Consider the following 122,821-nt stretch of genomic DNA (forward strand, 5'->3'; position numbering starts at 1 on the left):
ATCAGGCTGGAATAGAAGCCTGCAGGAGAGCTGCAGGTAACCAGACCAGCAGCAGCAGCAGCAGGTTTAAAGGCACTGTTTGAACTCTGTCCACTTAGTGCTTAAGTAGGCTGACATGCATCACTTTGCTTGGCTTTCAGTGTAAACCTTGTCTCCTGTTGCATGTCAGGGTCACAACCTCTGGCTCTTTCTTAAACCTGCCTCGACCCTTGACACATTCAAGAGTGACCAGATGTTTTAAGATGACTGGGAGGAATTTAACCTGCAAGGAAAATAAACATGTTGAAATTTGCAGATTTTACATCTTGAAGTGGTAGCTCAGGTTTACCTTGGAGCACATCTGCACACAAATCTTTTAACCACCTAACGTTATTGTGCAGTTTTGCAACATCAGATTGGGTGTTTTAATTCACTCTCCTAGTAGATAAATGTTATTACCCACTGGAGGCTAGGGCTTTACTTTTCTGTGTGCGTGTGGTTGGCAGCTTGCTTGTGCAGCACACTCCCACACTTCAGTGCATACCAAGGCATTGTGAATTATACTTAGTTGTGGCTTTTAATCAGAGTTGTCACACTGGGGGGAGAAAAAAAAAAAGTTTCCACATTTGTTCTTCAGTTGTTCTAAAAGTGGCCATTTCAGGTGACTCACTCTGAAATAATTGAAACTGTTGTGGATGTCTGTGGAAGAGACACACCTCCAAGTACAGGTTGGTAGACCTTTGGAGTTTGTATGAAGTTGGTCCAAAAACTAGCACTCCTTCTTAATTATAGACCGCAGAGCAGAGACACTTTCCAGCCTGCCAACCCATTCAAAACAGAAGGCACATCCACGGCTTAGGCCTTCCTTCTTTTAAAGTGGTTACATTTTCAGGAATGTCTCAACCATTTTATTTTTAGATGTATCCCTGCACATAAGTACTTAGTAGTATTAGAGTAAGTTTTAGGCTAATCATCTCAAGTCAAGCTTTGGCATTATTGTCATTGCTGATTTTGATCTTCAGTGACACACTTTGAGTCTTGAAAATAAGAGGGGAATATATAGATCTTTGATTAGTGGGTTTTTTAAGTTTAGCTAGAACCAAACTTCCAGCCAGGCAGAGCAGAAAGGTGCTCGCTGACAGGCAGAAAGTGAGGAAAGCCAAGAAATGAGGGGTAGAAGGATCCTGAAGAATGCTTGTGAAGAGGGAGCCAATTTTGAGACAGGTGTGTGCGTGTGTGTGTGTGTGTAACGTGTGTTTTATATGTAGGCATGCATGACTGCTTCCTCTTGCAAGCATGAGTGTGTGTGCAGCGTGCACCCGTTCAACACTGCGCCCCCCCCTGGCAGTAATGAAATCTCTTGTCTTCGCGACGTACCGGCGAGTGCACAAACAGCATCAATGGGCCCCGGTGATGTTTATCAGACTGCGGCTCCTCAGACGGCCACTGCATGTCAGCTCTGCAGATCTGTATCGCAGACACACAGACTCCTCTTAAAGCTCCTGCCAGCACACAATTCTATCTCTGTCTTACAAACACACACAGCTTTACCTGTAGGGAGGGTTTCACTGGCACGTCCGTCCTCTTTAGCCCACCCCAACACACACACACACACAGAGGATGTTCTGGCCAAGTTTATCAGCAGCCAAAGTTAATCAAACCTTATCTGCAGCTCCTCAAGTTCTCATGTGTACGCAACAATGTACATACAGGATAATGCAGGGGCTGTTGATAATCCTTGATTTAGGTGTCAGACTAATAGAGTGCTTAACCTGAAATTATATTGTTATGTGGTACCTCTCTGTAAGTGAATGTGATTTAATATAGTGGCCTTGGATCAAGTCTTATCACTGTGAAGCCTATAATTGTTTCAGTTATACACAGTTTTTGTTGCCACAGTTTTTAAGGCCATACGTATATATTGGACAGTTTGGCGTCAAAACACATTAATTGGTTTAATATTAGTTAATATAGTTTAATGGAATCCAAAAAATGTAACATTGCTGATTTCAAAGAGATGGGATTACATTGCAGAGGTGTATCAAATAAACACTTTATAAATGAATGATTTTCCTCTGGAAGTCAGATGTGGTTAGACCATCATATTCCTAAATGACAAGTTTATTCAGACCTGCGAAAAGATAAGTCCTGTCCCACATGCGGCACACTAACCATCTTTTTTTAACCAATCTTATCATGAATGGGAAAATGAGGAACATATATTAATAAAGTGGAAATCCACTTGATCACAAGCTCTGTCACAGTGGGTTTGAAAAGCAGGAATGTCCTGATTGACTGAGCCCACCTGCCGGGTGAACACACTGATGATCCCACATAAAGGATGTACAATCACATTTTTACAGCCCTCATTGCATACACATGATCCTGCACACTGGTCTGAAGTTAGTCGTGTGTGGGCAGCTCTGTACAGTGAAGCGTGTTGTAGCACACGTCAGTGGGCCAAGTTGTCATCAACAGACATGGAGTTTCTGTGAAAGGTCGGGGCTTGAACCACAACTAGCTATGACAAGCAGGTAAGGGTGAGGCAGGGGTGCTACCTCACCACTAGACTTACCTGATCAAGAGGTTAATGTGGCCTGCGGCTAACGCCCATCATTAACTGTTCGCTCAGGTTACACTGGACTCCACCTCTCCCCTGTGCTTTTAGCTTTTACCCTTCCAGATTGTGAGCCACATTTTTCATTCCTGTCAAAAGCCTTCCTGTGGAAATAATAAAAAGACAAACATTCAAGGTGAAAACAAAGTAGTATGTCAAACTTCTTGGCTCCTGCACATTTGTCCATGTTTCCCAACATAGGGGTCAGGACTCCTAACGGGTACCAAGATGCACTGGAAGGGTCACAAGATGATTAAAGGGATAAGAAAGAAAAAATAAAACTCTGTTTATTTCATCCAACTTCTCTATAATCTTTGCTTTTTTCCACGTGAACTATTGGATATATTCACCCCTTGAGGCCTTCAAATGAAACGGTACATGATTAAGTACTCTCATGTCCACACTGACGCCATGGCCTCTGATACGGCATTACAAGCAATATTTCGCTTCATTTTAAGGGGTCCGAAGGTTGGCAACGACTGCACCCTCCTGTCTCACATTTTTCTCTAACACTTAACTCTCCCACCTCTCCTCTGCTCTTTGTTGTATTTTGTTCCCTTGCTTTGCTAAGTGTGCACCTTTGCTTATCATTCCAGGTGTCTCAACATGAACCCTGATATCCATCTCGCCCTCCTCTTAACGCTGCTGGTTCTTCAAGGTCGGTTGATTGATTTTATTACTGTTTTGCATTCAGTTTCACTTGAGGAGTGCCTTCTGTGCCTCTCTGGTATTCAGAGCCTTTAGATCAAGGACTGTTCTGAGTATTGTTTTGGAATTTTTTTTTTTTTTTCCATGTACCCACATCATTACTAATGAGCACTTAAAAATCAGCCTTAGCATAAAGACTGGAAACAGGTGGGAAAAGCCAGACTGGCTCTTGTCCAAGGGCGCTAGGTTGTGTTTATGAACCCAGCACTTTAATATGAGCTGTTTCAGGATGTAGTGTAACGCTGAGATGAACGTTGATATGAGACAAAGTGTATGTTGATGTGTATACGTTTTTGCAGAGAGAGAATGTAGTCAGTGGAATATCCTTGCAAATGCAGTGATGAAAATGTTCAGTCTGCCAGCATTTGTGAGCATATTGTAGATGTAAGTCTGTGCACTGCACAGTGGAAAATGTATGATGCTTGACTGAAGCTCCTCTAGTCAACCTGAGACTCTTTACAAGATATTTTACTACTTTAACCTGTCAAGTCTCTGGTGCAGAGGAATTCCCATTATCCTCTCCTCAAAGTGATTTCCTGCCTCCTGTTCCTTGTTTCCAGGCAAGTCAAATTTTGCATCGTTTTTATAACGCATCCTCGGCCATTCTCTCTCGGACCGGAGAGTGTCGGAATTTGCCTGAGGGAAGAGGCGGGAGTTGTGGGGCAATATACTCTTTGAGTTGTTTTCAAAAATGACAGCTTCAGCTCCATCTGAAGTATTTATTAGTGGCCATTTTAACACTTTGAACTTGAGCAAACCAGACTGCCTCGCGTTGTCAAGACGCCGCCCTCCCCCTTTTTCTCCGCTGCTGACAACACAGATAACATGTTGCAGTGCTCCATCGACTCCATGTAATCCAGCCTGTCAAATTAAATTTCCCAGATAGGCAGAAGCTGATCCTAGTTTTAATGTCTGATTTCAAGGGAATTTTCCTTATTTCTCCCAGACTATGGTGGGAATTAAGCCAACTAGACATTAAAGGTACACAGTCATTTTGCTTGAGGCACTTGGCTGAATAGAGACTTATTGTTCGGAGCAGCGGGGCCCCACTGACCATGAGAAAGCAGCTTGCCAAGACCCGAAACTTTCACTGTCAGGAGGGCTTTGGGGCTGGACTGACACTGGAATTAGGGGTAGATGAAAGGGTCAGGATTGAGAAAAGGTGGGAGCTGAGGCTTTGTGGTGGTGCAGGTGGTACTTTTCTTAAATGATGCACGATGTCCATTTGGATTTTACACTTTAATGTGCCCTGGCCTCACCCGCTTTGCTCTGTTCCTCCAATTAACTGACTATGGAAGACTTTCTAGAGGGATTTATTTAAAGAGAGATGTGAAGTCAATGGCTCTACTTTTTCAACAAGTTTACGTCATATTTTAGCATTAAACTAATTAATTGCTTTTATTGTTATTATTTATTATTGCATCATACAATAGAAAAAATAAAAAAAATAATAATAAAAATAAAATTACTATTTATCTTTTTATGACTTTTTTTACTGTCATTTTTGTTACTCATAAAATGAGTTACATTCAAAAGAGAGAAAAAGACATTAATGTCAACCTAGGCCTATACCTATTTTCCCTTCCTGACCCCCCTCTGGACAGCTGCAGCAACAAACAGACTGGAGAGAGCTGGAGGACAAAGGCAGTGTTAACATTAAATTGTCGGATGTAAACGCGTCCAAATTTCTGTTGAACTTTTGCACATTTCTTTGATGTTTCTGCCCTTCTTTGTTCTATTGCTCTCTTGACATGCAGAAGTCACAAAAAGACGCAATCGCCTATTTCAGCTGATTAGCAGGCACTAAATCAACACGAGGAGGACAGCCCGAAGTGTTACAGCTCGGCCCGCCGAGAACAAACTAACGACTCCTGCATTCTGACTGAAGAGAGAGAGACTGTGCCATTCAGAGAGTGGAATCTGTTTAATATGTGGAGATGCATGTCTGTAAGATCACTCAAGCCCTTTGTCTCTGTGCTGGACAAATGCTTCTCTGACCCCTCTGGGTTACCAGGGACGACAAGGCATGTTCACATGGGTTTCTGAACAGGAAATGACACGGCCCTCCCTCTCTCCTCTGTGCTGTACGTGTGCCTGAATAGAGCAACGTCCTTTCAATTAATGGAGTGAAAAGAATGGTTTTCTTCACTTGTCATACTTAATTATCCATCACAGAAGGGGTCAGGTGGGAGTGAACTGTATTGGCTTCAGGGACAGAAGCCAATACTGTTCAGTTATATTTTACTTTTCTGAAGGCTCTAATGATGGTAGATGAATTACACACTAAGCTCTAAGCAGATACAGTTATCACAGAAAAGAATTGAGGTTTACATATTAGTGGGATCATTTGCTGAATTTTAATTTTAATTTACAAGAAAAAAACAAAGATGAGAGAACATCGTGGATTTTATAAAGCTCATGTTGAAACCACTGTTTTGACATATTAAATGAGAGCACAGGTAGCATAGACACATTTACAAACCAACTTTGTGTGTAATAATTCTTCATTGTAAATTCAATCACCCGTGAAACATTGTGTAATGACCTACTGTATTTGAATATTATACATTGTCACCATGCATGCATGTGTGGATGTTTGACTGACCTCTGTGGTGTTTGATCCTCGCAGTCCAGCAGGGCACCTCAGTGCAGGAGATCCAAACCAGCCATGAAAACATCGTAAAAATCAACTCTGCTGGAGAAAGTGAGTACCACAGCTCAGTCAGAGACACTTAAATCAGGGAATTACTCATTTATAGCAAAAGGTTATTCAGTTAGATTTGTAGAAGAGCCTCCGCCCTTTAAAGGAGCTCCAACGGTACCTGAGCATTAATGAGGATTTCTGTTGAGGACACATACGTGAAGAAGTGTTGCTTAAATCAAAAAATACCAAAATCTCAGCACATGAGATGGAGACCGTAGTGGTGGTGGAAGGCGCGCTGACAGAGAACGGCTCTGACATGAGTGCATCAACAGCGTAACTGTAAAACCGTCCGTAAATGTGCCGGTGAGGCTTGAGTGAAAGTTTGGAAGAATCCTTTAAGATGGTGGGTGGCCTTATTAGCCCAGAGTTTGGGCCACAGGAGAAAGGTGACTTTCCCACAAGCGGACTGACTGACTGACTGACTGACTGACTGACTGACAGACAGACGGCACACTGTCTCTAATGTGATCAGGTGCACATTCTAACATGACAGCAACACTGCTCATTATTTATGCCACTGTCAAGTACAAACATGCTTGGGAGAGAGAAAAGGAGTTTTTGCCTGGTAATGGTTTTGTGAGTGCTGTCCTGGGAAAAGAAAGCGGAGCTCTGGCATGCTGAGCTGTTTTTCTCATTAAGTCAGGGTGTTATTTTCATCTGGTACAGCCCATTTCATCGCCACATTAATCCCATATTGCCCACATACAACAATAGAATAGGAAGTCTTTTCCAGGAAATGCTGAATGCTGATGAAAATGAATGAGTTTGGACCCGCATCTTTATCCGCATATCAAATGTGTTTAGCTCTGTGTGCGTGTTTTCATTGGAAGTGATGCAGTGCTCAGCAGCCATGGATATCCTCTTCCTCATGGATGGTTCTTACAGCATGGGGAAGGGCAGCTTTGAGAGGTCCAAACACTACGCAATCAAACTCTGTGAGGCTCTAGACATTGGAGCAGACAAGGTTTGTTTTCTTTCTATTTTTGTTTTAGTTCTGTTTCTCTCCCTCTTAGGGATGTTAATAAATAACTCCTGAGTAAAATTAACACATCAGATAGAGAGCAGGATGCGGTTCTGTGCTCACGGAAAACCAGAGCAGCATTGTGTGTTTTCTGTGAGTTGAACAGATCCACCTCCACTCCGTTTGAATAAGTGCGGGATTCAGCTACTCCACTCATTTGATTTGTTCTGGTTAGCACATACTATTTACCTGCACATTTGTTTGTGCAAGAGAAATATAAAATGTAAACTGTTTCTACCCTGCTGATATTAAGCGATTTTTGTGAATTCCCCGAATAATACAGGTCAGTAAATAATGCTTTTTTTTTTTTTTTAGGACAGCTTAGTTTAGTTTTGTTTGTTTGTAAAAGCAGCAGATAGGTGTCCAATGTGCTCCAAGCTCTGTGGATTTTTTACACTTTTTACTTTTTCTCTCCCACTGGCCCGTGTCAACAGCACCCTGTGCTCCAGGATCTCCTAATTCATTAAGTAACTCTAAATATAACCATCCAGTAACCTCCATACTGTAGAACAAAACCTTTTAGTAAACTAAAACTAATTATTTTCCATTAGATTTTTGAGTGTGCCAGCTGCCTCTGAGGGTGGAACAAACAAACCCTGTGGCACACCCGTGGCTTTGCCGTAATCTTAAACTGTGTGGCGTTCCATCCATGTACAGGTACGAGTCGGCTTGATTCAGTTTGGTTCCACTCCTCGGCTGGAGTTCACTCTGGACGCACACACCACCAAAGAAGGGCTAAGAAGGCACATGAAGAAGGTTTCTTACAGGTGTGCTTCTGCTTTCATTTTACTCTCCAGCAAACAAGGTTTTGGGGCACAAAACACTTTGTTGTTGTGTGATTTGTTGTGGATAATAGGATGGCAGTAGTTCTTACCAGTCCAGAGAGAGAGAGAGAATTGGGTTCAATAGAAATCACAGCCATTTCCCTATTAATATTCATGCATACTCTGTAAATGCACAGCTCTCACAATTCTCAAGAGTGGTTTCAGAAGCATAGCCAGCTTGAATGAGTTTGCAATAATGGCAAAACAGAGAGTTAATCAAATTGACAAAGGCGTATTTATGTGTCTTACAGGTTACATGGCTGGTTTGAGTTAAACCTAAAACACACATGCACTCATAGTCAGAGGCTAAGTCATACAAATGCTCCCTGCAAAGGAAAACAAATTAATTTCAGATTAGAGGGGCGCACCACAGGTGGTCACTGGATATTGGATAAGTGCATAAGCCGAGAAAGAGGAGGGTAATTTGGCCAAGTGTGTGTGTGTAGTGTTCACAGCATGCAAGTAAGATTTTGGCTTTGCCATCTGGTTGGAAATGGCTACCCGTGTTTTGAACTTATTGGCTGTCACATCGTCTAAAATCAAATTAAGACCTTAGAGAATTCAAGTGCGGCAGTACACAAATGTCGGTTGATGTTTATTTGTGCATTATTGGTAATGCATTGTTTTGAATTATTTTATGAATAAATTGAATGCACATTTCTGACAGCAGTGCAGGAGATTAGTTGTTGACATATATCTGTGCCAGGGAGCTAAGACCTAAAATTCACGCCTGGAGGCCTTTGTGGTTTTTGTCATATTGTCTTGTAGTTTCAGCGCTCCAGGCAAACAGAGCATTGCTCTTATGGCTGGAAAAAAAAATGGGAAAGATAATATCCATCTATCCATCAACACCTTCACCGTATGTCACCGATCTTGTTTCAGGAGTCTTTTCTCCTGACAACTATGAAGCTTTTTGAACATGTTTCTTTGTGTCTAGTGGGAGGACTGAAAGAGGCTGACATTTATGTCTTTTTGAAAATATATAAAAGGGTTTAAATAGGTTTCTTGAGCCCTGGGGTGATGAAATTTAGGCAACACTCACAATTCCACGTAGTCCAGTCAGTCCAAGTTCAAGAGCTAAAAGAAGAATCCACCTAAAATTGATCTGTGGTTTACTTTGGCAGAAGCATGCAGTACACACTGTGATTGTTCTGTAACAGTTTCAATATTGCTAAAACAATTACATAAAAACCACACTATTTCAAACTCTGACCTCCCAGGGGAGGCAGCACCCAGACAGGCCTGGCTCTAAAGTACGTGCTGAGGAAGGGTTTCCCAGGCGGCCGTAACTCCTCCACTGCGGCCCAGATCGCCATCCTCTTGTCAGATGGGAGGTCTCAGGGCAACGCGGTGCAGGCGGCTGCACAGCTCAAAGAGACGGGGGTGGTCTTGTTCGCCGTGGGGCTCCGCTACCCCAGGTATGATGGATGGTTGGACAACGGTGATCATTGCTTGTAACAACCCATTAAACTGCTTTATTTTGTTTGCAATGCAGTCTCTGAAAAAGGTTTTGCTTCCCAGGTGGGAGGAGCTACATGCTTTGGCCAGCGAGCCGATGGAGAGCCACGTCTTCTTCGCCGAGCATTTCTACGATGCCGTTAATGGCCTGTACACCACACTGACCACCTTCTCTGTCTGCAATGCCACACCCGCAGGTTGGATTCCTCGACTTTTTCACTGGAGGCGGTTATGACCGCTGCACACGCTAATTTACCACTTACATCCACTTGTTAGATTATTAGTTTGGTGTCACAATGAGGAACTCATTTTAGTTGCATCCTTCCCCGCCTCCCGCTCTAACTCTCTTCTTTTGTGTTGCTCTTTCCAACTCCTTCCCCACTTACCCCCTTCCCTCGCTAACACCCTTTCCCTCACCAATCCTCCCGTCTCGTCCCCCAGGCTGTCAGGTGGAGGTGTTTCCCTGTGAGAGGAAGACACTGGAGACAGTGAAAGAGCTGCAGGGGAATTTCATGTGTTGGAAAGGCTCCAAGGGGTACTCTGCATACACGTCTCTCTGTCCATTCTACAGGCAAGTGTATGTGAATGAATGAATAATGCAGATGTTCTTGTTGTCTTCCTCACCTGAAGTCAAAGTGTGCAGTAAACATGCAGAGAAAACCCCCGATTGACTGAAACTGGAAGCACCATTTTAATAGCCATACATATATATATATATATATATATAGTAATGATAGACGCACCGCAGTGACAGTCATGGCAGTCATTCTGGGTCAGACCGGGGTGGAGAAAACAAATCTGTGAAATTGAACCAAATATGCAACACATATCTTTCATTGTTCAGCGAACCACAAGACTGGTTGTTAAGCAGGGAAACTCCCACATGTTAATGTGCTGTGTCAGTGTGAGGGTGTTAATAAAAACAAGGAAGTGTAATTCTGTCAGACCCTCCCAGAGTAAAATAAACTGGCCTTTGACAGAATTAATTTCACACCACATTGCAACTTCACCACAGTGAAAACGCCAAAGGCAAAGTTTAGCCCCACAGAAGCCATCACAGCTTTTCATTTGATCTTCTAGTTGTCGTATTTCTCCTGAGTGCACTTAACCGCCATGTTGTTTTTGTTGTTGTTGTTTTTTTTTTTTGTTTTTTTTTTACAAAACCTAAATTTACACAACAGCACAAAATGGGAAAAGCTCATTGTTTGTAATCATGTCACAGTAATGCCAAAACGTCATCAATTTGAAAATGGAAAATTGCTTTTACTTGAGAGAGAAAAAGTAAATATTGCTAAATATGCTTTTCAAGCTAACAAAACAAGTGAATTTTGTGTTGAAGGTACAACAAGGTGTACAAGAGGCACCAGACAGTCTGCCATCGGACCATCTGTCCAGGTAACAACACTGTCATTTCTCTTTCTTTCTCTCTCGGATGATGTGTATTTGCGTGTGTGCCTGTTTGTGTACTTCCTGACACTCTCGCTCGCTCTCCACTACACTGCAGATCCCTGTGACTCTCAGCCCTGTTTGAATGGTGGAACATGTGTGTCAGAAGGTCCAGAGGGTTACCGCTGCGTATGTCCACCTGGCTATGGAGGAGACCCACACTGTGGTCTGTACACTGTCTGTAGTCTTGCTGAGATATTAGCATCACTCCACTGACTGCACTCCATCTCATTTAGGTGATGTCTAATCTTAAGACTATAAAGCATGACCTAACTTGACCCTCCATCCCTCCTCAGCTCCTGCATTATCCCTGGACTGCTCTGTAGACTTGCTGTTCCTGGTAGAGGGCTCTGCCACGCTCACACTGGAAGGCTTCCTCCGCCTCAAGTCCTTCTTGAAGCGCTTCCTGCAGACTGTGATCGGGTCGGACAGCCCCAGTAAAGTTGGCCTGGCGGTGTTTGGTGGAGAGACCAGAGTCGAGGCCCAGGTGGGCAAGTTCAAAGGGGACCTGAGAGGTCTGCTTAAGGCTGTGGAGGCACTTCAACCAATCGGCGGCGAGACCCAGGCGGGCCAGGCGCTCCGCTACGTCACACGTCACGGCTTCGTGAGCATGCCGGTCTTTGCTGACGTCTCGGATGATCTGCCCCGCGTGGTGGTGCTGCTCACCGCCACGCCCTCTGTTGACGAGGTGGTGGAGCCCTCTAAATATGCACGAGACAGAGAGATATTCCTGATAGGGGTCGGACCTGACTTCTTAAAGGGACAACTGAATAATATCACAGGAAATCCCCAGAGGACCATCACCTACGCAACACCTGAGTTCAGTGCCAAGATCCCTGAACTCAAGGCTAAGATCTGCAGTGTGGATACACAAGGTACTGACTGGCACAGCGACACAGCACTTTTACTTAAAGGAGCCCTGTGGAGTTTTCTCAAACAAGCCAAAACTTATGTTTACATTCAGTTTTGGTTACCAAAATGTATACATAATACCTAATAAAATATCCGAATTGCCATTAGGATCCAGTCATTCTAAATCTGAATAACACTTATTATACTTATGATATATAATATATTATAATATATTACTTATTTTATGGTCATTTATTTTGAGAGGGAAAAACTGAAGGCAGAACTGAAATAAATTATATCTAATCTTTAAAATGGCCCTGTTCTGGCTACCATGTAGATTAATTAACCCTCTGGAAAATAAATTGTGTTTCAAGTAATACGAATTGTCTCTATATTTTTTATTATCATATTTTCTATATATATTTTTTGTTTTTCAGGTTGTCTGGGCCAAGCAGTGGACCTGGTGTTTGCTCTGGATGCCTCAGGCGGTGTCGGCCGTGATAACTTTGGCACCCTGCGTGACTTTGTGCGCAGCCTCTCAGTCCAGTTCGACATCAACCGCGACGTGGCTCAGGTGGCACTTGTGACCTACAGTCGGAGAGCCACCACCATCTTCAACCTGGACACCCACGAGACCGGTTCTGCCATCCTAAAGGCTGTAAATGACGCCAGCTACATGGGTGGAGTGGCCTCAACCGGCGCAGCTTTACTTCACATCCACTCCAATGTCCTGACGGTGTCCAAAGGCGCTCGGCCCGGGGTCAACAAGGCCGTGGTGGTGGTGACGGACGGTTCAGGCGGGGATGACGCTGCAGTTCCAGCTCAAAAGATAAGAGACAATGGAGTGTCGCTGTTCGTGATCGGTATCGGAGATGTACAGAGAGAGAAGCTGCTGCAGATCGCTGGCTCAGAGGAGCACATGATCTCTGTGCCGTCTTATGAGGATCTCAAGTATTTCGAGGATGTTCTGGTGCAGATGCTGTGCTCAGGTGAGAATGTAGGAAAATACCTAAAACCTTCTCAGGACAGCTTGTTTTGATTAAGAACAAAAACGTGATCCGCAACATATTGTTTGTGAAAAGGAAAAAACAGACAGAAAATGCTCAGGTAGATGTACAAATACGAATTTGCAAACATTATGCTATGGTAACCAGCTGTTTTATGTTTTATGATCAATTTCTCACAATTAGAGGCTAAAATGCCGGTAAACCTGTGCAAGCCCAACCCATGTATGAATGACGGGACCTGCATCCTGTCAGGAGGGAGCTTCCATTGTCGGTGCCAAGGCTATGAAGGACCACACTGTGAAACAAGTCAGTGGCTTTAATGTCTTGTTTCCACCATCCTGCATTTCTTTTCCTTTATGATAATTTCACAGCCCTTATTCCTTCCTATAGAACCTTTCTTCTTATCCGTCAAATCTATCAGTCAAAGCTTTTCATACATTCATTGTGTGAGTGGCTTGTGATTGACATTGAATGGCTACTGGAGTGAGTGTCCTTGCAGTATATAAGTCAGGACTTCTTGTGTGGTTTCTGCGCAGAAAGCAGCAGGCCTTCATCCAGAGGAGATCGCCCGAAGCCTGCTGGTCTCAGGAAGAAGAGCAGGCAGAAGAAGAGTCACCAGGAGCTTCTGCATCACTACAAACTGCACCGCAGGAGACATGCTGCCTGATGCGACCATGCGCACACAGAAACAGGTCACTTATGGACACTTGAGTACCAGAGATGTTTGCAGCTACACAATGGAGTAAAGGGAAAACTAATGCTACTGTTTCAATATTTAAGCTTGCACTCAACTTCAATAGATGCCTTCAAGCTATCTTTCTATACTGCGGTGTCCATTTGTTCTTAAGTTTGTCAGCCATCACTGTGCCTACTGTGTAATTGTCTGAATATGGCTGCCTTGTCTATTCAAATATGTAAACATTTATATTATATTGTATATCTGTGTCATGATTTTGTTATTTTTTTAAATGTATAATCACAAAAACTTTCTTTCCTCCTTCCACCCAAGAGAAAAACATCAAATTTGTGCCAAAAAATCCTCAGTTTTTATGTGTCGGTACAATATTTTGGCATGTTTTTTTGTTGTTTTTTTTTTTACAATGGGGCCCTCTTAGATTCACTCAGCTGACTGAAATCTTTTAGATGTCACTGATGACCAAAATTATCCCATAAACTTATGTATATATGTACTTCATTACTTGGTATTTTTCTAAACTTAATTTTGAGGAAAAGAGGGAAAAAAACTTGTGATGGGCCAAATTCCATGATTTGTCATTTCAGCATCAGTAGAAAGTGTTTAAAGTATTTAAAGTGTAGAATGATTCTACTTGTACAACAGCTAACAAGCTCTAAAATGGGATACTTGAAATGGTTATTCATTTATATGATTCCATGTGAAACACTTTGATAATAGGTCTGGAAAATGTTTTCAAAGGTTCAAACGACTCGCCTTCATAAATGCTTTATTACTTCATTAGTGAGAAGTGACTGTGTTGACTTGCATTACTGCTACAGTGAGACGTAAGTCCATTTTCAACAGACAAGCTGGGAAGATGCATGTAACGTTACAAGGCGTAAAGAGACATTTTTATAGAAAAATTTCCAGACAGCATTTTTGTCAGTACATTTTTATTTGAATAAAAAGTGCATTTTTAGCTAGCAATACAAGCCAAAAGGCTGAATAATGGTGTAAATATATTTACATCTTGGCTACCAGCATATATGAACCAAGCTACAATCTAGATTGTACAAAATGGCCAATTTTGTAGAGGGATATTTTTCTGTTTCCACCTTCAAATGTTTGGCTGTTGTCAACATCGAAACATCCCATCTGTGCATCATTATCAGGAACAATTGTTAGACTGGCCAAAATGCTACTACATCACTCACCTCCCTTTTGGCATTGAAACTAAGATTATCCAGTGATATCTGAAAGGATGGCTTGTGCATCTCTCTGATTGGCTCTTTACAGTCATGGCTAGGAGTTGATGAGGATGAAGGATCCAGAGATGGGTGGATGAAGATTAAAGTGTCTGGTCTGCTAACTCTGCGCTTCCTCTCCAAAGCGGGGCCAGTTGTGGGACAACCGACTTGACTGTCAGGAACTTGTGGATTTGAAAGGTCAAAGAGCATTCAGATTTCCTTTTAGGTGGTGGATTTCTTCTCCCACTCCTGTAAAAAGGGATGAAATGTAGGTGTTTTGGCACAAGACAAGCATAATTTTACTTACTGAAGTACACACTCTTGTGCTGCATTGAACTTTAGTCTTGCAGCTTTGGTATCTGATCAATTAAACTCTTAAATTGTGATCCATGTTTCAAGACATAAGTCAAATACCTTGTTCCACTGAGGCATGTGTGTAAATCCTTAGTCTCACCTTAGCTTTCTGCAGGACTTTGCCTTTGGTGGCCATGATGGAGGCAGGTCTGTTCTTCAGTGCAGAGGCAGAGTTGACTGGAGAGGCCGGGTCTGCACTGACGTTGCTGTTGAAGGTTTGGGTTGCTGATGATGATGATGATGATGATGATGATAATGATGATGTTGATGATGTCTGGGGAGCAGGTGCGGTTGCTGCTCTAGGCTGAGGATAAAATGAGAGAGGCAGTTAGGGACTGAAGCTAATCTCCTGTGTTTATCCTCCATGCCCTGACGAAGCCTTTGTACTTGGTGTTAATGGATTCTGCAGACGGTGTTCTGACATTTACACCAACAAAGTCAGTGCACTGACCGTGGGTGTGTCCTGGAGGCTGCTGTCCAGTGTAGTTCCCAGTGTGAAAGGCCCCGACTCCACCTTCCTCAGACTTTCCTTCACTTCTACCAATCGCAGCTCCACCTCTACCCTGTGCCGCTCCGCCTCCCGACACGCCTCATCCTTCTGCTTCAACAGGGCTTCTAATGAGGCCTGCTGCTTGGGATCTGAGGATAACACACAGCTTGTCAGTCAAGCAGGTCACTGTTGTCATCACAGCAGCAGTACGCCACAGGAGGTCAGGGGGGTGTACCTTGGCAGGCGCTGATCTCCTCTTTGGTTTCCCTCCTCTCCTTCTTCAGATTTGCCAGAGCGCTCCTCACCTCCTCCCTCTCTTTCTCCATTCGATCGCGCTCATCGATGTAGCGCCGCATGTCTGCCTCCGTGCGGTTTTTGCCCAGTTTCACCTCGACTGCACCTGAACACCCTGGGAATTAACAATATTATATACATTTTAGCAGATAAAACAGTATCCAACATTTATCTTGACATTTGCCAAGAGTGCAAAGAGAAATAAAACAGCAAATTTCAATTGTAAGAGCCATCTGAATTTCACTATGAAGCTGTGCCTCTGACTGCAAAGGGTGCAGCTTTTCACTAGAGGGAGCCATGGTGATGTAACATTACAGAAAAAGGGAGCCAGTTAGATCTCAGTGTTAAGGAGAACAATAATCACAACAGCTAGTCACATTCTTTTAAGGCCGTTTTGTGTTTAATGCTTAAAACGTACTTTCCACATATCTTAAAAAGGTGTTTGTGGAAGTGCTCATAGTGATACCAATGAGTTTGACATGTTTGCAACATTGGAAATACAGTGACATTTTGAGTGTTGATACTTTTGTCTCTTTTAATACAAGACCCAGCAACTCGATTGTCCCTGTTTTTCTGTCCTCACCTATGGTGTGGGCCTTGGGCCGCAGGGGTTGAGGACTGTGAGGGAACCCAGCGGCGGTCTGAAATGTTGGGCCTTTCTGGATTTGTACCCCGGAGGAGCTGAAGGCCTGTGGGATGGCCAGGGTGGTCCTTTTGGGGGTCTCCTGGCTTTGGGATGAGGTCTTGACTTGTTGAGTTTGTGGCTGCGGTGAAGTGGGAGTCAGGGGGCACTCTTGTTCTGGCTTGCTGGTAGCAGATGTTGAACTTGTTCCATTTAACACAGGTGTTGGCTCTGGCTCAGTACGGTTAGCTGAAATTATCTGAATGAGTGGATGAAGTATAGAATTACACGCATCAGTACACAGTGATCTTTTGGGTTTTAGAGCTATTCACTCCAAATACATGAAATATAACATTGATATTTTTTTAAAATCCTTTTGACTCACCTCATTCATTTGAGATGATTGGTCCTCTACTGGGACGGGGGAATGTCCAGAAGGTTCTTTGACTGGGGGGGGTTTAGCCCCACAGGACGTATGGAGGAAGGAGCGCACAGGGACAAGGTCCAGGTAAACCCTGTTGTCAGCGTCCTGTTCTGTTCCCTCTGAGTCCTTGGAGTCCTGCGTGCATGTTTCATGTTGTTCCTGAGGGTTGTTGTCCTCATTGTCTGGCAGGCCACTCTCTTCAGCATCCTGTATTACACGAGCGTAGGAAGTTATGAGGTGGAAAGTGGCCAGATGAAGTGAGTCCATGTAAAAACAAAACTGAAATGTTTGTCTGTTACAAAGAAAAACACTACACACCCTAACTGTTACTACTTAATTCATGTCTTACTAATAAATTGTAAGAAGTAAGTAAGAAGAAAACTTTCAAGTGAGGAAACCTTACTTAAAAATATGAGTGAGAAGGAACAATCCCAGCATGCTTTGAGGCAATGTATTTGTGGACACAAGTTAAAGTTAAATTGTGTTCTAAACTATCACAAATGTGACTTGATACATCATTAGTGTTACTAGTCGTGAGCCTCCTGGACCCCCCTGGGCTAAATAAGGATAACTTTTTTTGCTTCTGGTGTTTTTTTTATTGAGTGCTGCTTACTGAGCATGACTCATGATGACATCAGCATGATTAGCATGACTTTATAGTCAACCTAATGATTTCGAGTTAAGTATACTCAAGTTCACTGCCATGGCATGAGCTGACTAAACAGTTTTTTTTTCAGCTTTAACAACTTAAAATCAATGATACACTTTACATGGAAAACTTCTATGAAAGTGAAGTCAATGTATTACAATTCACGAGCAGGCGATTTTACACCAAATCAACATGAGTTCCAGTTGTAGAGTTGACTGAAATAAAAACCTGCTTCTTTTCTGACCCCTCTGAACATGATTTAACAGGTCTGACTTCATGTGAAAAGTCAACCAGAAAACAATCAGTCATTGATTATTTGATGAGTTGACTGACAGGAAAATTAATTTGCAACTTTTTGTTAATCGATTGGCATTTATGTCATTTTTAATACAAAAATGAACTGGTTCCAGCGTTTAGTTTTATTTTTTGCTTTTGGACTGTTGGTTGGACACAGAAAAAAATAAATGGCAGATTAACTGATAATGAATAAAAAATAAATACAATCATATCTAATCATCTATTTCAAACATTTTTTCCCTTTTTTAATGTGGTAAATTCTGGCAGAGTGTTTTCTAAAATAAACTCTACAAACCAAACTAATGAGCCACATTTCTCCCAGAAGGATGACAGAAATAATCAGATTTGATTCCCATCACCAGTTGAGCGTGTCCACTGTGATAAACGTCTAGTAGAAAATATTTTTCCAAACTAAACAGATGGTCAGGAATACTGTATTGATATTAGAAGATGATCAGGTGTCTCTGTGTTTTCAGTTCTGGATAACCTTCAATCAGGAGCATACCTCTGGATCCGCTATAGACGCCACGTCGTCATACAGCTCATCAGAGTTGTGAGGGATGGAGGGTGGGGTGTCTATGTAGGTGTTTGGCTCTGAATACCTCCTCTGCATCAAGCTAGAGAGACACGCAAATACACAGAGAGGTCTCACTTAAACATGATGCCTAAGTATGCATACACCAGTGAGACCAGTGTCCCTTAAAGTGGTCAGAAGTGAGGATCTTACTATAATGAAGTTTTGGCAGCACTGACGATGCTGGAGATCCTCTCTGCATTGACGTAGTCGTACGTCAGCTCCTCGGGGTCCGTCTTGTTTCCCGTCTGTGACAGCAAGAGGCCGAGCCAATGGCCCATGTCAGCGGACGTTTTAGCCTGAGGGAGCAAAAGAAAGGAAAGAGTGGGTCAAAGTGCATTAAGTACACACCACGCACTTGCAACATCATGATTTTAAAACCAGCTAATAGTTTATGTTGCGTGCCATCTGTCCCTTTGTGTTAATAAGATGATTGCTTCAGTGCACATTTCCAGCAGTATTTTAATATGCAAAATCTTTTAAGAAATGAAATGAAATGAAACACGCATATAAAAACGCTCTTTTCAATAACTGGCCTATATTACACCCACAATAAGACAGTTCCATGAAGAGAAACAACATGTAAACAGCCCATTATTCTTTTGGGAGATTCAATAATAATAGAACCTTGTTGAAATTTGTTTTGGTAATCTTGTGGACCAAGGAAGTTTCAAATTGTGAGATTAGTAAAAACCCATAATGAGAAAAAAACAAACCATAAATGTGTCAGATGGAGCCCTCAAGGCTAAATATTAAATTCCATTGCCTATGAGCAAATGTGCACTGTAGCAGGGTGGTACTGGAAGCCTAATGAAAAAGGGCGTAGCATCAGTCCCCCAAATCCCAGTGCGCCCACACCCTTCACACACACACACACACACACACACACACACACACACACACACACACACTCATACACACACAGACCAACCTTATGTGCACACATATATTACATAATCTAAGTTTGATGTCAGCAGAAAGTGATTCCAAATGAGGTCGTGTTAGCGTTTAGGATTCCTTCAAGTAGTCCTACACCATTTCTGTTTTGGAGAAACGCTGACATTTGTTTTTTCTCCAGACATGTTAGACTTCTGGTTATTCCTCGGAACAAGAGTGATGCTGAAGTAAGCTCTCATCTGAGGCAAACATGAATTGAGGACAGGAAAAGTAGTGCAACACCCTAGAAATCATGGTCAAGTCTGAGATCCAGTGCGACACCCCGAACCAGCTGCAACCATTGGAGAAATATTTGTATGACTAAACAACTACAGTTTTTTTATGATCATTATTATTATTTTTTAATGCTTTCATTTATTTTCAATGCTGTAATTGACAGTGTAAGAAAGACAGGAAATACTGGTGCGAGAGGGGATGACATGCAGCAAAGGGCCACAGGACAGAAAATAAAATCCACTGTGGTGAGGACAAAGCCTTCATGGTATCTACCAGGTGAGCCACTGGGGAGACCCAACAACTGTAATTTTCCCCAGCATTTACAGTCATAGCGCAGTGAAACAGCTGGATTCAGCTCTAATATTCAATATCCTTATAAACCTAAATCCAAAACACATGCAGGGATGTTGCAAAGCAGCAGAATAGACAGCGGTCGTCTACCTCTAGGGTTGCCAGTTGTGCGCCGTCCATGTTGATCCTAAAGGAGTACAAGTGCTCCGGGCTGGGGTCGGGCAAAATACTGCAGCCCCCCAGGGTCACAGCTGGCTGGCTCACTTTGTTTTTGTTCTTGTCCTGGTAAAACCATAGCTGCCCGTTCTTTATAAGGCACCAGCAGGTCCGCCATTGGCTGTTCACCAACACGTTGAGGTAGCCTGACAGAGGAAGGAAAAGATAACTTAATCATCTGCTTATTAGCACTGTGCATGAATTCTTAAGCAGGTAGAGATGTAAAGTATTTACATCTCAGCTTCTCATCCTGTACTGTACTATATTATAACAAATTCCATTGGAAAATACTGTCATTTTTCGTCTGGCATAAAAAACCTACACATAGAGACCTACAGAGAGACCTGGAGCTACAGAACAGAAGGTTACTGTGTCAAACGATGGGAGCTGCATGCTTCTCTCTGCTCACCTGAGATGTCCACACATTTGTCCGGGCTTTCTAACGAAGAGGGTTTTTTCTTGCCGATGTTCATGAGGTTGCTGAACTTTAAACCTGCGCCATATTTTTTCTTCACTGAAGAGGAGAAGAGAAGAGGGAGAAGAATTCTTGAAAGACTTTTTTTTTGCTATCAGATACTCACAGCAGCATCATGTGCCTAAACCCATATTCTGGATTGAAAAATAAAAAGCTAAAGAGTGACTCACCATCTTTGTTTTCCGGAGTCTCAGCATGGCCGTCGGTGCTGCTGCCGCTCTCTGAAGCCCCTGAGTGTCTCTCACTCAGCTCACCCTGGAAGTTCATGTCAAAATTTTTGCCATTTAGCACACATGATAATAAGAGGCACAAGAGGGATGAGTGCTCTCATTCACAGAGGTTCAAAGTCCCTGTACCTTTGTGCAAATGAGCCGTGGGGAGTCAGTCACAGTGTGCTGGGAGTCACAGTTTTCAGCTGGCTTGGGGCTGATCTCCTGAATCACCTAATGAACAAAGAGAAGGTCGATTAATGTCGTATCAAAATGCTGTAGAATACCCTTTAAAACATTTTTGTCAAATCGTATGACTATAAAAATCTGTCCTTCAGCAAATTGACAACAAGCAACAAGTTGAGTGATGATACTGCTCCACACATGGCTTACCCTCAGCCACTGCTCTGTCTGCTCCTTGCTCTGCAGGCCCAGCACGATGGCCTCCCCTCCTACTGGAATGACCTTCAGCTTGTGCTCTTTCCTTTTCGGCTGCTTCTCCTTGTAGACCACAGTGCAGCCCAGCAGACTCACATCCAGCAGAGGTGTCTGATCCTTGGAGCTCTTATAGCACTGAGACAGGCACAGGTAACCCTGACTTAACTTTGTGATTGTACAGGAGCTGACTGTAGGCTGAACACTTCAACATGGACGCTGTTGTAGAGCAGTATGTTTATGGTAGCGTACGGCATCTTTAGAATGAATTATTTGCCCTTAAATTTCAGCTGTAAATGAGGCAAAATAGTGCCGCAAAAAGTTTGCGCTCTGATATTTTTGGTCACTATAAAAGTCCATGCTGTTCCACCATAACAGTACCTTATAAATAGATACTATACATGTTGTTTTTGATTTGAAATTAGCTCATAATCCCCTGATGATTTAGCATAATAGACAGACAGCAGACTTCTTAACACAGGGTCAAATGATTCCAACCTGACCCTCATGTGGTTTTCTTTAAGTCTATAAATATTTACACATCTTCGCACAACATGAGTCATAGCTGAGTGCTTCAATGACAGCCACAGGTGTCATTAATCACATTTAAAGAACAGTCCAACACAATATTGCTCCACCATTTGTGCATTTTGGCTCTTTGACATGGGGGGGGGGGGGGGGGGCTTCCTTATCACTCTCAATCAGGAGAGAGCCACGATAGATCATCCTACTACTCTGTTTGTTTACAGTTTAATATTTTCCATTTTAAAAACAAGTGGGAAACAAGGAGAGCATGTGACAGCTAAACATGGAGTTTTAAGAATATTCGGAGGGTTTGTTTACTTCACTGTGATCTTTTTCCATGCTGAGTTATACTAACAAACCCTTCATAAAACCCTCTGTGCTCATGACCTTGATAACTGCTCAACACAAAAACCTCAGGTGAGCATTAATTCTTATTTTCACACAGTCTTTTACCCACCAGCAGACGGTGGTCTTTGATGACACACAGCTGTTTGGCCCACTGGCCCAGCCACTTCTTCCTCCACAGGAAGGCACAGATACGAGCGTCCTTCATCAGCTCAATGGACGCTTCCGCTGATGGCCACTGGTGTTGCGCCGACTCTGACTTTCCCCTGGTCACTTCCTCCTCATCGTAGGACTCGTATGAGCTGCTAACTGCCTCCCCATCATCTAAGAAACAAAAAATCACAAACGGGTGACCTGAAGAAGTTTAAACGAAGAGGCAAAGTTACAAGGGTGGGAAAATTAAAAGGCATGAGCAGCAGCGATACACATCACGCCGTTAAATGATGTCAATGCCTGACTTCTTTGTCTCGATGTTGGATGGAAAAAGATTTCCTTGTAAGTCAGGCTGCAGATTAGCTGTTGAAGCACCGATGAGAGGTGGTGAGAGGAAAGAGATGCAAAGATATGACGAACAGGAAAACAACAAAATGAGTCTTGTGCCGAGGTCTTGACATAAAATTGTTTCCCTACATGCAAGGCCATGCCGGTCATGCCGGACAATGAGGACTGAGGGCATGCCGACTGGCCCGTGCACATTCTGGCTTATCTATGCCTTAGACAACTGCAGGAGTGAGACATGCCGTACATAAACACACACACACATTCGGTGACAGAGAGGTAGCTACCCCTGTTGATAACAGCATAGACCACACTGTCAGAGCTCTGCACTCGCATCCAGGGCCCTGAGAGGAGGCCAAAACAGTCCAGATCTACACGACATCAAAGAAAACAGGAAGAAGAAGAAGAAGAAGAAGAAGAAGAAGAAGAAGGCAGCAAAATTGGAAAAACAATTGTGAGGGAAAATGCCTTTAGAAATATCTGTAGGACAGAAAAAATTGTAGAAATTGAGGTGCAACAATAGAAGCTCACTCCATAGTTGTATCTTTTTTAGCATTTCAGCATCAACCTACACACATAAAGCAAACTTTAAATTAGTGTACTGTATCGGGAGGAATCCATGATAGCCTGTGCATGTGTACGTCTGAATAACCTTATTAACCTTCGTGAATATATTATTAATATATCATAACTTGCCAACAATTAACTGGCACCCTCTGGCCTATAAGAGAAGAACAGTCACCAACATTTTTCAGCATTACACAGAAAGTTGCCATGTGTCTCAACGTGTCACATTCGAGCTTTTTAAGTGAGTCATTTACCGCAGCCCACCATGTAAATAAACCTAGCAGAATAAAGCTTCTTAAAGTAACTGGTCGTAGTGTTTCGATTCCTGATAACCGCTTTTATTTTTATTGTGGCATATTTGTGGCAGCATGTGTCACCACTTTCTCAGAAAACCAGACATCATTGATGTTGTTGCTGTTGATAGCACCCTATGCTCACAGGTGTCAATTCCCAATATGGTTAACAGCTCAAACTCAAAGGTTCAGGTCCTCTAAAGAACAGCATAATAAAGCAGATGACTGATATAACTCACACAACCCAGTGGCTTGGATTAGAAAATATAGCTATGCATAGTAGTAGCTGCGTATTGAATCTAACACCCCTCAGCTGGGCCTTTCTGTGAAGCACTGTGATGAGTGTCCCTGTTAGGCAGCCGTGGAAAAGAAGACCTGTAACTTTGAACCAGCATTCTTACCATTGAAAGTTTCCTCATAGGGCTGAGCCTCTTCATAGTAGCTCTCTGAAGTGTCTGTACAGGCTGGAGCGGGAAGTGCAGGTAACGGGAACGGCTCCCGACCCACCACACCCTGACAAATGAGAGAAGGATTGGAAAAAGATGAGGTTAGAAAAAAAGAAAAGCAGGAAAAAGAGAGAGGGGTGAGGGAATGCAAAATTTAACATCTTCTATCTATGAACTTTGTTTCACGAACATGCCCTTCAGCCATATGGCCTCCACACAAGTGTGTTATCAATGTCCACGTTATCAACAACAGCAACATACAGATGCACATTATGAACATGTGGCTAATCCAGCTGTCACTTCAGGAGTTAGTAGGGAAAGCCTCGTGTAACCAATCCTAGTGTGACCCTGTGCACTAGAGAGTTACACGCTTGCCTTAAGGGAGGAGTGTGTGTCTGAGCATGGAAAAGAGAGGGAGGGTATGTATCTGAATGTGTGTGTGTGTGTGTGTGGGCCGTGTGGCTTTCCTGAAATCAATCAGCAGTCTGGCTTCACTTCTGTCTTCCTTCTCATCTCCTGTGTGGTAAAGACTGTCTGTCTGCCCCTTCTCATACTGCTGGAAACCACCAGGCTTTCTGCTGCTTGGCTGATTGAATCAGTCTCAATCCATTTAAAATGTCTCTATTACTTTTCAACTCAGCTAAAGTCAGTTCGTCAGCTACATGATCCAAAATACATTTGGGAGAAATCACCATTTTTGGGGTTTGGTTTTTTTTTTGGATGGTGAGTTTTGAATCTTGAAGAATTTCTTTTAACACACCCTACACCCCATAAACTGTTAAACAAACTGTTGAGTGTTTAAGTTCAGGTTTATAGTACATAATATGCACACACACAGTATAGTGATATATAGAGCGATGTAATTATGCTGATTGGGCATCAATATGGTTTTACTTAATGGTGTAAACAGTTACTATTGTAAACATGTTCTATATTCTATGCATGATCTAGACTATCAAACTATAGAGTGCCTTGAAGGTTTGTTTGCTTCATCTATCTATCAAATAGCAACACATTTAGCTGGAAATGATCTTATAAGATGTCATACATTCGCACATCCGGTGGCTGATGAGACTTCTGGAGAAGTTTTGGAGAAGACCACATCAGATCCAGTTAAAATGTTTCAGAGGTGCAGTCATACTTATTTGGAGGACAAGCATAGATTTCTTTCTTTGGAATTGGGAAATTGTGCATAATGGTGTTTTTGCTCCAAGCACTGAAAGCTCACAGTATTTGTTGAAACAAAACCTTTGTTCTTTATTTCCTAAACCTGTGGCCACAAGTCTCAAACTATCACTTATCTATAGTATGGTGACGAGCAGAAGATGACAGATATGCAAGTTTTGTCTTGGTACATACAAGAACTAAGATTACATACCAGCTCTAAAAATTCAGTAGCTGCCAGTGAAGATAATATCTATGCATCCTTCTCTGGTACAAAGAGAGAAACATCATGAAGCACAGCGGTGGATGATGGAGGTGGACAGAGGGAGGAGACTGAGCTCATATATTCACGTTGCAGGATGTGTCTGGACATAATGTAAAAAAGTTTTTCACAAGTGAACTCTGTGAAACCCTAAGAGTTGAATGACAAAAAGTGATTTCTTCACTAATGTCTAATGTTTCCTCTCACCACGGATCTGAAGGAAATGCCTGTATTCCTTCATTTTCTCTTCATTTCCCCCAAGGCTGTCACATTCCCTGCAAGATCATAGAAATATGAAATACAACCCTTGAGCAGAGGAGATGCATATATCAAAGAAAACCATGCCTGAGGGAGACTGGCTCTGAGCAAAAGTATGAACTTTCGCCAAGTTGAATATCTTACAGTATTCTATAAGATCTGAGTTTGTTTAATCATGAGTGGAGATCAGTGGGTCAAAACTGCTTAGTTTCCCTTCAAAGTGGCAACATTTGATCCAGCAAAAACTATTCCCCTCCGGCAGTATAACTCTGAAACCAATCAACTTAGAGAGTTTGATAATGCTTGGTGTGTAAAATGCTTACTCTGTACAGAGAAATGTATCAAATTAAAGAGCAAAGAGGCAGTAATATATCGTGTTTGGTGGATACCAGTCTGTGGTAGGCCTTCAGATGCCACAGTGTCGTGGTAATAGAGTTACTGGCTCATCTAAGATTTACAGTCCAACATATTACTGACAAAATCCTGACTGGTTGTGTAAAAATCACAAAATCATTATTTCTGATGTGGGCTGTCAGATCCCAGTAAACAGGGATTCCCCTGCATGTGAGCTCTTTTCTCACCATATCGCATCAGTGAACTAACACATTACCAGTAATACCCATCAGGCGCAGAAAGCTGTTATAATAACTGGCGTCACATTGCGGTCCGCACAATCATAGTGACGAAGACTTGTTTGTGTGATTTGCCTGCATGCCAGGAAGTGGAGGAACGGATCTACAGAGAAATGTGCGGGACAGCGATGTTATCACTGCAGTTTAAGGAGGAGGAGGTGTAACATCAGTTATACATTAAGGAGCTGTTATGGATTTTTCATAGTGCAACTATCAGCAAATACATAAGTCAGAATGTAATATGAGTTGCAATTTTCTCCAAAAGTGATGCAATGACGAGAAAATATAGAAATGAATATGAAGCCAAATTGTACACCGAACAGCTTAACATTACTTCCCTGGGTAAGAACGGGCTGCATTCCATTCAGGTGTCAGTGCAAAAGCTTTGTGCATATCAGTCCACCTACAGCTAAGTGGAACAGAGCCATTGTTATTGATATTTGTCCCACCTGCGCTCATGCTACAACAAGCCAGCGACCTTTCTCATGGTTTCCCATTCATTTATTTTAATTTGGGTTCTTCATACTTTATGTCCACAGAGATGCACACAAACAAAGAAGCCTACACGAATGAGCTCCATAAATATTGTAAATAAGTTAGGAGGACAACAACCCATTTAAGGTGGACGATGGACGATGCCGTGAATCACAGAGGAACAGAGTGGAATTAAGCCAGATTCACAATGACGGAAATAAGCGAGCCTTTGGATCAAGGGATCCAATAAAATATGTGCCACTGACTTAATACGTTATTTGTTTATTGTGTGTGGGTTTTTTTTTTTTATGAGAAACTATTAAAAACTTTAATCACAATAAATAGGGAAATAAGTAAGTAAAAAGTAATAAGTATATATTTGAGGAACAACAATAATGGTGTTAATGAGCAAGCAGTATATAATGTAATGTTGTGGTTTTGATATGATCAAAAACTACAGCTGACCTATTTGACTGACCATTAGAGAGACTGTTTTGACATTATGTGACCCCAGAAGTAAGAGAGACTGCTACAAAAGCTCAAGAGTTGATGAGAACGTTATAAGAAAAAGTGATCTTCTGGGAGAAACACACAACTACACTACCAGTGTAAACTCCTCCATAGTTAAAAAAAAAAAAAACAGCAGTTCAGGCATCTGTTATTAATTAAAACAAAGAGCCAGGCATTCCAGAGCAGCAGCAGCCCCCCAGTCCGCCCACCCACCCTTATCTCTATCTTCTTTCTGTTTCTCTCTCCAGTTCACTCATCTCCAAAAACCTAAATCTGCCTGTTGTTTGGGCCAAGACTAAAGAGGAGTGCGGTGAGCTATTCCATAGACCAGCTGGACTGATATTAAACAGAAAATAGAAGGGAACTTGCCAGGTGTGTGTCTGTAAGCATATTTTTTTCTCCCACAAGACTTTGCAATTACTCCGGTCTCTTAACCCCCTTCCTTTCACTTTTCTCACACACACACACACACACACACACACACACACACACACACACGCATACACACACGCACATTCTCACCACAGAAACATCGGGTAGAGGGAATGGATCGAGGAGTCAGAGCATAAATAACAAAAGCAAGGAGAGGGGTGGCAGAGGAGGAATAGGGGTGTGGTGGAGGGGCTTTGAGTAAAGAGTGGGAAAAAGAGCCCAAAAACGAACAGTCAGAGGAACATGGAAAATCCCTGGTTCCCATGCCAAGAATCCGGCACTGTGAAAACACACACACACACACACACACACACAGTGAGTGTATCTGAGAGCCTGCTGGGACCTCAGAGCAGAGGAGAAGGTAGTGATAAAAATAATCAGTGTAGCTCAGCTTTAGAATCTCTAGGCCTTTGCTATCTCTCTACCACTTGTAACATCTTTATAGTCGGAAACACTGATCTAAAAAACAAAGAAACAAAAGCTATTCTCATTACATTTGAAGCATGATTAAAATAGAAAAAAAGCATATTTAGTATCTCTGTTTTTCCACTATTTTGTCCTCTTGGGAACACTTTCACCTCCTCTAAACCTTTTATATTTCTGGTTCCAGCTTCAGGTTTTTCCATTTGAATGCATAAATAAACAATGTCAAAATGTGTAACTACAAATTTAAAATTTAAATAGTCCTGGATTACACAACTGGATTTTAAAGGGCAATGCTGGCATATCACATAATCATGAATATTCAAGCAAATACTTATGCTAGCCAATTATATGGCGGTTATGATAATCACCAGCTGCAGGCAGCCACATTACCGCTTACTGTGCATGTCAACAGTTTTCCTTTCCCTGCCTGACGCTTGCGAGTGGCACAGCTGCTATCTATAGTACAACTCTATTTTCAGAACATGCAGACGGGACGCAATGGAACTCTCAAACCTTTATTTACCGCCCAGTTCTGCGGAAAAAATGGCTAATCTGCATTCGAGTCACACACTGCATTGTCACTTGAGAGCCTGTTTGAGGAAGAGAAGAGATCAGGATTTAAGAGATCATGGAAGGGCCTGAGGGCCTGGGAGTCAACCAGGATATTCATGCAGAGAATGCGACCCTTGATCTGGCGGACAGAGAGCACCAGGCGGGCTGGGTGAGAGTGAGGGTGGAGGAGAGCTGGTTTACTGTGGAGCGAGCCTTGCTAGAGAGGAACAGCAACTACTTCCGTGCTCTCTTTCACTCTGGGATGACAGAAAGTCACCAGGATGAGCTTCACCTGAAGGGAGGAGTGAGTGCAAGGGGTTTCCTCATTGCCCTTGCCGTCTGCAGGGGAGAGGTCCCCACTATTAGTAACCCGGATGAGCTTGTAGAAGCTGTGGAGTGTGCTGCTTTCCTGCAGGTTTCATGTTTGGTGCAGCATCTTTGTGACATTATTGACTCTGACAATTGCCTCTTGCTTTACCATGCAGCCTCCATCTTCGGGGTGCATACACTCTTTCACAAGGCTGCTCATTTCCTTTGTGATGCCTTTGATGACTTGAAGGAAGCAGCAGAGAGTACACTTCCTGAAGACCTTCTTGAGTATTCTCAGTCATTGTCTCCTGCTTCTTATATTGCTATAGGCACGCACTCTCCTTCAATGGAACTGCTACACGACTCCTTTAGGGTTGTTTGCTACCTTGATGAAAAAGAGGGAGAGTGGAAGCACCTGACAAACCTCCCAACTCTCTGTAGCACCTCCATGGCCGGAGTGGCAGTGCTTGACAATCGATTGTACATTGTGGGGGGAGTTTACGGTTATGGTAAGGACACAGTGGACAGCAGCTTCAGCTACAACCCAGAGTCTGGGGTCTGGACTGCTCTTCCAGGTCCTCAGCAACCAAGATATGACTTCACCCTGCTGGGGCACGAGGGTCGACTCTATGCCATTGGCGGAGAATTCCAAAAACGGACAATTTCCACAGCAGAGAGTTACGACACCAAGAAGGGAGAGTGGACATTCATACAACAGGCGCCAAGACCTTTAACATCAGCAGCTTGTGCAGTTGCAAGACGGCGGATGTTTGTTTGCTTCTGGAAACCACCAGACACCACAGATATATATGAATACATAACAGCAACAGACGAGTGGAAACTTGCAACCACAATGATCAAACCTCAAAGCTATGGCCACTGTATGGTAGCTCACAGGGACAACTTGTATGTGATGCGCAACGGGCCTTGTGATGACTTCCTGCGCTGTCTAATGGACTGCTACAACATTACAACAGGCCAGTGGACAGCCATGCCCGGACATTACATAAACAGCAAAGGGGCGCTGTTCACTGCAATGGTAAGGGGGGACTCCGTGTTCACAGTGAAACACATGCTAACTCTTGTATACACCATCACTGCAGACGGATGGAAGCCCCGCAGGCAGATGAAGGGATTTCCAAAGAGTGGTTCACTGTGGACCTGTTTACTCAGGCTTCCCACGACGGGACCAGTTATACCACAGCTGGATGTAGAAGGGAAGGAAGAAGAAATGGCTTTGCCAGACACATCTGAGGGATTTGTGGAGGCTATACCACAACTGTGAAATTACTGCTAAACTGAAAAACAATGCCATGTTTTTTAGGGGTTTCTAAACTACATTACAAGTCTAAGAATAACAAAACAAGACTCTTTGCATAGTGACACAAATGTTCTTCATTTAAGTGCTTTCACTTCTACATGCTCTCACACTTTTACACACACACACACACACGCAAATGCACACGTGCTGACACCAAGCATTTGCTCTGATTAGCAACAGCTGCTACTGTAGTTTATATTAGGGGAGGCCACTGTGCATGTATGTGTGTGTGTGTGTGTGTGTGTGTGTGTGCAAAGTTCAAAGGGACTGACGGGATGTTCTAAACCTATCATTCACTACGTTTTTCCTGAAGTCACACTGGGCCAATTCAGAAGCCACCGGCCTCCCAGTCAACATAAAACGCACCACAGCTCCCTCACACACTCTCGCATACTCACTTCCCCAGGTTTGTTGCCCCATGAGTGATTAAATACCTGTTTCTGTGGGAGAATATATTTCACATAGCCCCAGGCTTGTGACTCTGAGGGTTGTGGGAAATGTTTTTGGCTTGTATGACCGCAGACTGCAATCTTTTTAGTGTATTAAAAACCAATGGAATTCTCTGGCCACATGTGATATCAATCCGTAGTACTTACTTTAATACTTACGGTGCTCATTGATAGTAATGTTCTTGCTATAAGAAGAGACCAAAATACTGCCAATTACATTTCAAGTCAGAATTTGTCTTTGGGCTCCTTTTGCATACCGTTGAATATCATGGTTTCCACCGAACTTTCCCATATACTTTGTTGAGTTCAGCAGTCCTACTGGGGTCAATTATCCTATTACAGTTCCTTTCACAATGACAGAGGCTCCAAAAGTTGTGTGTGTAAAGTCAAATCCTTTCACACATTAATCCACTCAGAAGGAATTGAGCTGGCAATCACTTACCGCTCTCGGTGGCGGCAGGTCTGGAAGGCTCTTTTGAGGGACGGGGACATATTTTGCTGCTTTTCCATTGACCAGGTCTGATCTGTCATCTGGGTCAGAAAGAAGAGAGAAGAAATCTTAATTAACTCTTACATTTATGTTGACTGTTGTAAAATGAATTGACAGGAATTAAGGAAAATTTACACGAGATTAAAGAATTATGTTTTTCCATGGATTTGCCCTTTTATTAACTATGGTCAGTGCTTAATGAGGCCTACTAGTGGTTCCAACCCTTCTGGCTTGTGACCTCCTTAAAGATGTTGTTTGACATTAAGGGAAAATAATAAAAAATATACTAAAAATAATTCTTTTCTTAAGGGTTCTGTGAGCAGAATGATGCCAGTCTGATGTGTCTTCATTAAATATGAAGCTACAGCTAAGAAACAGTTTAGTTTAGCCTAAAGACAGGAAACGAGGAAACAGCAAATGTACTTTCAGACCACATACTGTAGGTATACGATGTAAGATTAAACTTTAGAGGTGCTGCTAGGCAGATTTTATTACCTTTGGACAAAGTCAGGCTAGTTGTTTCCCCTTACTTCCTGTCTTTCTGCTAAGCTAAGCTAATATTTAGCAAAGAGATGTGATAGTGGTATCAATCTTATCCTTTTTTGTAAGTATTCCCTTAAAACTAAATTCTTTCCTCTTGTGAAGTAAAATTATACAGTTGTTGGCAAAATGTAGTGGTAAAAAAAAGACATTAAATAAAAGTCTGGGAGAGATGGACTCCCAGGTTGGTATGATGACTGTATTTGTGCCAGCACTTGTGACTAGGGCATTGATTACTACCTTCTCTATACTCAGACCTTTCACCTTGTTTCTAATTGAATACTAATATGTGGAACACAAAAATAAAATGGCAGAGCTTTAATTTAGACATCTTGTCTTTAAAACTTTCTTGGTGCATCTTTCTCTGTCTCAGACATGAACTTAGTCACAGAACATCCTTAAGCTGCTGTAGGTCAAAAGCCTTTTTGTTTCATAATGAGGGTGATGAACGAACTGAAATGAAATACGGCAACCTGCCAGTATCCTCACAGATGCATGTGCATTTAATAGCTTTTACATAACTGTAACTTAGATAACTCTTTTTTGATCATGTTTACTGTGATATTAAACACCAAATGTCTTTCTTGCACTTTAACCAGAAGATAAAGTTAGAGCTTACTATACAATCAATGATTAAGAAACCTCAATTTTCACATCTCAGCCCCCACTTTCCTTCAGTCTCTGTGAAAGAAAACTTGTGGCTTTGCTAGCGTCGCTGTTGAAAATATGCATGTTAAGTCTACCGCTCAGTGAAACCACATTCTTCAACACTGTCCAAACAAAACAGGTCAGTCTCAGATGAGGAGTTACGAAGAAACAGACAGGAAATGGGGGTGAGAGGAGAGGGGGACTGAGGGGGGGGGGGGCATTGCTAGTGGCAGTTTATTCTCATGTCTGCTATTCACTTGAATCTTGTCAAAACTGAATATGCACTGGTGTTTGACCGACTTGGACAACCTCAAAATACCAGTAGGAGCCTTTTTTAAAAGTTTAGTTCCAGGTTGCATATTGTTTCACAACAAGCGTACTTTGTGGAGATAAAATCATTTAAAGCATTAAATGGTGAGATCACACTTGCATTAATGCAAAAGTTAAATGGATACTATAGCAGCAACATAAAAAGTGTCAAACTGAACATGTACTTAGAAACTTATGTAAAATATCACATAGGCTGCTTGTCTCGAATGTAAAAGAGCTTTACCAGAGAACTACCTGAATAGTTTGGGGTTTATGTGACATTTTGTTTGTGGACTATTATGTCTGTTAATGAAATAAGGCCCTAACCTACACAAAACTTTCAAAAAATGATATATAAAAAAATGTGTATAAAATTATAATGCTAACTAAATGTACGTCTTTTAATAATATAATACTAAGAGTCTGCAGCCATGCTAGTGGCTCTGTAAGGTTGTATCACAGCACATGCTAACATCAGCATACTACAGAAGCATGATGATGTACATATACATAAAACATTGATGTTAAGCAGGTATGATGTTGATCACATTCACCATCGCACCATCAACCTGTTTGCATGCTAATATTTAATGGTTAGCACCAAACAGGCTGGTCATAATCCAAAGTATTAGACAAACTGATGACTGTGATGATTTAAATGTCATTTTCATGCTGGCACAAGAGCAAAAGTCAGAGGATCACCAAAGTCACACATTCATGTCCTCTGGGGAACAAGTATCAGTGTCGCATTATTGAGAGGAACCTTTTGAAACTCACACCTTTGTCGTCTTTGTCCTTCCCTCCGACAATGACTTTGTTCATGTAGATGTACTCCTCATCAGCACCTGTATGGAGACAGCAAAAGGTGGTTAACAGGTGACACATCGGCATACTTCCACACATAAAACACTAACATTGTGTTAAAATGATGAAATTATTAGAAAGCAAATACCACCAGACAATAAACTGGATAAATATGTACCAGAAGCACAATACTACAACAGGTGAGTGGGTGAAGAATGAATGGAACTGTCCAAAAGTTGTCCAAATTGCTGGACCTCTTTAACATATGTACGTCTACTCTTAACTATGAATCATTACAACTTTAATCAAGCTGAACACAGCACATGGTCTGCGCCTTTCAGGAACACAACAGCACTGTCTTTTCAGTAAAATCCTTCGTAGGACAGGTGAGGACTCAGCTACTGGAACATCAAGGCCTTCCTTGACTCATTTGTTTGACTTAAGGTGCTCTTTGACTCCCAAAACTCTCTGCCATGCCTATACTGTACATTCAGACTAGTGCATTGCTGCAAAGCCTTGGGTTTGTTCACTCCACCTATACTTTGCCACTGACAGTGATAAGTCGTCATGTTGTTGCATCATGGTAAGTGATTAGAGATAGACAACTTAAATGTATATGGTCAAAAGACGAACATGCATATTTTGCTTCCAGAGGAATTTACTTGTACCACCGATGGGAAAATCTGACTCCAGCTTTACTGCCAAACAAACTTTCATCATGTTTGTCAAAAGTCCAGGAGTGAAGGGGAACTTCACCTAAACAAGTGGTCTATTGTGCAAACAGATGGGCCCATTATTGACACCCACTCTCACCGTGGCTAGCATTCATCGGACATTAGTCAGAAGACTCCTTGCCTGCACAAATAGAGCACTGTGCCACTTCTATCTTTGAAGTTTGGAAGATCATACAACTAAATACAACAATGGAGCTCCTGGACCTGGTCTATCTCCTAAGTCTCTGTCTCGACTTTGGATTGGCCCAAAAGCGACAGTTCCTTTGCATCAGTTTTTAGTTTTAAAGGCATAAAAAGTCATAAAAAGAGTACTATCTAATTAAAGTTGAAATAAGGAAATATCATAATTATAGTCATAGCTGTGGTTTCCTGTTACAACAATAAAAGCGCAGTGATCACATGTGCTTCACATGGAGAGAGGAGTTGAATGTCACTGGACAAACGATCAGGTTGTCATTAGAGACTGAATTCGACTTCTCCTTGCACTCAAATGTAAACATTTTCTGGTCTGTGTGAGCAATGGTATCATTTAGGCCATAAGCGGAGATGATGAAACCTCATGTCACACACCAATGCTGAAGTCAGCTCAGTGAGAAAAAGACTCTGTTTGGTTTAATGTCTGCCTTAACATGGTGGAGTAATTACAAGCTGGCGAAGACATCGCCATAACATTGCCACATAAACAGTTTGAATGAATCCTTTTTCTCAAACAATAAATCCTGTGGTTTTGGCATAGCTGGCTCCAGCTGGTTACTGTAACCTGTTATGGGAATTTGTTCCGGAGCTGCAGCTCAGTTTTGGGGTAAGTAGTTTCACTGAATTAGATATTTTAGCTGAATAAGATTATACCCTAAGAGGAAATCAAACAAAACTCAAACCTTGGGTGATACTCTGGAGAAGGTTTCTCCTTTGAAATAGATATCGTGAGGTGAAACCAAACAGCAGAAGGAAATGATGTTTTGCCTGTACAGTGAAAACAGATTTTCGGGGGAACAAAGTTGAAATGCTATTTATAAATCGCTGCTCAAAGGAAGTGAGTGTCCCCAGAGGATAAATGCAGCTTCGGAAAAATGATACAGCTTGGAGCCAGGAGAGGAAGTATGGAGAGACGAGTCCAGGACCTGAACATGGAAAAGCATGACTGCTGGTGTGTGTTGCTGAGCGATTGTGTGTGTGTCAGTATGTGAGAGACAGAGAGGGAGAAGTGAAGAAGCTGGGTTTTCAATCCAAAAGTGACGGCTAATGTGAAAGAATTGGGTCACTGAAAAGATCAGCATACAGCAAAGATCTTGGACCAGTGTGGATTCTGGACATTTTTACTGTCTAATATTTTCATAGCTCAAAGTATGCAACTTTTCCCAACATCAAAAAGCTACATACATCATACAACAGCGAAGACGTCTGTGGGGGCAGCCGCAGTCACTCGTTATTCCCAATTAATCACGCATCTCAGAGCATAGATGACGCTCAGTGAAGCACTGATTTACATCCTACATCCTAACTGACTTACTTCTAGACACCATAAATCTCCTCAGCCCACCAGCAGTTGCCACATTTTCATGTTGAGTGTCGGAGCCAGTGAGCAAGAAAAACAAACTTGACTTTAGCTGTTTGACAGGATACGTTAACGGGCCATGATGAAGCAAGAGGCACTTTGTGTGATTATAGCTCGCTCGTAAGCATAAAACTAATAACTGCAAGCATTCACGAAATAATAGATGCTAATCTGAAAATTTTGCAAGGGAAGTAGAAATGCAGGCAAAAATGTTTAATTCAGCCACCGCAATGTGGTTTTCAGCTACCAAAATGGGATAAAAGACCACAGATGTATTTGTTAATAGAAGCCTGCAGGAGTATAATTATTACATGGTGGTTACCAGGGGTTTAGAATAGCAAAATAAAACCAAAGTGATTCCTTGATGGCTTCTCTTAGGCTGACAATGTAAGCTCAGTGAATTGTGGGAAATGCATGACCACATGTTACATAAGGTGCTTCGCGTAAAGGTCAAAAGCTTTTGAACGACCCAAACTGAAACATTTGCAGTAAAGTCTAAGCCAATGTATCTGTTATACAATCGCAAATAACACAATATTAAGAAACAGAAAATAAGGAACACAAAAGGAAATGTTTGAGACTGCTTATTTTTTTAGACATGACCAAGCTCTTGTCGGCGGTAGCTTTCATCTTAATACCCCCAATGAAGCAGATGACATGTCTCTTACCTACTGGCCATGCCTTTGCGCCATCGAGGTCTGAGACCTTGCAAATTTGCCAAATATGTTATTAGATACAAAGTTTTAGTCATTTTTCTTGGAGCTGGAATGCAACAGCCTTCATGGGAGGTCAAAGTCAACTTATAACACAGAGCAGGCAAGATTTTATCACTCAGAGGAATGAAATATTGTCTTACAGTGAAATAACCAAAGAAAGAAAAAGCTGCTCTTAGCACTGTGGGTTACACAATCAAACACAACTCATAATACAACTATAATATTATGAGGCATTATGATATCTAAGATCTTTTACTTCCTCATCTGTATTTTTAGCTTCATGTGTCAAAAAAATGTAAAATTTCCCCTAAAATATCCACCAAATTCACTTCCTGAATTGATTAAAAGTGAGAACTAGGCCATACAGTTTCTCAATAGTGTTATGTATTTCTCAATAGTAGTATGTTTTTTTGTCCATACCATTGGAGGCTCTGTAGGACTGGAGGAGATCAGAGAGTAAGCCCTTCTGGATGGTGGCATTCCCGCTCAGGGTCTCCTTGTCCAGGATGAGCAGGAAGCGGTGGAGCTCCATCAGGAGCTGGTCCAGCACTGAAAACACAGACAGACAAGACTGTCTCAGAGGTAAAGCAAAAGAGAAATTCCTTGATGCTAAATAGTATTTTATGTGGTATATTCATGAGTATTAAAATAATGGCTGTATATCAGAACTGTCACAGTTCCCATCTGCAAGAAAAGAAAAGCTACGACCATTATAAAGCCTGTGAAGTTTCCAAGCAGAAATATTCTTAATATTATATTTTAATTTATAGCTGAGAACAGGGGGTTCAACTGAAGGACTTGTCTTTTAACGCTGAATTCAGCTGCTACTTTGTTCGCTATTTCATTCTCACTTCTTGGCTTTTGTGCTGCAAGTTGTGAGCTGTGTGCCAGCATTTTACATGGGAGAGACTCTTCAGAGGTTTTTAGCTGGCAACAGCTGATAACCATTCAGATTTAAAGTCATTCAGTCATTACTCTCATCCAGTTGCTATTGACAGTTGCAAGTGTGTTTGCGGTTGTTTTTGGAGTTGCATGGGTTTAGTGAAAGGTCAGGTCCAGAGAAGGGAGGAGCCTGGGCCCGAGTCGGCGGGGCCACTGTGTCTGGGCGCAGCCCACACACATCCTTCAGGGGTCAGCGCTGAGCTCACAGCCCTCTCCGCTGTGTGGGGAGCTCTTTGTGTTACCCTTCTCTGTCTCTTGGCCTCATGAATAGGCCCCTTGCTACAGTGGGCCTCAGTGTGTGAGCACTTCACCAAAAGATGAGACAGAAGAGGGATAAAGAAGAGAGACTTTAGTGAAGGAAAAGGTGGGGCTAATATCAGAGGGGGTGTCATACTGTTCTTAGATACTGAAGTGTATTAAATCCCCCAGAGAATGTGCGCCATATACCTTTTGATGTTTTTTTTTAAATTTTTTAGATTGGTCTCTATAATCAGCTTTACAATTGCTGGCTTCCACTCCCACATGTCAAAAATAGATATTAATTTAACCCCAGAAGACAGTCCTGTGAGTTCACACAATTAAAGTAAAATGTAATTATATATAGCATATATAAGTGAACTAAACCTGAAAACAAATCAAAATTAAAGCATGAAACATTTCACTAAGGACAATTTGACATTTTGGAAAATAAACCTATTCGTTTACTGTGAGAAGACTGATTAGCATGTAGCTAAAGTGAAGAGGTAAATAGCTTAGCTTAGCTTAGCATAAAGAATGGAAACCGGTGGAAACAGGTAGACTATCTCTCTCCAAGGGTGTAAAGTACAGCTTCATTTCTGTTTGTGTACAAATTAAACAAACAAACAAAATACATGTTTAATTCCAAACTGCTGGTAGGTATTTTTTAAGCTTTAAACAGAGCCAGTCTTTGTCCGTTTTCAGTCGTTATGCTAAACCAAGCTAATTGACTGCTAGCTAAACATTAGCTTACATACATACAGCCAAGGCAGAGGTTATATTCATGCTTTATTGTTCACATAAAAAAACTAATTTATCTGTGGCAGCTGGAGAGGAAACTCACACGAATATAATAAAGAGGGGGACAGAGCCGCTAACATTAGCCAGCCAGGACCAGCTTCTATACAATGTGCTATTGTGAATGAGTATCACTGTATCCCTACTAAAAGTATGACATGTAGATCTTTCAAGTAACTTTCTGACATTACATTAACACGTACATAGCAAATAAATAAACTCCTGAAATAACTTCCACTGTGCTGAAACACTGGACACATTGATAGTCAGGACAGGAGTCTTTGTATCCAAGACAACCAAACTAAAACTGTGATAGCAAAACAGAAACAAAAACTAAGAATTATGTTTGGCAATCATCTGACTCTATTCAAGAGTTGAAGTCAACTCCCCATAAAATAAAAACTATTACATATTTCACAACTATTATAAAGACTGTGAACTGCTCCTCTCTGTTTGACCTCTTTTAAAACTCAGCTGGTCTGTTTTAGTGGCTCCTTCCGGCTCAGACTGATCCTTGTGGGGGAGTACATCCATGCCCTCCCCCCTCCTTCCTACACTCCCACACATCAAAGGACCTGCGAACCCAATTTCTGCAAAATAAGGTGTCAGACCCCAGTAAGCTTTGCCTTTTGGAGATGATGAGAGTCTTTCCCAAAGATACAGTGAGCTGAGTTGTTTTTAATGAGTCTTGCTCAAGCTGAGTCAACTTCTGCAGAAAGGCCCCATGGTAGGAGGACCTGCACCATGGAAAACATCACTGGTAGGGGCACACACACACACACACACACACACACACACACCTATAGGGGATGTAAAGTAATTAAAATCAGCTTAGTATAATAATAAATGTCCTTAAAAACTGTTCCTGACTCCTCTATGTACTGAAATGTTTCTATAATGATTAAAACCACACACATTTACTTTCATCACATTTCCAGTAGTTGTTTAGCTGCTAATGTTTGGCTGCTCAGTATGAATCTAAACATTTTTCCAGCTTCTCCTCCTTGTGTGTTTGCAGAGATTGACTCTGATGGCCTTTTGGATTGGGGGGCCCTGGGAAACTGAGTCAGCTGACAGGACAGGGAGGTCTGTAGCAGGCCGTCTCTGTGGGCCACGGATTGGCCAGATGCCCACTGCACATCCAGTGAGTGACCGCAGCCTCCGCAGCATAAACAATTCACCTCTGTAAAATGGCCAAAAGGAATCTGACAGACCATCAGCCCGCCAGTACAATGATGTTTTCAACTAAAGAAATATATTTCTGTAAAAAGGGCAGATAAGAATAAAACAAAGACCACACTCCAGAGAATGAAGGTTCTGTCTGTGATCAGTTGGATTTGAGGTTTTCAAACACCTACTTCATGTATAAGGGGAATTCCTCTTCCTTATGCCTGAGGTTGTACTTCCTGGTTTGCTTCATTAAGAAGAAATACTATCAAGTTTTTGTTTGATTTCTCCCACGCTTGAAATATCCACTCATATTTACATTTGATATAGTGCTCTGATAAGTTGGCCGATCAGTAAGGTGTGTTTGCAGTGTCTGATTATGTTAAGACAGAAGAATGAAACTGAAAAGGAGGCTTGCACACACCTCAAGGACGAATTTATTACAAACCTGTGTGATTCTCTGACCACTCACATTTTTGATCTAAAACAGTGACACAGGGGCTGAGACCATGATATTATGACTGATAAAGACAAGATCAAAGATGATACATAACAAACATTTCCTGCGATATTGGTCATAAGATACTAAGTGCTCAGTGCTCGTCTCCATCTGTTTACCTTGTCTGACCCTGGCTGTGGTCGACAGAAAAAGGCTCATTCTTTCAATTTGAAATTGTTTAATTCACCCTCCAAAAATAACCAACGGACTCTATGACTGTCTTTGAATGCATTTCTATTTATGTGTTCATCTGTGCATCTGGACTACAAATGATTCTTTTTAATCTTCCACAGCCTTCAAGCACAGCTGCTAACCGGCTGTCTGTCCTGCGAGAAGGAAAATGATACCAAGGTCTTACTAAAGGAAAAAGTTGTAACGTAAATGAACCGAAACAAGTCCTGCATTAGGTGAGCTAAGGAATGAAATAGACAAAAATAGAACCAGTCAAAATCATGTCTGAATAAAGGCTTTTCATTCAAAGAAGAGCAGGAATTTGACTTGGGTCAGTACCACCATTCTTGATAAATTTGAGCAAATCTGCTGAACAAGGGGGGCTTGTCAGGATCCTGGTAGCATTTCTTATCGTGAGCGACTTGAGGTCGACACGCCACATCTTAGCAGAGACAAGCATGTCACTTTTTTAGAGTAACAAGGCAGGCATGGACTCTCATTTCAATCAGACACGCTTCCAGGTTGAATGAGGTTGCTGATGCACCAGTACTGCTTGGTGTTAGTCCCAAAACATGCTAGGAGAATATAAGATATAATATGAGAGTGTTGTTAGCTCCCCCCCCCCCAAAGTGTAGTCTCTCCCACAGTAGCAACAAGTACCTGTCCTGAACAATAATGGCTGTTTTGAATTAAACTTCAGCCCTAAAAAGAGTCAGGCATTTCTCTTGTGCACAGCTGAGCTTTGAACAAGTAACTTGAGGCATCACAGTAGGAATTTCACATCACAAGCAGGTCCACCAAGCTGTTAAGTTGTCACCAAAGTCCTTCAATTAGCAAAAATAGACTGCAATCTTTATTATTTTACCGCCTCCTTATTTCAATGTGTGACTGATGGGTACTTCGACCTTTTTTTACATAAATCACACAGGCCCAATTTTCATGTTTCCTCTCATCTATACATCACCTCCCCTCCAGCTGTCCTAAGTACAAAATTCATTTTCCACTTCCATGTTTCAGGAAATATCCAGTTTTCCACTGTGTTGTGAAATTTGTGCTGTTTTCAAACATGTTTATGTGTTTGATCAGTCCAACTCTATCTTGCAGTGTATCAATATATCTGTGACTATAGTCCTGTGCACCGGCTTACATAACATGGTATTGTTAGGCGCACTAGTAAAAGAAATGTATGTTTAATCTAATTAATCACAGATATTTCTTAGTTCATTGGGAAATAATGAAAACTTTAAACCACACAATGACAAAACCTTTGCACTGGCAACCAACAAACCACCACAGTGTTTACTTGTTTAACATGATTAAGTAATGAAGGGATATTAAATCAGGCTTAGCTAACTGCAAAACCATCTTTCTCGTTATTGAGCAAGCATTTTGTAAACTCATAAAACTTGTTTGCTACACAGCTGTCACCATTTCTCGTGATAGAGGTTAACTGGCAGCTTGTTTGAATGTGATTTCATCTGTTTGGCACCCCGGTTGAGCAGCTGTCCCAGTATCCTCTACAGAGGAGACAGCAGTTTCAGGCTACCGTGCTTTGATTGTCATTTTCGATTTGCAAACATAGCAAACAAATCAAAGTTCAACAATAAAAAAAGGTATTTAATGTCCTTACTACTGAAAATTCCTGGGCCAAAATTGACTCAACTTGGGTCAATATAGCACCAACACAACACATCACTAGGCCCAGTGGGCTGTTTTGACCCAGTTATTTTTATTTTACTGTTGGATTATCTACCCAAATTAAGATAAGGTTATTTTGACCCAGTCTAAGACACAACAAGCTCGAGTTTTACCACAAAACTGTCACAAGTTTACTGTTAGTTCTGCGCACACTGTGCATATGACATTAAAAACTGCAAAGGACATACATATCATTAACAATCACTATCAAATAGTGACATTTAAGTTTAAAAACAGCCAGTCTGCAACCGCACAATATTACAAATATTTAAAAATAAGATACTTGCCACCATGTTTGTTTTTTTACCTCTGGGTACTGATAAAGTTAACCCAGTATTGCACTGATGCAATATTAAACTTTGCCTGTCCATTCCCTATTGTATCAGTACTTTTTCGGCAAAATTAAATTAAATCACTTGATTTGAACAATAAGTAATTGAAACGCTTCTTCTGAAAAATAATTAAGAAATCTATGAATAAGAAAATGCACTCACATAATTCCATTTTAAAAGAAGTGAAAAGATAATTGGTGGAAGTAGTAAACCTCAGTTAAGTCAAATGATTCAAATTGACTGAGCCTATCTAGTGTCATCTTGTGACTGTCAAAGTCAGAGAGCTACAACTCCACCTAAAAGGGAAGTGGTGGAAAAAATGAGAATTGGAACCAGGGACCAAACATGACAGTAAAATAGTTTTATGCACTGTCCCAGAATAATGGTGCTTCTGCTTCAGTAGGCGGAAAAGAAACTGACAGAAGCAGAGCAGATTTAGTTCTTATCATTTGACTCTTGGACACCAAACTTTCAGTGGAAAACACATGAATGACATTGACCTTTGGGTCAGTTTCAATGCACACAGCTGGAGGAGGGTGCCACGTATGGTTTGTTTGTTCCAGCTTGGCCTTTCTCTGGTGAGAGTGGCAGATAACTGGCTGATAGCTGGGCCTGAATAAAGGATCAAACACCAATTTGATTGGTGTTTGATTGCTATTGGCAGAGACTGGTCCGTCTCCCTGCTGCATGCTGGGTTCAGCTGTAGGGCAGAGACTGCACGGACATGGCTGGATTAATCCAAGCTGTGTTTTGGTGTTATTGCCTTAGAAACCTGAGTGAAAAAAAACGGGTGTCAACTTGATGACTTCAGAAAAGGGGCCGCCTTTGTCTGATAGCAGCACTGAAGGAACTTTGGAAAGAGGCGGACACAGTGACACAAGAGAGAAGTGAAAACGTTAAAGAGTTTTAAGGGCAACAAATAAGGGTTCCGATATGTCTGTGAGTGTAATTAAAAAAAAACTCACCTATTGATTACAAATACTGTAATCACCAGTTTATCTGGAACATGTCAGCTATTAGCATCAAATAACTGGACTGTAGATAATGTTTCATTTCTTTCTTCTCACTTCCTCATTACTAACTTCTCTCACCACGACCCCTGAATCTACATAAGAAAGTATAGAGTATAAATTGATGGAGGATGAAGCATGAATAGATACTATACATACGCAACATGTATGTATCTGCAGTACTTATAATTAGAGTATTCTGAACATCTCTTTGTCTTGTGTTTATAATGATACATTACATGCTTTTCTAAACATTAGCCAGCAGGAAAAGTGTCAAAAATTGGCATGTAACAAATTTCAGTTTCAATTTTGGTTGCAAGACACGTTCACACAATGCTATTTGTCAGTCCTCTGTTTTTCCCCATCTTTGTAACTTTTCCATATTACTCTATGTAAATAAAGATTGATATTCATATGTCATAGGTATCTACTCTAGGAGGTGTAAGACTAAGTCAATTGGATTTGTTGTTTTAGTCTAAATATTATGTGAGGATCTTTGACATGACATGCGAGAGTCATGGGTGGCAGTCATGGGTGTTATGTTGTCTTAGTCACATGGTAAAATGTGGTTGGCAGGAAACTGCCAAGGGAGGGACTTCAGGATGGCACCGTAAGTCATCACAGGCCACTCCCTCTGTTCAGGAAAGGTTGTTCCCATCGCAAATACTGTAAATGGCCTCCTTAACTGTGGACCTCTGAGTCTTGATCTGAGTTGTTGTCTCATACAGTCCTGTGCATTCTTGATTGTTCAAGAGCATCCTTACCAAATACTTCTTAGTATGGTATGGCAACAGCTCCGACTCAGACCAGAATGCACAGCAGAGGGTGTTGAAAACTGCCCAACCCATCACTGCCTCCCTACTCCCCACCACTGAGGCTGTCAAGCGGGGTCTGTAGTCATAAAGGACATGTTTTCCCTCCTCCCCTCTGGGAGGCGCTACAGGACTTTCTGCTTCCAGACCAGCGGGTTCAGGAAGAGCTTCTTCCCTGCAGCTGTCACCCATAGACTGTATAAAAGAAGTGAACGTAACTTCCGGGTCTATAAAATGAAGACCATCCGTTCCGTTTGTATTGAAGTCTATGGGAAAATCAGCCCACTTCTCACTTGATTTGTTACCTCAGTAAACACTTTCTTAATGAGTTTATGGTTTCTATCGGTCGTTTCAAGTCTACAGCATGATGTTCATTTAGTCAATCATGGTCCCATTTAGAGGGAAATAGATGAGAGAGCGGGATATGCTTTAGGGCGAGACTACGTTGTGACTAACCAATCAGAGGCGGGCTTTGTGGGACGAACATCACTTCTGGTTCCAAAAAACAAAGATGACGATGCCTGTCAGGTGAAACTCAAGGCCTCAAACCAATGGGTGACATCATGGTGGCTATGTCCACTTCTTTTATACAGTCTATGCTATCATACTGTCTGTATATATCTTAACCATATCTACCCTTCACTGTTATATATACTGATTTTGTGTACAAGGTTTTTTGCACTTCTGATACTGTCTTAGTACTCTGTGCAAGTTGAATCTAATCTAAACTAATAATGCTGCTTCACTTATGTTAAGGTGTACAGTCATCTGTGTTTATAAGTTCCTGTCTTTGTGTGTATGAAAGCCACTCGCATGTGGTTTTAGAAGATCCTCCTACAATTCGCACTTCAACAAAACAGACTCCACAAAGAGAGTAACGACCTTGTTTAACTTAATGATTGTCAAAGGTTTTTGGTCCTATCTACTTAGAATCTAGCTAGCTAAAAGGATAGAGACCAGCAGCACTCTTAAGGCCAAGGACTTATTTGTTCACAGCTAATGAGGAGGCTGATTTTGCTCCATTATACAAATTATAGAAACAACTTTGGCACAGTTAAAAGTGGTTCAAAAATAAAATCTGTCAGTCTTGCAGTCACTTTAGGTCAAAAACAAGGTAATGGCTACTAGTGACAGGAAATGTTTTGTACACTATAGGAAAACTTGTGATGTTGAACGAGTTTGAGGTTGTCGAGTGGTTTGGTCATGGCCAAACAGTCTGCAGAATCTGCTGGCTTTAACACTACAGCTTGTTGCACTATTTACCAGAGAGGAGGAACTTAGTAGAATCATTTGCTGTATGTTTGATTGAAATGAGAACCTGCAGTCTAGCCTAGGTTCACTTTATTTTTTGGTTTCTTTCTTTCTTTTTGGCAGATTTTGCAATGACGTGCTTGAGGCATGGTGCTATGGCACAGTTAAATATTAACCTGGATCAATGTGATGAGAATAAGGAAGACAACATGAAAAGAAGCAAGAGCTCATATCATATGAGTCATGTGAGGAAAATATAAAAGGGAATGGTGAAGGCACTGGCTTAGGACACTGCAAGTGAGTAAGACTAGAAAGAGTCTATAGGCAGAATTACAGGAAATGTTAAAATGCGAGCACTAGGCTCTCTTGAGCAATTCATCCCAAGATGCTGAGCCACAGATTTAAGTGGTACAAAGACACAAATACTGAAGACAGAAGCTGTAAAAGAGTCACTTACGGAGTTCCACTTTCTTTTTCAAGTTTCTGCTCTTTCATCTTTCCCCTGCCCATACTATTGAATCTCGCCTTTATTCATCTCACGCTTTATCTTTCCCAACACCCCTTTCTTTTTTCCAGTCTTCAGATCTGTGCTGTCTCAGTTATATCGATGGCTTACAGCTTGGCCCTTGGAGAAATCTGGCAGTCTTTATGGCTGAAAGATGCTAATGGGCTCTAAAAATCCAAGTAAGTATTTTTTTTTTTATAGGAAGGGGCCCTGGTCTACTTGAGCAACTTCATCTTGATTAGGATGCAGTGCATGTTACTGTAGTCCCAGCAGATAAAGGCTGGAGCTGAAGGTTCAACATTCTGGCTGTCGATGACATGAAGTTTGTGTGTGAGATGGAGAGTGTGCATAGAGCAAAGTCAAAGCTGTGGAAAGTGAGAAAAGCTGCAGAAAGAAGATAAAGTTTGGACGATAATGTCTTTGTCCATGAAAAATAAATCTGCCTTTTATACCTATATTCATATTAAAATTTTTAAAACATTGTATTTCTTTGACATTATTTAACAATTTGTTAGAAACATTAGAATCTGCCGCCTGTTGCTGGCTCTATTAATGAAAAACAAAATGTGTAAGCAGTTATCATTTCAGCAAGTGAAACAAACAAGGCAGTTTATAATACAGTTTTATTGTACTGGAATGTTAATAATGCTGAGAAGACAGCTGTGGGACAAAGGCCAATAACCTTTTTTGAATGATCTAAAGTGGTGACATGAATGGAAAGTGAAAGTTTAAAATGTTAAATGTTAAAGCCGCTCAAATATTTTAATGACAATGGATTAAATTACTATGTGTAAAATGAATGATATTGGTGGCGATGAACCCACAGAGAAATAACACCAGACTCTGCAGTTTCCCACAGCTTTATCCGGCATTTTAGCCTCTTTCTTATTTTACAGCCAGCAACTTGATTGTTTTGGTTGCATCTCATCGTTAAGGCTGCTGGGGAGGGGAACGACTGTGAATACAGGACGGTCATCACAGACTTTGTCGACTGGTGTGAGCAGAATCACCTTCTAGCTAATGCCAGCAAGACAAAGGAGATGGTGGTCGACTTCCACAGGAAACCCTCCAACACTGCACCGGTGAATATCCAGGGACTTGACATCGAGAGAGTGAGGACATACAAGTACCTGGGTGTTCGCCTAAATAACAAACAGCGGAGGATCTTGGCCAAACTGTCCACCATCATGGACAACACCTCACACCCTCTGCATCAGACTGTGGGGGCCTTAAGCAGCTCCTTCAGTGAAAGTGCGCTTCCGCAGGTCTTTTATTCCGACTGCAGTCAGACTGTACAAATGCTGAATTATAGCCTGCTGCACCAACTAAAATCACTACTAAATACACTTTATTATTACTCAACCAATCCATGGACAACTGTGCAATAATCCATATGTTTCCATCCCATCCCTCCCTGTTGCTGTTTCTTTATAATTATTGTATTACTTGTGTTTATAAGGTTTTTCTGTATATATTATGTTTATTTAATTTTCTCTTTCTTTAACAGTGTGCTTTATGTCTGTCCTTTGAGCTGCAATAACAGCGACCTTTCCCCACTGTGGGATCAATAACATTCTTTATCTTATCTTATCTTATCTGTACTAAGCGAAAAAGCGCATATAAACCCAGTGTATGCTACATGCCCAGCACCAAATGGCAGACTGACAAAGTTAGCAACTTTCTTGTAAACCAAGTATCAGCTTAAGAGTCTGATATTTCCCACAAGAGTTGGTGGAGACCAAAACAGAGCTCAACGGACCGTGAATATTTGAATTACATTTGCTAGGTTTACAGAAGCATGACTCCAAATGTGTGCTAATGCTGCTCTATGTCTGTTGGATGTGTAAATAAACAACTGCTTGCAATTAGCTATATCAAGTTTTTTGGTTGGTGACAGCATTAACTGATCTGTGCAGAGCAGTGCAATATGCGGAAAATTCAGTACCACTATGCTAGCTACCAATTATGTTTGATATCTCCAGGAAACTGTGGTAATACTGTGACTCGAGACTAGCTGTTCCAAAATACACAACCCTATAACTCCCTCTCCCACTTGTTTTTTCTCACAAACACACACAGAGATGAAAAATCTGTCAGCCTGGGGCCACGAGGCAGAGGAGGCCCGGTGTGGTTCCACCTCCTCCTAGTGCAGCACTCTGCCTACATCCCTCCTTCAATCTTCCTCTCTCCTCACATCCCCTCACTCCACAGGACCTCCATAACATGCTGTGTGGGATTGAACATCAGTCATTTTTAAATTAACATGTACTGTGCAATGATAAACAAATCCATGTTTTAGAGACCATTTTTTTTAGCTTTACAAGACTCCACAGTCTTGGCTTGATGAGAAAGAAAGCGACAGACTAGAAGCAGCTGCTGACAAATAAAACTAACTAGCATTGCCGCCTCAGAGTCACCCACATAAAAGCTTCTCTGCTTCGTTATTATCCCAAAGATAAGTGACGGCTGCAGGGAGAGTAAGACCTAGTGAGTTTGCATGTGTGCGCGATTACAAGTAAGTATGCTCCTGTTCTCCTGTACCCTTTCCTTCAAACGAGTACCTGGTGAGAAAAAAAACACAATGCAGGTCTGATCCAGAGCCCCTGTATCCAATAAACACAGCCACGTTTGATGTGTTGTAAATGAACAAGAGCAAGACCCCAGAGGGCGAAACGGGCCAAACTCACGGGGAGCACTGCACAGCCACGGATCAGGAAGACCGTCTTTCTTTTCATCATTTTTATAGCCCAGTCCAGTTTCCTGAATCACCCACACTCCACTCAATCCCCGTTGGCAAGTACAACCCCCGACACAAATACTAGCTAACTGGCAGACCCCATGCCAGCCCTGATGGTGTACATGTCAGCCGGCCTCTGCTGAGCTTATGGGAGGTCAAACCCACTAAACCCCCTGTCGTATTGTCTTGCTACACTGAAAAGTACCTTTGAAACTCTAATTTTCAATAAACATTAGTCAAACTAAGCAACTTATTGTAACTTTATGTAACTTTGATTGACATGATCCCTGACTGTTGCCTATTACAACACCAGCAAAAACAGCGTAGTTAAGAAATTTAGGCTCCTTTAGTCATCAGTATAACTACACTGACAGCAGAGTCCTCACTGATGACAACCAAGAACTGCTGTCGGTTGAAGGCTGCATTTCAAATGTATGTCTCATTGAGGCCAGAGAGGCTTATCTTGTGCACACCACTGAACGTGTGGATCAGCACTTCTCCCACTCACTCTGCCCGCTTGGTCCACACTAGGATAACATTTTACTGTAAACAAAAATTATAGTATCCTCGGTCATTTCCCAAAGCCAGACAAAGCTAGTCAATCTATAAACTGTAGTTACTCCGCTGATTAAAAAATGTCCATCAATACATCTGTCAGCCTGACTCCATTTGTCTTACATTTTAGTTTGGCACTGAATGCATAAGCAGATTAGTATTGGAGAAGACGGTTGATGCTGGAGGCAAGAAAAGGAGCCATCATCACAGACCCCTTCCCTTCGCTTTTCTAGGTGAAATCCAGCTGCAAAGAACGTGAAGCCAGCACAGTGAATTCAACACGGACATGCTTTACCCAGAAACTGGTGGGATCCATAATAACACGGAAAGCAAAACAAGCAAGGGCATGGGGTGGAAGGCACTGATTGACAAGGAAAGGAAGATAATAAACACTGGAGAGCAAAAAATAAACAAACATATCCATTCCTTTTATGGGAATATTAAGGAAAATTACATTTACATGTATTTCTGCACATGCACTCGCATATCATTTATTGTTTCTTTCATAGGCTATTATTCTGAAAATATGTTTCATTAATCGGCTGACAGTTGGTGTAGACAAAGCCATTTGAGGAAATTATAAATATTTGTGACAATATGATGATCTAACCTTTGGTGGGCTGCAACCTTGGCATGTGGACTGAGATTAGATGCTGGGCAAAGTGACTAATGGGCCACTAATTGCATAAAAATTGCTCCAATCATCTCTTGGCTGAGCTGATAAAGTATGTCCTTGTACTGTAACAATGATTCTCAAATATGTGTTATCACAGCCCAAAGATCTCTGAAAACAAACACAGCTCCAGGTGGCCTCACTAATTTGACCCCCATCTCTGGCAGAAGGTGTGAGAATCAGTGACATGAGCTGCTGAAGGGTTCCTCTGGATAGAAACCTGCCCGAGTCAGGTTTGAGGAGCACAGAGCACATCCAGAATACGCAACAATGCCGTGCCTTGTCATTGGCCTCCCTGGATTTTCCCAGGTTTCCCTTTACTGTACCTCCACCTGACTGCCTGTGGCTGTTAATATCTAATTCGAGTCCTGGTGCTGCTGCATACAGCTGCCAAAAGAGTACACTCCAGTCCTTATTTCAGCCCCACACACCAGCTCATTCTCTGCACTCTGGAACTACCAGGTGTAGGATTATTGCCCTGCATCACTCGACATCTATGAAATCCTCATTTCTCAGGTCTTCCCCCCCCACCTGCAAAATGTCTTCTGTCTTCTGTCTTAAACTAACAGTGGTGATTTAGAAAATACAACCAATCTCTAAGCTTTTAAAGCTGATTGATTGTTCATTGTTGATCAGAACCAAATGAATGCTGCAACGTATACTTGGTGTGATTAAGGCTGCAATTTTTCATTATCATCTTATTTTCTCCATTGACATCTTCAAATAACTAATAATAATAATAATAACTAATATTCAGTTTGCACCCAAATAAAACAGAAGAAAGCGGCAAATCTTCATATTTTTGCTTGTAAATGACTCAAGCATCTAGATGAATGTAATGTCAGTCATCTTATCACATAATCCACTTATTGTTTCAGCGCTACATGTGATGGGTAGATGGACGAGCCGAAATGAATGAACTGAACACAGACCAATCAAAGGCCTCCACTGCTAATGAAATCCCCTCATGGGAACTGACTATACACAGAACACCTCTGCGCTTGGCTGCTTCAAACACTGGATCTGTACTCTGACGGATGTGTGGGAGTCAACAGATTGGGCCGTCTAGTCAGCTGGAGAACGGGAATGTTGCAGCAAGATTGTTTTCTTTCAAATCTGTGGTAATCCCATGCCAGTTAGACTAGCCACCACTGGTTTCAGTGCAGCGAGTCGCCTCACCCAGACCAGTGACGGTGAGGGGGAGTGTGTTGATGGTCGACAGTTGTGTTTCTCCCATCACTTCGGACGTCCAAACACAACTAGCCTCCCTGCGCTTGTTCCCTTTAGGTGTTCAGACAGCACACTGAGGTGCACTTCATGGCGAATCACTATGGACTAATTTTGGCTCTCACAAACTCTTTGTTTATGTCAATCAGGAAGTATTAAAAGGCCTTGCTCATCCCTCATGGACAAATACCCACAGGAATTTGTGGAATGCTGTGAGAACAACGTCGCTGCTATTGGAATTCATCAGTGGCCACAGTGTAAACTATTTTATAGAGACCACTTGGAGGGGAGGCATTTACGGATAATCCACACATCTTCATATTCTTGGTGACACAGGGTGCATACAACTCTTAAGTAGTTTCAATCTGAATTCCCATTACTGGTTTGATAAGGCTGTTTCAGTAGGCTACCTAGCCCACATCCAGAGGAATTTTAATTATCAGTATTAGTGGCAGGTGACCAATATCCAAGCCAGTGTGTGAAACAATGTGTCCTTACAGCACAGACCAGACCAGAAGCTAAATCAATGTATCAGAAGATTTTATTATGTTCATGATGATAACCCATACTTTAAAGAAAAGCCAAAACATCAGACTCATATTGTTTTGGTGACATGTAAATGACTTTATGTCAGAGGGGAATTCATATGTCATCTGGCTGTACGAATAAAAAGTCCTTTTTAGTGTCCTTTTTTTTAAAAAAGAATTCCCCAACAAATACTGTTGTAAATGAGTTAGAAAGTCAGTCTCAGCGTTCATAAACATGCATTGTCAGCAGTGACATGGAGACACAAAATCCCCCTTCTTACCTTTGTGCTTCTCCATTCCCTCGCAGTGACGCTCGCAGTTTCACCCTCTCGTCCCTCGCTGTCCTCCTCTCATAAAATCAAACAATCCCCAAAAAGTTTGCCGACAAGTTTCTGAGTGATGGGACAGCCAACTTCTGCGGAATGCAGCCCGGCGCTCCCGTTTTCAACAATGCACCGACTGACTGGCTGACTGGCTGACTGACTGACTGGCTAACTGACTGACTGGGCTGGAAGCGCTGCGTGTTTCCTGACGGAACAACAGCGCTCTCCTCTTCCTCCGAAGCTGCTGAGCCGCACCTCCTCCCGACCGCAGCATCCACACTGCAGCTCCCTCAGAGTGGGGACCCTCAGGTGCCATCCAGAGGCTCCCATGGGTCCCTTGACAAGCTGAGGAGTAGTTTTGGTCACACAGATAGGATGGTGAATTAGGATGTTTGTTTTTACTTCTTTTGTAATCATTCATTACACACACATGTCTCTACTTTGTTTGGGGCTCAGATTTAATTTGTTTCCTGTTATAAATGTGTGAATCTTGGTTTTAAGATAAGCACATTGAATGATAGAACTAAAGGGCTGTCCAAATCGTGGCAGCAATGTGGGTTAATTTTTGCATAAAAAGACAAATGGTGTCTTAATTCTGACATGGATTATCATTATTATTATTACAGTATCACCTGCTAGGGAAAACATTGAGCGTGTAGAGTGCTGTACTTTTAAAGCCATTGCTTCCTCTCTCTCGAAAAGTGAAGTTTTGTGCCCAAACAGCCGCACACCTCCGTGGGAGAACCGTGACCGGGTGGAGGTATGAGAGGAATGTCACGCAGAGGAGCAGAACATACTGCAGCAGATGATTAAAATGCATGAGGAGCATCTGACTGTTTTGTATAAAGCCTCTGCTTGCCTGAGGTTTTTCAGTAACCTATAGGATCTTAATTTATCATTTAACGCTGCAGCTCTCAGGGCGGGTGTGTGGTTGAAAGGCAAAATAGACCAGAGACCAGAGCACCACTCGGTTAGAGGTTGTTTTTACTGCACCAGTCAAACCCAAGATAAACTGCAACTAGAAAATGTGACAGTCCTGTGATGTCACTTTCTTTAGGCTCACTGCAGCAGACAGGAAATGGAGCCTGGGGTGGCATAGTAGTTAACAGAAGCACCTTGTGATGGAAATTTCTCCCTCAGATAGAGTTCTCTTGGGACAGGGAGGCACAGCCGAGAAGGCAGCGTGTGATTCTGGATGATTTCTGTGAGATCAGAACTGTGCACAACGAGGACTTCAACCTGAGGATCGGAGTGGAAAGAATCAATGCTGCTTTATGCATTCCTTATCTGAACATGTGCTTAAACTTTGTCTGTTTTAGCTGTTGCATACCCACAGGTGACATTACACGTGACTTGCAGACACACTTCAGTTGGATTCTTTGATGCCATGTTCAGATGACAAGTTTTTGATTGATGGCATTGATGGTCTGGGTGGCAGAGCAATTTTTACATTAAAGATTTCTAGTCACGAAAAGGGCTTCGGCTCTTCAGCAACCTACATATCACCCAGCAACTGTGTTTTTTATAGTCAAGGTCACAAGGTGCTGCAGCTCCTAACTCAATGGTCAAAGGTTGCCAGTCATCAGAGTCAGACAAGGTCAAGACAGGCGTTCACACTCACAATCAGTGCCCATACCACCAAAAAAGCAAAGCAAATTAGCACAAATTTGCAGCTTTTGATTTCAACCCCTTTGTCATAGCCTAACTTGGGATTTGCTGTTTTTTTTCCACACACCACCACTAGTCATTTACGAGCAGTGTCTTTACTGTGTATGTGTGTGCTTCTGTGTGTGACTATGTCCCACATCAGCAGCAATATCCACGGGACGTTTTCTCATGTGAAAATAGTTGTTCTGGGTCAAATTGAACTCACTGTTATTTGTGTGTTGGCATGATCTTCCTCCGTGTAGTAGCATGCACTCTTATCAAAGACTGCCTCCCAGTCCCTGAGGAATGTGTTTATAATGGGAAGTTTTATTAGAGTAAACTTATTAGTATAAGACCAGATTCACATCCCTCTCTGCTGAGTGTTTTTTCCGATAATAACAGGATAAACTGTCTACTTTAAAACCTGCCAGAACAAAACATTATCATGTAATACAAGACTGTATATACTTGACATATATATATGTGTATTGAGCCATAAATGCTCTTAAATGTAAATGTTTCAAAATGAAGCAACAAGACTGACAGCTTGTGTGATTCTGAAGCAGAGACAAATGAGATGAGAGACAAGCTTTCTTGAGATCTACAGTTCGAATTTGAAAATAAAAAAAACTTTTGTAAGTGGGCCTTTTGAAGGTCTCAAAGGTGCATTTTGAATTCTCTGTGCGGTCCCTTTAGCTCTTTTGTGTTTTTGGTAGATTGACACGGCATAAAGTTTCAGCTTGCAGAGTCCAAATCAATGCACTTGTCAGTTAGGATTAATTAACAGTCAAAATACTGCAGGATAAGCTGGTGAGAGCAATAATAGAGAACCATTCAGCAGGGATTTTGTTGAATATGCTTAAAGTTTGTAAGCACATGTGTGGTTGTTTCTGCTTGCATGAGCTGGAACGGTAATACTAATACTTGAACAGTGAAGGGTTTGATGTATTAAATTGCTTCTTCCACAGTTGTGCCCATCAACTGTTCATGTTTCTTTGAACAAGTCGAACCGGTGATGTGCACAAACACGTTCGGCAAAGACAAAGCATCAGTGTTCCCCGCTAAATGTAAAACTCCACAGGGTCTGTTTTCAGGATGGTGGGCTGACTCAAAATGTTGGCAGAGCTACTTTTCATTCTGGAGAAACTTCCTGCTTTTGTGTCTCCATTTATTGTAACAAAGGCAGAGGATACAATTGTGGGACAGCCGTGTGTTTTCTGTAGGTCTAATGTTTGTTTCATAAGCACTTTACTTGTCTTCCATGTGGTTTTTAGGAAAGAATGGTAACTGTGATTATAATCTCATTTTTAAATATCTGACATAAACTGACTAAAACGGTGCAGACTTTATGGATTTTTTTTCTCCTTTTTTTTCGAGAATTAAAAGAATCTACACTTTTCCGGAGCTTTCAGCTGCATCTTATTGCCTTCATCAGTGGATGGAGCTGTCATCACATGACCTAAGAACCTTGAGTTGAGTTTTTTGGTCTGTGTTTGTAAAACTACAGTTTCCAAGGCCAAGAATGAGCTTCCTCACTCAATACTTTTGTTTTTGTTGTAACACAGGAATTCACTGTCTTTTTAGGTACTGTAATAATTCAGTTGTTAACCTCAAACCTGTGGCTGTTAATGTGTAACCCTGCACAGACAGCACCTCACTTTATGCAAGTCAGCTAGAAGTCAACGGATGATGTCATTTCTTTCTTGATCATATAGCTTTGAGTGAATTGTGAAAGTGTAAATGTGAGTCAGGCATGATGGACCAGCATGAATTGAAAACAAGGGTGGTCTGGCTTTTGTCTCTGTCTTGTCTGCCTGTCCGCAGCAAGAGAGCTGTCTTCTTAATCCAACGGGGGAATTCCAATTGTGCAGCAGACCTTTGGAAGCCCCTGGCTGTACGGGTGGCTTCAGGTCTTGAACGTCACATTGTGATGTTTCAGTGTCATCGCGCTTGTCTGTGTGTGTGATGAATTTGTGTGTTGGTGTGCAACAAGGGTGTTAAAGTTTCTAGGTGGGGCGGACAGACGCTTGAACTTTTTTGAGTCAAAGGTGCAAATGCGGACTGAGTTTCTCTCCTCTTTTCCGCTGCTGATTGGAGCACAGAGCATTCCTCAGCTGTGAATCAGAGGACAAAGGTCGCTGACTCAACTCCAAATTAGCACTGGACCCTCTTTAATTCAGGGGGCTCCCCCATGTTTGCACACATACAGACATATAATGCACCACCTTCTTCTGAAAAGAGACCCCCCCCCTCCATGTAGTTAGGTATTTTCATCTAATCCAGTCTAAACCCAAGTGCCTCCTCTTACTGTTACGTCTGGGAATTTCCACAGAAAGTTGAATCCACTGACTCTGCTGTACCTCCCTGTTGTTTTAAGAACATCTAGACCAAGAATGCAGAGGGCACTGGCTTCAGACACACTACACCTCGTGGAGATGGTGCTGATTTCCCCGCACCTCAGAGGTGTGTGCACCTGACTAAACTAGACACCAAGAGCCTCTCCCGTGGCTTAAGTGGAAGAGTGTTGAGTCATGGCGCGATAATATTGTTTTTAGTTCATGTGTGATCAGGTTCAGGGTAACCTCTGTGGAAAATAAACAGGGGTTCTTCAGATTTCAAAGTGTGTGTGGATGACTCATGTGGCGGCTGAGAAAATGTAAAAATCGAATTGCCTCACAAGACTTAGCATAGGACAGGTATTTAGATGATTCACAAAATATACCATGGTGTTGTTTCTTTGTTCCCTTCCCCTTTTTCGTACATTTCATCCTATGGTGTCTGTGTTGGTTCATAACATAACTGTGTTGCCATTTTGGCCCTGGTCTGTTACTACAGATTAAGTAAATCATTAAAAACAAAAACCCATTCTAGTATAAATATTGGTATTAAATGGTTATTCATGAGACATGGTGTCACAGTGGAATATAAATTTGTCATTGCTCACTCCAGTCTGTATCCCACTGCACAGACCATTTGAGAATCTGTGCCTTTGTGTGCCTGTGCAACATTGCCGCCTGCTGGTGTAGATGTGGAGGTGTGCACAGCTCCAGATAAATGAATACTTTACTTTAATACTATAAAGTTAATGTTATATGGAGCAAACACATTATCTAGTGAACTAAAATGCAGGGGAAGAATAAAGCATTTCTCATGCCCAACACTGCTGTATGTCATTTCAGTCATTGTGGCCCTCCTGACCCTCTTCAGTCTGCCAGCACAGTATAAAAGAAACTCGCCATATTCCCACTATATCCCAGTTTGCTCCACGACAACCTGCACATCAGCATTTTATGCAATTGTTTCCTCAGCTGAGGATGCCAGGCTCTGTCCTCCACTGAATCACCATCTGTATGATAGACAGAAACAGAAGCACATCTCACATAACTCTTAGCATAAAAGCCCCAATCTGTCAGACTCCTTAGCTTGACAGCTGGCACCACCCTGATGAGCCTCCTCTGACACGAAGATAAGTGCTCTCGCAGAGAGATGTACTACATTTGATGTTAGGGTACGGTCAGAGTAGAGCCTCCTCGAATGAATGAATGATAAGGAGACTTTATTAAAAAGCGCCTGCCACTCCTTGACCTTGCCTATGATTTTTATTCACAGCCATTAGTGTCAGTTATTGAAATTTCTTGAGATGTGCCAGGACCTCAAGTAAGATGAGAACATAATTTTCATAGACCCAGCAGCAAATGTACTTCAAATTCACATGCAGACGTTCAGCCTCTCTGCTTTGGTTAAATTCAGCAGGGCGACTGTAGCTGTGAAAATTACCTCCACAGATGCCAACCACTGCAAATGCTTTGTTGACAGCGTTTACCGTCCTCACTGTCATCTCCCTGGTGACAGTCTTCAATTATGTGCCATTAAGAGCCAAGAATACAAAATGTATGAATATAAGATCCAGATTTTCTGTTTGATTACATGTATATTATTTCACCAAGTGGCATAACTTATGTGATCATCATTTTTTATTGTGTTTTATGTCCCTGCAAAGCACTTAGAATTGCCTTGTGCCTGAAAGGTGCCATCCAAATACATTTGCCTTGCCATGCCTCCTCTTTTTGCACAGATGAGAATCACACATGTGATACATGGGAATTAATATGCAAGGAGTGCATAAGTGTTATTGAAAACTGGCCTCTGATTGTGAGATATTCTATAATTCTAGGTCAAAGGAAAACACACATTTGGAAATATGTGACCCTTTTAAATGCCGCATAGGGTGGTTTGGTTTGGTGGTTTTTCCGGACACTGTACCTTTAAATGTGACCCGCTCCTAGGGCGCATGCGCAGGCTGTGTTTAGTTTTCTCCAACCTGAGGAACTGTCTGCTGTCGCTGCGCTAGCAAACCCACCGCTGCCACTTCTTGTCATGTTTTGAGAGCTACAGCGGTGCTTCCTCTCCCCGAAAATAACTGGAATATAAGGAGACGCCACCGCAGAGGGCTGCCAACGAAGTCTACGTCTGAAGGTCTTCAAAACGCCGTGGGAACAGACCAGGAGGATAAACAACAGTTCAAAGTGTGTTTGCCCCCCAAGTCGGCAGGAATCGCCTTTCCAGTTCCCACATCACAACCACATCCATGTTGACTGCGGCAGCCTTCGCGCTGGGTCCTGGGCTACAAACACCACAACCCCTTTGTTCTTCACTGGACAAGATCCGGCTAAATAGCTGCGGACCCTTGCTGGTTATACTGTACATTTCTGTTTCGGTCTGGAGGATTGTTTAAAATGGCTGCTGAAATGGCATTTGGGAGAGAGAGTGCTCTTGAATCAATGCAGTAACGTTACATTACCTCGCAGAGGCCAAATAAGCCACTCAAGCTAACAAATTATGCATTAGCTAGTCACAGCAATTCAACGAGTTAGCTGCTTTAAATAGCTTTAATCGATGGTCTTGTTTTTTTGCTTGGTTCTTCCAACAAGAGGTAGGGTGAAGGGAATTCCTCCCACTCCAAATCTATGCATGCGGTTGAGCAACCAGCTTTTAAAAACCACCCAGCTAACATTGCTTTTTTTTGTACCCATTTTTGCTCCAAAGCTTTGTAAGCAGGCGTACTCAAGCCTTAATTTGAGTATGCAGAACTATCAACGAATATGCAGGACTTTGTTGTAAGAGGAACAGCCTGAGCAGCCGAGGCTTTCTCCCAAAAGCAGAGCTAAAGGCCCCGGACTTTTACACGGCTTGCTGGGTCGAACTGGGGGGGAAAAAAAGATGGATCCAGGAGGGAAATGTGAGACTAAACTCTTGCTTTTTGGACCCAAACTGACCCCCCACAGCGACCTGCGGGGTATCAGCAGATACTTGGTGGTGTATGTTTTGTTTTACTTTGTGCTGTTCACTCACGCCTCCCCGGCCAAACCTTGTGACAAGAACTGCCTCTCTGGAAAATGTATCAATGGATCCTGCATCTGTGATCGAGGATGGGTTGGAGACCAGTGCCAGCACTGCCAAGGGAGGTTCAAGTAAGTGTGCCATGCCCTGCAGCTTTCTGCCTAAAGATATCATCTGTAGCCTACCTTGGATTCCTTGTGTCATTGTCTTAAAAAGGTCTGAGCCGCTGTTTTCCATCAAACAGTGTCGGCAAACACACCTGTGTGTACCCAGCTTTTTTTCTGGAAAATGGGTGGAAGTTGTAATGGAAGAAAATGGCATGCATGCACGACAGAGATAAACCCCTATTTGATTTATGGTCAGACTTCACCGTATTTTTGAATGAGCCAGCAGCTTCAGCAGACCTGATCAGGTCAGAAGATACATGGCTTATTTCCAGGGATTTGTAATATGTGACTCACATTCTGCTTGAAAATGCTGCGAAACCAGAGGTACAGGATTGGTGACGGGGAAACCCAAATGTGTAACAATTATTTTCACCCATGATTAATCTGGCGTTTGTTTCCTTTCATGAGTCATTTAGTGTATAAAAGGTTAGAAAAAGGCCCGTCACAGTTTCCTGGAAGCCTCAGTGGGTCTTATTTAGATTCAGCTTGTTGACAACAATACAAAACTAAAACGCACAGTTTAATTACACTTAATTACAAGTTTTGTTTGAAAATGTTTGAAAAAACGGTTTGGGGAACTTGTCAGTTTGCTTGTCGCCTGTCTCACAGTCTCTCGGTCGGGTATTTGTAGTTTGTCCGTGATCAGCATGTGTATTATTCACATGCCTGACATTTATTCCCCCCTCGTAATTTAGATTTATTTAGTGTGATGTCTTCTCCTGTGCAAGAAATGAAAGTGATTGAGGCTGTATGGCCGTCAGTGAATGGATGAGTTCCATTATCTCGTACAATCCAATCTGCACATGTGAGCACGGACAAGACAACCGAGACTCAACATAGGTTATTGTATTGATTTGCATCTTGATGCGCTTGCATTGATTCCAAATAAAAACCTTTTGCTTTTGCCAGAGAAAGTAGCCAACAGCGGCTACAAGGAAACATCTGCAACTAATTAATTTTACATATGCCAAAATGAAGATTATGCCTGTTGATAAGCACAGGTAGAGGCCATGACAACCTTCTAGTAGGTGCACTGAGTTAAGGATGGTGTGCAAATAGGTAGTAGTTAGAAAAAGGCAGGTAAAGAACGAATAAATGCCAAACTGCGATATAATAATAATAATAATGTTCATCTTGACTGTGACTCTTGACAGGAGCATCTAATGGCCCTTCAGTACACCTGAGGTGCACTCTGTGGTACACAAGTGCTTCGATCACAGTAATTTGCTCCTGATGTGTCTGAGGTTTTGCAGCGAATAATCTCCCCTCCTGTGTGGCTACTGTTTATTTGTCTCCTTTCTTTTTCTATTCATCTATCTGTCATTTAAAAATCCTTAAAGCTGAATTGAAGGCGAAAGGGCAAAGCAAGAATTTCATTGTGCGATGAAACTTTTTATCTGCACATCTGACAATAAAACCATTGAATCCTTGAATCCTCACCTAGAGACAAACGTCTGAAATGTGAGAATGAAACTCTTGAATGAAACATGCACCCTGGTTAATACATGATCAGTCACCCATGAACAAGCTGTGGCTTCCTTGCTGTATTGACAGTTTAAATCGGTGTCACAGATGAATTTCTTGTTTATGGTGTGCGATAGAGTCTGATGTTAAATATAGATGAGCCAAGCATCACAATGGTGTGGACGGCAGGAACACACAGAGTCTTGAGGGACAGTTTAGAGACAGACAGTTTTACAGGATAGTATTTCCCAGGGAAGTACAGCATGAAAAATTCATCACCCTTGCATGTCTACACAGCCCTAATTCATTGGTGGTTGCATGCTGCTTGTTGTTTATGTCATAAACTTTCACCTCAAACAATCAGCAAAACATGAACATCACTGTAGTAACCGTAACAAGACACCTCGAGCGTATCATTTTCCTCATCATTTTCAATTCATTCAGGGTTTTGTGGGTGGAATACGCACAACTCTAGTTTCTCGTGATTTGGGGCAAAGATTAATGTCCATTTAAAAGGCATCTATCATTGTGACACACTACTGTGGTCTTTTGTGTTTGTTGAAAACTGTTTCCAGTATTAGACCTCAGACGTTTACAGAAAGGAGAAACCTCTATAAGAGACACCTGATTGAATCTTTTGGTTTGCAGGGAGTGACCTTGGGCAGATTTCGTCTTCTTGAATCTTGGAAATTGAATGCAGTGCGTGACAATATAGTTGGAGTAGTTGGACACCTGAGTGCACATTTGTACACACAATAACAAAATGACACTTCAGTGCTACCATTAAGAAATAATTCGATCAATAATTCAGAGTCAGAGTTGGTAGACCTTTGTTTAAACATGTTAAGAGCTGGGTGTTTCATAAAGCAATACAGCTGTCATTTGTCTATTCTAACTAATTCTAACATTTTAGAATTCTGTATGCATTCTGAGTTGTTTTTTTTGTTTACTTACAAGCTCTTAAAAATTAGAAACAAGAGGGTCTGATGTTTGATGGCAGCAAGTCACATTCTCACACAATATTTGCGTAGTTACATCTTGATGTCTGTTCCAAGTAATGCTGCTGGTTCTGAACAGAGAAATGTGCATGTAACCTAGAAAATCTTGTGGATTTTTGATTTCGTTTGATCAATCTGCTGCTGCAGGTAAAAATGTAGGAAAAAGTTGAAAGGCCGTCATGGCTAAAGTCTGAGTCTGAGGAAGGATGATTTTAATAACTGCATAGGCTTAGGCCCCAACTACTTTATAATATAACTACTTTATTTTTTGTATATTATGAAATGCTTTTTGTGAGGGAATAGATTTCAAGCAACAATATTTCTCAGGTCCTCTGTCTATGAGGCAACACATCAAATTACATGATTTCTTGTGGTCAAAGATGCTCTTGTTCCCTCTATTTTTATGACTTTCATTTAGAACAATACTTTCCTAGCTGTATGTAACATAATACTGTGCTGACTTCTGATCTTCAGGTTGACGGAGCCCTCGGGATACCTCACCGATGGTCCTATCAACTACAAGTACAAAACAAAGTGCACGTGGCTCATCGAGGGCTAGTAAGTACTTTTCTAAGTTAGTATGTTCTGAAGCTGAGCACAAATTTACGGGCAAATTTAATTATGCAGTGTAAACTGATTAATGCAGTTAAACCAAGCTGATCAGCATCTCTGTTGAAGTAAGTATGCTTACACAGTATATAATGTAAAGTGGAAGTGTAAGTTTGACTGCTACATTTGAATCAACCATCGTTTTGAGGAAGAACCCCAGTGTTTGTTGATGCTTTCAATTGTCATGGCAACCATGGTCACTGTGAGGACAGAGCTGTTTGGACACGTTATTACTGGGACTGAAAGAGAAGGCAGCCAATCAACCTGACGTCCTTAAACCATTCTGGGAAAAAACCATATTCATTTGTCTCTTTCACACTAAGCAGTAAACTGATTTCTGTTTGTCTTTGTATGTTTTGGATAAATGATGATCAGTATCCAGTAACAGAGATGAATACATCCCGTTCTTCTTAGATTACATCATGATGAGCTGTATGAATGGGGCGCTCAGTGTACAGTTACACTAAAATGAAAATAATTTGTCAGTGATATTATCCATGAATACTATTACATTTACAAATGAGGCCTGTGTGTCTGAATCCTGCAAAAATGTTTATGTTGTTCAAATGTTCATGCACCAAACCTAAACCATTTTTAAATTGTTTCTTCTTGCAGTCCAAATGCGGTTCTTCGGTTAAGATTTAACCACTTTGCCACAGAATGTAGTTGGGACCATATGTACGTCTATGACGGAGACTCAGTATATGCCCCTCTGGTTGCTGTTTTCAGGTGAGAAACTCCAAAGTGGAGTTAAAGTTGGAAGTTAATGTGTTGATTATAAAACAGACAACAACAACAACAACATCTGTATTTGTTGATTTATTTGACTGTTTAATTTACTCTTCATTTAATGTAGAATGAATCTGCTTAATTTAGCAGAGATTTATGGGTTTGTTTCTGTAACTTGGTATGAGTTGTGAGAAAGTGATGACAATGAATTGTCCGCATGTCTCTGCAGCGGTCTCATCGTGCCAGAGATACGAGGAAATGAGACGGTTCCTGAGGTTGAGACAACTTCAGGCTACGCACTACTACACTTTTTCAGCGATGCTGCCTATAACTTGACAGGATTTGAAATATTCTACTCGTAAGTATCCAGGCTCTGAATATGAACTCCAAGTTCAAGCAAAACATGATTAAATATTAAAACCTTGCATTCTTTGTATTTGTACTTGGCTTCTCAGAAGGAACCAATTCCGTGGAGGTTGTGTTTTAGTCCATCACCTGTGTTAAAGACTTGTTTCATTTATTTCTCCTGGATTGTAACATGGTTCTTGTACCAGAGAAAGTGGTACAAGTGCTTTTCTGCCAGACTAAAACCCACAGCAATGATCATTGCTAATGACAAGTGACCTGCTTCATAGTTTTCTTTTTATCCCTCCCACCTTTACCACACGCAAGATGATACGTACTAATCTTCCTCAGTCTCTGCGTGGCCTAAATGGCTCATACTGTGTTGGCTAAACGAAAACATCTTTCTGCACAGGATCAACTCTTGTCCCAATAACTGCTCTGGCCACGGGAAGTGCACTCCTGGTAACTCGGCGGCCAGCAGAGTGTACTGTGAATGTGACAAGTACTGGAAAGGCGAGGCCTGTGACATCCCTTACTGCAGGAACAACTGCGGCAGCCCCGACCACGGCTACTGCGACCTCACCGGGGAGAAGCTGTGTGTCTGCAATGACAGCTGGCAAGGTAAGAGTAACCTCTGTCCAAACCCAACAGCTGTTTGCAACCATTGAGATCCAAAAGAATGGTTTAAAGCATCTAAACCAAGTAGAAACACAATAAAGATTGTGTTCAATTTCCTAAGGAGTATATAGCCACGTTTTGGTGAAACATAAGATATGGACAGGCTTTAATTAGGAGAGAGATGTCAATCCAGTCCTTTAAATTTGAATTGTTGTGGCTTAATGAATAATATGTACGCTCATTCATTCATTCCTTTCTGCATTTTCACTGTCAATGTAACTGCTGAAGGACAATCTAGCCGAAAAACAACAATGTCCCAGCACCCGTAAAGCATCGACACCTAATAAAAAAAAAATGGCGGTGAAGCATCATTGGATTGTTTGACAACATTCAAAACACTGAGTGATGAATCACATGAAAAATCCTTTAATGATTCCAGGTTGCAAAATGCTGTTGCTCCTCCCATGTCTGCTGTGGTGATTATGTAGGAAGACATAATGAAGAATGTGTTAGCAGACAAGTGTGAACAGCTGCGCTACGTTGTCATAATGCTGATCAGTAACACATCGATAAGCCCTGCGACAGCGCTTTGTGCTATTATGTGCCTCCAGCTGGAGGGAACCAAAGGCGTTCACGTGATGAAACTTGACAGAATAATTAGCGGAGTCATGAGCTTTTTCAGCGGGGCCCTCATTCGATTCAACATATTCCCTCCTCCCTGCCTGTTATGTTTGATTAAGGGGTCTTCATGCTTTTGTTTAGGTTTGAAACTGGCATGTTTGCTCTTCAAAGTCTCACTGAGTAGGCATGAAAATGTGTCGGATGCTGCTGAAGAATTCCAGCCCAAAAGAGATTTGGCATCGGATAAACGTAGTTCTTTGTCTTAAAGTAGTGCAGCAGTAACGATAACTTTAATAATCTTCGTTTGATAAATGTTGGGTGAAATATCTTCAGGTTACAGTGTTTGTTTTCAACACGAGCCCCCTGCTGTGATTTCTTTCTCATCCTGTCTTGTAGGCCCAGACTGCTCTCTAACTGTCCCTTCAACGGAGTCCTTCTGGGTCCTACCAAGTGTCAAGCCCTTTGGCACGTCACTCGCCAGAGCTTCCCATAAAACCGTGGTGCAGGAAAAGGTCATGTGGGTGGTGGCCGGATACACCTTCAACTACAGCTCCTTCCAGATGATTCTCAAGTAAGTCATAGCACTACGTGTCCCAAAGTATTAATATTCTCACAAGAAATACACTATTTGTATTTTTGAATGGGGGAAAAAAAGCATCATTGTTCTTTTATCCTAATAGTAAGAGATATTTTGTTCAGCCCACTGTGTGATGGAGACCAACAAACAAACGCTAACACAAACAGAAGCGTGCCCTACCCACCAGATTTATCATCTTTATTGCCATTTAAGTTTCCATAGCCTGAGTTGATTTTCCAGCTGAGTTTCCATACTTTGAATACTTACCTCTATACCTGAGCAAAAACTACTTAAGGAGGAAGCTGGTAGCTTCTCATAATACTATCTGTTGAGCGTGGCCCTTGAGAAAATCCAACCCAGTGTTACCCGCTAATCGCTGTCAAACCTGCGTGTGGGAGATAAGGTTTCAATAGCGTGCTTTGTGAACGTGTAGGTGGTGCATTCACTTAGCTAAATTGAGTGATTAGTATTTAGTGTACTTGGACGATTCTGCCGATAAAATGCAGGATGGACTGCTGCGCTGAGTCACGTCTTGGCTCAAAGTTAGCTGACAGTTTTCATCTTATGTGCTTGGATGAGCTCTCTCCATCTGCTCAGTGTTTGTTCATCATCAGGTGCTGTGATTCCTGAGGAAAAATGATTATGGGCTCCAAAACTATTTGAATAAATTAACAATGTGTGATGATCGGGTGTCTGGTTTCACTGTGAGCATTCATTTTCCGTGCGCGGCAGTGTGCAAAACCTCGACATACTTTTTGTGAATGGAAAACTAAAGTGGCACCTTTGGCATGAAGGAAACTGCCACCTTTTGTGTGCTTTGAGTAGATGAGCTGAGATAAAAATATATGCATGTGAAGTCACAGAGGCACAGACTAAAGCTATGCAGTGTTTTTTAGTAGGCACTTAATAAAGATGTTTTTTAAAAACATTCTTCATTCGCAGATAAGTGTAATCTTCTGTCGCTTTACTCTGCAGCTACAACCTGGAGAGTGGCATCTGGAACACAGTTCCCATCAACAGTGGCCCTGTGCCAAGATACGGCCACTCACTCACTGCCTACCAGGTAAACACACACAGATCTGCCTCCACCTCTCTGGGTAGAGGAGGAATTTAGGAAACCACAGCTGTAGCTGGCAGGAGGGAGAATTAGATGGGGGGTGAAAAAGCAATAAACGTTTGCCCACACATAAAGCAAACCACAACTGTCGCTTTCAGAAAGAAATTGCTTATTTTCAGTACTAACACATCTCATCTTTGAATAACTGCATGTTGTAATATATCCTCAAACACAAAGCTCAGTCTTTCTCATGACCATATATCCATAATTACTAGAAAAAAGACAGTTGCAGTCTGCAATTTTCCCCTTTTTAGTTAGTAGGTTAAAGAATTTCAACTAAACAACTACACTTTTTTTTATCATAATGTCTTGACACACTTAAGCCTTTTCTTTCACTTTTATTAGAGCATACATGAGCTTCCCCGCATGCTTGTTTAAACATGGCTGCATGCCATAACATACTACAGCTAATCTCTTGTCTTTTCAGGATGAAATTTATATGTTTGGTGGGAAACTGGAGGCCGGCTGGGGGAACGTGACAGACGAGCTGTGGGTGTTCAGCATACCCAGTCGGACTTGGCAGCGGAGAAACCCTGTGGTTGGCCCGCCTGCCCAGGCTCAGATTTACGCTGTGGAGGGTCACTCTGCCCACTGCATCCTGCTGGACGGGGGCGAGGCCATTATGCTGGTCATCTTTGGATACTCCCCCATCTACAGCTACGTCAGCAACGTTCAGGAGTACAACCTGAGTGAGTCACAGCTTTGAGAGCAGCATCATTCCGTTTGAGGTTTTAGAGTCTTTATCTTTCCCTCCCATTGCATGCCATCTGGTACACTGTAGGAGGAGGTCTCTGACCTTCATCTTAGAAACTGTAGAAATAACTAAATGATTTATTTAGAATTTACTCTCGGACCGGAGGAGAATTTGGCTTAAATTTCAAATAACTCTGCAATTGGCACTGATATGCATATTCCCTCTTAACATGAGAAAAAAGTTTGGCACAACTGGTGTTAATATTTTGATTACACTAACTTCAATTTCAAAGCCACAGCAGCCAAACTGAGTGTGCTTGTGGTTTTAAATAGCAACTAACTAAGAGATAACTAACGGTAGTCTAGTTTTTTTTTTTTTTATTGAAAACCTGCCATAAATCTACAAAACAGTGAATTGTAGGTTTGAATTTTGGGATAAGAGAAGCTAAGAAGCACTGTGGCCTACTTTTGCGTTGTCAGTGAGATGTAACTGTTTGAAAAATTGAAACTCAAAGCTTAGAAATCATACAAAGTGCACACAACAAAACAATTCCACGCATTCTTGCCAGTCTGTTTTTTGGTTTCTGTCAAAGAATATCAAGATTTCAAGGGTGACACGCTCTGCTGTCTCCAAATGATGAAGGATGATCATTTCAATCATGTCATTCCTATCAGTTGTTGATAAAAATTGATATTTTAGATTTTTCTTCTGTATTAAAAGCTTCTTGTATATGTGTCCTATTCAGGGGCCAACACGTGGGTGGTGCCCGAGACAAAAGGTGCAGTTCCCCAGGGAGGTTACGGCCACAGCAGCACGTATGACAGTGCTAGCAGTAGTGTGTATGTTCACGGAGGCTATAAAGCTCTGCCTGCCAACAAATACGGCCTTGTTGATGACCTCTACCGCTATGACGTTAACACCCGGACATGGTAAATCAACACATACACACGTGCACATATGCTGCTTTCTTATGTATTCATGTCTGCGTACATGACATTGTGTGTCACATGCTGTCTGGTTACGTTTGCCCTTGACACACTTGTCATGCACATGTTCAAGGTTCATTCTGAGAGAGAGCGGCTTTCCACGGTACTTGCACTCAGCCGTGCTCCTCAGCGGCACCCTGCTCATCTTTGGTGGCAACACACACAACGACACATCACTGAGCAACGGGGCCAAGTGTTTCTCTGCTGACTTCCTTGCCTATGACATCGGTAGGACCTCTCCAACCGTTTTATTTGCAACTTGATTTAATGTTTGTTAAAAAGCCTCTCTTGGCATCCCAATTTTAGTTTCTGAAAAACATAATTGTATTCATAATACTACATCTGTGTACTCAAGTGTGGATGCTTTTGAAGTGCTTTTGCTCACGTGTATTTGTTGAATTTAGAATACTATAATAATCATATAATAGTATTTTTGAGGTCATTGCAGATGGGTTTTAATGAGATTTTGAGGGCCATAAATGATCAGATTTGGAGAGTTATTAGCCAATATCGAATACATGCATTTGATAAAGCCAGCACATAACATCATTTAGTTTGCACAGAAGCAGAAATTGTAAAAGGAAATATCATAGGAAAAAAACAGCACTATATATGTTACTGCACACAAGGAGGGCAGGCATGACATAACAAAAAGTATATTTAGATTTGTCTGCTAAACAATGTTTCTGCACACAGACAAATCAAATGCTTCCTTAAGTATGACTTCATGTTTCCCTCAGCATGTGATGAGTGGAGGCTCCTGCCTAAACCAGACCTGCACAGGGATGTCAACCGCTTTGGACACTCTGCTGTGGTCAGCAACGGGTGAGTCTCCCTAATGGAATAAGATTAAAACACACTGGACAGATGCCTCATACAGTGAGATCAGCTTTGAAGCCCAAGTCTTTGGTTTGGCCTTTTTTTTTTTCAGCTAAGTGGTGATACTTCTGTGTCACTGATGGTAAAAATAAAAATTTTTGGCTCATAAAACATCCCAAGCTAAGTTTTTGCCTTGTTTTGATGTGTGGCTGCTTACAAACAAGGTCTCAACATCATTTTTTTAGTTATTAATATTTGCACTTTCTTTCTGATTGATCCTTCCCCCTCTGAAGAATTTTCTTAAGTTATATACTACAATAAAATAGCCTTTAAGTTTATTTTGATTTTGTTCCTAATTCTTTACACCCTGTTCTCATGTTTTCTTTGCCAGGTCCATGTATGTGTTTGGGGGCTTCTCCGGTGTGCTGCTCAACGATGTGCTTGTGTACCGACCCCCCAGCTGCCAGGCCTTCATGGCAGAGGAGGGATGTGTGAAGGCTGGGCCAGGGGTTCGCTGCATCTGGAGCAGAGGACGCTGTGTCCCCTGGGAACCCACCATGGCTAAAGGAAGCCTCATTCCTGCCCCATTCTGCCCCCCTAAAGCTGGTGAGAAAGACATCCAAACCCCTCTGCATACTTGATAAAGCTTCAACGTCTGGTTCGTTCCTCGTTTCCAAATCCGCTTAAGACAGACTCAGAGTTTATTTCCCATCTCTGTGTAACTATTACAATATACATTTTATGTAATCCATAAAATGTATAATTTTGGACTACGTACATGCACATACACTCATCCGTTGTCCTTCTCCTTGTGTATTTTTTAGTCACAGTGGATGAGCGGTGCTACCGCTTCTCAGACTGTGCCAGCTGTACAGCCAACACCAATGGCTGCCAGTGGTGTGATGACAAGAAGTGCATCTCAGCCTCCAGCAACTGCACTTCTGTGAGTGGTCCAAGAGGGGGCATCAAAGCGCTTTTGGTCTTGTGTTCAACTCCCTGAAACACTCACTCAGACACAAACACATACATCTTTTTGCAAGATTTTGTATCCTGGGAAATCAAGTGATATTTTACATCGTGATTATGGTGCCTTTTGTTTAGAAAGCGTGCATATTGTCCTCCTACTGTCTGCATGTAGCACCTTGTAGTTTAACCAATTGCATCATAGCAAAACAGGCAAAACTGTAAGTTAAAGGTGGAGCCGATTTCTAACAGTTCAACGCCTCCCGATCCATCTTAAATTTAAAGCTCGTGTTAACCGCCCTCCTGTCTTGTCTGTTCTCCCCTCTCTTGCCGTAGAACGTGAGGAACTTCACTGAGTGTCCAGTGCGGAACGAGCAGGTGTGCAGCAAGCTCGCCAACTGCAAGAGCTGCTCGCTGAATCTCAACTGTCACTGGGACCAGAATCAGTCAGAGTGCCACGCTTTGCCTGGTGAGTTAGATGTCGGACTACTGAGCACATTTCCATAAACGCACACCCATCTTATTGAAGGCTCCTGATTCAGTCCTCACACATGCATGAGTGCATGATGATAGATGTACTGTTTTTTTTTTCCCTTTGTTGTCGTAAGTGTAGCATTTACGATTGTTGATTAAAGTGAGAAGTTCACAACACAAAAGTCAAAAGTAAGATGATGTTGTTCTCTCTGTAATGAATGACGCCACTGACATTCAGACCTGAAGGGGAAATTTAAACATATTCATTAATGGTTACCACCAAGCTTCAAAAACAGCATCTAGTATTTGCAGAAATGTTCTTTCAAGATGTCATCCTAAAGTTGTTTATCAAGTCTGTCAGTATATTTAGTTTGCCTGTCACCCTCTACCCTCCTTCCAAATGTTGACTGTGACTGAATCTGAAGAATTGGTGCTGTCACTTAATCCATAATTTTCAGTTCCTGAAATCTTGTCACCTAAGGGCTTGTCTTGTCGCAGCAGTGGGAGCTACAAATCGTGTGTGTTTGGGCACGCGTGTGTGTATTCCTGATGCCTGAAAGGAAGCCTTGGAACCATTTGCTCACACAAAATGCATACATGTGTCCACATGCACACCATTTTTGTGAGATGCCGTCATTAACAGGCAATTTGGACTCCAAAAATCACATCATCTCTCTAAGGCAAAGACGTGCTGATAACACTCCAACTAAATCTGTTACATCCATGCACATACAAACACACACATGCATCCACACATTTAGTCCTCAATCTTTTGTCCCCTGTGGTTTGGGAGAAATCAGACTTCCTGCAATCTGTTTTCATGGATAAGTTCTCTGCTTGTGCTCGTTTTTGGTAGAGTGTGGTGCCCCATGTTGAGCAGTATTTAACTAATGTTCCGATTTAAAGTGGCTATAATTGATTGTTATAATTGAATTGTGGCGATGAACTCACAGGGAATTATCACCTGATTAGCTGTCTGACCCAAACATGTGTGGGCTATTGTTTCGGTTCACTCTCACTTCCCTCATAGCTTAGTTTTTTTCGCCTGCAGCAGGCCTACTCTTAACTCAGACTCTGAAAACTTTCCGAACATTACCTGCTCCGAACCAAATAGCAGACAGACATGGGTAGGGACAAGCTGGTGAACTAAGTGGAACATTTAGCGGCTAAAGAGCCAGATGTTTCTCTCCTGAGTCGGTAGAGACCAAAAACGGAGCTAAAAGATTGAAAATTGTACAACTGACAGGTGTCCAGAAAAACGACTCCAAATGAATGATAATGTCGCTTCATGACTGCTGGATTTGTGTACTAGCTAACTGGCTGTATCAGCTTAAAAAGTGATTATATGCTTGTGTTGTGTGCACAGCGTGTGCCTGTTGCCCCCAAGTGGCCAAAAAACACTTTTTGCCAGTTTAATGATACATTAAGCCGGTTTAATATAGAATTAAACCGGCTTTTCGTGCAAATTTTCAAAAATAGTTTCACATGTAAAGGCTAGAAGACAATGGACCTATATTTTTGACAAACATTTAACATGCCCTGGTCCATACTCGCACATCTTCTCATCACACTCTGTCTTTTTTCCAGCCCAGCAGTGCAGTGAGGGATGGAATCAGGTGGGGGAGGCCTGCCTGAGGATCAACTCCAGCCGTGAGAGTTATGACAATGCTCAACACTATTGCAAGAACCTCAATGGAAACATTGCGTCACTCACCACCTCCAAACAAGTGGACTTTGTGCTTGAGGAGCTAAAGAAGCTCCAGCAACAAGACAAGGTAAGTAACACAAGTAAGAAAAGGAAAGACACAAAGCATCTGGAATGGTAACAGTTTGAGAGTGAATTATAGTTTATACGTTGTATAGAGCATGTAATGTCAGGGGTGATTGCAGTGAATATTGTATATTAAACTCAGTCAAAGATATGTAAAGGAATCCTCAGAAATGGGATGTTTAGGTATGCAGTTACAACCTGGAGTTTAGATGACAGAAGAGATCAGGGAGTGGTTAGTCGAGCCTTTCAGTGACTCTGATGAGTTTTGCATTCTGAGATGATTTCCCCCTGATCAGTTTTGTACTTGTGTGCTGCTCCGTTTTCTGTCTGATTGCAGCCCTCCTTTTAGCTCACGTAATTTGTGTCTTTCAACTATTTTCCATCAAATTGTTTTCCACTTGGCAGTGCCACAAACTGTATCTTTTTGTTTTTGACTATGACGCAATTGCAGATAGACAACAATGAATCAGACTGTGATAATAACACTTAGTTTTGTTTTGCTTTGTTTGAATTGTTTTATCCTTCGTAACATAGTCAAAGTTTGCTCTTTGTGCTTTGTATAACAAGCCAGGGCCACATGACTCATTGTCTGTAGGAGCAATCGTAAGCACTTATTGTATCTAAGACATTGACGGGTTGGTATGATTTTGCTTTCGAAATATCAAAATATAACTTCCAAATTCCCTTTCTTTTGTATAGTGCTTATTTTAAGCTATCACTAATGTCTTAACACATTGTCAAACATCTGTGTGTGTGTGTGTCAGTTTGTGGCACTCGACCTTCCTCAAGTTCAAATTTTCAGAGCTATGAGGCTCCATACTGTGATAAGCTGCAACTGGAGATGTCCAGTCTGCCCAGCAATACAGTTAAACAGCTCATAAAATGTAACTCAGAAATTTTATTTGTCCATAGTCCTAACCATGCCGTAATTCAAACATCTTCTTTTTTTAATGGAAATGATGAAATCCGCTTTTGGGCAAACACTCACTTTCTCCTCTCGCCTCAGCTACACATCATCCTTGTGCTGAAAGAAAATTGTGGAGCCCACTGATGATTTTAGTTTGGTCATGCCTGCTGTATTCATGAGAATGTAATTTGTTGTCAGTCTGCTGGGTTGAAACTCGCCTGTTTGTTCCAAACAGAACCTTGACATGCCATTTCCCATCATTTTCCCATTACATTAAAAGTAGACTCCTTAAGGCAAATAAGTCATCATATCTGTGAAATTATTTTCTGTCGACTTTTAATGACATTCTTGGGTCTGGGTATAGATGCAGTGCCCATTAATTTCTTAAATTGCATGATGGTGAAGAAAAGCAGGCACAGATGTGAAACTTTATCTTAAATTTGAATACCCACTGGCTTGTCAGGCCTTTTTCAGCCTTTCACTGTGTCTCCACAGCGGCTGTCTCCCTGGGTGGGCCTGAGGAAAATCAATGTGTCTTACTGGGGTTGGGAGGACATGTCCCCCTTCACCAACAGCAGCCTACGCTGGCTGCCCGGCGAGCCCAGTGACTCTGGTTTCTGTGCCTATCTGGAGGAGCCTCAGGTGTCAGGCCTAAGGGCCAATCCATGCACTGCCACTGCCCACGGCCTCATCTGTGAAAAAGCAACTGGTGAGAGACGGGGGGATGCATGCATATACAACAATATGTTATCTCTTGTCTGGAAAAATTTTAATGGAGTCTGATTTGAAAAAGACTCAGCATTTTTTCCTCCTGCCTTATCTTTTCCTATCCAGGAAACCCCAATCAGAGCACCCGTCCATCCTGTAAGAAGCCTTGCTCGCTACACACCAACTGTGCCAACTGTACCAGCCAGGCCATGGAGTGTATGTGGTGCGGCAGTGCGCAGCGTTGTGTCGACTCGACCGCCTACGTCATCTCTTTTCCCTATGGCCAGTGTCTGGAGTGGCAGACTGGAGATTGCGTGGGTAAGTATCTTTTACAGAACTTAATCTAAATGAGGCTTCTTTGGAGTCTCTAGTCTGGCATTAAGGTGGCCGGCAATAAGCTTTCCCAGATTGGCCTCTGTAAGCAGTCAATATTCATCACTGAGAGAAAGAAGGTTAGTGGAGGAAAACGGCTTAAAGTGGAAGGTGTTTGTGTCAGAGGGAAAATGGTATTAGTATCCCGTGATTGGCTTTGGAAGCCGTTTCTGGTTTGTAATGGCCAATTACACTTGCATATAGTCGCCCCAACTGTTAGATTTCCCTGTTGACCGTGCTGCAGATGGACTCCACCATTAGCTGGCTGTAAGTGGTTTAAAAACAGCCATGTTCCAAGAAACCGTTTCAGAGATGCCTACAAATACATTCACACATTCATAATTCATAATAGAAACGATTGCACATACAGTCATGTGAATGTGAATTTTACTATTTTAATTCTTGGATGTAGGATTTAAGAGAATCACCTGAGATGTTTTCAAATCAAGCCGCTTTGAACCACTCAGGTGTATCAGAAAAGGGAAAGATTTTGTTTTTAAGCAGTGCCTTGATTAAAGATATTAATACATGTTAACCAACTATACCAAACATTCAATAAAGTGCGTTGAAACACTCCAATAGATGCAGTTTTGCTGCTATTGTTAATTATTCAATACAACCTCTGTGTTCTTCATAAAATACAGATTAGGAGGTGAATTATACTCACTAGCAATGAAGAAAACAGCAACAAACATGAAACAATACCTTGGAACAACAAAACACATCCATCCTTTGTCATTGTTATTTATTATCATGTCTGGAAGTCAGTTAAATAAGTAGAGAGACAGACACACACACACGCACAGAGTTAAAATGTTAACACCAGAAAGGCTCTTTCACCTGAAGGTCAGCGCAGTTGTTGAGGTTGTTGCTGTTTTGCTGCTTGATTTATGCTCATAGTTGTGTCGGGTCGTAAAAACATCTCAGATCAGTTTAGTGAGTAACACATTTAGGGGGCTGAAAGGTACAGCCGCGCATTCATTTGTGTCAGCTAGTTTAAGGTAACCCAGAGTCGTTTCCGTACACTGTGGATATTTGTCTTGAGGAATTTGTCCCTTTTAGCGTGAAGGACAGAGGAGGGTGTCCTATAAATTCTCTCTGTGTTTTCTTCTCCGTCTGACTTTGGTCCTTCACTTTCACTGTCAAAGTTTCAATCACCACTTAAGTATTGAATTATCTTGCGTACTTTACTTCTTCCCTCCTTATGTTCAGTGCATAGAGAAGCATGCTTTATGCTGAGTACACTGCATAAATGCACTTAAAACCACACAGGCTTAGGATAAAATACTCTGGAGTATCACTGCATGCAGGGAGACCTTTGAAAGGACAGACTGTGTTGTATTTGTTGCTCTCAGTAGAGAATAGTCTCGTTTTGCAGATCTGAAGTTGGACAAGTGCTTATTATTTTAGTTTGTCACTTTCCCACAGGGAATAACTATTCAATTCTGGCCTTAGACAGCAGTTATAGTGATTTCTACCTGTCATATACTTGTCAATCCAAAATTCATCTTTGTCCTCTGCTGAGTCATATCTCACCGTCGACATCGTTCAGACAGACTTTTAAACATGCAAACCGAAATGTGTGTCCGCCTTTTCTTCATAGCTTTTTCCTTTTTTGTTTTTAATTTGATATTTTATTTTAGAACTGGGCCGTGTGTGGCGGTGAGTGTGTGTGGGTACACAGGAAGGAAAGAATTAGTCGATTAAATTAATTGGCAACTATTATGAAAATTGATTAATTGTCTCTCTTTTTGTTGCTATTTGTAGGCAACAGTTTTTGCAATGTGATGATTTACCCCCTTTAGTGCCATATAAGAGTGTGCTTTTTTTTTTAAGCCATTAGATGAAGCCATTAGAAAGTACTAGATAATAATCCCGCTGTATCTATGCCATCACAATTTTTACTAGTATGCTTGGGTCATTAAAAACAAGATGTAGTCATATGTGAAGGGGCTCTGACTTGATTGCATCATCCGTACAGAAGCAGTAATACTAGAGAAACTACTCATTAAGTTGAAGAGAACAATTATGATGAAGTAAAAGCAGTAAAGCTGCAGGTGAAGATGTTAAAATGGATCTATAACTCGTAGGTATACTTGTTGATGTAAAGTCACATTTGTCATCTGTTGATTGCAGGGTGTATTGAGATACATATCAAAACAGATGTCAAGGTCTTTGTAGTTTCTCTGAAATCCAGCAAACTTTGTACGCAGCAAAACGGCCTGCAGACACCGATTTAAGTAAACGCTACCACGGGAAATGCCGAGCAGTAAAGTGGATGTACAATAAAAACTGAGCCTTAACTGTTTAAATTTTGAAATGCACTTTAAAGCTTCCATGAATAAATTCAGATTTGACGGTGTTGTTGATAGAATCTGGGCCAGGAACACAGGTAATATTTACTCGGCTGGTGAAAACCAGTAACATTGGATGAGGAGAGACTTGTCTCGCAGTACAGAGCCAGTCACGATTTATATAACAGCTCCAGGCATCAGATTTAGTTCTTAATTTTCACATATATTGACTTATCTGCCAAAATCCATGGAAAAGATGCGTATTTTGTTTTCATGGCAGGCTTTTTTTTTTCCAGCTTGCTTTTGTCTTGTGGCAAAACAAAAGTCCTCATCCAGCTGCTTCTTTTTCAGAATGTTACGTTCCCGAGAAATCTGCCACTTATGTCCTGTCGTCAAAACACACTTAAATGGCCTTACTTTGTAGTGATTGCTCTTGCGTTGTCATGGTTTCACATCCATTAGCAGAATAGCTGGAGATTTGTTTGACATAAACTGAGGTAAAAGCACTCAATGTTTGTCTCCTTAAAATAGTAGTGGCATTTTCCCTCCAAGTGCCTGTCTGGCAGTCAAGCAGTGATGCTGAAACTTGTCAAGCAATTTAGTGGCCTGAAAGTTCGCCCCCCCACTGGCAAAACTTGGGTTTCTGGGTTTGGGGTGAGGTGCCACTTCACACATCACACTTAAGCGTTTCATTGAACTTTGCTCAAATCACAAACTTTTCTCTGGACCTGGTTTGCTGACACATTTTCTCTCTCATTCTTTGGCTTTTCCCCCGCTTAATTCGTAACACTTGCGTCTTATCTTCTTATCTGCTTTCAAATCTGTTGTCCTGACAGCTCACTAGATAGCCAGTTCAGTATCAGTGCAAAGCGTCTTAATGCTCCTTAATCTGTAGGGCCTGCTAAAGGCTAAGAAATAACTGAAGTTGGCTATTAAAAAGGCTGAAATCCTACAAAATAAAATCCTTAAAGCGGCATCCTTCAGGATTTTTATTGCTGCATTGGACCTTGTTGTTTTGAAGTGCTTTGCAGAAGCTTACATTTTGCATGCTGCTGTTTGTTTCAAGGTGACTACCCTGGTAAATAAACATTAAAATGAAAACACACGGACAAATGCAGGTAACAGAGGAATATAAACAAAGTAGTTAAAAAAGATTTTGAGTTAAAATCATTATGAAATGAAGGGCAATGGTAATGGAAACTTTTCAATAAGAAATGCAACATGACTCTCTCAACCTTCTCCTCTCCTTTAGCCCAGAACTGCTCAGGCCTGCGAACATGCTCCCAGTGCTTGGAGCAGCCTGAGTGCGGCTGGTGTGGAGATCCCAGCAGCACAGGGAAGGGCCTGTGCATGGAGGGCTCTTACCGGGGACCAATGAAGAGACCAGCGAAGCAGGGCCAGCAGGGCCAATCCCAGGACATGAGCCTGGAGCCGGGCAGCTGCCCCAAAGACAAGGGCTACGAGTGGGCCTTCATCCACTGCCCTGGTAAGAGATCCACTTCCTGTCCGTCTTGCTGAAATTACAGATCATGTGTCGTAAGTGTACCTTCTTTAGGCTGTTATTACCTATCGACTGTCACGTCTTAAGTTTAAAAAGACGCTCTTGTCAAGGATTTCTGTTACAGCTTCCCTATGCAACTAATCCCTCCCTGCTGACTCTATGCAACCTTATGCGAGCGTGCCATTTAATGCTATCATCAAGCCCCAGTCTATACAACCACGTCATGTAAGATGATGATATATTCACTGCTAGAGTTGTTATTCGAGAATGGGAGGTATGCTCAGCGGTATCAATAATGTGTACAAACCTTGAGAAATCTGTAACTAACATGGCAAGGGTCTTGGCAGTAGTTCCCTTTTATTATGGGTCAGAATCTTTCAGTGGTCAAGGTGCAATGATATAACTAACCTTAAAGTTGCAAACAATCAACACAAACAAGGTTAACTTAACAGTCAGTCTTGCATGAAATAAACACTTATTTTATTATTCCTTTCCATCAAATGTCTAATTTATGTTTCCAATAAGACTCTTAGATGTCTGCTCATTAAAAGCTGCATCCATTAAAATATTTTCAAAGGCAAGTCTGATTAAATAATAATAATAATTAATATGAAATTGCAGACACAAGCTACTGACAGCTCTAATGGGTCTGTTGCTTTTCTGGGAAGCAATAACAACAACCCTAAGGTGTAAGTTTTGTTGGGCTGGTGTCAAAAGGAGGATAATCAGAATGATTTTGTAACCTAGACACAAATTGTTGAAACATTACATTATTAAAGATTCTTGTCCCAGATCATTAAAAATAAAAGAAAATCATGTTTGTTTTACCTTCTACTCACTTGCTTTCTGACCCCCCCCCGAAATATAGCCCACAATGCAGTGGCTGTTATAGCCATGAGTTGCTCAATGTGTCAAGATTGAGCAAGAATTTCATATTAATTTATTTCCTAAACATCAAATTTAAAGGCAGTTTCAGCACGTTAAAGCAGTGCAATTCACCCTGACCGTGCTGCTACGTTAATCTGTAACCTCCTTCTATTTCTCCCACAGCATGCCAGTGTAACGGCCACAGCACGTGTGTGAACGGCAGCGTGTGCGAACAGTGCCGTAACCTCACCACGGGTCCTCACTGCCAGACCTGCATGCCTGGTTACCATGGAGACCCGACCAATGGCGGCAAATGCCAGGGTGAGTGCTGCATCACCACATAAATTGGTGATTCCACACACATAAGACTTAATGGATTTACTTGTTATCACTTCTGGTGAAGGCGTCAGTTTAACCTCTAACCCCCTCTTTAATCTTTTCTCACTCAGCTCTGTACATTTCATTTCTGTTAAGCACCAGATCAACATCATATTTAAACAAATACAGCACAAATTCAATTCTCTTTTTTCTTATTTGGACTAAACCTGTGTGTGAATGATAATTACACTTTTAGGGGTTTATCATCGACTTATTGAATTCTAATTAGTATGATGCGTGATGTGATAAACTTACAGTAATTCAGCATCATAACCAACAGAGGGCACTGTTGTGCATTGATTAGAATAGGTGACAATTTGCCGGTCCTGTTTGGTTAATGAAAATATTACCCCATATGTTAGTTTTATGTTGTGTTAACACGAAAACAACTAACGGCAAACTAGACAGCCAGTCTCTGTTGGTTTATTTGTGCTTTGCAGAATGTTAACCCCCCCCCTCCTCTCTAAAGACACTCAAATGTCAAGATTAAGTGTGTTTTCCTGACGTTGGAGTGAGATGTGGTACGCTGTGGGAACTGCAGGTGAAGCTGAAGGTCAAATACTCACTTCTTGTGTTACTGTGATTTCCCACACCTTAAAATCCTGCTTTGTTGAGAAACAGAAATGCGTATACATCATGTATGTGGATGTTGGATGAAGGGATACACACACACACACACAGACACATGCACAACCGACTGTTAAGCTTTGCGAAACGTCGCCATTAAAAGGCATGAAAACCAGCAAATTTATCTGCTATGATTTCATCGTTTACTAATCTTCAAACTATAGTGTTCAGTTTTTTTTTTTTTTCAGATATTAAACTTTTTTTGATTGAGTTTTTGAATAGCAAATGATGCAGATTTATTATGTATCTCCTGCTCACTGCGGAATAAATTTTCTTGAGTGACTGCAAGCCATAATTTATACAGCATTCTTGTTTTCAAAGCAAAAGCACGTAATGCTTTCTGAATCTAATGTGCATAATGGTTGTAAACACTTGGTTGTTAGCATAGAAATTGGCATTTCACCAACGATAAAATGACTGTATGTATATTTGATAACAGTCTCGGGGTGTCTTTTGATTAAATGTGTTGGAGATTGACTGCAGACTGGTAGTAGAACTTCCCTGTCAAGAGGAGATTTACCCACACTCGTCCCTTATGAGACATGAATAGCATTCCTGAGAAATTACATGCAGGCCATTTGAATTGAGACACACACACACACACACACACACAGACATACCTTGAAGCTTTAGGGTCTCTGATACTAGCGTGTATATTATAGCTGTAACCTGTAAAGTGAAACTACACAGGTGAGCATGTGTGAAGGGAATAGTCTTCTAATTCCTTTGGAGCCTGAGGACCAAATGACTCATCATTATGTGCCATTACTACATGAAGATACAACCTGTATGTTAATGCAAAGGCATGGAATCCATTGCATATCTGATGTTTTGCTTCACGTACAGTGATCATTTAGCAAACCCTCCTATCCAGTGTGACTTTAAATTAAACCTCTTTATATAAGAAATGTAGAGGGAAGTGCTAAAAGCCGCCCGCTAAAACCTCTGGCATATTGCTGCATACCGATTTGGGAAAGGTGCTAAGATTGAGGTTTAGAATTGGGAGGAGAAGCTGTGTCCACTGACCCTTCTGCAATACTCCTCTCTCTCTGTTTAGAACCCTAATCAGCTGAAAGGAATAGGTCAGTTTTTTTGTCCTTGAAATGCAAACCAGCCACACTAGAGCAACTTTATGAGCCAATTCACTCATCTGTCACACATCTATTGCTGTATTGTTTGTATACCTCACACGTGCCTGGCAGGCATCGCATTGTGCTGTCAAGGGTGGGGAGGGGCATATTTTTCCCCATCATGTATCAGGTCTTTGAAGTTCAGACAATCTTTCGGGAAATCCACTTGTTTACCATCTTACTCAGATCAATATCTGTTTCATCTCTGTATGTTCAGCACAACCTAGCATCGCACAAACACAGCAAGTAATGAGAAACACCGAAGCCAGTGCTTAAAAGTGGGGAACAACAGCTGTTACAGCACAGATTGTGGGAATTTAAGGCTTTACTGTGCCCTCCCCTCGTGAGATCCCGAACTCAAAGATGTTGGAATCCACTAACTGAACAAGTGCTTTATCATTGTTTTATCCATATTTTCAGCTTTGTTCATCGCTAATCAATAATGTCTCTGTTTCCTCTGTTCTTTCTTTGTAACCTCCCTCCCCCATTTCCTTTCCATCTGTTTTTTTTTTTTGTCCCATCCAGCTTGCAAGTGTAACGGCCATGCAAGTGTGTGCCAGGTGTTAACTGGCAAGTGCTTCTGCACCACCAAGGGGATCAAAGGAGACCAATGCCAGCTGTGAGTACTCTGACCAACACGCTTACTCACACACCTACAACCATAAAGAAACAAGAACTAGAACTGCATTTTCTATTTCTCCTAAATCATAGTGTGAATGCCGCCAGCTGAGATGCATTTGAAAGCATTGCTTGAATGCAGAATCGAAAAAATCTTGAAGCTCAGATGCATTGCACTGCAGCGCTATCGGCTCTAACCACCCTGTCGCTGAACAGAACAGCACGGTTGAAATGATTAAAAGTTAAAAAGGAGAGAGAGGTCAAACTGCTAAAAGGACATTCATACTAATACACAGTTAGAAACCACAGCAAGTGTAATCAGCAATCCAATTAGCCAGTTAGTTGAACAATAGTTGTAGTGTTGGTAGTGGAATACAGTGCAATGCAGTGTTTTTAAATGATTTAATTTTTCAGAATTTCATCATATATGTTTTTGTAAGTAGTAAAACGTTATTTTTTTTTTTTTTATCAGTTCAGTATCTCTGGTTTAGGTCTTCAATGGAGAACTCAAATGAAAGATACATAGTCAACGTTGTGAGTCGAGGTAAAATCAAGTGAGGCTGCATGTCATTGGACGAGTAATCACTTGGGATGAAACCCTTGCGGCTGTTTTAAGGAAAACCCATTTTGACAAGTGAGACCGATACGTTGAACGTGCTGTTGATGATATTTTGGCCATTAAAACCTGTATATTGGTTCTGTGATTCTAACATATCTATTGGAGGGAAAAAAGCAGCGTTTGTGTCAGGACACTGAGTTTCTCTGGATATTTTAACGAAGATAAATACAGATTTCTAAAAGCTTGAGTAGAACAAGCCGGCCCATTGCTTCCGATTTAATATAACATGACAAAATGATTGATAACATGGCGCTGAAAAAATTACAATACATCGTAATGGATGAGAGGTAACCCAGCTGGTTTGACATCATTTGATTTTGAATCATGACATAATCTGGCTTTCTGGAACACCTTTAAAATTTAAATATATAATGGGATGAATGGACTGTGAGGTCACGGCTCACGTAGAAAACAACCACCAAAGTAAATTTGCAGATCACTTAATTAAAACAACCACTAAAGCAGTTGATGGTTTTCATGATGCGGTTATGAGCGTTGATTTGTGAGCAGCCCTCCTCGTTCTCACGTCTAAGGTGATGGTTGGAATGAGGCGGTGGCGTTGAAAACAGAAAACTATCAGTTGGCATTATTGGCCCGAAATTCCACCTCTAGCAGAATTTCTGCTGATGCAGTGGATTCCCCTGGTGTAGGAGGACCATCTCCACTTAGCTGTCTGCTTTCCCAGATGTAAGCAGAGAGGACACTGATGTTTTTAATATCCCTAATGCAGCAAGAGTTATGGAGGGGTTGCCAGCAAACGTGAATGCAAATACACACCCACACACCATGCCTGTTCTCTCTCTCTCTCTCTCTCTCTCTCTCTTTTTCTCCCTCCCTTTGTCTCTAAAATCTCATGTGCTCAGATCAAAATCACATATTCACTTTCCCTTTTGTTTAGGTTTAGTCATCTCTGCTTCACAGTCACACATTTCACTCCAATTTGGGATTAATTTGAAGCCTGTTGATAAGATATCTTTTAGCCATACTGTGAAACATTTAGTCATGCCGATTCAATTGAGACGTCATCTCACTGAACACAATGACAAAACTTTAGTCGGCAAAAGTCACACGCAGTAGTGAAATCCTTAAAGGGTTGAGTGTTCTTAGAAACAAACAGAGGTTCTGTTTATATTATTTGTTACATACCAAAGCGTCCTGTAGGTCTAACAAATCTGATAAACACATTTCCTTCCTCATTTTAAGTTTTAAGTATTTTAAGTTGTAGATTGTCTACATCCAGTTTTAGCAGCCAGTCTTCTTTCTCATTGCCTTTGTCAGCACATGTACTATAGTGGTGTGGAACTAGCGACAGGATATGAATTGCTTTGGCCATGTGCTCGCATTGCATGACTGCGTGTCCTGATTCTTGTGCAAAACCAAACGAACTAGCACTGCAAATAGTCAAACACTTCACCAGGCAATGTCAAAGGTTTAAATCTCAAACGAATTTGTGGTTCTCTCTGTCCTGTTTTTTATAATCACTTAAAATAATTTGTAAAACCCAACGTGAAAGTCTCGTAAAATTAATTTTAATAAGGAGAAGTCTAACTTAAATCAACCAGTTACTATGTAGGATAGGTAAGATAATCACTGAATGGTTTATATAAATTGTAGTAATCCAAACTGTGTTCAGGTGTCTGTTTTTTTGTAGAGAAATCATCAAGTGCACAAAAATCAATATCTGTTACACCTTTTGTGTTGTTACATATGAGCCGATGGAACAAAAGCGTTTTGAACAAAAAAAAAGTAAGTGCATCCACCCAAGATGCTCAAGTTTACCGACAAAGTTCATGTCTTGGAAAATATATGGGAAATGGTGTTTGAGACGTATTTGCAGCACGAAAGAAAAATCGATGAGCAAGAGAACGCACAAAGAGAGGAAATGCAGAGAAAGTGCTTAGAATGAAGAGAGGCTGGGCAAGAGTGAGAGCTCTCCAAAACGGTCAATGCTTTCTGTTGAATCTGACAGTAAATAAATGACACTTTGCACAAACGACAAAATATCACATTCACTTGTGCTACCAGATGGATGGCAGTGCAGTACAATACAGAGCGGCTCTCGAATAGCAGGTGGCTAACAGTTGATACAAACGGCTCCGTTTCTACCCCACAAAATCAGAGCGAGGTATCGGAGCATGCCAGGCACCAGCCGTTTAGAGCGAGGATACGCCCATACAGCTCTGGAGCCAGCTATGGGAAGGCTCCTGCAGCCCATTACTGATTATGAGCTTAAAGTTGAGCCAGCAACATAAAACACCGGAATATGTTGTTAATTCAGTCCCAATTAGAGGCAGTAATTAGATTAGTGTTGTCATTACCAACAACTGCTATTTCAGTGGTGACTTTAGTCTCAAAATCAAGATGCATTTTCACATTCAAACACGCTGGAGTAATCAAGTAATCACTTTTTTTCCCCCCCAAATTTCATCTAATTAAGGTGTGTATGTATTGACTAGCAGTTGGGGCAGGGTGTTTGCTGTTGCCTTTTTGTAATGTAATTTCTGGTATCTCATTACATGTAATCAGTGTCTCCGCAACCCCTGTCAGCCACTAACTCACACCATCCACAGCAGTAACCCTCAGACAAAGACCTCTACACAAGGGTACTCCGCCTTTTCAGCAATGTACACAAAAGTACACACATGCGCGCTTTCACACATGCATGCACCGCAAGCATGGATGCCATTAGGACCTCTGAATAATAGCTGCAGTAATGAAGTGAAGGGTGCATCAGTGCAGAAAAGAATTGTTTTTGAGAGAAAAAAAAAATTGATGAGGTGTACGTGCTGTTACAGTGATGAGGCAAACAAGAGCAGTTAGGGGAATATTTCTTATTATAGCACTCATTTGGAGACGCACATATTCAGGATTCCTCTTGTGCTGGAGGTAGCGGGGTACACGTGTGTGTTTGCTACAGCCTGCATATGTGTGAAGGACATTGTGGAGGTTCATTGCACGTTTCTTATGTTGGTGTGTGTGTGCGTGTGTGCGTGTGCGTGTGTGTGTGTGTGTGTATTATGCCTGTTAAACCACAGTGTGTGCACAAGCACAAACAAAGGTTCAAGTGTAGATCAAATTAAGATACAGTGGAAGGGGGATTGCCTGAAGTTCAGATGTGTGCACGCATGCGTGCAGGTGTAGATTAAATTAAGATACAGTGTAGAGGAGTTGCATTATACACTTCACGGTGAGCATGTGAGTGTGTTTTGCCATCTGAAAATGCCAGGCTGCTGAAACGCCCCAGGAGAGATGTTCTGTAAGGTTCAAAAGCCCGTAGCGGCGTTTGTCCTCCGTCCTTTGTACCGTGGTAAAAGAGCACTCTACCCTGTCCTCTCCTGTTTAATATTAACAGTGAGAGTGGCGTAGCTGGCTCCTCCCCCGCTCAGTGTCCTGCACCCATTAGATCATTCGGAGCACTGATGCTTGTCCTTCAGGATTTGCCGGTTAGATATAAAGCCAGAACCCTTCTTGATGAGGTCAGTTCATATTGCATTACTTTGCTTGTACCCCCGAGTGTCTGGGAGTAGTCAGCAGATTTGGTAAAACATGACTTCATGACGTGATTTGTATTAACAATTTTCACTTTTTAGAGCAAACCCAGAGCTAAAATGTGTTTCTCAGTTTTGTCACTAAATATTCTGACTATTTCTTACTGTGATATTTAAAATGTTGAAACTTGTCGAATGTGTAACTTCCACCCACATCTGACTGATTTTTTTTTTTTTTTGTGCGGTGCCTTTGATGGTGACACGTCTGGCTCGCGAATCCTTAAAGGCTACAAAACAACCGATGTTGCAATATTTTTAGAGGCAGAGTCATCCTCATTCACTGTAACATCACTAACAGCCACCTCCTCCTCAGCGGCGTTCGTGCCTCTGTGGGTTTGCTCCTCTCCTCCTCTCCCTCCTTCGCTCGGCGTCCTCTCTGACTCCTCAACACCGCCTCTGATATTCACATCTCAACACGTCTAATTGGTTGTCCTTTCGATAAAACAACCGTGACAGGAAGTCGGCGTGACAGTAGATATCATGTATGTTCAAATCAACATGCCCTTTTCATGTTATCAGTGCACCTGTTGCGGTCATGTCTGTTCTTACAGGAGTGCAGCAGAGGGATGACAGTAGTTCAGAGTGAATTTTAGACAGTTGGAGATGGAGAGATGCATGAAAGACGAGATAAAGAACACTGTAATCCACTGAACCCTGCCATATGTGCCTGCTCATTACAGGCCTTTGGGAAGCCATGAGCCTGATAAAATACACTCACGCACAGACGCACCATCAGAACAGTCGACGGCACTCTGTGGACGTTAACAAATTATTTTGCTCGGCAGCACTTAATTTAAAAGTCAGACCACTTTGGCTGATGCCACGATATCTCTCCCGTTGTGTGAAAATTGTATATAGCGTTCAGCTGAAGCGGTCTGAGCAAGCCGCATGCCCTTACAGGACCGAAGAAACCCATTCACTTCCTTCTGTTTAATAAATGCACAGGAAAAAAAGTCTGAGTCAAGGCTGTTACTTTAGAAATGTATTAATCCAACTAGAGACTTCATTTCAAGTTACATAGCCGACAGAGTTAAGTTTACTCAATATGTGCAGAAGTGAACCACGGCGAAACTCATTGAAATACTTAGAAATTCAAAATTTCAACCCTAGACCATTACTGGTGGTCATTACAAGACTTTTTTTCTTTTGTGAGTTTTTCAAAAAAAAAAATGTAATGTTATAGTGAAAATCAGGGTCAATGAAGTTACCATATATGGTTTCTTGACGGTCTGTCATGTAGCCTGATTGTTGCTGATTGGCTTGGAGAAATCTCATAGTTCTACTGCCTCATGGTGAGGCAAGGGGCGGCATTTTGAACTCCCACTTAAGTTACCAAATATGGTCCCTTGCCCGATAAAGGGTTAAAGCCGTGCGCACGCTCATTGTCAAGAACCAGTTAGTGTTTGTGTTTGCCATTTGTGAGGACAGTGGCGAGGCTTTTAAAATTAGAGTGTTTGTCTTCTAACAACAATGGATCGGAGGCAAATGGAACCTAGTAATTGTCCTATTCTCACACCACGTTTAGCCGAGGGTTAGGACCCTCATTAGCTGGAGTTATAGATTCATTGGCCTTGCGCTTACAGTCATTTCACACTTGCAACAAACAGAAACCACAGGGTAATTGTAACACACACACACACACACAATTTGCCTTTAAATACATTAACAAATGACTATTTTTACTTTACTTCTTATTTGTGACAGTTTCATAATTGTGTCGTTATAAGAACTGGAAAAAGTGTTTTTTGCTTCACTGGCTTCAAAAGGGAAAATTAAACTGTATATTTCTTTCTTCATGAAGGCCATTGGTGACCTTTACTACGGTGTGCTTCTTGTATAATTTAATAAATCCAACACTAGAAAAAACGTTTTTTTAAAACGCATTAGAAGTACTTTACTGGTTGGACTCCACAGCATAAGCAATAATTAAAAATGCAAAGTCACATGATTTTTTTTATATACATTTTAAGAAAGCAAGCCATGGCTTCTAATTGTACTACAGTATTGCTGAATGGGCTGCCTTATTCCCCACTGACGTTTGCCACGTCCCCTGTGTAAATCAGTATCTTGATCACAAACTGCAGTACAAGCTGTCTGTTTTCATTTTTATTTCACTTGATTTTCCTCAGTCGTTGTTTTTTTTTAATGCTAATTGTTGATTCCAACATTGGTTGAGAGATATTCTGCACTATAGTCAAGTGGGTGCTAAACTCCGCTCAGCAGCAGGATTATCCCTGATCTTTCTGGATTATTTCCAAAAGCACAGTTTTAACGCCGCAATAAATCGAGGGGAGAATCAGTAGTAATGGGATGATCGTTTTGCAAAGGTAAACAAGTCATGTGCTGTGAGCGTTAGGTGAAGATGTTCACCCTGAGCTCTGATTATCATGTCTAAATCCCAAAGCTCTGAGTTAATAAACATGAGTGCGAAACAAAGATAAACTCGCCCTGGGCTTTGTCTAGCCTGTTTTGAACTTTGCGAACCCCACTCACTAGCTGCATTTCTCTGAAACGTGAACATGCACAGATTTATCTGATCCATGCTTTTAAAAGGATTCACCTTGATCGGTGGTTATTCTTGATTTGGCTTTCACATCTCAGTTAAGGGTTATGCATCTCAAATAATCAAGTAAGAATTCATCTACATAAGTTGTGTTGCTTGCTCCAAGGATTTTAAGGGATTAAATTTAGTACACTACTTTTAGATGCCACACTCGGTGCTCTGCGATCAGATGGTACATAGTTGCATGTCACTGTATTGCTTTGATAAACAAAAGTTAAAAAAAAAAAAAAATCTAATTAACTTTTGCAAACTATCAGATTATTTCCTCCTTGTCAGAAGTAAGAGACTTGATGAGGCGCCAACAGCAGGAGCTAATGCGCTGGCACTTGGCATACACTGATCCTGATAAGAGGCATTCTTGCTCTCAATCTGTTAGCACTCTTCTTCATCTTGTTCTCTCCTCTCTGTTTTCTTCACTGCAGATGTGACTCAGAAAACCGTTACCTTGGCAATCCACTCAGAGGAACCTGTTACTGTGAGTAATTCTCCACTGGACAGCTACTTGCTGGAGAGACAGCTCATATGCACTCACACTGACGCATACATCAACACACACACACACACACACGCCTCCTTGATTATTCTAGGCTATTCTGTCTCTGCTTTTATTTCTCTCTCTCTCTATCCCTCTCTCTCACCCCACTTCCACTCTTCCGCTCAGGGCAGATGGAGCATTTTAGCACTTTGGCACCAGGGGCGCTTGTTCGGTGACAGAATGACTTGTCGTGAAAATGTCAAGTGCATCAGAAGGAGTGAGTGATTGAGCTAATCAAGGAGACGGAGGAGTAAAAATTCCCCACTTGTCTGCTCACTCACTCAATCACCCACCGACTCATTCATTCATTTAGAAAGTTGTTAAAAATGTTAGTTTGACTTGAGTGTGAAGTACGAGGAAAAGTCATCAAAGGGAATAACGCAAAAAGCGTTACCAAATTTAAAAAAAACAAAAAACATAAAGTTGTCACTCAGTGCCAAAGTGTGGTCGCACATCTGTACCTGTATTCCTGTGTATATTGTTCATGTTGGTGTTTGTGCTTTGTGTGCTTATTTGCATGAAGCAATGCCCTTCACGGTGCTGCAGTGTATCTCTCTCTTTCAACACTCTGCTACTGACAACAGAGCCTTTGCCAAGGTTTTGTCCCCTTTGAAATGCCATAGCCTGACAGCAAGCTCAATGAGGGGAAGACAGGAACTGAAAGCCTGGAGCTCGCTTTAACCTCTGCACACCACTGGGACTTTTTCTTGAGCTCTGCTACACAGCACTGTAAACATGACACCCCTGACTAAAATGCCATTGAGCATGGATTAACCTGCTGGACTCATTATGATGTTATCCGGCTGCTTCACCATTTGTATTAGCTGATCTCTCATTGTTACTGGTCATTTTGTACTTCTATTATCTCCCAACTGTATTTGCAAGTAACACCCTTGAACTATCACATGCATATATGGCCACTCATACAATCATGGAGAAAACCCTCAGGTGATAAGTTTATACTGAAGAATCCCATAAACACAGTTGACACATGACATGTTGGCTTGTGGATGAAACAAGAACATTAATGTCCATTATTATTAGCAAGTCAATTATGCAGACCTTGTAAATTATCTCAACATTTTAAGTTTGAAACAACACGTTTAGACCCTCTACTGCATAATTTGCCGCACCCACACAAAAAGATGCACCCTATTTGACCTCAGCATCAGTAAGAAATCATTTTAACTCACACAGTTGGATTTTTTTACAAACAGGTCAGAGTCGGGCTGATAAATGATTTTGTCTTTATTTATTGTAACTTCTATGCCAGAAAATGTGCCTACCGGAAATTAGATCATCTACTGCCACAGTGATCGTAATAATGTAATCTACATTAAGTGTATATTTATAGTTTATACTCAATCAATATTTGATTCATGTATATACTTCGGATAATTGTGTATAGATTTTTGGCATCACTTAGGAATTCAGGCAAATCCTTTCACTTGCTTCGTACTGTGCCCCAAAATTTAATCCTTTTGGTCTGGTAATATTCCACTTGAACCAATCAGTCATTCTTGGTGCATCTGAATCAATAAGAAGCCCATCACCACATCACTGCCCAACAACCATTCCTCTCTGACTGCCTCATCCCAGCAAAAAAAAAAACAAAAACATTTGGTTCCTACCTCCAAAATATGGCTATGCAGTCTAACCAGTACATTACGTTTAAAAAAGGATAAGATAAAAGGCAAACTCCCATTTTCTCATCCCCTCATGTTGCACCTCGCATGTAGAAGTTCCTGAGCAGTAATCGTCACTTGCACAGTCATTGTTCAATGAGAGAATGGGTGAGTCAGGGGCGGGGACGGGGAGGCAGGAAGGGTTTAGAAAGATGGGGACGACTGGAGGGTGGATGAAGGTGAATTAAATTCTCCTGACAATTTAATATCTATTTCATTTCTTTCCTTCATTTTGAAACCTTTCCTTCCTCTTCTTAGACGACTTGTTTTTGCTACTTTTGAGTCTCAAGGTTCTGTCCTATAATCTCTGATTATATATTTTTTACACATATACATTCACAGAACGTATATGAATGCGATTCCATTTTCGCTTTGGCTGATAGCAAATTTGTATGTGACTCCTATCATTTAATAATTTGATACTTTATTAATCGCTGCAGGTGAATTTTTAGAGCTTGCTGTCAGTGTCGGGTGGTCATGCTTGTTCTCTGCTTGATGAGAAAATTGTACAGCTTGATTGCAGTCATTGGATTTGATTAGAGGCATTTTGATTTCACTTGTCTCCATCAGTCAGTCTATTGCTTGGAAGTTTCTTTTGATCATATCACACAGCACACAACTCCATATATTTATGCTGTCAGAGTAGTCTCTAGTAGAGTAAGCCACAGCTGGCTGCGTAGATTGTGTATATTCCTCAGAAGGTTTCCACTGCTTATTATTATATACAGCGTATTGTGGAATGATAGTAAAGTGTATGAGACCTTTCTCCCCTGTCTGATTTTCTAAATAGACAATCTATTGATCGACTACCAGTTCACCTTCAGTCTCATCCAAGAAGATGATAATCACTACACTGCCATCAACTTTATGGCCTCACCTGAGCAGGTAAGTGTTTGAGAAAGTTCTTTTTTTGTAGAAGTGACATGAATGCATCACATCTCAAGTTATAGACCACAACATATAACATTGATGATCATTGCGATTATTTTGCTAACAAAGCGCTAGAAAGAACAGCCCTCAAATTGCTCAGAGCTTCCTGAATCCTCACTGATTTCATAACCTTTTTACAGCATCTCTTTTAATATATCTTTCATGATGTACTTTACTGTAATGAGGCTCTTGTGTCTCTTTTTGTGTGATGTCCTCAATATATCTTGTATTTCACTACGTTAATGTCGTGGTGTTTTTTTTATGCTCTCCATCTGAAGGCTAACAAGAACTTGGACATGTCCATTAATGCATCCAACAACTTCAACCTCAACATCACCTGGTCCGTGGGATCAACAGGTACGTTTTGCATTATTTTTACCATTCATTTATTGTGTGGTTAAAATGCCTCACTGTGTTTATGTCTTTCTAGTTAAAAGAGACCTTGACAAGGACCAAACTGTACACAAAGCCAGTTTGCAATCCGTCCATTTCTAAGATAATTTAGTGTTAAATTAAGTAGATGAATTTTCCCTTTTCTCATTGTGTTGTGAATCCACCCATTAGTCTGTGAAAATTCATATTCCAAGTTCAAACTATTTCCTCTGCATGTATTTGAGAAAAAGAGCAAAGTAATTTAACAGTAACAAACATCACACCTAACAAATGGCTTAGGTCACAAATGCTATTAGAGATTCAGGTCAAAAGCTATTAGAATTGTAATTGTAAACTGAGTATGTCTTCTCAAGCCTCGAATCGTATTTGGATCTTGTGAACAATTATAAGAAATATTCATTTTTAGTATCAGTAGGTCACCAAAGCAGATAATCAAAATCTCAGACTATGTCCAGACCTGCCCTCTTACTACATGATCTGCCACTACCACACAAAATGACACATACCCACTCGCCCAGTTTGTCCAAATCATCAATAAAAAGACAATTTTCATCCACACAGGATTTATACCAACAGGTCAAACACAACCCCAGGCTGATAACAAATGCTGTATTTATTTATTGTGAATTCAGTGCCAAAAAGGTGCCTGTTGCAAACTGAATTACCTACCTCTTCAATCTTCACTCAAATAATGAAACACACCATTTAAATAGACCAAAATATTACATTACAGCATACATGTTTCAGGTAAAGCTCCTTATTTAATAATCTCCATTCGGTTTTGAATTGTATGTAACGACAAAACAAACATGATTTACTTTAGATGCTTGAGGTTTTAGATATTGGGTGTCTAATGTAGAGGATTTGCTTTAACGTTTTAACGTTTCCTTTGTTTTTTTTTTAAATTAATACAATCATTTAGTTAGTTGGTATAACAGTTATAACAGGAACAATAAAGCCCCATCTTGTTAGTGTGTACTGTGTCACTGTTGAGTGGATATTATCGGTCCCCTGAGGAAAGACACCCAAGGACACTGCAGTCGTCCAGCGCCAGTGTTTATCTCCTGCCCTCCCCTCCTCTCAAGGCATTCACCACTTTCTCCCTCCCCACAACACTGACATTTTCCAAACCACTAAAACATGTTAACCTCCTGTGCCCCCCTACACCACCTTAACCTTTTCGGAGCACCGTCATTAATATTTGAAGTTAGGTCCCCTTTTCCCGCAAAGATATTTTGTCTCAGAAGGAACATGAGCCTCCTCACAATCGACAAGAGCGTGAAGCGCCTTTGGGTGGGGGTGGGGGTGGGGGGGGTGATTTCAATTAAGATAAACGTGCTCACGTAGCCACGCTCAAGCTGTCATTTTCACTTCTTTTGTTTCAGAGCTGTGGGTTGGAATGTCAATGTTGAGGACTCACTGACATGAGGAAGAATAAGAAATTACATGCAGAATTAAAGAAATGAATTAAATACATTAGGTTTTAGTTCATGATGATTAAAAATTGTATATTAACATGATACACTCCAAAGTTTACACTTCAGTTTTGATAATAATTAATTTTATTTAAAGAAAATGTCATCATCCTACCTTGAAATGAGATCAAGTGTTCTATGCAGCGATTTGGATTGATATTGATGTAATATTCCCCCTCAACATAAATAGACACAAACAAGTTGATAAATGATAAATAATAGTTGATCTGTGCAGATGTTTGCTGCCCTCAGATAGAGTGCAGTTGCCCCAAGGGTGTAAAATGCAAAGTTCTCGGTAATTAGCCGACAGTGGTGTCATTGAGTGCCTTGAAAGGCGCCTATAAATAAAATGTATTATTATTATTATTATATGGATTGTAATGATGAATATGTGCTAACATGAGCCAGTTGTGACCTATGGACAGCCACATTTTAGTCCCCCCGTCAAGTTGTGCTTTTCTTCCACGTCTTTGCCTTTTTAACAATAAAAAAAGAAAAGCATTTGTAATTACACAATAAAGCTCGACTCTGTTTGATGTCCACCCAAAAGAAGTTAAATGCACTTAAGACTAATAATAATTGCTTATGACAGCTTTCCTGTAGTTCCAAATGGCTTGATAAACCCATTAATGGTTTCATAATAATATGTTGCAGCACGTTCAGCTCCATCTCTGTACGTCTGTGAGCTCTCAGAGCACCAAATTGCTGTGTGCTGAGCATGAACTCTTTTTTTTTTTTTTTCCTTTTTCTCCCCCCTATAGCTGGAACCATTTCAGGAGAGGAGGTGCCCATCGTGTCCAAAACTAACATCAAGGAGTACAGAGACAGTTTCTCCTGTGAGAAGTTCACCTTTAGAAGCAACCCCAATATTACCTTTTATGTCTATGTCAGTAACTTCTCATGGCCCATCAAGATCCAGGTAAGGACTGTGTTGATGACCTTGGACTCACTCATGTGAGGCAGATATAATGATCTAAGATATAATGAGCACAGTGATCTAATCCTTGCCGTGGTCTGTGTTGTGATGCCCTTGTTTTCAAACTGCTCACTAGATGTACAGTATGTCAGCAGCCATCTAAAAATACCCTATTGATCATCAATTGGATCCAGTCCTACATAAAACAAAGAGAGCAGGAAGAGCCCTTTTTTGTAGATGCAGAGCTCCATTGTTGCTCAGGGTGATTTCAAGTGCACTTTATTGTAATTACGGATTTAATAAGCGATTGTTAGCATGCATAGGTGTACACCTGTCTTTTAGCAAGCGAAAGCAAAGCACCATTTAACCTTTTCTACCCTCTTTTCTGAACGGAGAGATTAAAGCTATGATGTGGGGAAAGGGGTGAAAGAACAACACGGTGAAAAATGAATATCATTTGCTGTCAGTTATTTTGGGTCTGCGGGAAAACAACAATTAAGCTTTTGTAAAAAAAAATAAAAAAATATTCATGGTTTAGTCTTACAGGCACAATTAAAATGGGCTAAAGGATCATGAAAATGAGACTGAGCGTGATGTGCAGGGGTTTCATGGTAGAGAAAACCGGAACTGAAATTACGAGGAGAACACAGGGCCATTACTCTTTTAGATGTAAGCAGTGTTTTTTGAGCTGTGATTATGACAAACAAACATGGTCTCGCAAACGATTTTACGCTATGAACTGTAGCAGTGTAGCTCCAAAAAAATTCAGTTTGATACACCCAAAAGTAGAATCAGTTCCTCTGTCTAGTAATTTCAGTGAAATGAAATCCAAAGTAATTGTTACACTAAGTCTACAACTGTGTCTCTCAGCTCATTGTTTTAGTTCTCCAGTCTGCAACTTTTTCTGCAGCAGGCAGCTGTTTTCAGTGAAAAAGAATTCACTGAACTGTACCTGGCCAGACCCAAACATCAGACAAAGTTAGGAACTAGCTGCTGAACAAAGTAGGGCATTTAGTAGGAATATAGTTCCCTCAGGAGTTGGTGGAGACCAAAACAGAGCTAAAAGACAAAATTAGGTGGCAGGTGGCCAAAACATGACTCCAAATGAATGAGAATCTTGTCTGTCTGTATGTCTGTTAGAAGTTCACCATGTCAACTTAAAAGGTGATACTAGATGCATGTGTTACATTAAATTGCAGGTTTAACAAACAACAATAAACAACAATAAAACAGTGTCTATTGACATTTGCATTGACATTTTGTTAGTAATATGGCTGTATTATTGATAAAACAATAAAAAGCCAACTGTATTGCTAAAATTGTATGTTTAAAGGAGAAGCAAACACTTTTTACTCAGAATTGTGAGACAATTATCATTGGTTATAATAGCACACAATTCCTTTATTGCTAATTATCCTAGTTCCAAGTATTGATTTTCGTATTTGTTCTGTCCCTCCCTTTTACAAGGTAGATGGGTAGATCTTGTAATAATAATGTCTTAGGGGTCAGTCCATCTGTGGAGTTGACCCAGTAATAGTTTTCTATTAGATTTCCAGTCACTTATTTATTATGGACTGGCCTGAGCTGTTAGGGCAAATAGCTTCTGTAACAGGATAAGGCCTCTCTTCCCTTGCTCACTTTTATGATGCAGGAGAGTTCAGATGAGGATGAAATAAAGCAGAATTCGAGAATGCACTTATGAGCTTTTAGGGTCCGAGCCCATAAAATAAGCTTTTCAAAATGTGGATAAAGGTAGCAAAGGGAGGTCTTAACATCTCTCTGTGACGTGTCGGTGTAACTATTACCCAAGAGACTGTTCAGTGTACTAAAAGTCCAATTGTGATGAAAGTACATTCTCAAATGTTGCCATTGATCGGCTAAGATTGATGAATTGAGATTAAATTAACCCTAAACGTATTGCTTTGACCTTATATTATGTGAAAAAGAGGGTTACAGGCACTGAACAGAAATGTACCACTTACCAAAAAGCCAGCGAAACATCTGTATAATATGTGCTTTTGAGTCACGTTGGCCACGTCAGTGAGCATCTCATTTCAGATCAGTGATTCTCATTTTCTACTTAAAAAGGTTAAAAAAAAGTCAAAGGTGGGAGAAGTTTGCGAAGTTGTCAATAAAGAACATCAGTCCAGTGAAGACTCTGGTCACTGCTAAAGCTAAATATTCAGCTCTCTGTAGCTTGTCAATAACACTTACTTTAGGAGTGGGAAAGAGAGATTCTTGTCTTCTTCTCATGTTAATACCAGGCCTCAGTCCTGTTTTAACCAATAACATGTTTGAATTCTGCGCTACCTCTGCCTCGCCATTAGGTTTGACGATGGGACAAATACATCAGCTGTCACCCATAATGACTCCTCAGAATAAGTACCTTTTTGAATTTCTGCCTCATCAGCATTCTAAGCATCAAACATGACGCAAGTAATCCGCCTCTAAAAGCACAATTTGTGCCCTATTACCCAAGCCTTCGTGCCATCAACCAGATAGGACTCAATACTGCTGCAGATGACGTCGTGTTTGTTTGTCTAAATGCTTTCAGGGCAAAATGCCTTCAAAGCATCTACAGTAGATAATAACGTGTCTGTATGATGCGGCCTATCAGATGTGATGCAGCTGCGGGGACTGTGCGTAATCCCTCTTTTAATGAAGGCTATACATATTTCTGACCCATTAGCCACTTGCCATGATGCTGACATCATTTCGCTAATCAGCTACGTAAGAGACACACTAGATGTTTTTCCACCTCAACAGCAGATGGACTGTAGTGGACATTATTGAAGGACAATGAAAGTGTGTAATTTTCTAGTAATATGAAGTACTTTATTGGGTTCTGATGATTTTTGTATGTCATTTTGAGACTGGTAACACAGGCACAAAATTATTACAAATCTAAATAAGTCAGTATTGTTCATGTCAGTCCTCACGTCATTAAAGATTTGACATTAAAGACATAAAAAGCAACTATTTTTTAGAAGTCTTGGATTGTGTGCAAACTTTATCTGGTTCCACTTTATTCAAGGAGGAAACTTTGAAGAGGAGCCTTCAAACAGTCATTGCCAAACTGTCTGTGACCTTTTTCAGGTCCATCCTCATCTTAATTTTAGTTTAACTGTTGGCGCCACATCACGTTAAACCTTTCAGTGTCACAGAGCAACTGGGATAACTCAGTCAGAATGGAGTTCAGTGTTTCCCCCATGGGATAAAATAAGAGACTTTAAATGTAAAGTTCAGGTTTATGAAACAAATTATTGAGAATGCTGCAATACTCATATTAACCTGTAGTGTGGCGATATATACCCGAGATCATATCATGTTGGCTGTTAAATGTTGTTTCATTTACATGAAGTATTTCTCATTCTCTTCTTTTTTTTTCTCGAATAGATTGCCTTCTCCCAACACAACAGTATCATGGACCTCGTCCAGTTCTTTGTGACATTTTTCAGGTAAGTGAGTCAAATATTTACACAACTTAAATATACACACTCAACATTTTGTTTTAACTGTTAAGTGTTCAGCAGTCAAGAACCATTATCCAGAATTTGACGCGCCACCTCTTCATTTTCCACTCTTGCCTCTTTGGGCTCATGGAGTTACTCAGGCTCATTGGATCTGTCCTGTTAACAGAGTACATACAGATGCCTCTTGTGTCTTCAAGGCAATGATTTTTCCTTTTTTAAGTGGTAAATGAATTGCCAGTAACCATTTGAATGGGTGCATATTGCTCCGCAAGTGCCACCTGAACAGAAGGCATGGGCGATCAAGATATGAGGGCTCTTAATGATTTTCCATCCTGAGAGCTGCGATGGAAATCTTTTCTCATTGAAATGTTCAAAATGAGTCAATTGAGTGCCCTCAATAGCACAGCAAAGTCTGAATATATTAAGAGGTTCTGACTATAATTGCAAAATTTATGCTTTAAGTTGGAGTTATTGGCTTTGTGAAAAAGCTCCAGAAGATCAGCATTGACGCCGGCCCTCTCAAAGGAGTTCCCGCACAAAGCTTTGGTTACTGTAGTCTTGCCTGTTCTAGGCATCTCTAATCTATAACACAGTGTCAAAGGCTGTAGGCTAAATCATCTGCTTGTGATTGGTTACATTTTAATGTCGTTTGAAAAAAAAAAAAAGATCTGCCCCTTCCCATAACTTACAAACAAATTAACTCACAAATTACCTGTTAGTTCACTATAAAGGATTTAGCATCATAATCATTTCTGTAGTGCCATAACCATAAAGTGCTGTCCATGCAAAAAGCCTCTCGGTAAATGATGCTGTATTTTGATGGAGGTATTTATAATGTCATACTAAAAGACCTGCAGTAAGGGGAAGCTGAGCTGGATTGCTAGATTCATAATAGAGACACATAAACAAACCAGTCGTGGATAAGATGCCTGGGTTTTAATCAGTAGATCAGTGTCATTGGTGGTGACAACTATTTTTATATAACATTGAAAGTCACCGATAGAAGCCATGGTGCAGTTTTCTGTGTGTGTTCATATAATGTCAAGGTGTGCTTCCCAGAGTAGCCCGTGGACTAACATTTTATCTGTGTAGCTGTCATGACGGGAATAGAAGACAGCCTTTGCCCAAGGCACCTGCCCATCACTGCCCAGGCCACAATAACTTTCCTGAAAAGCTGTCACACAATCAGTTACCTTCTGCCTCCATCTGATCACATTACAGTCGAACAGCCAAATTCAGGAATTCTTGGAAGGAAAGGGGAGAAGGACAGAGCTTATTTTATTTAAAATGTTTCTGACGGCATCCTTCGCAAAGGAAACCACTTCAAACGGGGTCACAACACAGGTGCACGAAAAAAAAGAAGCTACAGTTCTGTTTTTTTTTTTTTTTTTGTAAATTACAAGTAAGTGAGCACTTTCAATGTGCCCATAGCATAGTACTCCTTTCTCTGGAAAACTGTTTTTTTAATATTATTTTGAAAATGCCACTTCCTTTAGAAGCACTTTCCCTCATTTAAAAATGTTTTGTGCTTTCCATTACACAGCACATGGCTTTTTCTGTTTACCTGCCTAATTTTGCAAATTTTCTCCATTAGTATGCAAAATGCACTGTTTGGTTCGTTTGTTTTCCCCCCATTGTTGTGCATGTTCTACTAAATCTCTCGAGTCTTTTCTGCATTCTTGTTGTCCAGTTCTCACTGACCCATAAACTTGGGGAAAGTGAAAGGCCCTGATGCAGTCACAGACAGTTGTGCGTGTATGGGAGGGGACGAACCTGCGGGAAACATAATCAGCCTGATGACAAAATGTCAAATCACCCCACAGGGTTTCCAGACCTGCTTGTGTGAGAGATAGAGGGTGAAGAAATGACGGCTTGACTGGGAACAAGCTCGATTTTCTTTTTTTTCTTTCTCCTCTCTACTGTTATCTGTTTATTCAAATATTGGCTCACCTTTTCCACTGCAAGCCTTTGAGACACCAAGTATTTGGTCCTCATTTGCACATTGCTTCTTCATCTTAGTGACTTCATAAACAATATTTATTTGCACAGCACTGCCTAAGTTGTAATCTAATTAGAGTCTGATTGTTTTATGCGTTCTGATTAGATGCCGTAGAAACGCTCTAATAGGATGCTGCGCTATACTTGCAGTGGAACCCCAGGGTCTAATTTATACTACTTCACAAAATCAGCTTCGCTCCAGTCACATCTGCATGTTTGTGTATATACAGTACATGCAAGCGCGTGTGTGCACATTAGTGTCACAGCATTTATGTGCAAGCAGTACATGCTTTAAGAAACACGTGTGCACACGTTGCTCATTTATCACCAGCTTTATTCAGAAAATTGTCAGGTAAGGTGAAATGACACCACGCAAAGCTAAACTCTTGAAATGTAAAGAGTGCATAGGTTTAAATTTCACAATCTTTTTTTTTTTTTAAATCCAATAATAAATAGTTAGGATGTGCTCTTATTTCTTAAGCTTTTTAATCTGCTGTTTACTGAGCTTCTTGGAGCATGTTGTTAGCATTTTAACAGCCTAAAAACCTCATAGAAAGCAGGTATAGATATTATTGATTGTTTTCTCTCATGATAACTGTAGCAGAAATGACCATGTAATTAAAAGAAAGCTGCGTTGAGTGTTTAAGGCCAATCTTCTTACAGATTTGGCCACTTTATGTTTGTCCTTCACTACCTGAAGGGGTTAGGGCATGAATGACTGCAGGACTCCTTTTAGAAGAAATGGTAGAAGCAGATGGAGCAGCAAAGTGGATTTAAGCTTCTTTACAGTCTAAAATAGTAGCGATGAAAGCCAAACATCTGTCTAGGGATTTTTGTCACTTCTGCCACATGAAAATGTCATTTTAAGCCCCCACAGCACCCTCCCTCCATTCACTGTTATCTTCAAAGGTGTCTAGATGGTGCAAGTACTTCTAAAAGAATGAAAGGATTCCCAGCTTGTGCACCTCCAAAATAAATTCCACGTGCGATGACAAGATGTTTAAAGCCCAGAGTTTCACAACGTTTTAATCCCTTTTTTTTTTTGCTTGTTAGCTTCCTTTTTCCTTTAACTGTGTTTTAGAAGCTGTGTTTTGCAAGTGTTATCAAGTTCCCCGCACTTCAAATATCCTGGCCAGTGGATCTAGCAGGTGTGGCAGGCAAATTGAAAGCTTTTTGAAGTGGGGCTCATGAAATCAGAGCTACCCATATGTCTCTGGCGAAATGTGCTTATTGGACCAGACTGCCCATTATAGAAATGTGGCATGTCCCTCAAGACGAGGGCTCATTGGTCACATTACAGTATGTGTTTCAAATCCAAATAAGATGGCCTTTGTTCCTGGAACAGGGTCATGTTTCCCCCTAATTCAGTGTGTAGAGAATAAGTGGAAGGAAATAATAAAGTAAACTGACACCAGCACCTGAGCTTTTATTTTGTTGCTATGTTTTTTTAACTAATAACAAGGCATGCAAAAGTATATATATCAAAAGCATGAATATATGCCCTCTTTGATACTAAATATTACATTAAAACTCCCACATGTTGCTCCCACAGGCTCTTAGACGGAGAATGTCTCTTTAGCACATAATAATCTTTACTTTCTCATCCGTCACCAGGATAATGAAGTGGAAGCTCTCAATCACTCATATTTTTCTATCTCAGTAGCGCTTGGGCCTTGCTGAATTTCCCTTGACTAATGATTTTACTGCTGGGTCATTAATTCAAGTAATCAGGCAAAATATTCACTCTACTAAGAAATGAATGTGCTACCTCGTCATATCATCACCCTTGTTTGTTTTTCTTTAAGTTAGAAAGGAAACTCATGTCTTAGAGTACGTAGCACTATAGAACAATTGTATGATTTAATTTGAAGGCAAAATCCCCCATGCAAAGAATGCATGTGGGCACTTTTTCCCTAACCGCCATTTTCATCTGGCGTGATGTTGTTTCTTTTCCTTCATTCCAGTTGCTTTCTATCACTACTCCTGGTGGCAGCCGTTGTGTGGAAGATCAAGCAGACCTGCTGGGCGTCACGACGGAGAGAAGTAAGTCCATAAAACATATTTTGTTGACATGGCGTACACCTGACCATGGTGCAATATTTAAAAAAAAAACCTCCCAGTTTGCTCTGTAGATAATGGTTACTTCTCAATACATTAGCTAAACGTTACCCCAAAAGTTTGGTAAGTGTTAGCAAATCTGCAAATATCACTGCTCAACATGATGGTGCCTCAATTCCTGGGGTTTAGAGTGAGGTGAGTTGTTGGGAAAACAACAGCTGATAAATACCAGGTGTGCCAGCTGATTGCTCAGTCCCATCAATTGGACTGGCGATGCCACAGACCTTAATTGTAAGATAAGACATCAATACATATTGACACCCAATGCTCTCTGCTTTGTGTTAACAACTTCAGTTCCTTAGCAGCTTTTAGATCACCGGTCCGAGAAGGTCTGTGTCTGCTAATGGCAAATGCCTCTTTAAGAAGCACAGCATAGGATTTTCTCAGAAATGCTATATGGCTAAACATAAAGAAGATGAGAGGATGATTTAAGCTAAGAGGGCTAGTCGAAAAAGTATGAAGGAAGCGAGTAGAGCTACCGTGAGTGACGTAAGGAAAAGGGGATAGAATTAAACATTAATATTCAGCGTTGGCATGAAAGATGGGGCCGAGAAAAGATGGCGATGAAAAGGATGAGAGAGATGAGATGATTGGTGGTGGAAATGATAAAAGAGTGTGAGAAAGATACTGTTCAGGAAATGGAGGAAGAGAGCAAAAGTATGTAAATTCACCTCCCTGCCCTTAACCCAAACTGCATGGGATGGTGGCTGGTTTCTGTAAGAGCAACCATCATTTCCATCTCTGCAGAATGAATCCTGTATTCTCCTGGGTGCTGTTTGATACTCAATAGCAGGAAGTTTAATTTGGTCCGAGTCCAGCCTTGTGATCTGCAGTCTACTAATAAAGCTCCCACAATTTATTTCCCCTTTGGTGATGACATTGATAATCATAGGATCTGAATTTTATATCCTTTAATTGATATATGAAAATAAACAAGAATGATGGCTACCGTGACTCCGAATCATGCCTATCCAAAGAATTAAAGTCAATAAAAATTAATGCAGGCAGATGGGCTCACGTCATTGAAATTCTGCTCACTTTTTCTGTCTGCTCTTGGCATTCCTATCATCTGTTTGTCGTCGCCCTTCAGCTGCCAGATGAAAATAGATAAATAGTTGAATAAAAAAAACTCCATCTCCAATTTCAGGTGATTGAAAACTTTTGTCACTGAATGAACAAAATACTTGCCGATTCTTAGTTTCTGAGAAAGACTGAAATATTTGTTGGCAGATTAGCCATCAGGTCATGTCTATGAATAGATTAATTACTCTATCAATATAATGTACATCTACTGTTTCTTTTTATGGTTTGCTTGCACATGCCTTTGAGTCTGTCCATTCCAGTGTTAAGCTCCATCTATTTGGTTGCCATGTTTTGTTTTTGTTTTTTTAGCTCATTTAGTAACAGGAAATTATATTTTTTAAGTGAACTATTCATTCCTTTTTCTTCTTTAAAATCCAACCTTAACCCTAACATCCAGTGAGGTGCTGATGGGATTTGTTATCAGCTTTTGTGTTGTGTTGTGTAATGGGGTTGATGGGAATGATTGCTCAAAACCTGTACCTACTACCAGAGATCTGACAAGTCAAAGTGCTTTACACTTCTGCCGTTAAACGCTGTTGAAACACAGACTTTTGCACACACCAGTTCTGATTTATTCCAAAATGTATCGCCGTCATACTAATTAACGTTAGTGTGACATTCAAAACTCTGCTACACGGCTTTATGAACCTGAGATTCCTGTTGTGGCCTTTTGTGGTGACCTACTTTTGAAGAGAAGTTGTGAAGGGAAACTGTGTGTTGGTCACCTTTTCCTGAAAGCTGTAACAGCCTAGAGGGTGCTCCTCAGCACTGTTATGGGTGCTTCAGCTGTGCAAGTAGTCTTTAATTGCTTCTTGTGTGGTGGTTCTCTCTGCCATTTCCATAAAGCTCTTATCAGGATGAATTAGTTATCGGTCTGTTCTATGTAGGTCCATAGACAGTACTTCTGATAGTTAGTTGGTACTTGTGCATAAAAATGTTTTCTATAAGGTCAAACAACTAAGAACTGCTTTTAAGCCTGCACAAATCGCACCACAATCAATGTAAGCTTTTCATATCGATCCAAGACTGTTTGCCCCTATTACTACCATTTGTAATGGTAAAAATGGCACATTTAGTACCACACCAAAAATAAACATTTCAGTATAGAATTTGATGTGTTATAACGTAGAGAAAAAACAAATGGTTCAGCTGGTGTAAGGGACTAACAGTCCTGTGAACAACCTGTAGCTTGGATGCTTTTTTCACTTTTGTTTATTAAGCTTTATCAGTGTCAAACAGGTGCCGACATAATCGATCTTTCTTTTCAAAAAACTAAGCATAAAATAGCAAAAACACTTAAAACAAACAATCAAATATATTAGATATTTGGTTAAATATAGATTAGTCAGTAGTGTAGGGGGAGCATGGGTGACAATCTGCTGCCTGGATGTTGTGCTGTAAAAACACACAAATGGACACTGGCTGCTGCTCTGGCGCTATACTTATCAGGCACCCAGGGCCCACGTGTGTCCCATGCTGCTGATTACGCTGCCAATAGGTCGGCAGCCCTGGAGACAGAAAACAAGCAACAGCAGAGTGAACCAAGCAAGAGGGGCTGTCACAATATGAACCAATTTCTCTGCCTAATGTAGCTTTTTTTTTTTTTTTGAGTGGGTATTGTCTGTATGTGATTTTGTGGATGGAGGAAATAATAATAACCACTATAAGCCTCTCAGAAACTTAAACCCATGAGGCAGTAAATGTGTAATTCCTGGTACTGACTTAATCTCGCAAAGCCGATCTTTTACCACACTACTGAACTAATTGGATAAGGGCTTTCTTTTTGTCAGAAGTTGAAAGGGCTTGTTAGGAATGCTGCGGCTAATGTATTTGAATAATTTTAGCTGACGATAGATGATGACACTTGGATCCAGAGTGGGGGACAAAGGGATGAAAAGACAACAGCTGTAAATGCCACGGAGGAGGACGAGGGCTGACCTCTTTGAAGCTACCTGTGGGGGGAACAAATGGGAGGGGGCGCTGACATTTCACGACACTACAGCACCAAGATGTTTCACACACAAACATGTGGATGTATCTAATGTGGCTCCTTTCTCTTGATCTCTCTCTCTCTCGTGAATGCACACGGAGACACAGGCGCACAAAACGTATGTACTGACCGCCATGTAGAGCGGCGATGTTTCACAGGCACTCTAAAAGCACTCAGAACTATTACTGAGCAGCGGTTACCATAAAAAGGACCATCATTTTTTTTCAGCATGTTTAAACACAACATTTACTAAATCCACCACTCACTAATAAGCATCTGTTTATTGAAAGCTATCATCAGCCTGTAGAAGTTGTCCTGGCCATGACTTTGATAATAGCTGTGGCCAATTTGCAATTGATGGCTCAAACCTCCCCGTTGTGTCAAATGAGGACCAGAAAATGAGGGCAGTAAAGGCTAAGAGCAGCAGCATCTGTAATAGTTCATCACTGATGTAGTTTAGGTCCTATTTTCTTCCATATTTACATATGGGTTCAGTTATTTATTCAGTGATGATAGCAGCGTGGCAATTTCAGTTGGTAAGTCCAGAGCTTTGGTCCAGGCTAAAATATCACATCATCAGTCGCCTTGAAATTTAGTCCGGACATTTACGGCCCACAGAGGATGAACGATCCCATGACTTTCCTCCAAATATGTCAGTTTTCTACCAGACCGATGCCAAGACTTTTTCTACAGATATTCATGGTTCCCAGAAGATGTATCCTCATGATTAACATGCCATACTAAGGTTATGATAAAGCAGTGGTATACATTTGACTGACTTATCAGCATGTTGGCTCAAAGCACTGCTGTGCCTGAGTGCTCACAGAGCTGCTAGCATGTCCGTAGACTATGAGCAGGAATCCAGACTAAAGCAGGCCTGTGTTATGAATGCAATGGGGTGGGTTGCTTCAGGTACAGGTGAGACATAAAATATGATTGTGGAAGTCCAGTTTGAATAATGGATCCATGAGTCTGAAGGCTTATCAGATGCCAAAACACTGCCTAGCTGTTTATAATTCTCCATGACAATATTTACAACTCTGGAAACTTATGGTGGCAACAGTCATTTACAATAAATACACCATTTACGTTACAAAGTAATTTACCAGGAATGCATGAAGTCACATTGTGTTCCAGCAGCAAGTTGAGTCAAGTTCACTTTTTTGCTGCGTGAACAAGTGTTTTTTCTTGTTTATTTGTTTGTTGGCACTACTGCTGCATTGCTGGACTGACCTCTTTCAAATAAATGAAGGGGCTTGTTTTTTTTTTCATGCAGAGCTAAAGTCGGTCTGAATGCAGCCTTAGTTTTGAGTCCTCTAAAAGATGTAATTTTTATGTGCTGGCAGAATAATCGTTTGTGGAAAACCCTAGTTTTAGTTACTTGAGTATCATCATAAACAAACCCATTTTGATTAACCCTTCGGAGTCTAGGGCCGCCACACGGCATCAAAGTCACATGTCGCACGTTTGAAAACGTAAAGCTGTGACACAAGCACGCAGGTGCTCAGTTCAAAGACTGTTGGAAAGCGGACACTTCAAACTTTTTACAAGTGTTTGAATTTTGTCGATCGGCCTATTAAGACTAAATTGATGAAGAGCCGAAGTCGCACACTACAGCTCTTCTACGAGTTAGAAGATGCTGAATCTGGGGAAGAACGTTCTGATTCTGAGGAAGACTCCTTTCAGAGGATGAAGTGGATGCTGTGCGTGAAGACGAACAAGAGGAGGTGTCCGCGCAGACCCCCGCTCCTCCAAAGATCCAACTAGTTCTTACTCGGATTTTGTGTTTCCTTTGCACTTTTACATCCAGTGTGTCCATATATTATGTCAAAATAAATAAATACTTGTAGAATCACATAGGTGAGGTTGTGCTGAAAAGAAAGACACAAAGAAAGGCAAGCTAAGCAGTTTTAATGGGAAACACAAAGGTAAAATGAAAAGTAGTAAAAAACGCTGTTTTACCCCAGACTCTGAAGGGTTAAGGCAGCTCGATCGTCTAACTTTCTATTATGCTTGCATTGACAAAACAGAAAGGAACATGTTACGTACCACATAATTCTCACATGTCCCTCCGCAGGCTCGGCGTAGTCCCACGTCCTGCTCTTTCCTTGAAGAGCTCAATCAGCAGTCATCGATTGCTATAATAAGATTATCCTACTCTTAAGCCGCGTGTCACCTTGATTGTCCCGTGTTCGGTTTAAAGTTTGCACACTATTAATTTCCTCTAAAGTTACAGATGATGGAGGGTGGATGTGCTTAGGAGTTCAACTTAGCTAATAGCTTAATCTCGGAGGCTTAGAAGCTGTCCTGTTAATGAGTAAAACAGAATAGAAATACAGCAAGGTAACATTTAATGAATATTTCATGTTAGAATTAAACCTTATTACTTTCCACATCCTTAATAATAATTATTTGTCATATTTTCTAATGGGTTCTTGCTACTTCAGCCTACACAAAACCACTCAACCACACCAGCATCATATCAGCGTGGTACACAGTGGTAGTCTACTATACTGGAGGTCTGCATTTAGTGGTTTTCTGTGTGTGTGTGTGTGTTGATTGTGATGCATCAACATGCAGTTAAATAGTAAAAAAAAAAAGCAAACTGCTACCAGAAAACACATTTAGTCATTTTTCACTGTTCACTTGTGAACTGAACACCAGATCAGTGCACAACGAAACATTTTGTTTCACCTTGTTTCATTTTATTCCGTTTTCATTCGAATATTTTCATTCTGCAGGATGGCGCCCGTGGGTACAGCCGGTGATCTTTTGAAAAGGACAAAGTGACCTGCTTAGGTGTAGAATATGCAGGCGGGGTGACACTTACCCTTTTATAGAATCCAATGAAGGGAACAAAATGCTGTATTCACAAGACTGATAGCTCATGCACTCACTTGCCAAATTAATCAAGTTGCATAGCGATGCACCACATGTCCACCCTTATCACATCCGTGAATGGCTCCAGCTTGTATTCTAGACGAAATCAGTCCGTCATTGCACCCACGTTACCTGGTTCACTCTTGCCTATTGTCATTAACTTAATATTCATTTCTAGAATCTCTCTGGTATTGTTCTGGCCCTTTTGAAGATTGTATTCCCAGCACATTTTATGATGTTTGCGCCAGACACAGAGAAAAGCTCCAGCATTCCCTGACTTTGCTTCTGCTCTTTTCTTACGCTTTGTTGCTTTAAATTAATTCTGCTACATGATAAATAGCATTACTGCTATCTGACATTTAGGATGAATGTTGTTGGATTTGAAGTTTTTGTGTTGGAAACCATAATAAGCGGTGAGCTGTTTTCTTGTTTTCCAACAACCCCGCCGGGCCCTCCATCCTGCTTTTATCTTTTCGAAAAGGGCAAAATTTCTCATTCTGACCTGCGGTGGCCCAGCAGCTTAAATCTTTAGGTTTGGAGTTGCTGGTTTGATGTTTAATAGTAGAGATGTACAACAATCTAACATGGGCCCTTCAGAAAGAAAAATCAATGAGGTGATCAATCTCAATTTCATATGGCTGTTGTTGTTTTTTTTTTTGTCAGCTTCAACTCCCCAAGGGAATGTTTTTTGGAGTGATTCAACAAAGAAGTTCTTACATTGAACTGACCTGAACTTTCATCTCATTCGCTACCCATAAGTGAGTCTATAACAGTGATCACTGGTCTGCAAAAGATTGGTCGTGTGTTCCAAATGCATCAGCACGGGCTACATTGGCACAGATAATGCATTACTCATGATGCACGGAACATATAAAACATGCAGATCACATTTCTCATTTTTAACCATTTAACAAATATGTTATACGACCTGTGCACGTGGCCCCCGCTGAGCCAAAGACTCCCCCTGAAGGACCACATACTGACACTTGCTTTTGAATATTGCATTCAAATCAGTAGAGAGCAGCTATAACGACGTGTCACCAATCTTAATTGTCACGGCTGAATCTGTAAATTGAATTCAACACATAATAAGTTGTTGTCCAAAGTAAAGGTCACCTGTAACTATTAAAATTGAAATAACTCTTGTATATTAAGAGGAGGATATAAATTAAACACATTTCATTACATTGTTGTTTTCCAGTGCAGGTGTTTCAGACAGGTTAGAGTGCCTTTCTTTTTCAAATATAAAAAGCCTATTAATTACCGGCTGTATTTGAGAACATGATGTTTTCATCCATTGTTTTGTAAGCCCGTGTGCGGTCGTTTCTAAAATAATCTCTTCAAAAAGCCACAGATGATTGAGGCTGTGGTTGAAGAGCCGCCTGTGCAAGTGTTAGTAATGAGCCATTGTTAGCTCCCAAATATCTAACCAAGGTTTTCATCATGTTAATTTAATACCACCATTTCTGTCACTTTAAATGTTTTCCCGTGTCAGACCTTCAACATACACTGTGGGAAGAATGAACACTCTTTGTAAACCTGTCATATAGATGGAGCCCTGATACCCCAAGATGTGGATTCAAAGCGTCTTCTGCAAAAAAAAATCACTTGTATGTTTGTACAATCCTATCAACCTCTCCAGACCTCATCTGAATTTTGCCAATTAATAGCCAGACTAATGAATGCTTAATTATATTCAGAGTGAGCGAGGGCGGGGGTCTGGGCACAAAAATCTCAGGGTTCATTACAACACCAAGGACAAATTCCTATTCAGACATGAGACCACCAGAGAACTCAATGTTCTCATACAGCTGACCCAAACAGACGTGCAGTTTTATCAAAAGGATAATGTGAGATAATTGGAAATTGCTGCCACAGTCTAGTGTGCTTGAAACATCATAGATGCTGTTTTTCGTTTGTAGGATGAGAACAAAAGTTGTACGATTATGCAATTTTAAAACTTGTTTGAATGGGTTTTTATTGTTTCCAACTGACTCATTTGAAATTGACACCCCTAGAAAATGGGGTCTTATATATGTGCTTGATGACTGAATGTCTGATATCATGCTTCTGTAAATAGTCTCCAGGCAAGGAGTTGGTTCATTTGTATGAAGTAGTAGTGTGTTTGTGCACATGTTGGTGCCATATTTACGGAGTGTCACACAAGTGCAAAGGAAGGGCAGGTTATGAGGCCAATCATCACAACCGCTTGATGTGCTTAGTAATCTGAAGTACAATTAGATCTTAATGCAGCACACTTAAGCTCATCACAAATCCAATACCAATCAGTGATGTCCTTGGTACTAAAATGATGGTCTGTTTCGATATCGATCACACACTGCGTTGCTGATTAAAGTGCGACTCTAGTTGTTTTACAATATTGATTAGTGGGGGAACAAGAGCAGCTGTTTTCTGTTCAGTCCAAGCAACAGAAATGGTGTCACTCTTGGGCCGTAACCTAAACACTAGAGCCTGCTGTTAAGCCTGTAAATCAATGGGTATAGATTAATGAATTGATAGCTTTCGGTGTTGCATGTTCAAGTGTGTTCTTATAATTAGTATTTGTATGGGTGATGGTTTATCGTGCTGCTGAAGTACTGTAGTTTGTATCATATTAAAAAAATGTCTAGAATATTTTGATACCACATGGACAGTGTGTGACTTTTGAATGGACAAACTATATATTTATTTATTTATTTATTTATATTTTTTTATTCCATTCAGTTATATCATATCATTGTACAAAAAAGATTATACAACTGGAAATCCTCAAACAAACGTATGGCTCAGTGAATAGTGTGGGGCACAAAATAATTACCCATGTGCGAAAGGCACGGATTTTAATGAACTGCCGTTCAGTGTTTCCTCATTGATATCTATCATTGATATTGTATTTTAGCTTCATATTATAATCGCCCTTTGGGTGGATATTACTTTATTATTAATTTTCATTTTCAATTTTCTATCCTGTGTCACTCTAAGAATCTGTCTCACTATAGAATGTTTCATTGGTTTTTTCTTATCAAAAACCAATATCCCACTACAGCTAATGCATTTTTACAAAGATCATAGCCACATTCATCATCATTAAAATACAAATGCTGTATGATTGCTTTGATTAGCGTTGACACACAGAACACATAATACACTGTAACCTCAGTCGATTGTGTTACATCACCATTGTCTCTCCAATGTGTTGGGAAAATCTACATATTCATACTAATAATGAGATTTTAATGATATTTAATAACCAACTTTCAGAAATCCATGTGGTGTGGGATACCTTTGGATGATACCGACTTCCATTAAGTTTTTGATTTTAAGGGCTGAAAATCAAAATGTGTTTTGTTGTCTTTTCAACACTGTTTCAGTGTGTTTTGGGGGGTTTTATGTACAGTATATGTATGTGTGTAAGTTTTTATGTATATTACATGTAAATAATATATGCATGCATACATATATGTATGTATTCATGTATAGTAATTTCAGCAAGCCAAATTTTTCACTTGTTTCTATATTTATCTATTTGATTGGACTACCTTGTACGTCTTGCTCATCTGTCATCTGTGTTTGATATTACAGCAACTCATGAGAGAGCGTCAGCAGATGGCCAGTCGTCCATTTGCCTCAGTTGCTGTTGCACTGGATGCCAGAGGAGAACAAACAGAACTGCTACAGCCTATGGTTGATGTGAGTCCTGTCCGCTCACTTACACACACACACACACACACACACACACACACACACACACACACACACACCAAAAATGATTACCAAATTTATGCCAGTACAGAGTGTATAACTTCATTCCTGTAACGTCTTCCATACAAGAGGCTGTTACTGAAGCCTTCGCCTGTGCGCTCATTTCATTTAGATAATTGTAATATCCTGTTCCCAAATTCCACCATCAAATGTTTACAGCTAAAACAACCAGCCTGGAGTCCTGAAAAACACCAGAAGGGTTAACAGTGTCACCTGCGGTTTGTCGTCTTTGCACAGGCATGATACGAGCTGGTGAGCTTGTATTTCTCCCAAGTGCTCCCACTCACGTACAGAACATCAGATAGTTGTAATACTACATAATTAGACTTTATTGTGCCGTAAAAGATCTGTATAGATTTTTAATTTTATGGCCGGTTTAATCCCCTGACAACAAATAAGTGCCACTACTTTGAAAAGCAGAAATAAGTGAATCAGAGAGACTGCCCAATATTAAGCTGATGTAATGTTATCCTTTGTCCTGAAGTGTGTATTTTACTACTTGTTTTTATTTTGCCAAATGTATCCTCTTGAGTTGTTCACTAGGAACGTTCTGCATGATGATTTTGCACTCAAGTTTGGATTAATTTGTTTTTATACCCCGGATGCACACGTGTTTTTGGCCCTCTGAAATGTTCTGTGATACTTCAGCCTTTTATTCCTATGATGTGAGAACCTCCCATACAAATGGAAAGTGGAGAAGCAGTCTGGCACTAAGCACAGTCTAGGACTCGATGCCACATGGGATAAAAGCGTAGCTTAAAGCAATATGTGGAGCTACATCCTCAAATTGACATCGGAGGACCAACAGCGCTTCCTCAGCCAGGGCCAGCTGTGTCACCTGCCGCTGAGAGAAATAAAATCACTGTGGCAACCAGAAAACAGGCACCACATTAGCTATTAGTGCGGCGCTGAGTGGCACTCACTGTGCATTATGGTATTGTGAAGGGCAATGTAAAGAACAAAAGAGGAGAAAAACAATGCTTCCTAGCTCTGAGAGTGCACTTAATTGTTGCAGTTTAAAAGCAGCAAGGTGCAATCTGAATCTGAATACTGCTGGAAGCCGCTGCTTTGCGTTGATGAAAGTAAACCAGTAATTGTGTACTTGTCAGTGGGACGTGTGTCCATCTGTTATTTACATAATTCATTCCAGACAATATTCATTTTATAGAGCACTTTCAGGTAGACACTTTGTTTCCACGAATGCTCTCCGATGGCTGCAGTGTCCCAAGCTGTTTTGGTAATGATAACTACAGGGGAAAAAAAACTCCATGTTCAGTCAGTCCGCTGTTTCTCGACCCTTTCCAGATGCAGAATGAACCTCAGAATTCTTGACTTTCAGTTTCGCTTAGATGTCCACACAGCTTGTAAGGAAGTCGCTATAAAAGTATTGTTGCAGAAGACACCTGCGAGAACGTTGTTGTCATGAAAATAATTAAGATGCCTGTATTCTAAATTAATTTCAAATGTATACACATGTGCCCAAAACAAAAATACATTTCCTGGATTCATTCTAAGAATAATTATGAATGACACCCATCTTAAAAATAACAAAGTTAATGACGCACCGTTGTTATTCTTGTCAATTCCCGATCCAGATTTCCTTTAGCACATGGATGGTCACATTCAACAATATGTGAGGGCACAGCCTCAGTGTCTGATGAGTTATTTTCACATGTAGCCAAATCCAACATGAACTTCTCAGTTGTTATATTCTGCAGCTTCTGTGCAGTTTATTAGAATACTGATTTAGACCAAGTTCTTATGTGCTTCTTACCATAGTATATACAGAATTGCATTGAAGGAGTCTATAACTGATTACTGATGTACTTGTATATATTTATGCACATCATCATACTCGAGTAGCCTTTGCCAGCCTTTTAAATATATCAGCGAATTTTGGACTCATTCCTTGAGGAAAATTGATTCTTCGTGGTTTCAAAAGTGTAAATGCATGTTTTTGGACCGCATACAGCTCCATCACATGCCTTGGCACCAGCTGAAGGTGAACCATACGAAACAAGCCTAATTCTGTTTTTATAAAAGTTAATTGTCAGCATCTGGAACCAATTAGCTCTTGGAAATATCTGTTGATGTCAAAAAGGACACTGATGCCACGCTAGCATCGCTGGTTTTCTATTTGTCTCACCAGCTGCGTTTGTGGTTTTAACTCGGACCCGCTCATTCGCTGAACTAATGCAGACAAACTGTGCAGATAATCTCAACATATATACAGACATATAATGCGAGAGCTGAATGCAGTACAGGTGAGTTTGAAATGCAAATTTTCTATTTCAGGGACAAAGTTTAGAGTACATTTTCGAAGATCGCACCCACACTAATAACTGCTGCAGCTTTCACAGGAAACAAGACTCAGAGGGGCTGCAGCACTAAAATAAACCCTCACACCTATTCCAACACATGAAAACATTTAAGACCTTCTTCTGTGATTGTACTGTCAGTGCTGATCTCACTGCATTAGTAAGTACCAGCTTTCTGCCACTAAATCTTTGCAGACCCTCAAGCTGGTCTGAGAGAAAATTTAAACAGCCTTTGTGGCAATTTCCCCCATTTTTGGTCAGTTTAAACCCCCCAGAGATGGACATTACTTTTAGCGACCAAGATGTCAGCAGCTGTTGGACGGAGAGCCAATCCGGCTCAAACACTGCAGGCCCAGGCCGCGATGTCACAGATGTTTCTATTCACTGTGGCCGGCATTCAACATATGGAACCACTAACGGACAGCTAGTATGATGGATGACGCCTGTCAGCAGGGGAAAGGAAAGCAGATACACTGTGTGTGTATTTGTGTGTTTATGTGTGTGAATGAATGACCATAATACAGTCCTCACGTTTCAGTAATGCGTAGCAGAGATGCAGGCCGCGTGATCCTCCTTTGGAAGGTGTGATGATGGGCATAGCAATTTTAAATGCCTCGATATAAAATGCAACCCTGTGATTGAAATGGAATGAAATGATCTATTGATGTTTTTATTTTCCTCTGCGTAGTAGGAAGACTTCCACCATCCCAGATTAATATAAACATTTTGTAGAGAAAATGAGAAAGAGCAAGAAGAAAGATTGTGGTTTAACTTTGTCATTATTGTTGTCTTTCACACAAAATGAAATCTGTTTTTAAATTTTTTTTTATTTTTTTATTTAATGGCACAAATCACAGCATTGTTGAGACAGTATTTCAGCGTAGTTTCCCCCCCCAAAAAGTTAACAATGTCATGTGGAATTGCACACATTTGACAACATTGAAAGAAGGTATTATTTGCTGCTAAAACACTAATACTAGTCATATTATAAACTCTCTGTATAATGTGTAAATAAAGAAATATGTTCTGGTTAACGGTGCAGTAAGGCAGCATCAACAGAACAAAGTTGGTAGGAGCATGAACGTCTCTATGCAGTTTTATGTTAAGCTAGAATTCAATAGTTGTTGAGATATTTGAGTCTCCGCCATTCCTGGAAAGTAGATTTTGCCATGTATTTATATCAAATGTTTCCATTTACAAAATTCACAAGTTAAAAAAATCCCTCCACTGTGTAGCAAGTACTTCATGATGAACTTGCAGAGATTGATGTAATGATTTAGACAGTATTTCCTCATATGCTATACAACAGTGCTGCAGCTTCTGTTCCAGGTCTTACAAACCAGAATTTTGTCTCAGTGTTACTAATTTATTTGAAACAACTGTAATGATGTTTCCCGCAGTGGTCCATGTAAGCATAGCTCACAGTGGAATCCGCTTTAATCAGAAATCAGCGTAGGTTAAATTAGCTCTCTTGCATGAATATATAGCTATTCATTAGTTGAATCACTTGAATTGCCATGAAATGACAAGCAATTTAAATCCCCTTGTATGTTAGCGGTAGGTTTTATATGCACCTCTCGATCATGAATGTACCTGAAAAGATGCTTGAGAATACTGTGCTCTGATCATGTGGCTCATGTGGATCGAGTAACATTGCACATAAACAATCTCACGTGTTTGAGAGTGAATATTTTTTGCTTTCTCGTGGTGTCTGTGAAGGTTTTGAGGCATTCAGAGCATTACATGTATAACTGTAGTATAGGGGCTGCTAGACTTCATGTGACTTGCAGCCCCTGGACTAATGAATGTATACATGTTGTCCTCACAGTTCATCCAAGATTGCATGCAAATTGATATTAAAGCTACAGATACACATTTTAATGAAACATAGTGAAAGTGTAGATGTCATATATTCCTTGAGTTACAAACAGTAAAAACTGTCCAAATGTTAGGCTTCTTAGAAAAGGTTAACACTTGATTAACAGTTGGACTTTATGTCTATTAACACTTTGGTCTACTTTTCCATTTTTCTTTATTTCTTCACTTTTGTCCAGTTCTCCTCATTTTTCTGTCCCTCTTTGTTAATTCCAGTTGATTAGTTGTACAGGCAATGTGGGGCCAATGTCGACGGCCTTCATATCCTCTGCAAATTACCTAAATTCCACAAAGAGGGCTCTCTTTGGGTGAAGGACAAATCCACTACCTTTCGGAATCAGCATTCAATTGCATGTTTGCAAAAGTCTTGAAGCCGTGCTAGTTAGGGATGCGCTGATCCCGATCAGGGTGTCGGATATCAGGCCGATACTGACTCTAGATGCTGGATCGGGTACTGTGTCAGTGCGGCGATGGGACAATTAGATTGTTAACATCTATGTGCGCATACTAAGTCATGGTCAGCAGAGCATCTGTAGACTCACTTTACTCTGGATTACTTTACTGTGCTTTTAGTGTGTCCCTTCACTATTTATACTGCCTTTTCTCTAAAGGAAAAGCAGTATAGATGATGAATTGATGCCATTTATTCTTAACATACTGTGTATGTTCAGTATTGTGACTTTTAGAGTCAATGCTTATTCAAAACACAATACATACAGTGGTTTGTTTTTTGCTGTTTGCACAGGATGAAATACAAAGAATTCCAGTGTTTAACATGGTAACACAAATTAGTGCATCCCACTCCTGATTCTCTCATGTTTTAATGCATGTGCGCTTGTGGATCAGAGTTTTTCTGCAAACATTGCCTCTGCTGACTCTCTCATCTCCCTTTTAAATTTAGCCAGACACTGAGGGGAAAAAAAAGTCAATTCTATTCAGACATGTTATTATTCCCCAATTTCTATCCCCTCATCCAAAACATGCTGTGAAACCCTTGACATTCATTATCAGGATGACATGTTTTTCACGCTTGAGACAAGCAGTTTTGGCCATTAACTCGGAGGGTAGGTCATTGCCTCGACACGCGGACCGTCTGACAGGGACACACACAAGTGTTTTTGTTGTGTGACCAATCAAACCTTTTGTCTGAGGAGGAGCTTGTCTCGTCTTAACTCCACCAGCTGATATCAGTGACTGTTGGTCCCAAAAAAGGAAAAATTCGGCACATGCGCCATTGCAGAGAATAACTTTCAAGACTCTCAGACTGTCTGTCTGTCTGTCACATCACTTTTTAAGCTTGGTTGGTAAAGCAAAGGTACGCCAACCAAGAGATACTGGGTTTAATCCAGTCAATTGATCACACATTACTAATATTGGTGGTGTTAAGGACGTTGGACACATTGTCCAGTATTTTTACTGTAAAATCTAAATAAACCAGTGAAAACTTTTCTTTTTTTTGGAAACTTTAACCTTGACGTTCTTTCATAGGTTGCCTGAAATTGTGTTTTTGCTTTGTCTGTCATCTCAGGGTGCGCCTAAACCCGTTGCGATGGAGCCGTGTTCAGGGGGGAAAGCTGCTGTGTTGACCGTCCTCATGCGACTGCCCTCTGGTCCATCAGGTCTACCACCACCAGGACAGTCAGGTAACGCACACAAAAAATCGTTATAGATTTCTCTTATTTTCATTAAAGTGTATCATTTTTGAGGTGTGCAGTGAGCGCCTCAAAGCCAGACTGCACATCGGAATTTGTATTTACCGAATTTGTATGTGTCGCTGAGAATTATCTTTTCAAAATCCATAAGCACAGTTAGCAAAAAAAAAGGTCACTTTTTATGTAAAACATTATGCGCTATATTTATCAGAACTTTAATTGGAATTATTAAAATGTAAGTGATTTCTGTTTTCAGCCTTGGGTTGCAACTGTTCATTTGACAATGCCAGCAGCATCTAAATTAATTCCGTCAGTAAATATAATTAAGATGGTCAGTCGATGACATTTCACGGCATACTAGCAATTAACTCATCCTTCCTACTCTGCGACTATCTCACATCCTCACGACCAGGATTTTTACTTAGCAGACCATTCGCCCAGCCTCATTTGTGGATGTATGTTGATGTGTATGCTGTGTATTTTACCAAACTCGTGTAATTCACAGTTCACTGGCCACCAAGACTTTTTCTCAAAAACATTTTTTTGTATTGTTGAAGTGAGGAGGACAAAATGAGACACATGTAATTGAATTTTCTCTACTTTTTCGAGAGCGGGTCCATGGTTAAAAACATAACATCAGCAAACAGCAAAAAGTCAGTCATCATGTATCAGAGATACACTGAATACATATTACATACAGCACGTCACATGAAAAGCATACATTTGGATCACCTTTTGATAAAACAATGATTTTGTCCTCTCATTCCTGATTGAAAATGTGTTTCCAATCCCCACTGGAAAAAAGAACTTGCTCTCAGAAGCTGCAAAATATTCTACACAAAATCATGTGTTTGTGTGTTTTTGTTTTTTCAACTGTAGAAAGCAATTTGTGGAAATTGCCTGTTCTTCCCACACTCAATTTTCTTGCTTTTTTTTTGTGTCTCCTGTAGGAATCATCGTTGCCAGCGCGCTGATAGACATTTCACAGCAGAAACCAACAGATTTCAAGGACAAGTCCCAGGCTTTAAAGAACCGAAAAGCCCTTCCTCCAGCACACCAAGGCACCTGCGTCTGAGTCTCAACCCGTCAATCCTTTGGGTCCCGTTTTATACCATCTGAGGTCATATTGTTCCAACCTGCCGCAGGTCCCAGTCGGAGGCCTTTCCGGGGACAAGACATGGCTGCATGTAGAAGATTTAATTTGGCTGCTACCACTCAAGTTTTCACTGAAACTTTCCACGTCCCAAGAGCACAACTCCTCTTTCCTGCCCCTTTGCTCTACTCTGCATACATCAACCTCACAGAAACCCATCTCCAGTCTTTGGTACAGCTTTTCCTCCACGTACCGGGTCAAATCTCCTCCCCTCCGGCTTGGGCAGTCAGCGTTGCAAAACGTGTGCAAAGAGGGAACCTGCCTGATCGGTGGCTACCAGTGACACCAGAGACAGATCAATCAGGAGGATCTGCGCCTATTGAAGCTTCAGTGGAAAACAGCGTGACACCTCGTCGGCCATGTGCTCAGCATGAGGGAAAAGCAGAGGTGTCTGTACATTAGGTCATATCAAAGTTTAACTCATTTCCCTCACACCGTGTTGGAAGTATAACGTATAAAAAATGGCTGGTAGATATCCAGCACATGCTGCCTGTGGGGGCTGTCTTCTTCTTTTTGCTTGCCAACAAGTGGTATTCTATGGTGCTAAAGTGTTTAGTTTTCTCTGACAAGCCTGACTCCTATCTCAGCCTTTGCTCAACGGACTGAATTCATTCTGCCTTTTTGTGGGGTGGGGGGGGTGGGTGGGGGCTACGCGTTAAACCACGACTCCTTTTAACACCCTGTGACCACAAGATAGCGTTTTGACGACTGGAGGATTATGTCACACCACTTTGCATTTTCCTTATCATTTTCTGTACATACGCATCAACCACCCAGCTGAAGCTAAAGTCTGTATTTTCTGTGGAACACAAACACACAAACGCTGCAGAGACATGAGACTGCAATCACTACCAGCGGCATGTGGGTGAAGACTGCAAACTGGAGGATCATCAGTCATCAAACTAAAGCATGGAAAATTCCAAAACTTGAGAAAAAAAAGTTTGGTTCATTTTATTAGGAAACTGGGAGTTTCGTTTGTTACAAAGATTTCTTTTCAGTGTGCTCACTGTTTAAGTATTAACATAATGCAGAGAAACACTGAAGTTCTGGTCAATTCTTTGCTGTAGATTGTTATCGTATCATTTTGCTGTGCAACTTGGACATTAGGCTTTTGAACTTGCCCTTGGATTGGTGTGGTGGGTGGATGCAATTTAGGAGAGAGATGTCTGCTTAATAAAATTAGACCAGGGACATCACGCTCCTCTGGCTGTTTACTGGTTTGTTTTGTAAGTTGTTTTTTTTTTTTTTTTTGGTTTTTTTTTTAAGAGACCTTGAACGCTACGACTTTATTCCCGAGTACGAGGAGTTACGTTACCTTTTTATAATGCCTTGGCTTTCCATAAACTCCTAAGGAGGGGGGCATGTTGATCCGCAGAATTTTAAAAGCTGTCGACCATTTTTAGCCCCGACTCCACCCTGAGCTGTACAGTGTCTTGTTGGAGCAAATGTGAGTCTTTGTCACTCTTATCTCTTGAGATTTCATGTGTTTGTCAGGTTTTTATGACTGAATGGCAAGAGATTATCATTTATTTTAGGCCTTGTTACCTGTTACTATTATATCTATGATAAATTGTAAGTCTTTTGCTACATTTGTGAAAAGAGCATTTCTGTTGATATTTTGTTTTGATATTTAACAGATTCCTGTGTAATAGCGCATTTAACTTGATTTTATTGTTGACTTTAAGCAGCTGATTTAATGTCAACACTTTTTGAATTGTGCATCTTTTACAGACTGTATGGGCATTGTTATTTTGTTGCTAAGTGGTCATTATGATGCATTTCATAAGGACGGTATGCCAGCTAATGTGTTTTTATTTTGTCTTCGTAGAGTAATCCTATAACAGTGTCATTACACAGGAATCAGGGTCTCACTGTACCGTGAAAAAAAAAGTTGATAAACTGCATATCAGTAATCTTCAGTGTATTTTAAAGATGACAACATGCCAGAAAATAAAAAGAAAACAGACCTGGAAATACTTTGTGCACTGGAGTCTTCTATCATACAGTTCTTCGGATACAGAATTGAATTCTGCAGTATGTTTTTCTTCACTACCTCCTCCTGTGTGGTACTTTCTGTCTTTGACACTTAAACCTACAATTTGTGATCGCGGTCCGGTGCCTGGTTGATTGCCTCAGCTAGAGATAATTATGGCCTCGGAAAGTGTCTGAGAAAGAAACAAATTTTATTTCATTTTGTGCTTGTGCAAGTCTTAGATACAGTAAAGAAAAGCACTTGATAGTGAAAGTCATAAAAAATGTATATTTAAGTTTAAATGTGCAGGAATGTATGTGCTCAAATAAGTCCTTAGCTAGTACTTTCATAAAATATTTGTTTAAAGGGATACATCTTAACGGTATAACTTCTTTTTTGGGGGGAAAAGTCAAATAAAAATAGCATTAAGCAATGTGGCCAAGTCACATATTCTACTGGATGTTTTTACATTTTATATTTGCATACACATTTTCTCACAAATTACATTGCAGACATCATTGAACCCTCCTTCTACCACTACTCTGATAAGAGACAGAAGAATTGCAAACCCAGATGTAGACGTGGCAGGTTAAGCTAAAGCTAGTTTTGCCTTTTAATATTCAACTTGGATGCAGTCGTGATAAGCAAGCGAATGCAAAGAGCCTTGGTTGTAAACGAAAGGGTCGGTTCATTAGATAATCACATTATAAAACTGTTGAAGCTATAGATGTCAAACGCAGATCTAGGAGTGTCGCACGGTATTCAAAACAAATGCTTATCAATAACTGTTCCTTTATTTGAATTTCACCTGCAAGGAGCAGCTGATGCTAAACATGATAAAAAGGAATATGCAGCATCAGTCCCTTTTAAAGATCAGCCTGATATTGAAAGGTTTGTCCTTCAGTGTGCTCACACCGCACACACAGAGCTTGTGATCTCTCTTTGCATTTGAACGAGGAAGAAAAGGCACGCAGCCTGCCCAAGTGCTACTCGGGATAATCTTCAGTTATACTCCACAGTTTATCCTAGTTATTAGCTGCAGGTGCTCCTGGAGAAAAGCCACTACAGTCCCCTAAAGGAGTGTTCGCCATGTGGGTGTATTATGATGCCCTTGATGTCAAGACACCTGCCAAAATCAACCTATTTAGTGTGATGCATATACAAAGGGTGCATTTATTATGTGTGTCCTCTAAGATTGCACACAATGTCCCTGTCACACCAGTGACTTCAGTGAGATTGCATTCTGCGTGGCCACTAAAACATGTTGCTTCACACTCTCTTAAGTACCGAGCGTGCACTTTGGGCAGACCTGTGTGTACCTCTAGCGTGTTAAAGGGGGGTGACAGCTCCGGGGGTGACAAGTGGACTGAAGGTTCCATTGTGCTTTGCAATTTTGCACCGCTTGTGGCTGCCAGGCGAACATGTGAAGGGCTGTGTGACTCCCGTGAATGTCCCCCTGCTGTTTTTCGTGAAGTTGACAATGAAACACAATGAAATGTCTTCAAAATAGGTAGCCTACTTTACTGACATTTCTGCAGCAGCCAAAATAGCAAAATAGTCAGGAATGATAACTATACAAACAAAAATGCTAGTTATATAGAAAAAGGTGTAGAGGGAAATTTTTCTGTTTATGCACTGTTTCTGTGTGATTTTTTTCTGCCCCAAATCCATTTTTCTCTAGCAAAAGATAATTAATTCCTATTACTTACCCTGGAAAAGATGGAATATGTTGGGTTTTTTTGTTGAAAAATGACACATAATGTTTCCCAATTTTTTAGAAAACACAAAGTGCAGACAACCTGGAACTCAAAAGGCAGGGGGAGGAGACAGTGTGGGTATAAGACGATTTGTGAACGCTTGTTATTGATTCATAAATGTGAACAAAGACTGGTTGAGATGTTGAGAAGTGTCCACATGACAAACAAACTACTCTCTGACCTTTAGTGTGATGGTAAACCCAAAGTGTGAATCAGCTGATGTCTCTCCACAGCAGTTAGTTTTAAACAAAATGTTAATCCCAGTGTTGTTAGTGCCAGCACTGTTGACAGTTCTCCTTACAGATACCCAGTGCAGCACACCATGTACATACTGCATGTCATCCACATTTGCATATTGTAGAAATTAGCAAGGTTTTAAGTCTCTGCTTTAAATGTACAACCAGACACTTATTGAGCAGATCCTCGTGAATACAATCACTCTGTAAACTGCTAATGGTTGCATGTGAGGACCAAGGCCGGCTAATTGTGTCTGTTTCTAAAAAAAGACTCAGGAAGGCACTAAAATCTGAGGGCTCTTGACCAAACCTGCTGGTGGCTGTTCAAAGGCGTGGTCGGAAGTTATTTTTCAAAATGACAGTAAAGTGAACAGAGGTCATTGCTAAGTACTGGAGAGGGATGTGCTGAAAATATTCAGAGTGACTGCTGTACTGAGCCTGAGACACTGTTGGCAAATCGTTGTCTAGTCTGGTCCAACCCTGTTTTGAGCAGTTTTCCACATATATTTGGATATTTTAATCATAATGCAGTTATATGTTGTGCGAGTGTAAGAGCACAATGTTCTGCAAAGAAAATAAATTGACACCTATGTGTAAATTATAGAAATATTATTAAGAACTGAATGCTACATTAGACTCGTCTTGCTTTTTTTTAGCCCTTGGATGTGGTTAACTAACTACAGTCTTTGTCAAATAACACTTATCAGGATATAACCCTTACTCCAAAATTTTAGGATTTGTCTTTAGTTGGGAAAAGTTTTTGAAACAAAACTTTGAAAAAAAA

General features: G+C 41.0%; 4 protein-coding genes across 4 annotated transcripts; 3 read left to right on the forward strand and 1 right to left on the reverse strand.

The window, feature by feature from the left end:
- The first annotated feature begins 3,202 nt into the window (after positions 1 to 3,202).
- vwa2 (von Willebrand factor A domain containing 2) lies at positions 3,203 to 13,455 on the forward strand. Its single transcript, XM_070851628.1, has 13 exons — positions 3,203 to 3,254; positions 5,934 to 6,008; positions 6,839 to 6,972; positions 7,687 to 7,796; positions 9,074 to 9,271; positions 9,375 to 9,508; positions 9,753 to 9,882; positions 10,651 to 10,706; positions 10,816 to 10,923; positions 11,054 to 11,632; positions 12,047 to 12,598; positions 12,800 to 12,922; positions 13,153 to 13,455. The coding sequence occupies exons 1-13, from the start codon at positions 3,203 to 3,205 to the stop codon at positions 13,281 to 13,283; spliced, it is 2,382 nt and encodes a 793-aa protein (XP_070707729.1). The 3' UTR covers positions 13,284 to 13,455.
- Positions 13,456 to 14,240: 785 nt separating this feature from the next.
- Positions 14,241 to 51,943, reverse strand: afap1l2 (actin filament associated protein 1-like 2). The gene is made up of 19 exons (XM_070851627.1): positions 51,724 to 51,943; positions 36,722 to 36,850; positions 33,272 to 33,337; positions 30,948 to 31,036; positions 23,672 to 23,783; positions 22,025 to 22,236; positions 21,001 to 21,180; positions 20,755 to 20,841; positions 20,569 to 20,653; positions 20,333 to 20,437; positions 19,858 to 20,069; positions 18,397 to 18,542; positions 18,175 to 18,286; positions 16,685 to 16,930; positions 16,261 to 16,558; positions 15,619 to 15,792; positions 15,345 to 15,532; positions 14,994 to 15,197; positions 14,241 to 14,788 (listed from the first exon to the last, which is right to left on the reverse strand). The coding sequence occupies exons 1-19, from the start codon at positions 51,737 to 51,739 to the stop codon at positions 14,762 to 14,764; spliced, it is 2,688 nt and encodes an 895-aa protein (XP_070707728.1). The 5' UTR covers positions 51,740 to 51,943; the 3' UTR covers positions 14,241 to 14,761.
- LOC139219695 (kelch repeat and BTB domain-containing protein 13) lies at positions 28,503 to 30,059 on the forward strand. The gene has a single exon (XM_070851629.1). The coding sequence runs from the start codon at positions 28,503 to 28,505 to the stop codon at positions 30,018 to 30,020; it is 1,518 nt and encodes a 505-aa protein (XP_070707730.1). The 3' UTR covers positions 30,021 to 30,059.
- A 5,824-nt stretch (positions 51,944 to 57,767) lies between the features above and the next one.
- atrnl1b (attractin-like 1b) lies at positions 57,768 to 120,038 on the forward strand. Its single transcript, XM_070851258.1, has 29 exons — positions 57,768 to 58,883; positions 61,856 to 61,939; positions 62,606 to 62,719; positions 62,949 to 63,077; positions 63,477 to 63,685; positions 64,700 to 64,874; positions 65,856 to 65,943; positions 66,425 to 66,686; positions 67,437 to 67,620; positions 67,751 to 67,905; positions 68,418 to 68,502; positions 68,888 to 69,102; positions 69,321 to 69,439; positions 69,796 to 69,928; positions 71,521 to 71,708; positions 73,107 to 73,320; positions 73,446 to 73,637; positions 77,238 to 77,471; positions 78,537 to 78,674; positions 81,014 to 81,107; positions 88,259 to 88,311; positions 90,847 to 90,941; positions 91,265 to 91,343; positions 93,616 to 93,773; positions 97,167 to 97,228; positions 101,206 to 101,284; positions 110,895 to 111,002; positions 116,796 to 116,910; positions 117,870 to 120,038. Exons 1-29 carry the CDS (start codon positions 58,633 to 58,635, stop codon positions 117,992 to 117,994), a joined length of 4,137 nt encoding a protein of 1,378 aa, XP_070707359.1. The 5' UTR covers positions 57,768 to 58,632; the 3' UTR covers positions 117,995 to 120,038.
- Positions 120,039 to 122,821: the final 2,783 nt, after the last annotated feature.

This window comes from Pempheris klunzingeri, chromosome 20, assembly GCF_042242105.1.
Source record: "Pempheris klunzingeri isolate RE-2024b chromosome 20, fPemKlu1.hap1, whole genome shotgun sequence".
Lineage (NCBI taxonomy): Eukaryota > Metazoa > Chordata > Actinopteri > Acropomatiformes > Pempheridae > Pempheris > Pempheris klunzingeri.

Excerpts from the sequence above, each read along its gene's own strand:
- vwa2 (XM_070851628.1), top strand. The coding sequence starts at position 3,203 with ATGAACCCTGATATCCATCTCGCCCTCCTCTTAACGCTGCTGGTTCTT. Across the intron at positions 6,973-7,686 it reads TAGACATTGGAGCAGACAAG|GTACGAGTCGGCTTGATTCA; the intron begins GTTTGTTTTCTT and ends ATCCATGTACAG. Across the intron at positions 10,924-11,053 it reads TGGAGGAGACCCACACTGTG|CTCCTGCATTATCCCTGGAC; the intron begins GTCTGTACACTG and ends ATCCCTCCTCAG.
- LOC139219695 (XM_070851629.1), top strand. The coding sequence starts at position 28,503 with ATGGAAGGGCCTGAGGGCCTGGGAGTCAACCAGGATATTCATGCAGAG.
- atrnl1b (XM_070851258.1), top strand. The coding sequence starts at position 58,633 with ATGGATCCAGGAGGGAAATGTGAGACTAAACTCTTGCTTTTTGGACCC. Across the intron at positions 65,944-66,424 it reads ACTCACTCACTGCCTACCAG|GATGAAATTTATATGTTTGG; the intron begins GTAAACACACAC and ends TTGTCTTTTCAG. Across the intron at positions 71,709-73,106 it reads AGCTCCAGCAACAAGACAAG|CGGCTGTCTCCCTGGGTGGG; the intron begins GTAAGTAACACA and ends GTGTCTCCACAG.
- afap1l2 (XM_070851627.1), bottom strand. Across the intron at positions 20,842-21,000 it reads AGACAGAGCAGTGGCTGAGG|GTGATTCAGGAGATCAGCCC; the intron begins GTAAGCCATGTG and ends TTTGTTCATTAG. Across the intron at positions 18,543-19,857 it reads CACAACTGGCAACCCTAGAG|GCTAAAACGTCCGCTGACAT; the intron begins GTAGACGACCGC and ends TTGCTCCCTCAG.